The 144,179-nt window shown below is 39.9% G+C and overlaps 1 protein-coding gene across 2 annotated transcripts; it reads right to left on the reverse strand.

The window, feature by feature from the left end:
* Positions 1 to 20,516: 20,516 nt before the first annotated feature.
* Positions 20,517 to 95,558, reverse strand: soga1 (suppressor of glucose, autophagy associated 1). Of its 2 annotated transcripts, XM_052031448.1 has the most exons (14): positions 94,246 to 95,558; positions 81,335 to 81,559; positions 74,249 to 74,407; positions 55,812 to 55,874; positions 52,979 to 54,268; positions 48,770 to 48,916; positions 44,521 to 44,646; positions 41,110 to 41,340; positions 40,354 to 40,518; positions 39,228 to 39,395; positions 30,114 to 30,365; positions 27,265 to 27,335; positions 24,818 to 26,276; positions 20,517 to 24,100 (listed from the first exon to the last, which is right to left on the reverse strand). In XM_052031448.1, the coding sequence occupies exons 1-14, from the start codon at positions 95,005 to 95,007 to the stop codon at positions 23,963 to 23,965; spliced, it is 5,256 nt and encodes a 1,751-aa protein (XP_051887408.1). In that variant the 5' UTR covers positions 95,008 to 95,558; the 3' UTR covers positions 20,517 to 23,962. The 2 variants fall into 2 exon arrangements, with proteins under 2 accessions (XP_051887408.1, XP_051887410.1); XM_052031450.1 differs by lacking the exon at positions 30,114 to 30,365.
* Positions 95,559 to 144,179: the final 48,621 nt, after the last annotated feature.

Genomic DNA, 144,179 nt, shown 5'->3' on the forward strand with positions numbered 1-144,179 from the left:
AAACATTCAATCAATTTAAATAATCCTAACAATGAATAACTGCCATAGTCCCTTGGAGCCTTTCCTCTTTTTTGAAATGAATGAAGAAACTGTCCTTCAGATCCAACCTGCCGCAGGCTGTTCTTTCTGATTCCCTGCTGTTGGTGGTAGGGAGTTACCAGAACATCATACCCCATTGCTAGAACATGAGGAGCAGTGTCAGAGAGAATTTGGAAGTCACAGTGGAAAACCACTGCGCGTAACTTCAGGAGGCTTGTGTTCACCTGCAAACCACAATGTTCCTTGTTTTATATGTTGGCAAAAGCCAACATATCCCTGCAAAACCTTGGCCATTGATATGAAAGATCGACTAGTTTACTTCATGACTCTGTATTGTCTCTCTATTTGTCCATCCACTCAATGGTATTTTCTATGTAATAAACCAGCATATGATTACTTTTAAAATGCAATATTTCACACAAGTAAATTATTTTTATCAAGCTTGGAATTTGTATATATCCCAGGATAACTCTGGATGTTCTTTTTTCAAAAACATTGTAATGAGGATTCTTCTGGATCAGATGTGAGACCCCACCATTGGCAATCATACTGTTCTAAGGAGCTCAGATCTACTTCTGTTTATATTTAATTTGCGGCATTTTTCTGTTTAACTTTTGTGCAATTTGAGTTTTAGCAAGGTGTGTTCTAGTGTTGTTGCTTCAATGATAGATGATTTCTAAAACAAACACAGATAGCCATCCTCTGTTATGTGCAACACAGTTACATACGAATGTTAAACTCAGTTTCTAAACTATATTCAAAGTCAATTGAATCAAATTGTAGAAGGGGAGTTTGGCACATACGTTACTACCACTTTTGTTCAGCTCCTGGTTGAGAGGACAGATTTCTATCCCAAGCCCTCTCAATTTCAGAAATTCAGGATATATGAGGATTGTTATTAAGAATATGGATTTAAACTGTACTTGTAGCTTGAAAGGCTCATTAAGACAACCACCTTGGGGTCTCCAGTACCACATTAGAAACAGCTGTTTAAGACACAAACTGGAATAGTGGGTTGTCCTTCGATGCAGCATATAATTAACTGCATTGTACCCAGAGTTAATATTCACACTGAACAGTTAACCTACCGCTTAAAAATAATCTGTAGGTCACACAAGAAACCTCATTAATTTTATTAGTACCTAATCTGTATTAAAGAGCTTTGCAGTCCGGTTGCCTAATGTCTCTTGCAGAAAGATGGGAGAACTTGTGCAGTATGAGGGACAGAATTAAAGAAGTGCTTGCAACAACCCCACTCTATTTAATTAATAGATTGGATGTAAAGTAATCATTCTGTTAAGTAATCGGGCCAACACTGCTTAACTCTGGAATACAAGGGAGAACTGAGGAGTACTTGGGTTATTGAACTTGTGGCAAGCATCTTCATAATCTTAAAGGCCACTTTTGAATTATCAACATTTGAACCATATTTACTTGGCTCCAATCTGGTTACTGAACTATTCTAAGTGTAGCAATTAGCATAACGCTATTACAGTGCCAGTGACCCGGGTTCAATTCCGGTCGCTGTCAGTAAGGAATTTATACTTTCTTCCCGTGTCTGCATGGGTTTCCTTCGGGTGCTCTGGTTTCCTCCCACATTCTGAAGACGGGTTAGGAAGTTGTGGGCATGCTATGTTGGCGTCAGAAGCGTGGCAAAACTTGTGGGCTGCCCCCAGCATATTCTACGCAAAAGATGCACTTCACTGTGTGTTTCGATGTACATGTGACTACTAAAGATATCTTATCTTATTCTGTGCATTTGTGGAAAACGTGCATGGTTACATAATTAATAGTTAACTTAAAAACATTATGCCACTAAACTCTCTATTTTCTTTAGCATATCATTAGAAGTTGCAGAATTAGATCAATAATACCCCATTTCAAAGTGTGCTACTACAGACCTCATTTTGTATTATCATATGCAATTTTTGAATAGTATTTAAAATATATGTGGCTGTGTCTTGAGGACACTTGCAATAAGTTAGGCACAATGCATCACCACTGTTGAATTTTGTATGGATTTTGTAATTGGCTGGATTGTGCAGAATTATATGTAAAGTTTAATTATAAGCTGCCATAGGATGGTCAACCAGCACAAGATACACTTCAAGGTTCATATCATATTGTGTGAAAGACATGGACGAATCTGACCACCATCAAACAGTATAAATAACTTGAGTATAGATGGCTCTCAAAATAAAAGGAAATCATGCAATCCTTTTTGCAGTTAGAAGTATAACCAAATGGTCCTAAAGGTGCAAAGAGTAGTATCTTTTTGTAGTGGCACAGGATCAGTATAGGGACTTTGCAGTCTGATCCTGTATTAAGCTTTTGTTGTTCACTGGCCAAAACAGGAGCAGCTGGCTTGAGTACCATGTTGTTGCTTGATCTGGATTACCACACAATGAGTTGTTCCACACTGGATTTCATTTGACCTTTGAGCAATGAAAAGGAGATTGCTAACAGCATGGTACATATACATTATTACTCTGCTAAGGCAAAAAAAATCTTTTAACTGTAAATTCTACTATGTCATAGCAGCAGTTAAACGTGATTCATGATTCAGATGGATTTAAAAATGTTAGTAGTGGTATTTAGGAAGGTTTGGGGATATTTCCAGTGCATTGGACAAAATTTGACTGTAGCCACTGAAAGTGTTAAGTTTGTTTCCTCTATTTCAGTGGACTACAGAATATTCCTACTGCAGAATGGCTGCCACATTTACTAATATAACAGTTGCTGCATTTAGAGTGAATTAATTTTGCGAGGCATTGAGATAGTTTTATCAGAAAAGGTGGTGTTTTCAGAATAAAGAATAGGATGAAGGAATTTTGCTTTATTTTGCATTATTAGCTATATTAATTTTTGACTGAAATCAAAAGCATTACAGCTGGAGAATCAGTGATTCAGAATGACATGCTCAGAAAAATATATTTCTGTAAGGTAACTTAATGTCAGGATTATTTCAAATTTAGAATATTTGGATTGAAGTAGACTGGACATGTAAGTCATACATCATAACAGCATAGAAAGAGGCCATTTGGCCCAACTAGTCCAGGTCTGGCTCTCTGTAGACCAATCCAGTCCATCTCATTTGTCAGCTCTATATCTGCTTATTTCCTTTTGAAAACCTTGATCATATTTGCCTCTGCCATCCTCATTGGCACTGAGTTCAAGGCCATAGCCGCATGTTGTGTTTAAAAGTTCTTTCTTACATTCCCCTGTATTTTTTCCCCAAATCTTTGCACTGTCAGCTAATGATTACAGTTTTCTCTGTCTACTTTATATAAACCTGCCATGATCTTGTACATCCCTATCAAATCTCTCCTCAGCCTCCTTTGCTCCAAGGAGAACAACCCAACTTCTCCAACCTACTCGTAGCTAAAATCCCTCATTTCTGGAGTAATTCTGGTAAAACTCCTCTGTGTCCTCTTTCAGATCTTTGTATCCTTCCTAAAATACGGTGATTAGGACTGGATATAGTGCTTAGGTTGTACCGGAACCAGATCTTTATAAAGGATCATCATGAATTCCCTACTTTTGTACTTAGTACCTCTGCTCAGGAAGCTCAAGATCCCATATGCTTTGCCAACTACTCTCTCAATATGTCCTGGCAGCTTTAAAGATCTAGGCATATGAAACCCCAGGCCCATCTGTTCCTGCACACTCTGTACAATAGTGTCATTAAGTCCATATTTCCTCTCCCCATACCTTCACAACTCTCTGCATTAATTGCATCTGCCGCTAGTCTGCCCATTCTGCAGGCCCATCTTATTGCAGTTGTTTGACACACTCATAGTTTAACAAGTTTGGTGTCATCAGCAAATTGTGAATTTTTTCTCTGTATTCCAGTATCATATGTATATTTTAAAAAAGCTGTCCAGGCACTGATTTCAGGAGCGAACCACTGACTACCATTATTTAGTCTGAAAAGCAACTATTTACCATGGTATCATCACTAAGATTAGCATTCATTGCCCTCTTCTAATTACCCTTGAACTGTGCAGCAAGGCCATTGCAGAGGACAGCCAAGAATCAACCACAATGCTGTGGGTCTGGAATTTCGTAAGTGCTAATCTGGGCAGGGATGGCAGATTTTCTTCCTTAAACCAGCCGAGTTTTTACAACAATCTGGTCATTATTACTGTTACTGGTTTTCTTAATTCTAGATAATTAACTAATTTAATTTAAATTCCCCAGCTGCTGTGGTGGGATTTGAACTGTATCTCTGGATCATTCAACCAGGCTTCTGCATTGTTAGTCTTTATTCTGTTTTACCTCACAGCACATACTGCTAATAGGATACTAGAAAAGTAGGCTTGATTTTAATGAGGGTGGTAGAAGCAAAGTATTAATTACATTCTTCACTACCTCAGGAATTAAAATGTATGTGTTGTTAGAATTGTTTGCACTCTGCAGTTTGAAGGTAAGATACTAATGCTGCTAACAGGTTACAAATGCCAATGGGGGAAATTGGGGTTTAAGTAGCATCATAGAGTCATAAAGCACAGATACAGGCCCTTTGGCCCACCACATCCACACCAACTATTGCGCACATCCGTACCAATCCCACTTACCTGCATTTGGTCCAGAGCCTTCTATGCCCCGACAGTTCAAATGTTCGTCCAGATGTTTCTCAATATACATATAAAAAAATATTTTCCACTTTAGAACAGGAAAGGTAACATGGAAATGATTGCCAGTTGAATCACTTTTCAAACAATCCTCTGTATTCTTAACTCATCTATTTTAAACAGGTTAATTTCTCCACTGGACTAATTGAAACAAACCTGTTAACTGGTAATCTTTATTATTATTACTATTCAAGGATATGTTTAAAGCCTCCCAGAACAATGCAACGTCCGTGCTCATTTTTGCGGGCCCCTGCGCTGTGACAGGGCAAAGTGGAGTAGTAGCATTTGGGACAGGATGGTGAACCTTGACTGTATGCAGTAGCCCAGTTTAAATAGATGGAAAATCACACCATCTCACAAATTAGCCAGCACCTGCCCTGTGAGGCATCTCTTGCCTGCCCACATTGTCCTCATCAGTCACCTTAGAAACCACACAACTGGAGTGGAGGCCAGTTATCCTCGATCCTGAGGGACTGCCAAAGAAGATAATTATCATTAAGTGTAATTTCCAGCCCATTTGTGAAGATGATTTCTCAGCTTGTTTTTGGTCATACTCTTCTACTGACAGATGCTCCTCAGTTTTTAAGACAGGAGTGATCAGTTAAAATTTTAAAAGCCATTAATCACACTTGACAACACAGTACAACTGACTACTGCAGCCTCTGGCCCACGGGGGTTGAAAAGGTGTTGCTTTATAAAGAATTAGCCATTTATTTGATGTGCTGCTGTAGAAACCAGTTAGTTACACCGGTTGTATCACCAATTAGATTCTTACTCATCTGCTGCTTTTATTCACATATTCTCATCTTCACTTTGAATAATAGATTTACTAATACAATTCTGTGTTTCAATATTCTAAAGCCTAACGTTTTCATTTGGCAATATTAATAGATGAACTCTTAGCATGAAAATCAAATAAAAACTACAGATGCTAGAAATCAGAAATAAAACGTAAAATGCCCAAAACACTCAGCAGGTCAGGCAGCATCTGTGGAAAGAGAAACAATTAACATTTCAGGTCCGGCTCCCCATCGTCAGAACTCCTGATGCACTGATAAGGAATAGTAATTAATGTGTTAATTTGGTAGTAATGTGGCGACTTTGAGGGTTATTTTTGTCAAAGTGACCACTAGTTAAAAGGTAGTGAACATTACTGGTTCATCTAGTTGGTCTCACAGAGTAATACCTTCAATGATTCCCCCTCTCAAATATCCATCCAATTCTCCCAGAACTTTTCCATCTTGTAAGCCTCCACTGCCTCTTGAGTAACCTGTTCTACAGATTCATCATCTCCTGCAGAGTCATGAAACTAATACGGGTCCTCCCCAGGTTGCTACAGGGTTCTGTTCCTGCGAACTGTTCATAACTCATGTTGGAAATGCAGTTGCCTGGCAATATATTTAAATAAAAACAAAGGACAACCAAGGGTAGTTAAACCAGGGCATTCAACTCAACCATTCAGATTTCTCTGCAAGATGCAATGATATTGCTGCTGAGCTCCCACATGGCAGAAGATGCCTGCAGCTCTGCAGCAGACAACAAATCCATTCCGCCAGTCTCCCGAACGCTTGTTCGTATGTACGGACTGTCCATAAGTGGGGCGTGCGTAACCTGGCGAAGACCTATACTGCTGAAACACCCGCCTCCTTATAGACTCCCGGACCTCCGAGTCCAACACTTGCAGGAATCTCCCATGGTGGCAGCACAATGTTGCAGCGAGCAGAGTTGCTGCTCACCGCTCCCGCCACCCAGGGGAAATTGTGACCCCCAGTATTTTACGTGTGGTGTTTGTACCTTCTCCCCGTGACCTCCGGCTTTCCTCCCACATTCCAAAGACGTGTGGGTTGGTAGACTAATTCACCATTGTAAAATGCTCTGAGTGTGTGGGTCACTGGTAGAATTGAGGGGCATTGATATGAATGTGTAAAATGAGATTAGTGCAGGGTTAATGTAAATGGATATTTGACAGTCGGCACATGCGGTGGCACAGGGCCTGTTTCTATGACACTGTGAACTCCGGGTTTACTGTACATATCCTCATGAACCATTGTTTATAAACTGCATGATTGGAAATACTGTTTATTATTTCCTTTTAACAATTCACTTTTTTTATTACTGATAATGGAAGTTCTCAGAAACAAATCCGGATTTCAAATGAAAACTGCTGTATAAATTTAAGTGCGAAAACGTGATCCATGAACTGATCGCCTATAAAACGCAGCCCGGGATGACGGCTGTTATTTTTTGCTTGCGATCATTCTAATAATGTTAACTTTGCAAATAATGCTGACTTTTTAATGCCCCCAGAATACAAACTGTTTCCGCGATTGTTAAAACAGAACTAACCTTGTATCTTTAGAGTTTTATCACCAATACTCCTTGATTAAAGGCAACAGATCTAATTCATAAAACCAGATTTTTGTTTAAAGAAAGGCGTAAAACCGTCAATAACAACAGTAATTCACGGTCACAGGATTGAAGACGTTTTCTACATCTGTGCACTTTGCATGTATTGCATGCTGAATCGTTTATTCTCTCGGTCACCAATTACCTTCTATCGCTGTTCTACCAGAGTGCCGAGGCTCATTAATGGGAGCCAATGACATGGAGATGGAAACCTCTCTGGGGAAGTCGTGCGTGACCAGGAGATAAGTAAGCTTTGCCGGTTCCTTTCGCAGTTTGCTGAATGTTGTGAATTTAATTTTGTCAAAAAAAGCAAATGAATTCTGTTCACGCTTTCCTTTTGCCTCAAGCAGTTTTGTTGCCGTTGGAGAAATTTGCATCAGCAAAATTTCGATATGAAACTTTTAATGTTCCAGTACTATGTTCCTAAGTGTGCTGTTTTCGTTAAATTATTCACAGGGATGATGGACGAGCACATTGGTCACAAACAACGGCTGCATTGCGACCAATATAGGTTGTTTCGGATGAAGATTTGCATCAGATTTAGTGGCTGAAGGACTAGAGATCTCTATGTTTGAAGCATTGGCTGGAATCAGCCACCATATTGGGAAGGGCACTGGTGCACGTGACCCTAACCCCCAAGCAGTATATTCAGGATAAACATTATGACATACAATGTTGCATTTATAACAGCAGTATTAGAATGGAGCTGGTAACAGTTAAGGACCCATGTATTGTGCATGGGGAAATCAAGTGTTCATCAGAAGGAACCCATGTGCTTTTTTTAGGAGCTCATCATCTTGTACTTGCTGGTTGGTTGTTAGTGGATTTCGTGCTGAGTGTTGTTTTGGGTCAAGGAGTGAAGCGTTCTAGATTTTAGAATTGTTGGAATCAATGGTGTGTCTGGAGTTGACAGCTTGTTCTGGCTTCAAAGTATTTGTAATAACCATTGCTCCAAGACCTAGGTGCAAGTATAGTCATTCCTCAAAGTGAGCAGGGGGAGCACATAGCATGATGGCCTGCTAGAGAAGGAAGAAGGGTGAGCAAGCTGCCATCTCCGCTGAGGGTCTTCAGGGAACGATTCTTCAGCTTGACGGTGAGGATAGTACGTGGACAGTCTGTAATTCTGTAAGGTCAGTTTTACTGAGAGACACTACATGCTTGAACCATGACTCCAGCTGGAGTACCTCTTTCCAAGTGCCACAATGCCAATCAAATGCATTGATCTTGTTCTAGACTGGAGTTGGACATGCTTTCAAATTGTTACTGCAACAGATAGAAAAGGAATCTTTGAATCTTGTGGACTTTGAGTGATGCAGACACTGTCGATTGTATGCATTGTAATTCAGGTATAACGTGAATTTGTAGATGCCCAGCTAGTGTATGCAGTGTGTAATGCAGTTCATTGTTATGATGTCTTCATTATTGCTATGGTTTGTTCTTCTATCTATATTTGATCCTTCACAGAAGTGTGGCTGCTGGGTGACAATGAGTATCTGTTGATAACGTGGTTCTTGACTCCAGTCTGTAACCCATGTACACAGAGGCAATGGGTATACATGTCATGAAGTCTGATGGAACAGTCCTTTGGCATACTGAAACAATGATTCCACTGCCTGGATTACTCTGGGGTAACCATCCAATGCTCAGCAGAGGTGAGGCTTAAGACTGGTGTTCTGCTTAATGTTTTGCCCAATCTGGAGGGATCAGGTACAGTAAGATTTAAATCTGATTCAGCTGTGAAGTAGTGGAGGAACGTATATAATACTCAGAGCTCCTTTCTGGTTAGGCTGTCCACTGATTACTCATCAGTTTCACTCTTAATAAATAACTCCAGTTCCTAATTTATTAACTCTTCTATTGTGTGTGCTGTCTACTGCTAACCTCACAGTGACTGCTTCCTTACAACCTCAAAACAAATGCCATTAGAAGGTGAAAATTTCAGATTAAGTTTGTACATCACACCATTGCTAAATGTTATAATTGTGTTAGTGACTCTCATGCAATGCTTTTAGCGGTTTGCCTTTCATATCAAATACCTGGAAGTGTGAGAAAAAGATGTGAAGCCTGGAGTGTTGAGTATAGTGGTAAATGAATTAGATCTGAGTCTTCCTTGACAAGAGTTATTGGCATGTTAATGATAAGGATTTAGCACGTTGAGTGGGGTCTATAGTAAGTTGGATGCATTTACTGATCTTGAGCACTTCTGTAACGTCATTGAACTTGCGGTGCTGCAGCCAAGTTCTCGAGACTTGAACCAAGCTCCTCAGCTTCTCTTCCTCCTGTGTATTCAGTCTGTTTCAAAAGGGCATCCTGGCCTTCATCCTTTCCACACGCCCACTGTGCCTCTGGCGCAGTGTACAAAAAAATGGCAGAGCTTGCTCTCACCTATGTTCTGCCACATCTTCTACCCAATTGCCATCACCTTCACACACTTTTATGAGTTGTTGCATTCAATGCACCTTTTAGAGGTCCAGACTAGCTTTAAGCTGTGTAAGCTAATGTGCACAGGCACAGGTCACTCACTAAGTTTGGGCTCCTTGTTAAGTGGTGAAGCAAATAACATTACAATTAATGGTAAATAGATGCTGAAATCATGATAATTGATGGGATGAATTTGCATTGCATGCAAGTAGATGGTGGCTAATCATGCATAGCAATCCCTTAGCCCACTTACTGGCACAACCCAGATTTAGCCCCATGAATGGTCATGCATAAAATTTATCAATTGTAATTTCTACTTGTATTATCAATAATGATGCATCGGCATACTGCAATTCAAGTTAACTATGGATTATGCTGAATAATAATAGTTATAGTAAAACATAAAACATCTTTTGCTTTTAAGTGGAAGCATACATAAGTAATGGAATTTGCACTTCTAGAGTTTGGCAGCTGGCCACTTGTCTGCAACACAGGTATTATCTATTAGTTTTAACTGATGGGAGATGAAGTGTATTCACTCTTTCATGGAAGAGGGGTTGCAGATATATCATCTGAGCATTACTGTACTGAAGCACCTGCCTGGATTTTATGCTAAAGTTTCTGCAATGGGACTGAGAGCTGAACACATTAGAAAATAATTCTGTAATAATTTTAATTGCCAGTTCACAGTAATTTACTTTCATCCTTTTATCACCATAAAATCTATTTTGGACATGTAAAATTTGGTGAGACCATTGGTGACGAGCTATTATTCTGCTCTAACTTCATCTATGTTTGCAGATACCACCGTAGTAGGTCGTATCTCAAATAATGATGAGTTGGAGTACAGGAAGGAGATAGCTTAGTGACGTGGTGTCATGACAACAACCTTTCCTTCAATGTCAGCAAACTAAAAGAGCTGGTCATTGACTTCAGGAAGGCAGGCAGTGCACATGCTCTTGATTACATCAATGGTGCTGAGGTTGAGAAGGTTGAGATCTTCAAGTTCCTATGAGTGAATATCACCAATAGCTTGTCCTGGTCAATCCAAGTAGATGCTGTGGCCAAGAAAGCTCACAAGCGCCTCTACTTCCTCAGGAGGCTAAAGAAGTTTGGCATGTCTCCTTTGACCCTCACCAATTTTATTCAGTGCACCATAGAAAGCATTCTATCCACATGCATCACAGCTTGGTATGGCAACTGCTCTGTCCGTGACCGTAAGAAAATGCAAAGTTGTGAACATGGCTCAGCACATCATGGAAATTAGCCTCCCCTCCATGGACTCTATTCTCGCTGCCTCGGTAAAGCCGCTATAACCTAGCATAACCTAAGACCCCACCCACCCTGGACATTCTCTCTTCTTCCCCACCAACCCCCCCGCCCCCCCCATCAGGCAGAAGATACAAAATCCTGAAAGCATGTACCACCAGGCTCAAGGACAGCTTCTATCCCACTGTTATAAGACTATTGAATGGTTCCCTAGTACAATAAGATGGACTCTTGACCTCACAATCTACCTTATTATGACCTTGCACCTTTATCTACCTGCACTGCACCTTCTCTATAACGGTAACACCTTATTCTGTGTTCTGTTATTGTTTTACCTTGTAATACCTCAATGCACTGTGGTAATGATCTGTATGGACAATATGCAAGACAAGTTTTTCACTGTACTTCGGTACGTGTGACAGTAATAAACCAATTTACCAATTTGCAGCAGAAGTTTTAAATCTGATCCAGTTCTCACTCTGCATCCCCGGAGCTTTTCAAGTTGTCAGGAACAGAAAGTGCTGCATCCATTTTCCCTTCTGAAGGCTAGGGTCACTAAGCCCCATTTTACATTTCCCAGATTATGTGCAGCATCTCAAAAGACAACAAAGACCATCCAATGAATTTATCTGAATTAATTAACTTTCAGATTTTATCAGTGATTCTGTGGCATGTCCAATTATTGTATTCTAACTGATGAAGATTTGAGAGAAGTTGATCCCACAGATTAGGAGGTACAGTTAGCTAACATGTAGGGTTTTCATTTTTGGGACCAGTTTGGATCAGCCTAGATTGAGTGGACGGGTGTTCTTTTGGCTTGAAATAAATGACTAGCATGCCCACTTATAATGTCTCAAAGAACCTATGGGGATGTCTGGTAAAAAGAAACCACTTTAAATATCAGAGATGGATTCAATTAAAACATATTGGAGTAAATTACAGAACTTTATTTCCCATTCAACCTCTATGTGTGATTCTGACATGAACTCTTTCAAGTGGTGATTGGGGGTGGGGTGGTGGCATTCCATTATCCATTTGTGGAGTTTTACATAAAATTGATGGAGAGCACATTCTCTTCCTGAAATGGGTGCTGAGCCTGTGGTTTTCACTGTGTAGACTAGAAACTTAATACCTCCTGAGGCTCTCTTTCAAAGAATACTCTGAGAAATGCAGCCCAGCAAGTCCAAGCAACATCGTCCTTCGTTCTCTCCAATTTCACATTTAGAACCATTCACCACAGCTCCTAGCTCAAACCCCTGAAAGCCACACACTCCAACTCATGATCCCCAATGGTCCTTGGAATAGTGATCCCATTACTTCAAGGTTACTATGGAAAGCATCATCCCCTCCTCTTGCACCCTTCAATCATGGACTCCACCGGCTCTCTTTATAGTGCAGTCCAAGCCCCAGAACCTGAGGGTTTGCAGCTTTCAGTTGAATTGTGAATTAAGAAACCAGATGTTTTTTTTTGATGTAGAACAGTAACTGCAATTACCCGCCCTCAACTTCAATCTCAGTAGTAATGACACAACGCCGGGTGGCAGTGTTGATTGTGAGAAGGATGCGGAGAGGCTTTGGGGGATATTGACAGAGGTGAGTGGGCAAAGACGGGGCAGATGAAATATAATGTGGAAAAATGTGAGACCATCCACTTCTGTGGATGGAAGGTGTTGGTGTTCACAGGTACCTTGGTGTCTTTTTATACATAGCTTTGCAGGCTTGGCAAGCAATTTGGAAGGCAAATGGTATGTTGGCCTTTATTGCATGACGATTTGAATACAGGAGTAGGAGGAACTCAGCAGGTCGGGCAGCATTTGTGGAGGGAAAAGGACAGTTGACATTTCGGATTGAGACCCTTCATCTGGACTGCTCCCTCTCTGTCCCTTTTTCTCTTTCCTCCTTTCTACCCAGTTCCTCCTACACATCCCCAGCACCCCCCCCCCCCCACACTGCTTCTTTCCCCTCCTCCATCTGCCCACCCCACCCCACCTCCCTTAATTCCATGCTCCACCTTCCTTTCCTATTAGATTCCATCCTCTACAGCCCTTTGTGGCCTCTACCTACCACCTCCCAGCCTCTGTCACTTTTTCCACTCTTCCCTCCTCCATCTGCCTATCACCCCTCCTCACCTGGATCCACCTATCACTTGCCAGATCTTGCTCCATCCCTTCCCCTCACGTCTTTATACTATCTCCCCTCTACTCTTTCAGTCTGGATGAAGGATCTTGACTCTAATCATTGTCTATCCATTTCCTTCCACAGATGCTGTCTGACCCACTGACTTCCTCCAGCTTTCTGTTTGTTGTTCCAGATTCCAGCAGCTGCAGTCCCTTCTGTCGACGGTAGAGAGATTGTGCCCTTATAATCCATTATAAATGGCCCTGCTGGCTCTCAATCTGGAATATTGAGAACAGGTCTGGTTTCCCTACCTAAGAAAGGATCTATTTGCAAAAGAGGAAGTGCAACAAAGGGTCACCAGTTTGATTCCCTGGATGATGGATTTGTTATATGGAAGATTAATCACACTAGGTTTGTACTCAAGAAGAATGAGTGGTGATCTTGTCAAAATGTACAAAGTTCTTAAGGGGCTTGCCACTGTGGATGTGGAGTTGTTGCCCATGGCTGGGGTACCTTGGCCAAAATGATTCTAGGATTACTCACAGTATGAGAGGTCAGCCATTCAGAACAGATGAGAATAAACTTCTTCAGCCAGAGGAGTGAAGCTTTGGAATTCACTGGGCAGAAAGGCTATGAAGGCTTGGTTGCTGAAGTTATTCAAGATGGAGTTTGATAGATTTTTAGCTATTAAAGAAATCAAGGAAGTCCAGGAAAATGGCACTGAGTTAAAAGATCAGCAGTGATCTAATTGAACAGAAGGGGCAGGTATGAGGGGATGAATGTCCTCCTCCTGCTTCTATTGCTTATAAAAACATTTTCATCAGTCTTGGAAAGAACCTTATGCTGCCAATTTCCAATGCTTGGGCCTTAGGCATTTGAAATTAATTCCAAAATAAGCTTCAGATTTGCTACATCTTGCCACTGCATTTTTTATATACAAAATGTCTTCCTGGCTGCTTGTCTGCTTTTAAATTCTGGTTGGCTTATTTGGATGTGGTTGCTATGTACTCAAGACTCGTGTTCAGGAATACAGTAATGGAATAACTGCACATAGGCAGCTTAAATACTGAGTCTTTTCATACAATATCTTGTTCTCTGGTTTTGACTTCTGAATTCTGAGTGAAGCAAATCTCGATGCCCATTTCTATATAAAGGCACAATGCTATATAAATGGTCTAAATTGGGTAGTTTCATCCAGCTATTTTTAGAGTTAGCTTACTTGGCCATTTTGGATTATGAATTTCAGTTGAATATGTGAAGTAAGTTTCTTTTTATAGATGATTTTTCATATACACTCTAACTTAGTGTTCAAACTATCAGCTACTTCCAACTGAGTTCTTGCACAGTTGATGCTCACTTAAAGAAAAAAGGAGAACTGTCAGCAAAAAGCTGTATTTTTAGGAAACTGCAAATCTGTCTGCTGATTTAACAGGGGTGTGTGTATCAGACACTGTAATCAGCACTTTATCCTAGCTCTTCAAATGATTCTGTTATTAAGAGGTTAATACATTTTGAATGCACTACTTACAATTCCAAAATAACAGGAAGGAACACCAAATTATTTAGAAGAGGCAGTTTGTGGGTTGCCAGAGTGACTTCATGTGGATGAGTTCATTTCCTGAGGAGTCAGCTGTATCTTAGCCTTCATTTCTGTTTCTGAGTTGAAGGACACTTTGGATCATTTTCAGAAATGTGCTGAAGGCCTGCATTTGTTGATTGAGCTGCATGAAATAATCCCTTTGTTGTAAAGCCCCATTTCCAACGGCAGCAGTAATTGCATCATCCACAACACACTAGCATTCTTCATTTAAAAAATGTGCTTTTATTCAAATTCTGAAAGCAGTTCAGTTTCATGATACCCTCCATTTCAAATCACAAGATCCATTCACAGGGACACCATTTTACAAGGAAGCCTGTGTCATGTTCTGATTTTAATCATGCAGAATTGGACAGATTTTTTAAAATGATGTACTCGGGATCTCATTCCACATCATCGGATGAGTGTAGGCTGGTTGGTTAAGGTTGACGAAACAAACAATCAATTTTTATTACACAAAACCGGGGATTTTTCTGGGATTAGTTTTATTAGTGTTTTGTTTAACTGGTTGTAAATAGTAAGAAGAAGAATCAGGGCAAGGGCTAGGGAGTGAAAAGGCAGTTTGGCATACTTTCCATTGATATCAGTGAAACAAGCCTCCATTTGGTGTTAAAATGCCCTATCTCTATTGCCTCCTGAATTAGTGAGCTGTAGTAACCACAAGAAAAATATTGTGTTTGGTATTGTGATACATATCAGCTTAGATATAAACCTTGCATCCAAGATTGGCCTGACAGTACAGTGAGAAATATTTATATTTTCAGAAGGGAATGGAGATAGGTGTAATAGTAATTAAAATTATATGCACCATGTCCAAGACTTCATAGGTAATAATTAGGGGTTGGCACTACATTTATATTATTAAGACTGCAACAAGAAATGTTCAGAACATGCTCTATAAATGTATAGAGGAAAAAAAAACTTTAAGAGTCATTTAAATACAGCTTTTCAACAGAAATAATTTTATTAAGAAAACACATTACATAAGTTTTGCACTGTGAACTCCTTGACTTTAGCATTCTCTTTGTGACCAAAATTTATCAATGGCTACAAAGCAATCATCTTCAAATTCTATTCCAAAATATGTGGATTAAAAGTTTTCTTTCCTTTTTAAAGAATGCTTCTTTGATGTTTTTTTTCCAAGACATCAAAATAACATTTAACCACAAATTTCACAGAGAACACAACAATTAATACATAACAATGAAGTGTTTACAATGTTATGTCACAATGTTTTCTTGAACTTACACCAAGTTGTTAAATTAGTTTTAACTTGTTTCTGTAAACAAGTCCCTTTCTGTTTAAATAATTTACCACAAATTGACAGATTTTGGAAGTCACTTTAACAACAGCTCTGGATTATCCATATTGTTTAGTTCAATGTTGTTTCAAGGAGATGACAGGGTTTAGGTATTCTGGACATATCGCAAGCAAAAACATGCAGATAAAACGTTATGCCATCATACAAAGACTGAAAACACTGGCATGCCAGAATGACCTTTGAGTAGGTCTTTAATGAATTACAACCTGAAAGTAAATTAAGATTTTTTTGGTATTACCTTAGACTGATTATGACAATGACTCCACATTTATAACCAATGTCACTTATTTGTCCTTTTGGGATAAATGCTATTACAAACAAAATTGTTCCTACAAACCTTTACTCTTCATTTCAAGATATACAAAGATATTAAGCTCTTAAAACAGTTTCAATTTCATATTAAAAGTCACAGTTTGTACTATACAGTTTCAAAAAATACAGAGTTGTGTACAGAATGTAAACTCAAATGTATAGAAAAGAGCATTTCAGTTTCATGTTTCCCAATAAATGCTACATAAAGTAATAATTGGTGTAAAATTTGAAGAGTCCACCCAAAAGCCATTTTGGCTATGCCAACATCATGTCCATTTCCTCCCCTGAATTGAATAATGGATATATGAAGTACAAATACCTAGATATATGTTTTTCTTTCAATTATTATACACAATTTATTTTCCTATGAACAGTATAAATAATTAAAAGGCATTTTTACAAACATATGCTGAACTTTTTATATTAAAAGATCACCTAAAAACAAACATTTAAAAATCTAGTCTTACATTACAAAAATTAAAAACTAATGTTAAAAAAACTTAAATACATCAACAATTAAAAATGACGATCAGGTTTTCCGGAGTTTAAATAGTTTTCATATGTACACATGACAAAAACTTAGAAAACAATGAAGCTTATAAAACTGATATACATTAATAACCTTTTATCAAGTAAATAAAGAATGGTAAGAGCAGGTAACAATGTCTTACTGCTTTGAGAAGAGCATTTGTATTTGCACCCTTTCTACAGTCACTTAAATCACAGCTCTATAATCCAACAATATTCCTGAAAACATGCAATCACTGTATAATGTAAAATTTACAACAAATGGACAGTAAATTTGAAATCGGTTAAATTGGTTAGTAAATGCTGTTGGATTATTAACTCTGATTTATTGAGGTGAAATTTTCTTAAATTGCAGTGGTTGTCAAAATTAACTGCTCTTTTACGGTAAGCTTTGAACATATTGGCCTTAAAAGCGATCTGATACTCTAAAATAAAGTTTGGATGTAATGACACCCGTCACCGTGTGACCAGTTGGAAAAAACAATTTTCAATTGGATGTGGCACCATCCAACTGAAAAACAGCCTTTGATTTATTAGTGAACACATTTATGAACAATGCTACATATTCATGTTACTTTCAATGCATGATTTTTTAATGTTTAATATGACAACTGCATCTAGATTAGGCAGTGCCAAGTATCATTGTTGAAAATTATAATCTTAAAAGAAGTGATTTAATTGTGTAGAGAACAAACAATGAATACTTTATCACTGGCTAGGTTACATATTAGATTAAAATCAAAGGACAAATTAAAGAGAATAACTCGTATCCAGATAAGATACGAGTTACATACACTGGCAGCTAGAAGGTAGATAATGGAGAATGGTGTGTTGAGATGGGAGCATAACTGAAACCCTGCTGGAAAGGAAAGTCAGCAGTGAGAGCAGAAGTGGAACAGGATAGTAATGACAATAATAGGCAAGGAAAAGTCTGGGCAAATTAGAGGAGAAAGGAACAGAGAGAAGAAAAGGGAAAGAGATTCAAGGAAGAGTACAATTGGGAGGATTAGCATTAAGGATGCTCAAACAGAATGGAGAAAAGGAGTGAGGGGGCATTGGGTAGAAGGAAGCTCTGATATTAACTGGGACAAGAGACAAGCAAACAAGATTCATTGCAGGTGGCACACTACAAGTTGCATGAAACCTGGGAGATTTTTTGGAAGCAAGTGATGGGACCACGGGAACACAGTTTTGAGTGGCAGAAGGTCACTGCTCAACGGAGTCCCTGCAACCCTTGTGGTGGGGGAGGGGGTTAAGAGCTAAACATTTCATTTCATTCTGAGTTTGGAGAAGCAATCCTGCTCTTCCAGTTCCCACCAGGAAAATTGTAAAGGGCAGCAAGACCACCATTCTGGGTGCTGTTGAACTACAACTGCTCCTCCCACCCAAATGCTGTGGAAGGTGAGCCTCTACAACTTCTTTCCGAGAGCTTATGGGTGAAACAGCAGTCGGTCCCAATAATACCATACATTGCAATGGGAAGTATGTATTTAAAGGAAGATCCAGACAATTTCCAGTTAGTCTGTTTGAGAGAGGCCCACAAAAACAGTGGTGAAGATAATGGCAAAGGGTAATCAATGGGAGAGACAGTCGCAAGGGAAGACAATGAATAAAAGCAGGGACTGAGCTTCATAGAAACAGCCAGGTCGGGGTGAACAGCACAGAAAACCAGCAAAGGTCATGCCAAAAGAACTAATGATAAATGAAGCCAGCTTTGTAAAGGAAGAGAAACCAGAGTAACCGGAATAGCTATGTCAGCACAACATTGTGGGCCGAAGGGCCTGTTCTGTGCTGTACAGTTTTATGTTCTAAACAAAATAACGGAAAGCAGAAGGGGACACAGAGAATGAGAAGATAATGGCAAGGGGGTTAGATTCAGTGTGCAATAAGGAGAGGGTACAGTAAAGGAAACAAGAAGAAATGCGACAAAGATGGGTCAAGGCAGAAAGGACAGTTTAACAAGAAGGAATTCAGTGAAAGAAATAAAAGGGGTTAGAATAGAAGCAGTTATGGAAAGCAAGCCGGAAAAAGACAGATGGTCAGCATTAAGACAACTAGAGTGAGTCAAAAGTGAAAGGAAAACTGGCGAGGTGACCAAAACAAAGTCAACAGAAGAGGACATCAAACAGTGGGCAAGGCGAAGGCAGCTGCTGGCGATATCGGAAGGGAGACAATTTTGTAAACAGAAGAGAGGAACAGGGATGAGTTGGCAGTGGTTGGGGGATGGGCAGGGGAAGGAGTGGAGACAGACTTGTACATTCAAATAACCAACCGGGGCACCAGCTCAGGAGGGCGAATGAAAACGGATGCAGTGGGAAAACATATTCTGAAGGGCAGCCAAACACAGGAGAGACAACATGGAAAATAAACTGGGCAAAGACAGAAAACAAAAAGGTACAGAGGAGAAGAAACTAAGAAGATAATCAAGAGTGGTCAAAGTAAAATCTGCAGATGCTAGAAATTTGAAATTAAAACAAATACTCAGTGGTCAGGCAGCATGTGTGCAGAGAGAAGCAGGTTGACGATCCTTCATCAGAACAAGGAAAAGTTGAAATATAGATATGCTCCAAGTTACCAAGTTGTGATAAGTGAGGGAATGTTCGTAATCACGTGGAGACCGAGAAAATGGATAGAGGGAGCGATCAATGTTTATTAATGACAGCTATAATGTCTGTGTGTGTGGGGGGGTGGGGTGCAAACAGTGGGAGAAGAATCACTGGACTATTCTAGCTTTCTTTGATTTCCAGCAACTGTTAAGTTCTGCATTTCACAGTTCCAGCACTGTATTTTCCCTCTACCTGTTCTCATTCTCATCTATTTACATCACCACCAGCCAGATTAGCTGCCGTGAGTCTTCAATCCTCACTCTCAGCTGAGACCATGTTCTCTTGGTCTCCACTGAATCATGGACATTCCCTTTGTTCTCTCCATCGCTCCTCCTAACCTGCATCTTAAAACATGCCTATTTTCTAACTTTACCAAATTCAGATGAGGTCATCAATACAGTGCTGTTGATTGGGGCAGGGGAGACACAGAACAGCTAGGAGGGGAAAGAGCAAGATTTAAAGCCAGGGAAAGACAATGGTGGAGACATGGAAGCAGGGAAGAACAAAGAAGGGAGAATTAGAACCAGGTTAGCAAAGCAAATGTGAAAGTCAAAGACGGGAAGTACATTGAGGATGCAAACCAGACTTGGAGATGACAATAAGATAGATTAGGAAATGCATCGGAAGAGAGGAAAATAAAACAAAAAGGAAATTTTAATTCTGCCAACCAGAAGGGGAGGTTGATTGGAATGAGAGTTAAATTAGAACAGCTACACCGAGAAACTTGATCACAAGAAGCTGATTTGTAAAAATATTGTGATTGAAAATCAATTTAACCTGGAGTATATTACAACTATTGTGAGGCACCCTCGTGACCCCGATTTGATTTTTCCTTCAGGGCTGCATGGGATGACGTCTTTTCTCATGTGGGCCACTGCTGGGGAACTTGGACCACGTTGTCCTCAGTGTGCCCTTCACACGGTACCCTCAGGACAAAATGACCCGACTCCCGCAGCGGCCACCAAGGGGTCCCGTTGACAAGTAAAACGCTTGCCCAAATGTTTGGAGCCTCCCAAACCCTCGCTGCACTACCTGCTGACCATTCCCTCCCTCCACACCCTAACCTCTCTGAAATATAACTGGTCCACTGAACATTACCACACCCACCCCAATGTATAACTGGTCCCCTGAAACAATCCCTATCACTCCCCAACAGAGAGCTGGTCCAATGAATATTACTATTGGCCCCCACCCCACAAATGTCCAGACACTCTCCTGAAATTCTCCTCCTCCCCCCACCTCCCCCCCATCAATGAACAGTTGGTCCCCTCTTTTCCCCGGTGTGCAGCCATGTCCTCAGAGACCCCCATCTCCCCTGTGATATGCAGCCACCTCCCTCTGGCACCACTGAACATAATTGCTTCGCATGGCAAGTGCCATACCAGTATCCCCACAACCTCTCCCTGCCACGAGGGGAGTGCTGGTCTGATCTCCCCCTTCACTACATGAATTCTGGAGTGCACTGATGAATCCCCTTTCCCACCTTCGTGGCTAACCTCTGGTAACATGCACTGGAGGTTTCCGTCACACAGGAACTTTGATGATGAGACAACGGCTGAAATGGCTGTTCCATCACATCAACACCATTCCGAAGCTCTGGAACTTCCAGGAGGTTATGGGAAGCCAGAAGATACAGATGGGAGTATGGAAGGGAGAATGATAAGTAAAGTCATGTTGGAATACAAATTAGGAAAGAAAGGGACACAGATTGGAAGCTGCATGAGTGGGAATGGAAGCTGGGCTGTTTAGGAGAAGAAAATAGGAGTGGTGGGCAGGTGAAGATGGAGTGGATGAGAAATGAATAAAGATGTGGCAGATGCATTTTCACATGGGGGAAGATGTGAGGCATCCTGATTTTTGGGCTGTAATCTTGTGGAATGGACCCAAAAATCAATGACAGAACTTGAGCAATTAAATTTCTTTGAACTCAATAGGACAAACATTGTGTGGATTCTTCATGAGGCAGCTGATTCACTTCCTCGAGCTGCCAAGTACTATGGGATTCACACGGCAAATCGGAGGTTTATGGGAGCCCACTGGTTGCAGAACTCGCTGAGTGTCCAAACTTGAAAGGAGAGGAGGTGAGATGGGTTTGTGGGGTTGCAGGCTGTGACTGGGGGGGGAGCGTGCGGCAGGGAGAGGTTGGGGAGTGGAGGTGTGGGACTGGGAGGGGGTGGGGCAGGCTGGCATTGGATTGGACAGCTGAGGGATGAGGCAAGGAGGGGGGTGAGGAGGGACGGAACGGAGGTGGCAGGGAATGGAGGTGGCATTGGGTTGGTGAGCTGGGGGGGTGGGACAGGGAGGGGAGGAGGAGGTGGCATGGCAGGCGGTCTGTACAGGGAGGGGAGGAGGCAGGGAGGTCTGTATGGGGAGGAGAGGAGGTGGTGGCAGGGTGGGGGGGGTCAGTACAGGGAGGGGGGCAGGGCAGTGGGGTCGGTACAGGGAGGGGAGGAGGAGGAGGCAGAGCAGGGGTTCAGTACAGGGAGGGGGTAGGAGGAGGAGGGGGCAGGATGGCATTGGGTTGGGGAGAGGCAGGGTGGGACAGAAGTGGGGTTGGAGGGGGCGGGACGCGGTTCGTGGGGAAGGGGCGGGATGCACAAAATCCTGCATTTCCAATTCCACAAAATTAAAAGATGAAAAGGACTTTGAATTCCAGTTCACTCTTCATTTAACAAACCTGGTTAGATTGCTTGTCCCCTCCTCATGAATCCCCCTTTCCTCACTATCCAGTCAATAAAACCAAATGTCAGCAACTGTTTTCTTTATCCAGGTGAGTGAGTCTGGCAGCTGGTGAAAATCAGCTGCATAAATGTTTCTGAGCACCCAATGGTTGGACACTCAGGAAAATAAAGCAGCCCTCTCTCTCTCTCCCTCGCCTTCCCACTTGGATGGTCAGGCTGGGCCTGTGCTTGATTGCAAAGCCAAGGAAACCCTTGCAATGCATCATCTGGGAGACCATCTGATTCAGGTGATCTCTACTTTTTCCTTCTGAGTATTCCTCAGGTGCAGGGAAAAAGTAGCATTTTCCACCTTTGTGAATTCCAGCAATTATAAATATTATACAGTCATATCCCTCAGAATTTAAATTTCATCCAAGGTAGCACAAAATTTGAGAAGCATATCAAAGCAGCAATGGCCTAGGAATTAGAGTTTTCTGTGAATGGTGGAACAATCCTTGCTTCTGAACATCAAGGCGTACATTGCATGTGAAAGCAGGCATCAGAGGTCAGGACTGGTACACCAGCGAAAGCTATGGACACCTCAGGCAGCTCACTGGTGAAGAGGACTCAACAGTGGTCAGAAGTGGCCCATACAATTTTAATGTGCGTTTTGGGGCAAGGTTTTGCAATGAAATCAATAAATCGAAACACTTACCTTCTTGGTTGCAGTCTGCAGTAGTTTCTGTAAGAACCAATGTTAGACCACAGTGCATGCCTGCTTTCCCTTAACATAGCTGGGTCAATGCTGTTCAGGGTAATCCAAAAATCCAGGGAAGCCCCCAGGGGCATTAGGCACCTTATTTGAGCATACAAGGAAACTAACATCTACTTCAGTCATTGTTGTATTTCTTTTGCCAATACCAGTTGCAACTCATTTCTGGCTTATAGTGAACACAGTGTATTGCAGACTTAGGGGCCAATTTAAGTTAGTAACATCTGCAGGAACAACAATGAATGACCATTCCTATTTGTGTACCAAGCTCTTAAACCAAAAGTAATGTGGGGATTTATTCTTCTAACACAATTAATTTATCACCACAAGATAAAATATTCTGAAAATGTGTGAGAAAGCTAATCAATGATTAGAGCCTGCAATTTACAAATTCTTTCAATTATGAGAAGCTCTCTATTGAACCGTGACTGCACCCTGTCTTTAGTGAATATTTAAAAGTCTGTTTCCTTAAAAGAGTCAACCATTAGCTTACAAAAACACTGTGGGGTAGAAATATGTTTAGCACTAAGCCAAAGCCAGTGGTATAAAACAGGCCGCTTATTATACATTGATCGCACAATATCCAGTCGCACTGACTTCAATAAATAGCAGGTGTAACTGGAGACCCATGCAACACCTCTCCTGCTTAGTTTTCCCATCCAATTCATCTTCCATATTCTCTGACTCAGTGAGTACAATGCCAGAGGTGATCTAGTACTTTATAATAATCTTTATGCAAACTGCACTCATGTCCAATACCAATAGTTGCTGGAAACTCGAGATTTCAAAATGAACAATTTGGAACATGCTTCATCAGCAATTAATATTTTCTTGGCTGAATATATTTGAGCAGTGGTACAACAGTGCTTACTGTTCTAACCACCTCTTGCTCCATGCGCATCCATAGTTCACAAATGAGAGTCATATGACAGCAATACAGATGGGAGAAGGTTTGCCATAAGAACTGAAGACTGCTGTCATTACCTGATTAAACACTCGCTATTGTGTGAATAACTATATAGTGCTATTGTAGAAATGACTCAACCATCTAAACAATGCAACCCCAGATCTCTCAGAATTTTTGTGATTAAAAACCAATAGTTTGCTTCTGCTCTACAGTTTAAATTTTGCAATCTACAGTGAACTTGACAATACAACCTGAACATCTCTTCTAAACATCTCAAATTTCACCTGGGCTGTCAGATAAAGCGCAAGATGCAACAATTACTTTAGAACACAGATCCATGTAATTGCCCAGCCACGTGGCACAATTCACTACTCAGCCTGACTTTTCATCCGAGGCATTTGGATCTGAAGGCAAAGAACGTGATTTACATTGCGATAATGAATGACGTGCTGACGATCTGGACGGAAAGCAGGAGGTGAGTGACTGAGATGTACAATCACATGATGCTTCCTGCACAAGAACATGAATGAGATTCAATGTCAGAAGTAAGCAAAAGAAAATTTTACCTTATAAACATGTTCAGAATCAGAATAAAATATCTTAAATGTCAATTCAAAATCTAGGCTTAGAAACTACAGTTGGTGATTGGTAAGCATTTTAACAAGCTGACAAGATGTTTCTACTTCTAATATTTTTCAGAGACATCATCACTCCACATAAAATGAATGGTACCCCTACTTGCACTAAACTAGCAGAGAAATGCCATTAATAAATGACATTAATACTGCCAAGAGCAGTTTCGTTATCAGGAAAAGATACGGTGTTATTAGGCTGGGGAATATTTCCAGCATTTATTGTCACCATCATGAGTAACAGCAGTTCCAACAACAGACTGATGTCCCACTCCCTCTGCTCCAACATTCATTAACCTGTATCAAACAACATGCATGTGGTTTACAATAAGTACATGCAGTAAAACTCTGATAATCTGGCACAGTCAGGACTTTGGTGCCAGACTGGCAGATTTTCCAGACTATTAAATAAAAACCTAGCATAGTCATGATAAGCTGAATAGTACTTCAGTGTTGTTACATTTTATAGTCATATTCTAGTTCAGAAATGTTAAATACAAAAAGCAGAAATGCTCCCTGTTGAAATACGGTTGGATGTGGAATGGCTTTAAGAAATAACACTTTAAATGAGACAGAACTGCAAATAAGACTTTACCTCAAACAGACCAGAAGCTCCACCAGCATCCCGTGCATCTGGATCTTTAGCTCCCTGGGCTGGAGTGGGTGTTGGTGGTTTTTGGTCCTCCTTGTTTGGTTGCTTGGGAAGCCTTTTGTTAACGGTACGGGAAACACTTTCTACTTGTGTATGGCCCGATGGAGTGGTCAAATCTGCTTTTCTGACACTTTCATCAGAGACTGGAACTTTTATTGGTTTCTCAGCTCCATTTGCTGGACTCTGGGATCTGCCACACACATTCCTGAAAAACTCCTGAACAATCCCATATCTTGACGTGTCCCCTTTTGTTTTTGCTTCATGCTGGCTTGATTTCCAAATTGAGTCAACGCTTCCAGAGGTATGCTCAACAACATTGAACAAACTGGAGAGCCCATCGTTGATAGAACTAAGCACTGGACTATCCCTGGTAGTTGTTGACCTGGCCCAGGCTGACTCATTCTGTCCTCTATGAGACATGGCCCACGGACTTCGCTCCCTTGCATGATCTATTTTTGATGAGCTTCTTCGCTGCAGCTTGGGAGAGCCATACTTTGGTGAACAGCAAGGACGTTCAAACTTAGTTGGCACCTTTTCCAAAGAGGAAGAGAGTTGTTTGCTACGGGAACTCTGGGTTGGCATTAGCAAGGAGCCTCTTGATGCCCAGGATCGGTGAAGACTGCTAGAGAGTGACCTTGGACTCTCAGTCTGCAGCCCAATGCTAATAGTCCGGGTGGTCTGAGTACCCACACTGACAAATCCAACGGTCTGGCTTGCAGTATCATTAACCTTCCTCTCCAGTGGGTTTGTGCAAATAACGTTCCTGACACAATTGGCCACCTCCTTCATGTCATCACTCATGTTACCTGATATTTGCAGATCATGCAGGGCAGATGAAAACCCAGAAGCAGCAGAAGCAGGAACAGAAATGGGATGCTCTCCACTGCTGTTTTTCAACAGATCCTGGTGCTTGGAAAAGTTATTAAACCACGTGTTGCACACATTCTCTGAGCTGAGGTCTGAATTGCCAGTTTGTTTGGGTTTCGCCATGGTGAACAGGAAACCTGGTTCAATCATAATCTTTCCTTCATTGTTTTGGACCAAAGAACCATCCATCCTGCGGACGACCGGTGGACTGTAGTAAATCCGAATGCCCGTTCTGTCTGGTGCTGTGTAACTCCTCTGCATTTGCTTTTTGTTGAGTTGTGGATTAACCAGATTTGCAGCCATGGTGAAGTCCCAAGATGAGATTACAGGCATTTCAGTTTTCGATTGCTTGGTTAGCTTGTCCTCTGATTTCTCATATAAGGAATCGCCATCATTAGTCGTGTGTTTCCGATTCTTTTTGTTCAACTCTTCCAGATTCTTTAAGCTTTTTGGGGAGGGGCCAGTTGTGGGTGGTAAATATGGAGATGTATCCAGCAAGCTCTCAAACTCAGACATTGAAGAAACCGACTTGGCTCTAAAAATAATGTATTTAGAAATGAATTATTTTCCTTGTACGAAATAAAAGAATGGGCTATGCAATGAATTATAGTGCCAACCGGACTTTATTTTTAAATTTGGCAAGGTAAGTTACCAGGGGAATTCAGTGATGTACAACTGAAACACAAGTTAGGTACCACATATTGCACTGTAAAGAAAATATCATAAAGAAAATCATAAGCAACCCTGTCAACTCCAAATCCCTTGGAAGGGTGGACTTCCCATGCCACTAAAGACTGGGTGTAAATGAACTGAGAGTGTATGTATGTGGAGAATAGAAACAATCACAGGGTGATGCTAATCTCATATGGTGATGGAGACTACTGTAAATTACAGGGAAATCCGCTATGGTGCTTTCAATTTACTTAGCATCACCCCCACATTCATTGTGTAATCTAAATGCTGAGTCAATAATTTCAAAGGGGGTCTATTGTTATTCCTATAGAAAGTTAAGCATTGATAATAACTTAAATTGTTGAAATAATAAAGCAATTCCATTGGGTAGATATAGAAACAAATTCCTCTTATGGGGGAATCCACAAGAAATACAATCTTAAAAATATTACAACTACATCATCAGATTTTCACCCAAGAGATAGTGGAAACCTGAACCACAGGGCCTCAAGACAGTGTGGAATGTTGTGTCAATTGAAAATTTCAAAGACTGTCAGATTCTAAAGGGACATGGAACTTGGGGAATAAATGGAGTTGACCTACAGATCATCCACGAGGGACTGCATGATCTACTTCTGTTGCTATTCTCAGCCATTCCTGTGTATCAAAAATTTCAAATTTTTATGAGGATCAGCTCAATACAAAGAAAATGTAAGTGAAAGTTGGTTAATCTGCACTGTGGCCAAGTGTCAAATTTGGGATGAAGCAAAGAAACTGCCAGGTGGTGCTGATTTTATGCTAAACTTTTCTAATTACAATTACAATCTAATTTCTTAATCTGCAATATTTACCGCTGTAAATTAGTTCCCTTTGCTTCCAATTCATCAGAAGTTTCTTTTATGTTGTTTCTATGTTGCAGCATCTGAAAAAATACAAACAAGTAATGTCACTTAGAAATAATAAAGTGGTTACTTGCAGACTCTGGTTAATCTATTTTGATTTCCTCAAAATTACACAGACTATATCTGAAGGTCACTTAGCATCTGGAAAACCCACCTGATCCCTGTGCTAGGCTGACAATAAAACCCTTGAGTACTAATGCCACAAGGCCTCTGCAGGTCTTTGATCTTCTGCTTCATTCAACTGAAACAGCAATTATTCTTCTTAGGCAGTGCCTCAGGGTTGAGGATGACTTAAATGCAGCAATTACACACAGCAGAGTTGAGTGAGGAGGAGGTGGATTTCCCCCAAATGCTGTGTAATTTTCAAACACTGTCTAAACCCATTTGGAAACAGTGCAAAGGAAATTTTCCACCATACTTTTCTTCTTAAAAATCTGATTCAAAAAGGAAAGAAGATCTGTGATATGCAGTCTTATGACCTGCAGGAATTCAGTGTAACCAGGACAATGCGATTTGGTGTGGTGATGGATTAATTCCTCTTTTAATCTTAGAACAAGTCAAAGCTTTTTGTCTGTAATTAATAATCCACAATTAATGCGGGATTTTCACATTTCTGAAGATTCAAAGTGAATCATTACAGAGAAAAATTGTGAGATTATTTTTCCCTCCCAAAAACAAGAAAATATTCTCCAGCATTATATCTTGAGGAAATCCAACATTCTGTTCTCATCATCTGCACTGTAATCTTGTATGTTTTTAGATTCAAACTACTTCCTTTCTCTAAAACAGAAGCACCACTGCATTTAGTGAGTGGAACAATGGATATCTGCAAGAGGACCCCATTCATAGTTTTTCCTTCTTTAGGCAAGAGATTTTCCTTTCAGTAGAGTTATTGCAATGCTCAATTTCCAGGCAAAGTAAAGAGAAGAAGCTCCACTTCACTGGGATCTCCTGTGCATTACCAGAAATACGACATGATGGGACATGCCTGGACAAGCAAATCATGAATTGAAGATGGGGAATATTACCAGTCTCCAACCTAACTGCTAATGCTATAGGAGAAAGGACCAGGCTCCTGAGAAATTCAAAGCACAGGAGCAGATTAGAAGTTGAAAATAAGACGCTGGTTTCCAATAGTTAGGTTTCCAATATTGCCTCCCTGACAATCTTTAGAATCTCAAGACCATCTAATTGCCATTTTTCTGGAGTAGCTGGAGGGAACGATTCCAATAGCCAAGAACAACAGGTGCATCCCTGCTTGCATCCCTATTGCACTGTGTGTCTATTCACATGCACTCCCATTAAAATAGGACACTGAGCAAGTATTTCCACAGAGTAGGAAGGTTTCGCTTTTGCTGTGGCAAAATACGTCAGGTCTTACTATGGCATGACACAAGTTCACTCTACGTGCACAAATACCTGATAGGGAAATTAGAATGGGCAAATAAGGCTGATTTCTTTTTGCATTGATACACTGACACCCATGGCATCACTCCTGTCGACAAGTAAAATGACTGAGAGTCACCTTGGCCCTTTCTATATTAAATAGTTATGAATAAGTTTGCTGCACGATATTGGAATAAGTAGAATGAGATTAGTTCATCCATTTTGTGGTGTGAGAGTTCTGACATTTTGATATAACATGGTGCTGTCTCTTTGTGATTTGTCTCAGACAGTGAAATCTAATTTATCACTTGCAATTAATTCCTTGTAAATGCGTTGTTTGGCTGAAGGATCTTGCCTATATTTTAGTGGGTCTTTCATTCACTTCAGCAGTAGACGTAATAATTTGGATGCCAAATTTTCACCATACAGAGCATTTGAGTGGTCCCTCCTTGTGTAACCAAAATATGTTCCTTAAAAGGTGGTGAGCAGTATTTGAGTGTGCCTTCCAGCAGCACTCCTGCTTTTTCCTAAGCAGTGTATACATGTTCCATTATTCAGTAAACTTGCTGCATCAGCATTTGCCTGGACATTGTGGTAATACTTACATTTAGCAGTATCCTAATTGCAGTTAAATATTAGGATAACTACACCATCATGGTACAACTCGCAATTTAGTACTGCTTGTCCCATCAAAACCACTAACTCCCCAGAGAACAGAGTTTAGTGATGCTAACAGTGTGGAGAATGCTAATGGTATTGTTTATAACCTAGGGGTGTGGAATAGCTTTACACTATGGTAGTGCCTCCCTAAAGCAAGTGCATTCCATTTTTTTAAATAAATTCATTAACTTTAGGAGACAAAATCTTGCAGACAGCAGTATCTTTTTTGGTTTGTTCCCTTTGTACGATTTTGCAAATGGATGGACTTTGCAGATTTGTGCTCCACTGTCAGGACTGCAAATTTGCAAAGTCCATTCATAACAGCTGCATAAATATTAAAAACTAAATTTAAATCTACAGTAAGAAAATTTCTGGCCTGTGATTACCATAAAAATGAGTGAATATTCATTATCTACTGGATACATCTCACCACAGCCAATAGCTCAACTACTGCAACACACAGCATTCCTAGTGTGGCAGGGAAGTGGGAATTCGCATTCTTTGCTCTGCTGTACCACACACCAACATTCAGGCAGGTAGGTTTACACATGGTGGGAAATCAGAGAAACCTGGCAAAAAGCAGGGATCTTGAGTTTCCTAGTGATGCTGCTGTCAGAGCCAGCAACCCCTTATATATCTGGGGGCCACAGCACTGGAACCTCAGTTTCATTCTGAAAATGATACCACAGATCCAGAAATACTTTGAGATCAATAAGAATTTTTAAGTCATGAAGAAACTCTTTTGTACTTACCTGATTGATCTTGTGTTGCATTTCCTTCAGGCGTTGCTCACTGTGGCTCCGTTCATTGTTAAATCGATCCAGTAACTCTAACTTTTCTTGACTCCAGTTCTTCTCACTGATTTGAAGCTGCTGTGTTAGATCCATTACTGCACTGTAGGACTCTGCGAGTAGCTGCTGATGTTCTTCCCTCTCCCACTTCAAGGCAGTCTTCAGATCACCAGGAGCTTTCTCAGAAGCCAGTTTCCCAGCCCTACCTTCCAGCTGTTTTGGGACAGTTAAACATTCAGTTCCTTACTCTGAATCCCCAGCAATTTTTTCTTAAAGTCTCCTGATTCTAACCCTTAACAGTGCAATGACATGTAAAAGACTTGGTTCTTGCGATTTGATGGAAGATGTTACATCCCTGGTGATTTCCACTGCTTTTCCTGTACTTCTGGCACTTACATAAAATGTATGACAAAAATACATTCCTCGCTTTACTTTTTAAGATAACCTTTGGTTTACTGATTTTATAAAATAAACCCATGTACTTCAAACATTTTCTGGAATGTAGATAATTCCCACTTGTCTGATTATACAGGAGTAAACTCTGGAGTCTTCTTACTAGAAGCAAGGAATTGCAATAGAGAGGGACCACTATAACACCATTACTCTGGTTCTTTCTGCCACGGTTACTCAACATAAACATTCTCTCTGTGATCTGCATGGGTTTCCTCTGGGTGCTTGGTTTCCTTCCACATCCCAAAGGTGTGCAAGCTGATAGGTAATTGGCCACCGTAATTGCCTCTCGTGTGTAGGTGAGTGGTAGAATCCAGTGGAGAGTTGATGGAAATGTGGAGAGACTTAAATAGGATTAGTGTAAGTGGGTACTTGATGGTCAGCACAGTCTGTTTCTGTGCTGTATGCCTCGAAAACAAGTACAGCTTCCCTGATAAAAATGAATTCCAGAATTAGATTTTTGGGTCACCATGTCCTAGAGATAGTAAAATCTTTTAACTTTCAGTGCACGAGTCCCTGTATTTGGAGTGGGGCCTGTGATATGTAAACCTACTTGATTATCTACTGACAGCAGGATATCATCTGACTTCAAGAATATTACCATAATAGCAAATTAAAATAAATGAATAACTTCATTAAAGATTATATAGAGAATAACTGAAATCTGCTATCAACATTTTCAGAACAAAACTGAGGTATCTCCTCACTCACTCGAGTACTTCTCTACATGTCCCTGCCACAAACATGGAGAAATAGCTCTCAGCTGATGTGGTGAGCACAGAGGCCAGGAGGATTTTCTACATCCACAATGACACAAACCCAAATTTAACTGAAAGAATGCATCTCATTTCCATGCCTCATTCTGCTTCATTGTTTAGACTCGAGATTTTTATCTCTGAGAAGCTGCTCCTAAGAGACTGCAATCTTTATCCATTTCTAACCATGAGCAAGTCTTGGATGACATCTGTTTTCTTCTGACTCAGGCTTTATTACACCAAATATCCCCAGTGAGGTCATCCAAGAAATGGTATGGTTCTAAATCTTAACCCTGAAATACAGGAAGACAGCCTAAAGAACAGACAGATGACCTCAGGACATCCCAAAATCCTTTACATGCAATGAAACATATTTAATGTGTGGTCACCATGATCATCATCTTAGGCGGTCCCTCAGGACTGAAGATGACTCACTTCCACTCTGGTTTTGTGTGCCCTGAAAGGACTGACTGCACACTAATGCATTACTTCATTGTGCTCCCAATGTATAGATTCAAGGGTTCTTGATATCATCTTGAATATTCCTCCTCCACTTTCAGAGATCATGGGCCAGGGATTTCCAAAAGTCAGTGGGGAAGGCTTTGAACACATCCTCGAATCTTTTTCTCTGCCTTCCTTGTAATCTCTTTCCAGAACAGAGCTTGGAATATGTCTGTTTCAGGAGTCATGACAGTTAATTTGCTTATAACAAGCTTTAAAGAAGAACAGTGTGATAAGGAGTAGTTAATTTCCTTTTACTGATGTAGACTGAGGATTAAATTTTGGCCACTATAACTGGAAATACCTCCTTTTCTCTTCTTCACAACAGTGAGATGGGATCTTTCAAGATCAGAGATAGCTGATGAGTCTGTATTTAAGATCTCATTTGAAAGATGGCAACACTGATAGGACTTCCTCAATCCTGCTCTGGAGTATTGATCTAGATCTGTGCTATCAGCACTTGAACCTTGAATTTTCAAAGGCGAGAACACTACCTATTGATTTATGGGCTGATATCTACAAACCATATCATATTAACTATCATGTATCTCAATGGATTGTAATTGCTTATTTCAGATTGAAATGTTCTTGGTGGTTGTGCAGTAAAGGTGAAGATGCCAACAGTCTGAGATGATTTTGGTTGTATGAAGAGTAGACCATTTTAGGGCCAAATGGAGGTGCAAGCATGTGACTGTTTACAGATTGTTTAGCTTACAATAACTTGAATACGGCAGTCTGATTTGACACATGTGTACCCTACCAATCAAATAATCTTTATTTCAAAGGCTGCAAGTATTACAGACTAACAATTGCACTGCAATTTAGACCAAGAAAGGCCCAATATGAATGCAAACTTAATTCTCCATTTATTTCTGGCATCAGAATCTTGATGTTATAAAATTTCTCACAGGTGAGTAATGATAAAAAAAAGGTTGAGTAATGATAAAAGAGATCAAGTAACCTGCTGGAACTCATCAATGATTTCAAAATCAAATTGTTCTAGTCCACTTACAACACTGACAACTGCCTGGCAATGTGGAAAATTAGCTAGCTATCTCCTGTTCACAAAAAGGTCAAATCCAATCCAGCTATTTATGGTCCAATCACTCTACACTCAAGCATGAGCAGACTGATGCTCCCGAAGATGGATCAAACAGCTGATCTCAGGGGTGAAGTGAGAGTGGCTGCCTTAACATCAAGGAAGCATTTGACAGAACGTGGTGTCATAGATCCCTTATGAGAAAGGGCATCAAGAGAAAACACTTCAGTCATATCTCAGACAAAGTAAGATGGTTGTCATCAGAGGTCAATTGTCCCAGCCACAAGCTATCAATGAGGGAGTTCCTCAGAGCATTGTCCTGAGCACAACTATCCTCAGCTGACTTTCCTGTCATCATAAGGCCAGAAGTGGGAACGTTCACTATTGAGGGACCCAAACAAGGTGAATGGTCATAGTCTTTTTCCCAGGGAGTCTGAACTAGAGGTTTAAGGTGAGAGGGGAAGATTTAAAAGGGACCTGAGGGGCAACTTTTTCCACACAGGAGCTGGTGGGTAAATGGAACAAGCTGCCAGAGGAAGCTGCAGAAGCGGGTTCAATTACAAAATTTAGAAGAAATTTAGAGAGATAAGGCTGAGAAAGATTTAGAGAAATATGGGCCAAATACAGGGAAATGGGATTAACTTAGATAGGCATCATGGCTGGCATGGATGAGTTGGGCCAAAGGGCCTGTTTCTTTGCTGCAAAATGTTCAATTCTATTCCAAACTCTCAGAAGATGAAGCATCCATTCCTGCAAACTTAGATAACATTCAGGAATAAGCTGATATGTGTTAAACATATGTGCTGCTGAATTGCTGGACAGTGACCATCTCCAACAAGAGAGAACCTAACCACCTACCCTTAGCATTCAATAGCATTATCATTGCTGAGTCCTGCAACAACAGCATCCTGAGGGTCATCACTGACCAGAAACTCAACTGGACTAGCCACGTTAGATACCATGGCTACAAGAACAGATCAGAGGCTGTGTATCCTGTGGTGAGTGACTCAACTCCTGGTACACCATCCACAGGCATGAGTCAAGAGCATGATGAAATGTCCGCCACTTGACCAGATCTAACAATACTCAGAAGCTGGCAAAGCAGCCCTATTGGTTGGTATCCCCCTCCATCATCCTAATCATTCATTCCCTTATCAGTGCACATTGGCTGCAGTGTGCACTACTCCGACTGCACTCACACAGCAGGCAGATAGGAACACCATCATTTGCAGTTTCCCCTCCACGTAGCTGTTGCTGGATCTAAATCTTGGAACTCCCTTCCCAACTACATTGTGGGAGTACCTTCACCAGAAAGCTTGCCGTGGTTCAGTGGCAGTTCACTGTCACCTTCTCAAGAACAATTAGGGAATGGAAATAAACGCCAGCATAGCCCACATCACAAAAAACTATTGCCTATAGTCTTGACTGAATCTATACAGATTAGTTCTAATGCAGTACATAATCTTACACCTAATGCAAACCCAATTAATAAGCTAAAGACAGAGTTTTTACATGATCAAAACATAATATTAATGCCCTAGATCAACCCAAATGCATTCAAAATTGAAGCTACACCAATACAAAATAATAAAAGGAATTAATCATTTTCATAATGATGCAGTTGTACATCACTTAGATGCCATGACAGCTGAAATTGATCTTACCTTCAGTACCATTAAATTAGTGTGGATAATGAGGCCAGATTTTGGTGTCATGTGACACTGAGGCAAGTGGGATTCATTGTTAATTTGCATCAAATGCAACTCTGGGCAAATCTATCAGAGATTTTGAAAAGTTGATGTCTAAGATCTGCCACACTGCTGCTTGCCTCCTAATTGAAGCACAACATGTGTTTTTTTTTATTTCAAAAATAAACTTTATTCATAATAAAAACTTGCTGTATTTGTGCAATATGGAAAATAATTACAATACAGAGAAGATAAGTCTTGTCTATCTGTGTCTAAGTCCCCTTTTAACTAGTTAGTGGTGATTTTTCTAATCATTATCATGTTACCACTATAGCAATTCATTCAGGTTTTAATTTTATGGAGAGTTTAGGAATGATATCCTTTTGCTTTTTCAATTTCCTTATTCTCTCAATCCACACTTTATTTCCCTCTCTAACTCTTCCTCTTCCATATCTGGCATAGAATACAACTGTTCTATTTTACATTTCTTTCTGAACTCTTGTGCTATTAATTTCACAATCCTTTAACCTGAGCAGTTAAGGAACTACATAGTTACTTGGCCTGTTCACTCTGGTACCAAATGCAGTGTTTTCTTTGCTGTTCTGTTAGCAGTTTACACAGAAAACTGGCACAATAAAAAATTAGAACTGCAAGGTCAAGACTAGCTAACCTGTAAGTGCTGTTAGGTGCCCTGCAGCATCATAAAAGACATAATGTAGAATAGATGATTTGAATTAGTGCTTCCAGCACTGACACTTACTGTATGGACTTTGCTAATGGAAAGAGAACAGTGGCAAGTTCTAATATACAAGACTTCCATTTTTTTAAATTTCTAACCAATTTCTGGTTGAAAATTCCCAAATGGATTGCATTTCTGCAAAAAAATGAACAATCTGTCTTAAGGGATAGATTTCTCACAAGGTTTGCCAGACAATGCGTGCCGTATAAATTTCCATCTGAATCACAGCATTTCCATTCCCAGAGCTGTTACATGCAGCTGTGCCTTTGGGTCAGCCTAAATGAAGGAAGCTGCGGTCTACTGAACTAAACCCTTGTAATAGTATGGTTTAGTTATATCAGCCAACATGTGTATGTCATTTTGTAAATCAGTGCAGCTATTAGTAGGAAAATGAATAAGGGAGATGATTCCATGAGCAATGATGCCAGAAAAATCTACCATTTCACTCAAAGTCAGTAGTTTGAAAAGATACACAAGTCCTTTGTAATTTTAGATTTAAACTTGCAACAAAATCACAGCACTCTATAAATATGATATTGTTAGAATTATTATACAGGTATTATTTAAGTTCTCCCATCACTTTGTTATGGTTTGGCCAGTTAGATTGCTGCATGTTAAGCTTCAGCAAGAAAAGTGGAACAAGACTTTTCTGTTTAAAAACTGTAAAATGACACAAAAGGGAGGTCACATTAAGTTGGCACAAACAATACTTTAGGCAAAGGCAGCTGCCTGGCTAAACATGGACATCCAAAACACTGCTGCCCAACTTTTGCCACTCTGACTTTAACAAAAACTACCTATCTTACTGCCAAATACCTGAACAATGTGAAGTTGCCACAACTTACTGGTAGATATAAACTAAACTCCCTCTTAATGAAGTGATTAACTGTTGATTACTTCCAAATTAAACTACCTAGCTCTGGAAACTAGTTATTATGAAATGTGGAGAACCATTTGTTCAGGTGTTAATTGTTGGTGAAGCATTTAAGCATGTCAAATATAAAATGGAACAAAAACAAACTGCTGGAGGAACTCAGTGGGTCAGGCAGCATCTGAGAAGCAGAGGGTTAGTTGATGTTTCAGGTCAAGATCCTGCATCAGGACCTGTGCCTATCCTTCTGCCTCCGCAGATGCTGCCTGACCTGCTGAGATCCTCCAGCAGTTTTTGCTCCAGATTCCAGCATCTGCAGTCTCATTTCTCAAATATAAAATGGAAATTATCTTTAAACTTGTCCTTTGTTTCTTATGGTCTCTCTTTCTGAATCTACTCTTTATTTCTCTTCCCATTCTTGATTTGTCATTGAATTCAACCGTTCTAGTCAAAACCATCTTTGTGGTCTTTGAGCTGTTTATTTTGCAGTCCTTCAATCTGATTGTTAAGTGCATGCACAGTTATTAGCTGTGATCACTCAGATCTCAGTTGTCTCAAACCTCTGTGTCACTATAGCTTGTACTTTCAGCAAATTGCCAAACAATAATTTAAAAGTTCCAAACATGGCAAATCTAACTAATTGGAAACACCATTGGATGCCTTTCCATAGCAAAGCCATTGAATCAGTATCATTGTGATGTAACAGCAGCATGATAATATTCACCACTTATTTTTCTAAATGGTCCACAGAGCTAGCAGAAGACTTTACACTTTAGGCTGAGTGTCAATTATTATCAATTTTATCCAATTTCACATTTTTCATTTGCAATTTGATTTTAAGTTATATATTCATTAACCTTATAAAGCTACATTGATATTCTCTCTAAACTGGTTAATTTCACATTATTTAGTTGCAAATCAATATCTTTTTTGGTTGTTTATAAATTCTCAATTTAGCAGATTTTGCCTACATTGAAAAGAGTGGTCAAGTAGGAATTCCTTGCTCTGAAGTGCTTTGGGATGCTCCGAGGATAAGATGAGTCATTTGTAAATTCAGAAATTCCTTCCAGAAATAACTTCTGGCAATGTTAGTGAACAGTATTTAATAGCATTGTGCAACATTTGTCTACTTGCTACTTAAGGGAGAATGGAATGTTGTACAAATGCACTGTACATTCACCCACTGAAATCACCATGTCATTTTTAACTAAAGATATCCGTAGAAAGTCACTGAAAGGAATTAGACAAATAATGAATCTGCATGCACACTTTTTAGAGAAGTACTGATTTGGGTTTGAAGAATAAGCCCAAAATATACAATTAAAATACAATTATAGAACAAAATGAAAGTGTGATAGTTGACTTATTGAAGTAATAATTCCGAGGACACGTTTGAACCCAACCACACTAGTGAAATAGTTGTTTAGGGAAGGAAATCTGCAAATTTTACTCAATCACATACATAAGTGATAAGTGACTATCATTAAGTGATGTCCCAATTAAAAATATTAAGCCAGGACAACTAGATGTGCAGTAGAGGGGCCAGTAACATTTACTTTGAGAATCAAGGAGCAAAAATGATGGACAGCAAATAAGAGAGATATAAAAAAAATGACTTGAGGCTCATTTATCAAAGTGGGGACAACTGCTTACAGTAAAACAGTATCTCAGATCCACTGAGAAGAATGCTTCTTCTGTATTCATTTTCTGCAGTCAGGAAAAAGTGCAGACCAGACCATTGTGCAGGTTGCGCCTTGAGATTAGGAAGTGATGCAAGAATTATATCAGGTTTTATGCTTAAGCCATATTTTCATATAGAAGTGTCAAAAGAGATATAATGGCCTCTACGTGACTGGAGATTTATTTCTACTCTAAAGCCTTGCGATTTGAACATCTATTATCAGTAATCATATCTGCCAGTACTATGGACTAGTGTCTTTTCCAATTATAATTACAACTAGTCAAATGTGAAGTACTGCATAGGAATGACTCAACATCCAGTGGGTAATTTTCAAAGCTCGCGGCAACGGCAGGCAAGCTTGTCCACTAGCTGTGCATACCAGGACACCCAACTCTTACACAAAGCACATTTACCGATTCCTCTCTGTCGAAGGGTACAAATAGGATCACATTGATCATTAACAGAGACCCTGGACATGTGCCATAAATCTTTGGCACACAAACTGATAACCTACTATCATAAATAAAGCTGTAAATCAACAATCCCAGCACGATAATGTGGGTAGTTTATCTTAACATGGACAATCTAAGTTGCTCTTCAAGAGGACAAAGAGCTGAAAACTTCCTGGCCTTGAGAACTCCAGCAGCGGCTTAGAAATTTGGCTGACCTACTCTAACTATACAACTTCATTTACTCCCAGTTATTCCGGCGAGATCCTGTTACACATTAGTCATTTTAACACACACTGCTACATGAAACACAGTTTTAGCAGTGATGCCATATGAAAGACTCGGTTACATTTTATCCATCTCAATTCAGATCCACATTACCAATTACAAGGTGCTTAAATCTGGAAAGTCTTTGATGAACAGATCATTAGGCTTGCACAAACAATGGCACACCTCCAAAGTACATTCTGGTTATTCATACGTAGGAGGCTATAATGTATTATGGCTGTTTTTAAGTTGATCACAAATCTCTCCTTACCATCCCAACTCCTGCTTTAAAGCCCCCTTTAAAAATAATTACAACAGCTATCAATTACACACATACTTGATATTCAGAATTATGTTTATTTGAATGAACTCTTGCTCAATTAAGAAAGACACTATTTCTGTTTCCCACCATACCAATTTCCTGTTATCACAGTAAAGTCTCCAATAAGCAAAGTAGGAAACTGACAGATTTAAATCAAAACAAATGCAAGCACAAATGTTCCTTAATGTTATTTGCATTATAAAAAAATAAAGTGCCGTCATCTTGTGATTATTGACATTGAGTGCAACAATGATTATGGCTGGCTGTCAACACAGTACAAGTAGCTGAAAGAATACTTTCACTCTCTGCTTACCTGTGCAACACGACTTTTGAGTTCCACCCTTTCTATTTCCCAGGCTGATTTGGCATTTGCAAATTGTAGCTGAAGCTCATTTGTTCTCCTTCTTTCCTCTTTTAATTCTGTGCACAGGTCCTTTAAAATCATTTTAATGTCTCCTACAACTCTATTGTATTCATTTGACTGGAAAATATAAAAATCAGCCCAAAGTATTATTTCTGTTAAACAAACTAAACATCCTTGCTATAATGTACGTAATCTTTAGAGCTGACAATGCTCAGCCTTACAACTATCGATCAACTGAATAAAGTCGAAAAACCTATAGCAGAACTGCACGTTAGCATAATAAATGTTAATATTAATATCAGGAATAATGGTTGCCTTTATCAAACTGAATGACCTGACAAGCACATTCAATGTTAGAAATAGGTAGCTGGAATTGTAGGGGACAGGGGTCTTATTATAAAAATCTTACAGACAAAATACCAATACTTCCCTGCTTTTTTGTTTGGACTTTCTGAAAACTTAAATTTTATGCATCTAAAGTAACCCAGGAGCTGCAATAAAGCAACTGTACTTACTAGTCTATTACTATAGAATAAAGGCCAGAAGCTGGCTCATGGAATCCAAATTTAAGAAATGAGTAATAATTATTGTGGAGTACTTCTGAAACATTAGTGAATTGACACACACTCTCAAGAAACAATGGCTCGTCCCCTGTTCTTTCTAAACCATACAAATCATATAAATTAATAAGCTTGCTGATGACATTAATAAGTAGGACAAAGAGGCAGTGCTGAAAGATACCCAAAACAATTTATACCTTTTATCAAATAAATTTATCAACACATCAACAGATTAGTCATCCAACTACAGTGAAATCATATATCTGCTGCAATAATTCCAGCACCCTGTGGTTTCAAAACTCTTAAAAAAATAATTACAGTTAATGCTTATATTACACTATATCAAAATTGGAATGGTAGTAACATATAATTGCTACCCCAGTAAAAAAAAGTGTCAAACCCACTTGAGTTTATAATTGAGATGAACCCTGTATGTACTTAATATTTAATTTTGGTTAGCGCACATGACAGCAAATATTCCCTTGTATTGTGATAGTTGACTATTACTGGTGTACCTGCTTTGGACGTGATGCAAGGACAGATTTCTCCACTGGAAGAGTCAAAGCCTCCTCCAAGGTTTTCTGAGACTGATCATCTGTTGTCACTGTCTTATTGTCCACTTGGCGAGGGGTCAGCTCCTCTTCTTCAATCAGCAAATATAAATCTTTCACACTGTTAACCTGCCAAACACATTGAAACACAGGGATTGTTCGACAGAACTGCACAAAGGACATGAATCACACAGCACTGTGCACTGTGACACATTGACAATGGCAGTTAATCTTTTGCCATAGTATACAAATATACTGATAATCAATTTTAAAATGAATGGAGCACACAGCTTAAAAAGAGGGCAACCTTATGACTTTCTGTTCCTCAGTGGTGAGATGCTCTTGCCAAAATTAATCAAGGACTTTAATGCGCAAGATTATTTACCCATTTTTTTGTCAGAAATCTGTTCATTGTGCTCACAGAACTTTTCAAATGTGCCCTCTTTCAGTAGGAGTCCCTTAAAAGGAGCACAGTTCCTTCCACTTATTGTTTGTTGAATTTGCTACATGCAGACTATGAACTCACTACGTTTTCCCTGTAATTCACTAAGATTTAATTTGTGTACCCATTTATTTCCCTGATAATTAGATGAATTAACCAAAGTAACTGTATATCGACAGGAAGTTATACTTGTATTAATAGCATGTATTTTACAGCATTGGTGTTGTGCTGTTGGATTCAGATTTTCAAAAAGGTTTTTAAGATTTGAAATAATGCACCTCTAGTAAATCATCCCCATCATTATCCATCTTCTTGCCACATTTCCAGTGTTTCAGGAACCATTTCAGCTTCATATAAAGCAGGAAGAGGTTTTGCTTGAACTGATCAGCTTCCTTCACAAACAAGTTTTTCTCCTGGCTCCAGAATTTCTGCTCAAGTTTGGTCTGCAAATTCAGGCTCTGCAGCTCAAAATCTCTTCGCACGAGTGCCTTTTGTTGCTCCTCCTTAAGCTATGGAAGGAATCATTGAAAACAGAAAAGCTTTAATCAGATTAATAGTGAAAGCAATCATCTAGGTGTTCCCTATCAGCAACTCACATTGTTTCATTATGGTTCATCGCACACTTGTGTGCAGCATACAAAACAGGTTTTATAGCTGATTAGCTCCATTAGTGTCGTTGAATTCCTTAAGTTCAAAAAGAAAACAAAATCATAAATATGTCTTTCCTGTTTCACATTTTGGATATCCAGATAACAGAGATTAATCCAACCCTCTTTCTTGGACAGAAGGAATATGAACTGAATGGTTTTCCCTGTGCTACAAATTTCAGTGATTCTATACTGTTGAATTTGACAGTCATGAGCTGTGACTTTCTTTTATTCATTCATGGGATGTGCACTTTGTATTGCCCATCTTTAACTAGCTAGGTCGTTGGGCCAGTTCAGAGGAGTCAACCACATTGCTGGCATCCAAGGTCAAGTAGCAGCCAGGCTGAGAAAGGACTGTAGGTTTTCTTCCCTACAGAACATTAATAAATAATCTAGAGCTGCGCAGCCATGAATATTGATATGACTTTTATTTTTAATTCTTCCAGATTTATCTGCTTGAATCTAGGTATTCTTCAGGTCACACTGGGGTTTTCAACACCTGTCGGTTAGTCTTGTAACCGAACCACAATGCTACGTTGCCCTAGCTGAATGTGACGTACAACTTCACCAGAAAATGGCCCCTCAAGCCTGCCTGCCACTCAAGACGATCATGGCTGATCTGCCCAGGCCTCAGTTCCTCTTCTGCACCAGTTCCCCATAGAAATGGGGACCTCAATTCTTTCAAAAATTTATCCACCTTCTCTTTAAATACTTCCATTGATCTAGCCTTCACAACTCTCCAGGGTGAGAATTCTGGAGATTCACTTTCCTCTGCAAAAGGAAATTCCTATGCACCTCAGTTTTAAATGAAAACCCCCTTATCTTGTCATAATGTACCCTTTTTCGAGAATTGCCTGCTAGTCTATCCTGCCATGCTCACTTAGGATCTTACATGTTTCAATAAGAACATCCCTCATTTTCCTAAACTCCTAAAGAATACAGATCCAACTCCTGCTGCTCATAATAGGACAGCAAGGCCCTGCCAAAGACTCCCTGTAATTGTAGAATAGGAACGTTACCAAGACAAGCCAAAATTGATTAATTAAATGGTTCCTGATCCACAGGAAGTCTGGCAAGAAGGTGGATAATGATGGGGATGATTTACTGGAGGTGCATTATTCAAAATCTTAAAAACAACCAAATACCATAATTTTGCATTGCTTCTCCCTGAAGACCTGATTGCTCAAAATCTGAAAACACATGAATAATATTTGTTTTACTGGTTTTCTTTCTTGTTTCATTGTTTAATGGATGGTGGCAGCCTAATGGAATTTCAACTAAATGTCCATTCTTTGTCAGTGGACTATTACTATGAGTAATTTAAGGCTGTGGGACTACGTGCCAAAATCCATGTGTGGAGATGCATAATCAAGGAATCGCAATCAGAAGCTAGTTCAGCTTTGGTATAGGCAAGTTTAGCATCTTTAATGTGACTCTAACAGAGCAATTAAATTTTCAGAAATCAGATACTGAATTTGCCTATACTGTCCCAAACAGCCAGTGCAAAACTGTTATTCTCTCTTTTAAAGAATACAATCATAGGAAGATATAACCCAGGAAGCCACTTAGTTATCACATTTGTTGCAGCTCTGAGTTACCCAATTAACAACATATTGGAAATGGATTTTGAGGACCGGTCAGCAGCATACTAAATAGAACAAAAACTAGATGAGGTATTAAGACATGATGACAGAGTAAAGGAGTACAGACAAACTGATAGGCAACAATACTTGAAAGCATTTGATTATACAAAAGCTACCTAATATTTGGAACAGACATTTGGCCAATGAAAGCAAGACTAAATACTCAAGAGCAATTTGGTATGATGGGCAGAATTGATTTTTAAGTAAACATGTGCCAAATGACATTAGTTATCCATACTTGTTACTTTTATTTTACAATAGCATTGAAGAGTCCAAACTATGATCACTGCATATTCACCGACTTCCAGTCCATTAGGAGAAAAAGGGTCAAGTTTTCCTGAACTGCAGTCCTACTTTCTAAACTAAATGCTTAATTATAAACAGATCTGAATTGATGCAGAAATCTCTTGAGTGCTAAGATGTATTTTATTCTCAACACTCAAGGATTCTCTGCATTCCCTCACTGGCCATCTGTGCCTTAGCTCCATTTGCTGGAAAATATCACTGCTGCGTCATGGCTCTACAATGCTCCTTATTATACAATAAAAGAAACCAAAACTTGAAACTGTGACTTAAAATCTTTGTCTTAATCAAACTTTAACCTGCTTTTATAATGACAAAGTTCTAGCAACACCATGGTGTGTTCAATGAAAGAATTTTATACTGGAAAATATGGCAGTATTTCCTCCAACCAAGGTGTGATTTTCCAAGATTTCTTTTGTAAAACTGGAATGCAATGGCTAAACCCATCTTAGACTAAAAATCTTACTTCCTAAGAAATGTTGGTGTATTTTGTGCTGCAAGTTCCTAGTCCAAACATCATTTTGTATGGAATCTTGCTGGACAATTCTACATGAAAAAGAAAGTTATGTCCACCACTTTACCCAAATTAAAGGTTTACTGCCAGCATTAAGCGAAATATATGCATGACATGACCAACAACTGCATGCAGATAAAGTCCAATTATCTCCCATTTTCTATTTGGGATAAGGATTTTTCCTGCTTGGATTCCCTTACTAACAGACATTCCTACTGCTTGTCACGGTGTTCTCTATCTGCCCGTTTCAGTCTCTTTTCCTCCTGTGGGAAAGCTACAGAATGATGGTTGGAAAGCATTCAATTTGTGCTTTTGCTCATTCCACAAGTGAAATCCTGTGAGAACAGCATTGTCTTGAATAGATGTTTCAATGATTTATGACAATTTCCCCCAAAACGTTGTGTTACCTATTTGTTTCTGTGCGAGATAATTAGTTAAAATAAATTACTAGACTCCTCTAGAATTTGAACTGCTGTAATAAATTTGGCAAATAATTATTTTCTTCAGTGTCTTTTATGGATTTTCACCTTACAAATCAAAATTTCTATCATGTGCAATTCCAAGAGCTCTTCTCAAACTGACCTGTGACATTTTCTGTTGAAATCTTTCTGCGTCCTCGTTCCGAAGCTCCCTTTCCTGAGCAAGCTGCTCCTGCAGTCCTCGGATAGTTTCCTTGGCTTCAGATAAATCAAGCTGGAGTTCCTTGACCTAGTTAAATAAGAAATCAAGGTGAACGAGTAGGGCCTCAAGGAATTTTTTTTCCAATAGTCCTCCTTTATCCCTCCAATTTTATCACACTGTCACTTAACTTTTCTTAGCTGACTAGACAGGCTAATGTTGGCTACAATATTGTCACAGGCACTGCAGCGAGGTTCTGAGATTATTAAAATTAAATTGCTTGTGCTGAGATGAAACCCCATTTAATGACCAGCTAAAAACCAATGCTCCTGCAGCAAAGGTAGATAAAAAAATTTTCAACACACCCCTATGAACATTCAGTATGATGAAGAATGGAGAACAAAAAACATCTAAACAATTCCCTGCAAAAGATCATGAAATGGCACTTGTGCTGCAAGTTCACTTCTTTGATTTTTGCTTTAAATGTCGATCTTTATGGAGTTTTGATTCTGATTTAGGAAAGAGCTAATCTTTTACTTCTAATTTTTTGAGCTGCATTTCTATGACCACAATTCAAACCTCTCAGCTTTCCTTCCTGACAGCATCTGTTAGTGGAGTGTGATGAGGATTTGAGGACAGACGAGAGCAGGTCTGATTACACCAGAAGTGCAATTCAATACTCCCAACCTCTCTAGAGTCCAGTTGCAATATAGTTAGAAGCGTGACAGCATCAAGGACAAAGTAACTACCTGGTGCATCAGGGTTTGTATTATCTACATATGAAGTGGAGCAACATGCCAAGTTTACTGTGACATTATCTTTTTTACTACTGAAAAACACTAAAACAGTAACATTATGGAAATGCCATTGTACTCAAATTACTTTCCAACTGTTATATGCCACAATTCCTTTATTATTTATGGGCCAATATCTGTAATTCACAACCTAATACCAACATCACCTAAAACTGCTCATGGGGAAGGCTCATCATTACCATCTCAAGAGAATTAGCGATAGGCATTAAATCTGGGTACACACAAGATGATAATGTTTCAGTTGCTCCACTTCAGCAGGGAGTTGCCTTGTCTGTCAGTGTAACCTTCTCTTGGCTTTTGTGAAGATGCCTGGAAGGGTTATTCCAAGCCACTTCAAACATCAGCACGGTATCAGCCAATCAATGCTGCAACAATGCATATAATAGGCGCAGTCACCCTCAAATTTCCTACCACATCCCAGAGGACCACTGTAAATTGCCCATAGTGTGTAGCGTAGATGTGGGGTAAAATCTGGGGGAGTTGACGAGATTGTGGGGAGAACAAAAACTGGGATTAATGTAGATGGGAATTTCAGGGTCAGCCTGGAGTAGGTGAGCCATAGGGCCTGTTTCCATGCCATGTTGTGAAACAGGTTCGAGGTCTCAGAGGCAAGGACTCTGAACACAGTCTTAGAGGTAAATGATTTATTTACAAAAGACAAACGTGGGGAAAGGGTTACGGGAACAACACACACACACAGTTTATAGCGAGCATGGAAAAATCGCAACAGGGGTAGAATACACGTACACATACACACACAACGAACTAGGTACAATTAACAAAAAACAATACAATACCTGCCACCCCTTGACTCAGTGCAGGCACAGCTCTATACTACCAGGGATACTAAATAAGATGCCCCCAACCCTTAAACAATGCACACTTCTCCAATGATTTCTCCAGCACCGTTTCACAGTTCCTTGGCCTGGGATGAAGCAGGGTGAATCCCTTGGAGACAAAGAGACCAAGCCAAGCACATGTGGCACTCTTTATTAGTGCTGGAGGGCTGGGGGGTCCAGCCCAGGAAATTTAAAAAGGCCAATGGCCAGGTGTGTGCTGATGAATGGGGCGGGGCCAAACCTTGATTGGCAGTGGTGTATCTTCCGAGCAGGTAGGGGCAGTGCTGTCACGTGACAGCCATGACACCACCCCCCCCAACAATACAACATGATATAACTAACATTTGTTGCAAGCTTGTTTCAGGGCAAGAATTCTATAAATACAAGATTAATGATGCTCCAGTTTTCACAATGGCATTTTCAAACTTACACATGAAATAACTAGGATCATTGGAATGTTCTGCTTGCAGCCTTCAGCAAGCAGTGACATGCCAAGAGGAAGTTCTTTGTGGCATGCATACTTTCCTTGTTTCTCTACTGTATGGTGTTGGTGCTTCTCCCAAGACTGCCGAACATGATCCTCATTTGCTCCTTATTGTTGTGGATGTTATGAGATATTCTCCCCTCTCTTCGCAAACCTCTTTTCCTGCCCTTTTTCCAGCAGCACCTCCCGAGCTGCCTCCAAAAACAGCCCTGTCCTTTTTATTTTTTTCTGTGCAACTGAATAAATACCAACCTTTGCTGCAACAGACTTTGTAGCTGCCTAGACGTAAATAATATGCCCTTTAAATAGCAGCATTGACCTTTAGGAACATCTGGCTTGCAGGAAGTGCTGTTGCCCAGGATTCAAAGTCCAGCATCAATCTACACAGGGAAATTGTGTGTGCTTAATTAAAAAAGCCCCTGTAGCTTGTGCAAAATCAGCCAATGGGCAAGTGCAAATGTTAGTGTGGTCCAACGGGCTATAGGCGTGGACTGAAAAATCTATCCTCATGGATAGGACATGCAGCCATCATATGTCATACAGGCTTAAAATAGATGGGTGGTGTTCACTGTCGCTGGCTGTCTTCTAGCTTCTTCCTGAAATATCTACCTTCTCTTCATTCAACGATGTGTGGACCCCCAACATACCTGTCAGGAGTGACTATATAGTAGAGTGATGAGCAAGTGTGAGTTTTGTATCTTTCTCCTGAGGCACTTAGGCCGACTGCAATTGTCTTTGGACAACAGATGCAACTGGTATAAAAAAAAGTCTGAGTGGCACAGATCCTGACAATCCTGAAAGCCGAGGGCTGTTTTGTACACTCCTATTATAACTAAAGTGTAACTGCACAATATCGGAAGATGAACATAGCTTGATGTTTATTTGATAGATTTGATTAACCTGTAATTTCAAAGTTCTGCAATTCTAACCTTTTTTTTCCCTTTCCAAGACAACATGCCATTTGATTTTCTGAATGAGTGGCTGCTTACCTAACATGTCCCTTTAGGCCTATAGATTAAGTATGGCCAAAAATAGCTATCTTCCTAAGTGAATTAATGTGTAATTTGCTTAACTCATTTCCATAGGCAGTTAGATGATGATCGTTTCCTAGGAGACTGACGGCTGGTATTAGGCTTAAAGACAGTGTCAGAAACAATAGTACAAAGAAATGACTACACTTCTGTTTTATAAGCCAGAATGTTTTACATCTATAAAAAGGTGTGACCACTGAAGAGTGGACTTTACCACCCTTGTTTGTCTGTGTGTATCAATATATGTCATCTTGCATAATCATAGGGAAAGTTATTCTAACACAGGCAAATTTACTGAAGTACTGTTTTAACTCACTCTTCCCATATGAACCCTCCACTCTCCAAGCTGCACCAGCAGCCCACATCAGTTAACCTTGCAAGAACCAAGTTAATAGAAATCAAAACCAAAAATGCTGTATTTTTGCAGTGAATGTCCACACCGCTCACCTCATCTACCTAATCCCAATCCTCAGAAGCAGCCTCTCCACACAGTCATTGGGCAATTCATTATTGGATTTGCACCAAATCCATGAAACAGCAGCACCCAGACCAGGTGGATACTCTTCTTAAAGTACAGTGGGGTATGTACCTGTGAGTGTTCAGACTAGAGGAACAACAACACTAGAACAAATCAGCTACACAAGGTACCAGTGCTTGATGAAAGAGATTAATGGCATTTCCACCTTATATCAACTGTAACACTCACCTATTTGCATTTTCTTTCATAGAGAATACCAGGAAACAAAAAATGCCCGAAACTAAATGCCTGAACACTCTTCAGGTACTTAGTGTAGAAATTTATCATTTGTTTCCAGGAAATTAGATCTTTTACACCTCAAAACACATTTACTTACATTTTGAGGAGAATAATGTACAACATGCAGTAATATTCCTGATAAAAATATATTGCATCTTCTCACCTGGGGAGATTTGCTTTTCATATGTTTGCAACAAGGATAGTGAATACTTAAAAAAAAGTGTATCATATTTTCCATTATTAACCAGTACATTATATTAAAGACATAAATAAGGTTATAAATTTACCTCTGTAGCGTAGGAGTCACTTTCTTCACGGCTATAGATGTTATAATCCTTGTTACTTTCCCGATACTCCTTGCTGTTGGTTCCACAGATCTCCGGGGTTTGACTCCCATCTTGCTGCCAGTCCACTTGATCCCTAAATTCAGGTTGCTGCATGCATGGGCAAGTTAATGAAAACAAAACAAAGGATAGGGAAGGAACAAAGAAACAAAAACTGGGTATAGTAAACATTGAAAAAACTACAAGACAAAGAAAAGTATGAAAAGGAAAAACATCTTTATTACAGTGGCATATGAGAGTGTTGTAAACAAAATCAAAAAGACAATGAATAAAATTATGGGCTGATTTGTTTGAAAAAAAAGAGAAAAGAGAAGAAAAAGTGTGCAAACACCAGTTATGGTGCTCATGCAGTGAATGATGCAGGGATTAAACCAGCAACATGCAGGTAATAGAGCTCTGATTCAAATTAAGAGTGTGCATGCACTTCTAAGAAACATTCTCTCAATCAATAAAAGATTGTGAACCCAAGTCAGGACTAAACTACAAAAGCAGCAGACTGATTAGCAAGAAAGGCCAATATCCAGCTTACCCTACTTTTCACACTACTTGTCTGATAGTCAGATTATAAGAGAACAAATCTAATTAACAGTGCATCCCACTTCAAGTTTCATTTACTCCTATCTTGATAGTAGGGAAAATGCTGGAATCTATTAAGGTGTAAAAGGGAACATGGAAAATAATAAGATTGAACAGAGTTAACTTGGATTTATTAAAAGGAGATCATGTTTAATAAATCAGTTCTAAATTCATGGTGTTGTAACTAGCAGAGGAGATATGGGTCAATGAGTTACCATGTATATTTGGACTTCTAGAAAGACTTCGAAAAGGGCTACACTAGAGATTATTAAGCAAAATTAGAGCACATGGTATTGAGGGTAATCTATTGTGAACTGAAGATTGGTTAATGTGCAGAAAACAAAGTAGGAATAAACTGGTCACTTTCATGTTTCAGGTGACCAGTGGGGTGCCACATGAATCAGTGCCAAGGATCTAATTGTTTCTAATCTATATCAATGACTTGGATGAGGCCCATCAAGGAAGTATGCTAATAATACTGAGTGGCAATGAAGAGGATGCAGAGATGCTTCAAGGAAATGCTGTACAGTGAAGCCAAGTGAATGGGCAAAGATTTGGCAGATGGAACAGAATATCAAAAACTGTGATATCTTGCACGTAGTAGAAAAAAAAAGAGGGTACAAATATTTTTAACTAATGAGAGATCAAAAGGTATAGGTGTTTAAAGAGATATTGGTGTCACTGTATACAAATCATTGAAGTTAACAGGTAGGTTCAGCAAGTGATTAAGAAAGCAAACAGCACATAGGCTTTTATTGCAAGAGAATTTGAGTGCTAGAACGAAGAAAACCCCTAAGACTGCATTTGGAACACTGTGTACAGGTCTGGTCTCCCAACCCAAGGACGGATATACTTGGAAAGGTTCACCAAATTGGTTTGTATCGTAGGAGAAATTAAACTTAGAAAGATCGAAACTCTCCAGATTTTTGAAAGAGGAGATTTTTTTGGGTTTGATGCAGAGTTAATGTTTCCTAGCTGGGGTTCCTAAAATTAGGGATCACAGTCTCAAAACAAAAAAAAAGGTTAGCCATTCAGTTCACAGTTGTGAAGAAACGTCTTTATTAAAGGTAGTGAATGTTTGGAATGGTCTATCCAAGAGGGCTGTGCAGGCTCACTTGCTATTTCCAGGTAGAGGTTGGAAGATTTTTTATACATTGAAGGAATCAAGAAATAAGAGGTTAGTCAGGAAAGTGCTGCAGAGGTAAAAGATCTTTGAATGCTTTGCAGGAATGAGGAACTGAATGGCCCATTCCTGCTTCTATTTCTTACGTTTGCATGCTCCTATGAATTCAACTGTGTTAAAACTTGAACTGTTCAAAATTTGAATTCAATGACAAAAGTAACACAATGGCATTTAAAATTAATGGTAAAAAGGCAAAATCAGATGTGTGTTCTGTTACTTTAGAAAGTAAAATGCAGATCTTTTCTCCATGTGTATTAAAAATATCAGCTAGTATCTGCCAGTATTTTTATTTTAGTACCTAAAATTGCCACAAAGAAAATGTAATGATTAAGACAAGCTTGTCCTTGGCACTTTTTTGGGATGCCAATGTATATTTCTGTCACCCAGATATTGCAGGAGGAATACCAGTTTCAAACATTTACCTCTAAGGATTGATTTTAGGCTGTTTTCACTAAAGGCAAAGATGTTATCTAAAATTCCTTTTACCTTTACCAGTTTTCTTCAAACAGCAACACCTAAAGGTATTGCTGTTTCCTGTGAAACAATTCCAAGAGTGTCATTCACCCTGAACTACCTTAACTAAATTGGTATCATTCAAATGCAGCTCTTAACAATAAATGTTTAGGTTACTGGAACATGGGGATGACCATTGTCAAACCGAGTCTGTCGGTGCACTATTAGTATAAACCACCTGATAGTGATCAAATGCATGAACTGGAGTAATCGCTGATCAAACATAACTAAATTTTTCTGGAATTAACACATGCAGACCCTGGATTAAAACCTGAACCTTTTTTTATGGCTGAAACACTACTAAATTTTGGTGGTGCTTCAGCTGTATCTTTTGACAGAGGGTAAAAAAAAAGTTCAGGTTTTAATCCAGGGTCTACGCAAGTTAACCAAGAGAAATGGGGTCTTTAAAAAAAATGCAAATTATATGTCCTATATATGAAAGGGTAATACTTGTCATGCCATTAACGTGCAGTTAAGGCCAAGTGCCATGGCTCTTATGAAGACCCATCAATTTAAGTGCAAATTTTCAAAAAATGGTAGGATCCTTGGTCTGTGCTGAGTTACTTAATCTCAGTAATGGAAGCATCACACTTTCACAGGAGCTGGATATTGCCTTTTAACTACTGTGACAAAAGTGCGTCTTAACCGACTTTTCTTCAAGTTAATTATTTCATATCCATGGAATAGAATTAAAATTGTCTAGTTTCCCTTATGTTCTAATTTGTTAGTTATGGAAAAACTTTTCATTCCACTATACTGACCAGTGCAAGGTTTCCCAAAATTAAATCTTTGCTTCAACAGAATCTGTTTATATTACAACAAATTGTAATTAATGCATAATTTTGTGGTTGAACCTCAACTTGCTGATTAAAGAATAAAAACTGCATTTATTTTCAGTAACTATTTTGATTAATTGATTTTTTTAAAAAAATCAAATGATTAATGTAGGAAGCCAGTTTTATTTGCACTGTGTTCACATGAGTTTTTGAAAAATACAAATAGTTGAATCTGAACTTTTGTGTTTAAAGTCAAGCTCTGGCTGAAATACTAATCCTAATCCCATGTCAAGCATTATGCACTGGTCTGTTTTCCACTTCTTATTTACTAGGCTGATGGGGAAGCTTTAGGACCCAATTTAAGAAAACATAAACTTAAATGCAAGATGTACATAGGCATGAAATAAACAGAATGTACATCAAGGGAATTCAGGCTCTGATGTACAAACACTGGGTCATTTTGCAATTCTGAGGTCTACTCATAGAACTTTGCCTGCCGTGAGCATAGATTGGGAATTTGGTTACAGATGCCAATGTGCCCAAATTCCAAATCTGCATGCTTAGCCAGCAGAAGTCAACAGCATGAGCATAAATTTGTAAAATGACACAAGCACATTCTACGATCAAGAAACTTACACTGAAGTTTACAGCAGCAGGTTTCAGAACACTGAGATCAATCCATTTGAAATCAAACTGCTGGTAACTAAAAGAAATGACCGTCTAAAACAAACGATCTAATCCACAAACAATACTTAATTTAGCAACAGTAGCAATGCACCTCAAATGTTATTTTTGCAACCACAGTTATTAAAACTAAAGCAGATTTTACTGACAGTTCCTGGCAGGCCACTAGAAATGTATGTATTTCCTATTCATGTACATGCATCATCTTCTTGTACCATGCACACTTCATTGGTACAAAGCTCTATGCTGATACAAGGTGTTTGTTACATGCAATGAGTTGTTAGTTTTTTCTGTTAATGTCACCAAAATTTAAATTAAGGAACAGTATTAGAAAACTTCTATTATTTTGTCACTACACCATGTAACATGACAAACCAGGATGTTGCCACAGGGATTAAGAGCAAAGAAAAATATTATTACCTTTAAATCAGCTGAAAATTCTTTCCCTACAGAATCCATTGGCAAGTCCTGAGACATTGAAGTCAAAGTGGACAAGAAACTCGCTGATTCTGTCAGATGGGGTAAAGGGGACAAACTCCTACTTTCTTCTCTGATGTTTTCACTAAGCCGATCAATTTTCTCAGTAACAGATGCCAATTCGGTCTTTAAGCCAAGAAGCCTTGAGTTAATGCTGCTCATGAAATTAGGATCACTGACATTTGTAGCTTCTTCACTGCTTTCCTTGAAAGACTGCGTTGGTAAATCAATGGTCGAACAAAACTTGGCATCAGAAACGAAGCCACTTGTGTCTGAGATTAATAGATCAATAACTTCACTAACAAGTTCAGCTTGGTCTTTAATACCGAACAGAATTTCGAGGTCTTTTGTTCCTAACAACCTACCAGTGAAGTCATCATTATCAGCGATTCTGCTGCTCCCACTTCCAGAGGTTCTCTCTTGAGTTTCTTTCAAATCATTTTCTCCTCCTACTGGTACTTCTCTTCGAGGCTGCGATGAAGAGATATCTAGAGAGTCACTAACCTCTGCATCAAACTCTTTGCAGCACTTTTGGCACTGGTAGGATGCCAAGTCATAGCGCTGAAGATTTGAGACGAGTACACGATTCTCATATTCCAGCTTCTTGACTTTCCCGTTGAGGTCACTGATTTGGAGTCTTGCTGACATCAGCTCCTCTTGGGAAGGCTCGTTCAACGATGGGCAACTATCTGACCATGCTGACTCCTGATTACACTCACTTTTGTATCGGTTTAGTTCATTCATGAGGTGTTTATTTTGGTCTTCTAACTCAATCAAGGATCGCCTCAGGAGTTCTGCCTCCTCTTCAACAAACTGAAGTTGACGCCGAAGTTCTCCAACATTCTCCCCAAACTCGCCATAGCTTGTGCAGGTGATTCCCAGTCTAATGTCCTGGCCTAAAGGTTCTTTCTCACAGTGACCTTTCAGCTCATCCATTTCAGCTTTGAGTCCACGGTTTTCCACCTCAAGTTCAACTGTCCTTCGGCTCAAAATGTTGGCTTCCTCCTCGACCAACTTTAGATGCAGTTTTAGCTCGGCTTCTCTCACATGAGGAGACTCCCCAATATCACCAACAGACACTGCGTTGTCTAAGTCGCCGTAGAGAGAGCTGTACTTCACCAGCTCCTCTCTCATGGTTTCATTCTCCTTTACTAACTTGGTCAGCTTTTTACACATCACGGCAGCTTCTTCTTTTGCAAAATGGAGCTGGCACTTCAGGTCGGCGCTATCCTCCTGTTACAAATTATAAGATGAACATAAATATTAAGAAGGACCAAGAAATAATGCTTAGTAGTTCAGAGCAGGCATAGATAAGATTTATTAGTCACATGTACATCGAAACACACAGTGAAATGCATCTTTGCGTAGAATGTTCTGGGGGCAGCCCGCAAGTGTCATCACGCTTCTGGCACCAACATAGCATGCCCACAACTTCCTAACCCCTACGTCTTCAGAATGTGGGAGGAAATCGGAGCACCCGGAGGAAACCCATGCAGTCATGGGGACAACATACGAACTCATTACGGAGAGCAGCCGGAATTGAACCCGAGTCGCTGGCGCTGTAATAGCGTTATTCTAACCATTACATACCCTTCAGCTTTTAAATTGTCGAACAAGTTGATTGCATGCAAGGGGAACAACATATTGCAAATTAAAGTGTATCACTGCTATCCTAACATTAACAATTCCCTATCGTGAACAAATACGTGCAGGTCAGCTGGGGAGAGGGCGATGATTCAGAGAGCAAATCGCTCCTCAGACACTTCATCTTCTGGTTGGCTTCAAACCAGCATTGACAAAATATTTAGGAGAAACAGAATAGGGAAATAAAGGAAGCACCCCCTTGTCATCCTAGTATATAAAAACATGAAAGGTACGTGATGCAAAGCCTTAACTGAAGTATTATTGAAAAAGATTCAAAAATAAAATCTGTATTATTGTGCATGCAAGCAACAGAAGACTCATCCAGAGATCATGAGCCTGTCTTAACTTGCTAAATCTAACAAAGGAAGATACAAGCACTGCCAGCAAGTTACAGACTGCCCATTTCAAATTATGTACGTCCTAATGTAAGAAGTTACTCCTTTGCAAAAGTGGAAGCCATGATCACTCAGCGAAAGCTCTCAGGCAATTTTCTAGGGTCTCCTAACACCAACCATCAATTCCCACCGCTAGGGTGAATAGGATTCTTATGTTGCGACCAAAGCTGTTCTGTAATTAGATGATTTGAGAATCTTATTAAACTGTAGAACTGTTGGCAAAGAGCCATGGTTGTACTTGAGGAAGTTTTCAAGCAGCTTGTTCAAATACAGTACCCTCGGAGCTATGTGACCAGCTACTAGCAAGTTCTGAACTCCAGCAACAGCTGTAATACTGGCAGTGAAAACCTTTGTAATGTGGTATGCACAAGAATATTTCCAGATATGGACATGAGTGCCACACTTAATCACATCTGTCCATTTCAGTTTGCAGTCACTTTGCCCAGATGGCATGGCAGTGAACTTCTTGAAATATTACACTGCCATTAAAGATGATCCCTTGGATGACCCTTCTAATTACATGTCTGTTGTGTTACTTTTATTCCAGTTTTCTTTGCTAATATACACGTATTTTAACAGATTAATTCAAGGACCATCCTAACTAGCTTGTACACAGGCATAAATCATTGTTGCTGTCTTGTCTACTAGGAGGGTAAAGATTCTCACATGGAGGTCATATAATTGGAAAAATTTATAAAAAAACCATTGTCCTCCATGAAACTGAACAGGCTCTGTACCTGTGGCAAGGGTTTCTTTTCTTGTTTTGTGGTGACACGGCTATTTCTCTTCTTCAGGGAACTCTGGAAAGAAAAGAAACGAGATACTTTATTATATTTATAGGTGCTTAAGATCAATGGATTTAATCTGTCCCAAAGATATCACCGAAGCAGTGGTCCACTACTCACTTTCCACAAACCCTGTTCTCTGCTTTTATTAAATCAAAAACATCATGTGCATACAATTAGCTGTCACAGACAAGATCACTTAACTAAGGATAGCAGCCAGACACAAACTACACTGTTTATGCTCACTGAACATGGAGGAGATAAAAGGACTAATAGAACGAGTATTTGCTCATCAGGTTCTTGGAGAGAGAAAGAAAATCACCACCATTTATTCCTGGTTGAACGTGATACAATAACATTTAGTTTTCTGACTGGTCATGGGCATCTGTAAGCATGCACATAGTATAGAAAATTGGACTGAAGTAGGGTCAATCAAGGTGCATTTGACCTTGGATGAACTACTTTCTTTGATCTTGTTCTTAAATTAATCTGAATTGTCATCTCCCACCGAAATCCACATGGTGATGTTGAGTGGTACCAGCTGCTTCAGTACTTTAGAAAAAAGCCAGCGAATAGAACACATCTTCTTCAATTCGAAGAAAATGACTTTATATCCAAAAAGGTAAGATAATAAGCTTATTTTAAAACAAAATGAGCAGTGTGGTAAAATTCTGATAATATGCTGTCTTATTGTTCAGAAATCCCAATCATTAGGCATTTGGTTCATGTAGTTGTTTCCCACGTTTCCTTTAAGCTCAGTGGGGCCCTGTTGCCCTGCTTCTTTTAAACTTACCTGGTTTTATATCCCACAATCCCTTTGAACTCAGTGGGTTCACTGGAAAATTTATTATGCCAGTGTGAAACATCTTAAAATAAAATGAATTAAACGTATGTTGGTGTGTTTAACAGGAGTAATGTCGAATAGTCTGGAAAGTCCCCAGGGTGCCAGATTAACAGGGTTTTATTGTACTCTGTCTGAAAGCACTTTCGGACCATCCCTTTTTGGTTCGTTACCTTTCCATCTACTCAAAATTTTACTGGTTTATAATGGAAGAAATACTTTTATCACATACACACTCCTTCCATTCATTTAAAATCTGTTACAGCCAACCTCTGTTCAAGCATTTAATTCTTTGCTAATAAAGTGATTCATTATTAGGATAGTATTGAATGCTTTATGCCTACTTCTGCAACAAGATCATCAATCATTGGTTTCGATCAATAGACTAAGGTGCATATGAAAAATGCTTGCGTCAGATATCAGTGGGCAAATTAAGCAGTGCTTTATTGTTACTCTGGTCAAAAGAAAATTCTAGGTAAAATTTTCTCACTTCGTTACCTATCATCCATGTGTTTGATGACAGACAATGATTCTTGGTCTACCAAGTGCCTTTTTAAAACAAAATCCTTCAAGCTCAAGTCACACCATTATCTTGCTGCTCTCCATTTTCTTAACCTTTTCGGAGCCCTCCACTTTATACTTCTTTGTATCCCCTTTGACCTTCTCCATTCTTTTGTCATTGCTGCATTCAACGGCTAGACCCCAAGCTCTGGGAATTCCTTCCCACAAAAACAAAAAATGAAAGCAGGAGTAGGCCATTTGGTCTTCGCTATTCAATACAATCATGGATTAGCCTCTATCTCAATGTCATATTATGCTCTCTTCACATACCCCTGATGCCTTGTGTGTAGAAATCTGTTTACCTCCTTCTTAAATATATTCAGTGAGTTTGCTTCCTTCTGTGATAGAGAATTCCACAGGTTCATCACCCTCACACCACCCCGTGCCACCCCCCCCACCCCAAGTGAATAAATTTCTCCACAACTCAGTTATAAATGTCTTCACCAGTATTCTGAGACAATGAGCTCTTGTTCTAAACACCCCAGCAAAGGGAAATGTCCTCCCGGTGCTTTGCATATTTCAATGAGATCCCCTCTCATTTTTCTAAACAGGCCCGGTTAACCCATTGTACAATAGTCCTGCTATTCTAGGAATCAGTCTGGGAACCTCTGTTGTACTCCTCTATGGCAAGTAACCCTTACCTAGATAAGGTGACCGAAACGGTACACACTACTCCATGTGCAATCTATAGCAAAACACCATTGCCCCTTTTATCAAAACTTCTTGTAATGGCGGCCAACATACCGTTTGTCTTCTTAACTGCTTGTTTTATGTGCATGTTTGCTTTCAGAGATTGGTATGCAAAAACATCCAGGTCCCTTTGTGCATCAACATTTTATAATCTCTCACCATTTAAGTAATACTCTGTTTTTTCATTTCCTTTCAAAGTGGATAGCTTCACTTTTATACTGCATCTTGCAGGCATTATACTTGGACTTGCCTATGTAGGCCTCTTTGATTTCTCCTCACAACTCACAGTCCCACGCATTTTGTGTTGTCAACAATCTTGAAAACACTACATTTGGTTCCTCATCCAAATCAACGATGAATATCATGAACAGCTGGAGCCCACGCACTGATCCTTGTGGTACCTCAATAGTCGCACCTGTCAATGCTTGAAAGTTCCATTTATTCCCTCCCTCCGTTAGATAAGATGTCTTTATTAGTCACATGTACATCGAAACACACAGTGAAATGAATCTTCTGCGTAGTGTTCTTGTGGCAGCCTGCAAGTGTCGCCACTCTTCCGGCGCCAACATAACATGCCCACAACTTCCTAACCTGTACGTCTTTGGAATGTGGGAGGAAACTGGAGCACCCGGAGGAAACCCATGTAGACATGGGGAGAACATACAAACTCCTTACAGACAGCGGCCGGAATTAAACCCAGGTCGCTGGCACTATAAAGCATTACGCTAACCGCCTACCAGTCAACCAGTTTTCAATCCATTCCAACATATTACCCAAATCCCTTGTCCCAAAACCTTTCCCCCTCTCCGATTTACAGCTGCTGCATAAAAGCCATCTCCATGCTGCCTTTCTCTTTGGCTGTGGATCCAATTTTGTCTGATTATGCTCCTGCAAAGCACCTTGGGATGTTTTGCTATGTTAAAGGTGCCTAAAATTGCAAACTGTTGTTGGTCAGAGGATTGTTAATGGAAATCATACCGTTAAATGAACAATTTGAAAAAAGTAACATCACCAAGCTATCACATTTTTCAGTGTTATTTTAAAGTTTCAGGGGCAACCAAAAAGAAAAAAATAACCAACAGAACACTTGGGAATTTAGAAGCTATAAAAATCTTTGTTCCCTGAGAAATACATGATGAAAATCTTGAACAATTCATAATGAACATAACACTAGAGCATTTTGCCATATGTTAAATGAGGATTTCATCTCCCTAGTTACAAGGCAACAGTTTTGAGATGTCAGCCTGGCTCAGATCCCAGAAAATTGCTTGATTTTCTCCACACATTCTTATGCGATGATGTTAAAATAACGTAGGCTTTAACTTAAAACTGAATTCTATTTGCGTGGTCAAGATGCTCCTTTTGAAACAAGACTGTAGATGGGAAATTGCAAACAAGCACATGCAGCACTGAATGACGGACTTATTCCCAAAATATCAATCACCACCAAATCCCAATGAAAGATTTAATATAATTTTTTTTAAAAATTGCACTAAGTAGCTGAACTAAATATGTTATCCAATTTCAGAAACATTCACAACTGTACAGTCAGATATTGCCTTCGTGCATGTTACACTCTCAAGAAAATAATGGTTGGCTGCATCATTCAACGATGCACTTGTTTTGTGGTCTCCAAGGTTAGATAATTGTATCCAATTATTTGAGGGCAAGTCTACTGACCAGCAACAATCAAGTGCATCATTTATAGATATAGATTTGAGAAGTAACAATAATATGCTTCACATTTACCACCTGGATCTTGGAAACCAGTCAATTCAACTTTATTTGAATATAATCAAATTTCAATTGTTAAAATACCACAAAGATTACTAGACTCCAGAGAGCCTGCTATAGAAGCTCTCTCCACAGAGATCAATAATAATGTTCAGGTCAATTGCATATTCCATTTACTTGCTGGGATTTATGCCCAATAGTATCACAATAATCCCCAGGACTAAACAAGAAAATGGCATTGTGTAAATGCAGCACTGTAAGTTTACATAATCAACTTGCAGTTCAGTTTGCAACTTCAACGAATATTTGGTATTGAGTTTTTCTGGCTGAATACTTCTTGTTACATCTGCTCACAGGGCAACATGAAAGTGGCTTAATAACATGATAGGCTGTTGAGTACCCATAAACCAAGGGTTTGTTATCCAAGGAAAAAGGAGGGCCAGTTCTTCAAATTTGGTCAATTACAAGTATCTAAACCACAATGCACATAATCCCTATTAAATAACAGTTCAGAGATTTAGTACTTTCTGTATCAGTGGTGGGCAACATTTTTGTGGAGGGCCAGATTTAAAATCCAAGCCACTTCCCAAAGCCACACATGAGAAAAATATTTTAATTGTACATAATTCTGATATTTTTAGACATGTTTAAAGACACAGACTCCAGTGTCCTGGAAGCTCCATTCAGCCTCCTTGTTACTGCTTTGTTGGCTTCACGCTGCCACCACACAGCTCTACATCTCCAGTCCTCCTTTCCATCTTGCCAATGACCTCCACATATCTCATTAAACAAAAACAAAATGAGATGAGATGGACTCTTGACCTCACAATCTACCTTGTTATGACCTTGCACCTTATTGTCTACCTGCAATGCACTTCCCTGTAGCTGTGACACTTTACTCTGCATTCCGTTATTGTTTTTACTCTGTACTACCTCAATGCACTGTGTAATGAATTGATCTGTACGAATGGTATGCAGGACAAGTTTTTCACTGTACCTTGGTACAAGTGACAATAATAAGCCAATACCAATATCAATATCAGTAAATACTCAGCAGGTCAGGCAGTATTTGTAGAGAGAAAAACAGAGGTAATGTTTCAGGTCAATGACTTTTTAAGCAGAACTTACAAGTGGCCATTCATCAGAAACACTTACTGTGGATGCTGAGTATTTTCAACATTGTTTTTTGTCTTTTTTCAAATATCCGGCATCTACATTATTTTGTTTTTCATCATCTCCCTCCTCGTTTTAAAATTGATCAAGTCTTCCTGTTTGGTGAGGATAAAGGATTTTTATTTGAATGGCCTAAACAAAAGTCAACATTCACAATAATTCTGTGGAATTACTGAAGCAGAGGTAAACTCTACGTGTGAAATAAAGTCGGCAATAAAACACTCCAAACCATTTAGGAAAATACATAAAAACTTTTTTAAAAAACTGGCTGTTCACAGCTTCCTCTCAGGGGGCAAATATTTCCCACTCCCATGATTCAGGAAGCTGGACACATTTCCTCCCTGCCCACCTTCAATAACGTCTGTATTTCAAAGCATCAGTTTTTTCCAGTATCCCTTGTTCACAAGCTCGCACCTGTTTACAATAAGAGTAGCACAAGGGACGGAGGCAAGGGCAGAGATGATAGTTGAAACAATCTTACAGCCTAGAACCTGCATGTCTAAAATAACTTTGTAGAATTGCAGTTAGACCCAGCAAGGAACCTGTGCCAAACACTGTTCCACAGAATTCTACATCGACTCACCAGTACTGTATCTCCATCACACAGTGACCTATATCAACCCACCAGTGCTGTGTCCCAGTGTTATATGGGGAAAGGTCCATGTCCAGCAGTATTGTATCCCTAATATAAAAACAAAACATGCTGGAAACACTCAGCAGGTCAGGAAGCATCAATGGAAAGACATGTTGCCAGACCTGCTGAGTGTTTTCAGCATTTTCTGTTTTATTTCATATTTTCCAGCATTTTCAAGCACAGTATTCCTGTTTACACAGTGACCTGGCTGTATCCACCAGCACTGTGCTGTTGTTATACTGGGAGAGACCTACGCCTGCCAGTGGAGTACACTCAAATCTTGACGTGGATACAGACCTGGACCAGGATTTGGGCAGAAGGGACTGGACCATGCCCAACATGGTCCCTGGATATTTCAACCCTGTGCACCCGACTCCAGGCCTAGTTAGGGTAGTTAGGGTCCAGATGGACTCTGGGGGGGGGGGGGGGAGGGGGGGATAGTTGAGCCTGACTTCTGGTCTGTAGCTACAGCCTCCAGTGCTGTTCCTTGTACCTGCAACCTTCTGCCTGATGATGTCATGGGGGATGTGGGTGTCCTGGTAATTTGCAAGAACCAGTATGATGAGTAACCTGACAGGACCGAAGTGGATCTTGCAAGGTCACAGGGCCAACCAGTGCTGTTGGACCACATGAACCCATCCCATATGCTGGACAAGGCCTCTGGTTCTAGATAAAAAGAACACCTCCAAGGGTTTGAATTAGCTTTTGGTTCAATCATTCAGGGTCAGGAGCACCAGGACACTTACCTCACTCTTAAAATTTGGGTGTGATTTTAAACAGGGTCCTTTCACAACGTCATCAGGACCCATCACCAATTTTAATTTCACAACCGAGCAGGAACAGCATTCAACAGTCTATTCAAATTATGGCCAGGAGAGACCAAACAAATACTCTAATGAACTCATGAAGTAAACACCAGAGATAAACTGCTTCTTTCCCACACCCTGCCTCCAAACAGGTAAAAGATCCTCTCCTTCTTTCTGGGACCTCGTGTGGAGTTACAGGTAAATTTTTTTTTAAAATTGCCTATCAAAAACTAGTCGAGAAAAACTGGAGCCATGAGAGGCAATATTCCTTACTGAGTCATGCAATTTTAAGTTCTCAAAGTCAGGCGTACACCTCCACTTTCCCCATCTTTTATTTTTTAGTAAAATAAAACAGGGAATAAGAACTGAATTACAGCATCATTCCTCTATGCATGACATTATGAGTCAGAACATCAAGTAGTAGAATTGCCAAATGCATAAAAGAGAGGAGAATACAAACATACTTTGGTGTATAAATTTTGCTACAGACCAGTTTGCTTCACTTCAAACACAACCTATTTTGTACTTTGGGATGTGCACATGACAAGATGTGGTACTTTACAGATGTAACCTTTTCCTTTCTTATCCTTACAGTAAATCATTGCTGCACAAAGCTTTGGCTGTAATATACATAGTAATCCAACTAAAAGTTTACAAATGACCAAATTGAAATATAGATGTTTGGTTCGCTTAAGGAGATCTATACCGCTGATGTTGGGAGTGGATTGTGCCCTTGTGATAAGGCTGTTTGAAAGAACATGATTCATTGCTATCTTGAAAACATAATGGGAATGACAGCCAATTTAAAATTACAGCTTATATATTGGTGCATGCACAGAATTAATATGAGACTTAATGAGGGATGCCTCACATATCATAAATGTCCTCTCACTCAATGTGAGTGAACACAGCCACTTAAGTTAAGTGTCAGGTGGTTGGGTTGTATGCCAGGGGAAGGATTTTTTTTAATACCATGGCTGAGATACTCAGAGGAATACAAATAATATTCAATGTTCTTCCTCTAACAATTCGCTTTTAATTCTAGTTTTATTCAAAAGGTGTAAAATTTAGCTGTTCATTTCTTAATACTGCATACTTCTTGAAAGAGTGAGCTTTTTACTGGGATTTAATAAGGTTTTACTCAAAGGATGGCAACACTCTCCTAATTCAGGAATCCAACATCAGCCTTTGCCATTGTCATCAGAATTCAAACTCACACCGTAAAAGTAGTAGCTGAACAACCAAGGATTCAACCAAATATTCCTCATACCCCTCCCCCCCATCTATTTGCTTCACATTAGGAACATGGTTGTAAATGTGCCCCAACAATTCACGTATTTTTAAACAGACAAACCAGGGAGCAGTGATGGCATTTGGGGAATGGCAATATCATGGGACAACAAACACAATGGTGCAAGGTAGATAGTGTCTACCCTTGGGTGCTTCATTGACCTCATCACTACCATTTCCGCAACAGTTCAACTTTCGGTTTCCAAACTACAGAATCAAACACTTCACCAGGCTAATTCCCTGGTGAAGTAAAACAACATTCTTGCCATGTTTGAAGCCACTTTTGATGAAGACTACAAATCATTCACTAACGAAATGCTGGAGGAACTCAGCAGGTCAGGCAGCATCTATGGAGCGAAATGAACAGTCGACGTTTCAGGCTGAGACCCTTCATCAGGACTGGAAAGAGGGTAGAAGCCAGAATAAAAAGATAGACAGAGGGGAGAAGCACGAGCTGGTGGGTGATAGGCGAGTCTAGGTGAGAGGGGTAGGAAGGTAGCTGGGGGTAAAAAGGAATGATGTGAGAAGTTATGTGGAATCCTATCAGATTCCTTCTTCAGCCTTTTGCCTTTTCCACCTATCACTTCCCAGCTTCTCACATCATTCCCTTCCACCCGCCCTCCCCCACCCACCTACCTTTCCCCTCTCACCTGGACTCACCTATCACCTGCCATCTCATGCTCCTCCCCATCCCCTTTCATTCTGGCTTCTGCCCTCTTCCTTTCCAGTCCCGATGAAGTGTCTCGGCCCAAAACATCGACTGTTCATTCCCTCCGTAGCTGCCTGACCTGTTGAGTTCCTCCAGCATCTCGTGTGTGTGTGGTTCCAGATTTCCAGAATTTGCAGTCTCTCTTGTGTCTCTGAAATCATTCACTGAATTCCAGGTACACCGCATTTGCTTAATGTTAGTGGCAGAGAAATGGGCATTTTCTATAGCAGAGATACCTACCTTCCCATCACCAGCAACAGATATCGTACTAGCATGCCTACTTCAGGGGCCCACAAGCCACTCAGTTCATCCATGGGAACCACAGAGTGGGTCTGAGGAAATGTCAACAGACTTTTAAATTTAAATTGTCTTATAGGAAATAAACCAAGACGGGCCCTTAAGTGCCAGTGCACATTCCTACAAGCACATCTCATTCTGGCAGACTTACTACAATCAATGCATGCTCCCGCAGTCACACCAGTAATGAGACATGCAATAAACGGTATTTCATAATTTTTCTTAGAAGAGATCAATAACAAATACAAAGGGTATTAATAAAAAACTAAAGTGAGGATTTCAACTTCCTAAACTTCTTCTCTTAGTCGCTGGCTATTGCTGAATTGTTCATTTAATACGGTAACATTATGCCCTTCTGAAAGACTGTGGTCAAAAGTTCCTACTGCTCAAGTGTTAAGGCTTTGCCAAGCCTTGGTTTTATCAGCGAAGCAGGAGAAGAAATCTCCTAAACGTAAAAAGGTGTAAATGAGATAAGGTTTGTGAAAGCTTTCTGAAAAAATCTCCTACGGTTTGGTTAAGATTATCAAAATTGCTCTGAATTGAGCCAGGAAGTGGTGTTAATCAAGCAAGCTTTGTTAAAATAGAGTAGCAAGCCAGAATGGGTATTGGGCTGGAAAGTTTGAGGAAGTTCCATTGATTTGCAGCCTGTATATTAAACACAGGAGATTTCCTTTAAATTGAAATGGTCATTTCCCGTCACCGAAGTGTTGCTGCCAATGTAACACTGTTGCTCAGATGATAGCGACATAACTCTTTCCAAAGGAAAAGTGAATATTATAAACATCTTCTTGTGAAAAAGTCTTATTTTCTACACTAATGATAAGACCATCTCACAGTCGCCACCTTAATGTTGTGTGGAGAAAATTATCCCACCAGTTAATATAAATCTGTGCCCAGAATGACAATATGCTAATATTTTGTGTACATATTCTAACAGTCTGATGAAAATAATTGATGTTACATTATGACATTGTGACAATTTTCTTTTAAGAATATTAGGATAACCTATCTCAACTTTAAAAGTGCTGCACGCGAAAGGGAGCTATCAACAGAGGTATAAGGAAATAGGTTAAAAGGAGATCATCAGAATGTGGAGAGATCAAAAACAGGGATAATTCTAAGCAGAAACACTTGGATGAAACCTGTATCCACATCATTAGAATTGGATGGCAGGAGACTACCAATAGGGGAAAGATTACCAGTATAAAATATGCAATTGGAAAAAAGTCCCTTATTCCATTTTTAACTTTCCTCTTTCCTAGTTCCTGTCATTGTATAATAGGAACAAGCTTAGATAAAATACCTGATCTTTTGCAAAAAGTATAACGACCCTGGATATATTCTTTTTAAGTTGCAGACACTGACTCCAGCAGCAAGGTACTTACAGTTATCACATTAGATTTGCTGTACGTTACAAAAGATTTCAGAAGAAATATTAATGGAGAGACGTTGCACACAAGCCAATCAACCAAAACATAAGAAACATATGCAGGCTGGCAATTGATAGGTACCAACAGGTATAGTATATTAAACAGGAAATGCTTGCTTTGACAGTGATGCCTATGGTCCATGTTTGAATTTTAAAAAAGTATTGAAAGAAATAGATAACAATTAATGAAATGCTTTCATTTGGACAACAGCATGGAATACCACCAATGTATGTCATCAAGTGACAGGATATAGCTCTAAGTCATTCTAACACTTCTCACACTCTCTTGAACTCCCAAAGTTGCCGGGTTGGCTGCACTTGTACAAGCCTCCCTAAACAGGCATTAGGCATTGTTGTAAAGGGGAAGGGGTGGAGGAAGAAAAAGCAGACAGCAGTGTTGTTTTGGATTGTACTCATGAATCTACTGTTAAATGGCCAAAAGCAACATTGATGGTGGGTGGGGAACTGGCAACCTGCCTTGCCAACTTGGACACGAGAGGTATATGTCTATATGAATAGGAAATGGAAACAATTGGGAAGGTCATGCTGGTGTTAGGGGTGGGGTAGTGGTGGATGTGGGTAGCAGATAGAGTGGAGGACATCAGGTGTAAGCTGGATCAGAAAAGTACAGCTGTGCAAAAATGAAAAAATCTAAGTTATGCGGCATGCAAATTAACCTTTACAGTGCAAATGTCATCCAAGAATTTCAAACAATAGAAAAAAGGCCTGAAAACATATACCATCCAGACCATACTATGTACAGAACAAAGCTTAATTTTATTTTGTGTAACAACAGATCATAACAATAAAAGCTGTATTGTAATAATGGAGTCCATCTGCATATTGTAGGAGATGGCATCAAACGTACAACTAGCTCAAGTTCTTGTGAAGCACCAGAGAAGATGCAAGATACTTCAGCAATTGGCATTTCCCTTTATTCCCTCTAGCATTCAGAAAATCATGCATTGCTTCTAAAGCAGGAAAGATCAAATACAATACTTTGTATATCCACCATAAATAATAGTCCTTTTGCTCATCACAATATTAATGTAATCCAATGGCAACAAAATGTTATAATAATGCCTCTCTTTGGCACAGATGAAGTGCTGGAAAAGAAACTACATGATAAGAGGTTAATCTGTTTAGCAGGAGGAGGAGTGGGTAAGCGAGGGCAGAATATTTTATAATAGTAAAACATGAGAATTTTATTTTTAAGAACAATTTAGTGCTGATTCGAGTATTTTTATTCACTAATAAAAACAGAAAATTGCTAGAAACATTCAGCAAGTCAGACAATATCTGTAAAAAGATTAAGGAAATATTTGCATTGACAATGAGTTCTGACAGAAAGTCGCTGATCTGAAACATCAACCTTGTTTCTCTTTTCACAGATGCTGTATGACATCCTGAGTTTTTCCAGCAGTTTTTAAAAATTTTTATTTCCGATTTCCAGCATCTACAGTTTTTTTTTAAATTTTCGTTTCAATTCACTAAACTGCCTTCTACTTACTCAAGCAAATTTTCGACCACGATCTAAATTTTGTTCCAATCAATAGTCAACATACAGGAGGTTGATGTTCAGTCTTATCCCACAAATGCCTCACATATTTGGACTCAATTCCTGCCTTTGGAATCAACTCATTTATCTTACGTACATTTATAGCTTCGTTAAAACAGCACACATGTTGAGGTTGTACATGATAACACTGTCAGTGGAAACATCAATTTATATTCTCATATTAAAACTCTAAGCTTAGTAGGTATTTCTTAAACTTTGACACTTGACATCCGAGAATACCTGATCATCAGTGTCTAGACTGAATTGCTCAACAACTAATTATATGGATTTGGAAGAAGGCTTTGCAATTGGCTATTTTTATCTAATGTTTACAGAATTCCTAGTTGAAGCACACAATTAGGCTGCAAACTAATCATGAGTTTATTAGAATCTGACTGTACTTCCAGTCCTGTGACATTTCACAATGCTTGTATTCCACATTCACTTGGTAGATCTAAAGATGAATGGAAGTATGCCAGGAAGCCACTAAACAGTGACAGATAATGAGAGTCTTGATAGGAATCCTTCAGTGCATATGGCTTATTTAAGTAAAGAAACAGAAGAGGGGTGAAAGGAAGGCGCCAAGGTGACAGAAGATTAGGAAGTGCACAGAAGGAGATGGCAGTGCAATGGAATGAGTGCAAATCCAACAATTGAGAAGCTTAACACCATCCAGGACAAAGTAGCCGGTTCGACTGGCACCCCATCCAAATCTTAAACATTCAATCCCTCCACTACCGTACTTGCAGTGTGTACCAACTACACGTACAGCAGTGGAGGCTAGATCACTGGAGGCGTTTAAGGAGATAGATAGATAGATAGGTAGATACCTAATTAGTCAAGGTTCAAGGTATCAAGGGATATGGGGATAAGGCCGGAAATTGGGGTTAGAATAGTTTTTTTTCATTGGCGCCCCCCCCCCCCCATTTCTCATTCTTTTTCTTTTTTTTCCCCTTTTCTTTGGAGCAGACTCGATGGGCCGAATGGTCTACTTCTGCTCCCTTGTCTTGTGATCTTGTGAAAATGTTCTGCTGTTACTTGTCAAGGCTACTCCATCTACATGTCCCAAACAATGACCTCCAGCACCAGCAAGGGCAGTGGGTGCATGAAAAAGCAACTGTATGCAAGTTTCTCTCCAAGTCACATGCCATCCTGGCTTGGAAATATTCTGTTGTTCCATCAGTCTCACTGATCCAAGTCTCAGAACACTCAAACTAACATTCTGATGGGAATACTTTCATAAGAAGGACTGCAGCTGTTCAAAAAATGGCCCACCACCATCTATCAAGGATCAAGAAGTGAATGCTGGTTTGGCCAGTGTTGCTGCCCACACCCTGTAAAGGAGTAGAAAGGGTGTAGAAGTAATGAGGAGAAAGGTAAAGGGGAGGGAGTTAAACAGAAAATAAAGGAAATGAGAGAGAGGAAACATGTGACATGGAAAGAGAACATGAGAGTGATGCTAGAACAGGCAAGTGGAAATAGGGAGAGGGACCAGTGGGGAATAAAGATGAGAGAAACAGGAAGGAGAGGTTATGTTAGAGGTCTGCAGAACACCATTAAATGTACAAAATCTTATGTAACCTGCATTGCAACTGGCCAGTGGAGCCTAAGTTCAGTGCCTCATCTGAGGAAGAGGATCTCCAGGAATACAGAGTGCTGCAATATTTCAGGGCAGAATCAGCCTTGAATATTTAGTTAGCAGCTGAAAAACAAGTTACAATTCTCTGCAGGAGACACCGAGATCGCATGTTATTACAAGGAGAAAGCTATCTGCTCATCATGAAAAACTGACCCCTGTTATTCAGAACATCAAGAGGTTTGCAGCACATGATCAGCTACATTCAGTCATAAGTGAAGTGCATCCTTTCGTGCAAGGCTCCAGAGAGTGAAACTCCAGACAACAACGGCTGTCATACCCATGTGGCTGGCTGATGGCTCTGAGAACGTAAAATAGTATGGCAAAGATTCACTGAGAATTGAAGATTTTTGTTTGGAGGTAAATATCTTTTATCTATTTTGGAATTAAATGCAAAGATGGTGCTCAGAGTGATTGACAGGGGCATCCTGACTCACGCACAGGGTGGAGGTAGGCATCCCTACCTTCACTTCACTAAGAAAATTTGGAGAATGGGAAGGCAAATAACAGTTGCAGTTTCTGTATAGTGAATTTATTCAAGGTGGACTCTACTTTCACAGATGTGCCGACTTTTAAAGAGAGGTATGGGAAAGAACTCTAGAGCTTGTGGCTTAGGCTGTAATGGTAGCACCAAGAAAATCAGGGATGGGCAAGAAATCATTATTGGAGCAGGAAGATCATCCTCCAAGATACCAGGACTACAGGAATATAAGGAGATAGTCAGGGGCTAGGCTATGGAAGGATTTGAAAGTTGAGACATCGTTAGATCCTGAACTAATGTAGGTCAGCGAACACTCAGCTGAGAGGCGAATGGGACTTGCTGCAGGTTGAGGCCTGGTTAGCAGTGCTTTGGTCAGACACACTGCCATCACACATTGGAAACTCTGCCAAATACAAATGAAAATCTTGACAACTAAAGAATGTATTTTCTGTAGCCGGTTGAGTTCAAACCTGTGAAATTAACTCCCATAAGTGGTCCCCGTTTCTTTTTGCAACAAAAACTTTGAAATATATAAACCTGTACATCAATTTAGAAGCTCAGTAAACAAGCAAAGAATTTGAAAATGCCTAATTACATCAGCCAGAGGCATTTTCATCTGCTGCTAACCTGTTTGGCACTTGTAAAAATGTGACCCTGAAAAATCAGAGATAGTAACCTTGGGTCTGCAAAAGTCCACTCGATTTGATGTACAAGAAAAATGAAATCAGGCAGGCCTGTAAATGGGCTTGCATCATCCTGCTGGGGGAGCTCTGAAGGACCAGGAGAAGTCGTGCTGCACCCAATCCCAAAAAAATCTCTGCAATACTCTGCTAGTCACTGTGTGTATTCTCACTGGCTAGCCATGTTCACAGAAATTCTCCCAAAAAGTGGACGTGACATGCTGAACAAAAACTCTAATGGCAGAAAATTGTGAACAACATAATCTCTGATGTGTAATCTTAGTCAAAAAATTATCTGCAGCAATATAACCTTGCAATAGTTTACATGGAATAACACAAAGTTATGTACTGTCTGTAAAGCTAACATGCCAGATTATGGATGGAATTCAATTCTTAAATGAGGCATCCGTGACCAAATACTTCTGTTACACTTCTACTAAAAAGGTACATCATGTGCATACTTAAATGAAGAACATGATTTTACACCCATTGCTCCCATGAAGACACTTATTCAAGATAACATACATTGGATTACTGCCTGTACTGCCGTAATGACGTGCCTCCACTCCTTCATGGATAATGGTGATCAGCAAGGAGGCACAATTGAAAACGGCAATACTTTAATGAGATGATTAATTTTATAACAGACAGGAGTAAATTCTGTTCACAATTATCACACTGCAAGGACTTAGTCTTGATACATGATAAATGAAAGGAAATGAAAGAAGAACCCGCTGCTAGAGACCATCAGCATTGGGAACATTAAGAGATAAAACAAAGGACAGATATGCAGGAGGGAAAACAAATATTTGCTTCATATGGATTAAAGATGACATATTTAGAGCCATCATCCTCCAACTTTTTCCCTTTCCAACTCAGGTTTCCTGGGAATATAGAATGTTCCTGATTTTTCTCAGAAAGAGAAGTCATACAGCATGGAAACAGGCCCTTTGGCCCAGCTCGTTCAGGCCGACCAACTTGCCTACCTGACCTAGTCCCATTTGCCTGCATTAGGTCCATATCCCTCTAAACCTTTTCTATCCATGTACATAGCTAAATGACTTTTAAACATTGTAATTGCACCTGCTTCTACAATTTCTTCTGGCAGCTCATTCCACATACCCACCATCCTCTGTGTGAAAAACTTGCCTCTCAGGTCCCGTTTAAATTCTTCCCCTCTCACCTGAAATCTATGCCCCTTAGCTTTAAACTCCTCCTGCCCTGGGAAAAAGACTGACCAGTCACCTTATCCAAGCCCCTCAATCTTATATACCTTTAATAAAGTCACCCGCTCCAGGGAAAACAGCCCCAGCCTATCCAGTCTCTCCTTATAACTCAAGCCCTCTAGTCCTGGTAACATCCTTGTGAAACTTTTCTGTACCCGTTCCAGTTTAATGGCATCCTTCCAATAACTAGGTGACCAGAACTCCACACAGTACTCCAAGTGCAGTCTCACCAAAAACTTGGACATTTGTAACATGACATCCCAATTCTTGTACTCAATATCCTGACCAATGAAGGCTAGAGGGTCAAACACTTCCTTCACAACTCTGTCTACCCATGTCACCACTTCCAGGAAACTATGTACTTGCACCCCCAGTCTAACTGTTCAACAACACTGTCCAGGGCCCTGCCGTTTACTGTGTATGTCCTACCCTGATTTAACTTACCAAAATTCAACACTTCGCAATCGTCTGAGTTAAATTCCATCTGCCATTCCTTGGCCCACTTTCCCAGTTGATCTAAATACTGTTGTAATCTTAGATAACCCCCTTCACTGTCCATTATACCACCAATTTGGTGTCATCCACAAACTTACTAACCATGCCAATTACATTCTCTTCTTAGTACATAGTTTCCTGGAAGTGGTGACATGGGTAGACAGAGTTGTGAAGGAAGTGTTTGACCCTCTAGCCTTCATTGGTCAGGGTATTGAGTACAAGAATTGGGATGTCATGTTACAAATGTCCAAGTTTTTGGTGAGACTGCACTTGGAGTACTGTGTGGCGTTCTGGTCACCTAGTTATTGGAAGGATGCCATTAAACTGGAACGGGTACAGAAAAGTTTCACAAGGATGTTACCAGGACTAGAGGGCTTGAGTTATAAGGAGAGACTGGATAGGCTGGGGCTGTTTTCCCTGGAGCGGGTGACTTTATTAGAGGTATATAAGATGGAAGGGCTTGGATAAGGTGACTGGTCAGTCTTTTTCCCAGGGCAGGAGGAGTTTAAAACTAAGGGGCATAGATTTCAGGTGAGAGGGGAAGAATTTAAACGGGACCTGAGAGGCAAGTTTTTCCACACAGAGGATGGTGGGTATGTGGAATGAGCTGCCAGAAGAAATTGTAGAAGCAGGTGCAATTACAATGTTTAAAAGTCATTTAGCTATGTACATGGATAGAAAAGGTTTAGAGGGATATGGACCTAATGCAGGCAAATGGGACTAGGTCAGGTAGGCAAGTTGGTCGGCCTGGACGAGCTGGGCCGAAGGGCCTGTTTCCATGCTGTATGACTTCTCTTTCTCTTTCTAATTGTTAATATAAATGACAAATAACAGTGGACCCAGCACCAATCCCTGAGGCACATCACTGGTCACAGGCCTCCAATCTGAATCACAACCCTCCATTATCACCCACCAACTCTTACCACCGATTTTGTATCCAACTGGCTCATCCTGGATACCATGTGATCCAAGCATCCGGACCAGCCTTCCATGCAGGACCTTGCCAAAGTCTATGTAGGCAATGTCTACTACCCTGCCCTCTTCAATCCTCTGCATCACCTCTTCAAAAAAACTCAAATTCGTGAGACATGATTTCCCACGTACAAAGCTATGCTGAGAATCCCTAAATCAGTCCTTGCCTTTTCAAATGCAGATATATCCTGTCTCTCAGAATCTTCTACAGTAATTTCCCCACCACTGATGTTAGGATCACCAGGCTGCAGTTCACTGGCTTGCCCTTTCAGCCTTTCTTAAATAAACACATGCATCTTTGATTTACAAATTGTGTGCCACTCTCTGCCAATAAGAATACACTTCAACCAGCCCTTTCCATTTGTAAAGTTTTGCCAAACGGAACATTTTCTTGGAATGTATTCCATTTACAAAATCAAGTAATACATATTTCCTATAAGTATTACAACTCAAGAGCTGAAAACTGATAAAAGCATTTCCTCATTTATCTAAACTGGTCAATGGACCAGAGGATAATAGTAATTTCAATGTTAAGTGTACAGTTAAATCCACTTGAATATGAATAATATATACTGTTAATAGTGCAAGTTGTAATCGCAGCTTTCCTTCTGGTTTCTTAAGCCTAACTAGCAGTCCTAGCTACAATGCTATCTATGGATGGCATGTCACGAGAAGGTTGTGTCCCCTAAGCTTACATTTCATTTTCAGCTGAATCATGAAGTAGTTTCAGCCAACAATGGGAAACATCAGCCCTTAATATATTTAAAGTTTGTTCTTTTTAAACATAGCATTACATACAATACAGAAACAGGCCATTTGGCATAAATAGTCCATGATAGTGTTTATGGTCCACTTGAACCTCCTCCCACACCTTCTCAACTGTTAGCATAACTTTCTACTCCACTGACTGCATATGCTTATTTGGCTTACATTCACATGCATCTAATTCTAACAGCTACATGTCAATGCAAAATGAGCTTTTCTGGAACAGCTTATTAAAAACATCCACTGGATAGAAGATATTGAAGTAAAGATCATGAAGAACGCTCCTGTGACTTCTGAAAAGATGCTCCCAGTGGTAAGGCATCAAGTTTGCAGTGACTAAAATAAAACCTGCCCTTCAGGCCTATATGATAATCAAGTCAAAATAACATGTGTAAACAAAGAGCAGCATTACCTCTTTCATTTTGTCCATTTCATTCTGCAACACCTGCTTGGAAATGTCCATTTCAATTAGTTTCTGCCGGAGATCTTCATTTTCTCCTTCCAGCTTTATTCTTTTCTTCTCAATAGCTTCCAGTTCATTGTGAAGCCTTACAGACACGTCTTTTGAAACCTGTACACAGAAAGTACAGTACTCAGAACATGCACTGGCAGGCTGCCTTTTTATTTAATAATGCCTCATAAAGCCCCACTTGTCTACCGCAAAGCAATTAGTCATAAATTCTTTTCGAACCCCAATTGAATTTCATTAGGCGCAGTCAGGGCAGACATTTTGAATTTCTCACACACAGACTAAAACTATTTATTCCAAAAGGAGTTTTTATTCCACTGCCAAAAATTGGTAAACAATGTCTGATCTATTGTTTGAAAGGTGGGAAGTTACATTAAAATACTACAAAGATGTGCATTGAAAAACTGATTCCAATGAAATACTGAGGACTCAGAGAAACTGTGTAGGTTTACAATCACTCTAACTGCATCACTTGACCAAGCTGAGTGACAATGTTGGCATATAAAAGAGCCAAGATCGTGCTATTTGATGTTTCACATTTCTAGTCTAAGACAGGATGGAGCAGTAAACACATAGGTGATCTAACTCTGCACCATTCAGGGTTTATTAGCTAAACTTTTCTGCCACCCAAATACACACTTTACTCATTATACCGGTCAGTTATCGTGGAATGAAAATCCTGCAGTCAAAAATTTAAATGTGACTGCAGAGACAGAAGGCATGACATATTTCTTCTCAACCATTTGTGGAACATAAATACAGCTGTCACAGAGAAATCCAGACAGAACAACTGTAACCTTCCAATTGAAATAGTTTGAGATGGGGGTGGGGTAATCCAGAAGTTCAGAAAAAGTCATACAATATTAAAACAGAAGATAAAATGTGACAACAAAAAAAGTCACCTTTATGTATATTAAAATGAATAAATCGGTAAGGTATAGGTGAGTTTCAAAGGGATTGTAGTGCTAATATTCTTGAAATTAAGAATAAACTCAATTGGGCTCTCTCCCAGAAAACATTACTCTGCAAGACTTCTGCTGTTCCATTTCAAATTAAATTATCAGAACTGCAGATGTTATTATCCTGTAATATTTTGAATGTCCAGGTATTGAGACAAGTAACAGTAAGTTATGTTTAATAGACGATCAGCCAGTTCACCATTCCTGAGTTGAAACAATGCTGCGAAGAGAAACACATACGTATGAGGGAAAAGAAAACCCATAAATATTTTGTGATCTCTTTTCCAACTTAAAGTAATAAGGCAGTTTTCACAAACCATTCAACCAAATTAAACACAGTGAAGTTACAATCTGGAACTACATGACTGCTAAAGAGAAAGTAGCATGTAATCAACAGGATTGTGCAATTCCATAATCACTGGAACGATCAAAGCTTTGCAGTTGTGAATAATGGTAGACAATTAAACAACTGACATGAATATCCTCAATAATGTCACACACAACCCAACATGCACGAAAAATGACAAGGCTGAATGAAATGTTTGCATCCATCTTCAGCCAGAAGTGGTTAAGTAGATAATCCATCTCAGTCTGCTTCAAACAGCCCATCACCACAGAAGCTGGACTTCAATCTCATTCACTCAATGTGATGTCAAGAAACACTGAATAAAGCAAGGCTAATGGCCTCACAACATCACACTGTCACAATGAAGACTTCACAGTTAATGGGTGGTGTTGTGTTGCTAGGAGAGATGCTTCCTGACAGCTCCAGTGACCCGGACTAAATCTTGATCTCTGGTGCTACCTGTATGTAGTTTGCATGGGTTTCCTCAGGATGCTCCGGTTTTGTCTCACTTACGATGAGGTAGAATAGGATTTGTACAAAAATGGATGCTTAGTGGTTGGCATGGAATCAGTGGACCTTAACTCTCTAAGATTCTATGCCTCCATAACTTGTGCTCCTGAACCAGCTGCAACTCCTGCCAAGCTATTCCAGTACAGCCATTATGGCCTTTGCCAATGGGCAGAAGAGATATGGTAAGACTAATTCCATTCAATGCCAAATTGGCATTTTGACAAAGTGTTACATCAAGCAGCCCTAATAAATGGGAACCAGAAGGAAAACTCTCCACTGATTAGACTGACAAAAGGTACAAAAGAGGACTGATTTGGATGGACAGTAATGACTTTCCCAAGAAAGGCTGCACAATTTTTTTATGGCACTACTCTAGGCCCAAGAACCATCAAAATTTTCATTAATGAACTACCTTGCATTAGAAGGTAAACAGTGGAAAGGTTCATTGATGCCCGCAAAGTATTCAACTCCATTCTCATCTCCTCAGAAAATGAAATAGTCTATGCCCATAAAACATTCAGACTTGGGCTGATAAGTGGCAGATAGCATTTGCGGTGAAGGCCAGCCATCACTTCCAGCAAGAGAGAGAGAACCTCTCCTTAACATTCAACAGCATCATCATTCCCAAAGTCCCCCCAATATCCTGGAGGGTAACCAGTGACCAGATGCTTGAATAGACTATGTAAATAAAGCTGGGAATGCTGTGCAGAGTCACTCACCTCACTAACTTTCCAAACCCTTTCTACCATTTACAAGTTACAAGTCACGATTGTCATGGAAAATTCTCAACTTGCCTGGAAGAGTGCAGCTTTGTTGAGTGTGAGAGTTCAATGCCACATAGAACAAAGCTAGTAGGCACCTTATTCAGCATCCCAAACATTAATTTGTTCCACCACTAGTAAACTGTGATATTGCATGTGTGTATGTATGCATGTACTACAATGTGCCCTGAAATAACCTGCCAAAACTTCTTCAATAGAATCTTCCGAACTTACATTCTCTACTGCCTAGGACATGGGCAGCAGGCACAAGGGAACATATGTAGGTCCTGCTCCAAGTGACACATCATCCTGATTTGGAAATATATTGCAACTCCTTTGTTATTGGGTCAGTATTAAGAGAGAGCCTTCAAACTGCAGATTAAAATAGCAACACGAGACGGCAGCTCACTATTACCTCCTGAATGGGCAACAAGCGCTTGTCTTGCCCACATTACCCTCAATCAGGAAAGGATTCAAACAAATAACTGAATGGGTTACTTTCCAATGCCTGATAATCCACATACATTAACATTTAGAACAGCCATTCTCTGCCCCAAATTGCTATGGATTTAATTGCACTTCATACCACCACAAAGGAAGCAGCCTCAGAATCATTGCTGCAATTTGAATTTATGACCTGGAACTGTCCCAAGTTTTAATTCAATCTGTAGAACTAAATACCACAGACTGCAAATACACGTCTTCCGTCTCCAACACTACATGATCAAGGTTTCATAAAGAATCCAATGGACTGATAATTTACAGGGCTCTATTGTTTCAGCCAAATCAAGACTTCAGACTTGGAACATTGGTTTGATCTTGCTTTCCAAGCAATGTACTCATTTACCTTCTTTTCCTTGCTTCTGCAAAAATAAATCTATTACTATTAATCTGGATCCTTGGGTTTAATAATGTGCTATTTAGAACTTTTCAATGGAAATGAGGAAAAACAGGCCATTCAATGTGCACTCCAATATAGCAAGTGGTTAACTGTCAATCATAACCTGCCATTGTGGATAATGCCATACATTTTAGTCCATTGGAAATTTGCTCTACTTGGAACTATATTTTTGCTAAGACAAATAAACGCTGATCTCAATGTTTCTTTTTAGCAACAATTTATTGGCTCTCAAATGTGGTTAATAGATTTAACATAAGTCATTCCCATAATTGACTACACTGAGTTTACTACAACATTGGCTCCATTAGAGACAAATAATTACTTCAAAAAGGACAAAAGAAAAATGAGATTGCACAACATATAACCAGTATGCATTGATTGGGACTCTGGAATTCTGCCTTTGCATTAACTATGTATAAATTATACAATGAAACAAACTAAATTACTTTTTGTTAAAATAATACACAAAGCTTCCTGAAGGCAAAAGGTTTTTCCCAAACCATCTACATCCAATTCATTAAAGAAAAGCAGTAACACAGTGAAGGGAAGGATTTTGATCTGACGTTAATTTAAATAATACATACATTCTGATATGCAAATACACATACTAGTTTCATGCTTGGAGCTGCCACTGTTCAAGTTAAACCTATTAACTCATTCTTACCTCAATTACCATCACCTAATCTAAAGTCAATTATTTCCAGAAAGAGTGTCATTAGAATGTAGAGAATTTGTTCATTATAAAGCTGTTTAATTCAATTAGTTAAACTTGAAAGAAATTTGAATCAGCAAGAATGATATAATGACCAGCTGCAATAAGAAATATTTTTATTATTCATCCTGCTAACATTAACACAGGTGAAATTGGTATACAACATCCTTTATAATTATTCCTTTGAGAGCCACCACTCACTTTGAATTGCATTATCTTCACAAAACCATATTAAAATGGATAAGGTTCAGTGAATACCACACAGTAGATGGTAATGAAATTCATGTGTCCCTCAGCCTTCACTCTTAGACATTTTTTGGCTCTTCAAATCTTACTTTTGTTTCCTGCAGTATAAATGAGCAAGCATGAAACACAATGTTCAAAAACATATTAATAAACTTTAGATTGGAAGCAATGTTATTGGCATATTTCTTGGTACATATTACCAAGCTGAAGTATGAAATAAATCATCACTTCAAAAATTTACAGTAATTGTTGTCATAATCGTTCCATATGCGAGAAGAATTTGCACACAATTGCTTCGAAAGCTAATGACAACAAATTCCCTTGATGGTTTGCAGCGCCCCCAAGATTGAGCAACCTCCATCAATGCGTAAATGGCACATCCCCAAACCAAAAGACCCAAGCATGAATACAATTTAGTCCTCCAGCCTTGTGTAAATAGCTGGTATCAGGTGGCAGTAGAGGTTGCAGCTTGCCTAATGGGCAATAAATAATTTGGTGCCATATCCATTGCTGGCTGAAACCTCCAGGGGAAATTCTCCTAGTAAACACCAGGAAGGAGCACATGGAGCCAAATTCCAGCAAGGTCAGGGGGAAGTTGTATGAGAACACACCAGCTCCCCCTGCCTATGCAGGAAGGGCAATTTGGTGAAGTTCATAATTTACATTTTGTTAGTAGTTGTTGAAGAACCCAAGCAGAACAGCTCGCACGCCTGTCTCAATCATCGAAATCTCATTTGGAAAAGAAGTCCTTCAGCAGTTGTTTTGGTCTTCATTAACACAAAAAAAGTAGCCCAATATATTTCTCAGCTATCAGTTCAGGATTCCTAAAGGAGCCCCGGAATTTAGCAGTGGGACCAATGCCTATACAGATCGGCATAATTCATTGCACAGCAACCATACCTACTTAAAGGTAAAACAGCATGTTAAGCATTCAGATTATTTGCTTAAAGCTTTGAACTTGTTCATTTAAAAATTTGCCCATTCATGAATAAAATTATGGAATTATTCCCAATTAAGGAAGGGGCTTTAAAATTAAAGTGAATCCTTTTCATATTTTGATATTCAATGCTAGCATGTCCCTGAGAATCCAACTTGGTTAAGTGGCCAGTTTGAACTAAGAAGCAACCAGGAGTTCAGCTGTGGTACTTCCAAATAACACAATTCAACTCAAAGAGGGAAGTTAAAGAAGTATTTACTGGAAGATCTCTGCAGCAATTGTTATTTATTATAGACAGGCAGGATTTCTAACCTGACTACAACTCATTGAATCTGCACTGGGAAGAGTGAAGGCCATTCTTACCTTCTTCAAAAACAATAGGTTTGAAAACAGCTTGAGCATGCAGCATATTTGGTTACACATCCAACCAGTTCTTCTTCATGACCCAGCAGAGCTCTTTTCCATCCAGAGATGGTCTTCCATTAGCCCCAAGAATGTGTTTGAGAACCATACTTTGAATGGATTTGCCAGGAACAGGAGAAAGAACTACAGAGAGTTCAGTCTCAAACTGTGCTGAATGGATGTTTCGCTCACAATGCACACTGAATGCTATTTGTTGAAGAAATACTAACTGTTGGAAAACATCATTTGGATATTCAGTCTGCTCATTAATGCAGAGTTTGATGCTTACTTTGATAGACCACAAGATAGTTGTTGCTGCTAGAAACTCTTAACACCCAGCTGGTGATAGCATATATTGTTTATGGTTTTTGTGTTTGGAAGATTAGTGGCAATGATCAATATGTTTTTTTGAGGAGGTCTCAGAGCAACTCATTGAGAACTCCAAGCAATTATGTCCATCTCGTGAGAACCAACTCCTCAGCTGTCTAATAACCATTATATGATTTTTAATGATGGCATACTTATGTCATCTTAATGAACAACCTGAAGAGTCGTGCAATATTGCCAAACACCTGCAGCACTGCAGAATTAAAAACTAAAATAGCTTTCATCATTGTTTTTAAAATGTTGTGCTATCTTGCAGGCTGGATGGGGTATTTAGATACCAGTAACCATAATAAATCACTGATTTGTACAGGACTTGACCAAGCCTTGAGATACCTTGTAGTTACAGCCTTCAAAACATGCTGCAAAATATAAGTTTTGTTTTAAAACTGTATTTTAAACCTACTGAACAACTGTTCAACATTTTTCATGTTTATACGGAGGCGGCCACGAGCTGTGGAGTCAATGACTATATAAAAAAATATATAAAATTAGCAAGAAAATTTAAATTTGGTTTCCAAGAGCAAAGCAAATCGACAGCTGCCAAAATCAAGCAAATAATGTATTCTCATTGAGGTTACTGTATCAGGATTTTTAAAAAGTATGCCTAAAAAATTCATTGTACAAAGTTAGTATTCACACCCAGTAAACTGTCCTGCCAGCTTACTTATCACAATAAAGCTTCCTTAACCAAAACTCATTCAGCCACAATCTGGCAATGAACACTGAACAGAAAAACATATGGAAAGATTTTTATATGATATGATATTTAAATCATGCAAATAAAAAAAACTTATATCAAGAACTGCATACTCCCTTTTGAGATGGTCCTATCATTTTTCTGGGAATAGTGCTCAATATTTATAAATACCTTTACATCTTGTTCTAAACTTCGGATGAGTTCTCCATCAACGTGACCTGTCTGAGCTGCTCTGAGGCTTCTTCGCTCAGTCTTTCGCAGTCTGTATTGAAGGATCCGACAAGTTTTGTTTGCTCTATCTAGTTCTTGACGCAATTCTTGTAGCTGATACACGTCTTCTTCCAAATAGATGTCTCTCATTTCCAACATCTCGGCTCGAAGTTCTTCAATTTCATCCTAACATCAGGAAACATCAGTAAATGTTGTTTTAAAAACTGGTACAAAAATCTAAAACAAGGCAGAAAATAAATTCTGTAATGATCCACAGAACCAGGAACCCAATGCGGCGTAATATTATTTTACATGTTATGCTTCAATCCTCAAAGGGTGTTGAAGGTTCTAATGAATGTTATAATTGTAGTATATTAACAGTTAACAGACGAAGTTGCATAGAACAATTATAGAGAAAAAAACTGAACCAGATGTTCAATCGTTTGAGATATGTGTGTGGAAGATTTAATTACAATTTTACTTATCTTCATACTTTAACTCAAGGTTCTCTGAGTTTTTCCACAATATTCGGTCACATAAACAGCCCTGAGGGGATTGGATCAGAAGCTTATGGGATATCATTTGTCGTGGACTAAACTTCCATCTCCATCATTCCATGGATTCTCACTAGTAACTTTTTTTTGTTAGTTATTCATTCAGAGAAAGTGGATGTCACCAGCAATGCCAGTATGTGTTGTCCATTACTAATTGCCTCTGCACTGTGGGGGGAATTAAGATTCACATATTGGTGGATCTGGAGTCACATATAGATCATGAGGCAAGGGTGGCAGATTTGCCTCCCTGAAAGACATTGTTGAACCAGATGGAATCTTAACGACAAAGTTCTAGTTTCATGCTACTGTCACTGCAATGATTTATAATTCCAGGTTTATTTGATTACTTGAATTTTAATTACCCAGCTACCACAATGGGACTTGAACTTGTGTCTTTGGACTGATGGTCCGGAATTGTGGCTGCTACACCGAACACTCATTAAACAACCGTACATCCCACCAAAATGACGCAAACAAAAAGAACAGGCAAAGTAACATAAAGTTATTGAAAGGTACTCTGGTATCTCTTAGAAAGGACTGATCCAACAATACAGAAAATAAATATTTACACTTTGAAAACTATCAGAACAATTAAGCCATTGGATGGACTTGGTAAATTTCTCCAGATTGGATGGAAAGATGAATAGCAACGTTAACCAGATTTAATAAAGCATGCTAATGACCTTGAGATGTTCTGGATGCTCGAAAGGCAATTAAATGATAGTGTAAGGTGTGACTTTTATGAAGTGTCATCAATGCACTGATCAGCAACTGGCGTCACAAAAATAGGAGCATCACATCCGTGAAACCCACTGAGAAGTGGGACTGCATGAGAACAGACGTCACTGCCTCCTGTGATTATCCCAGCTGTTGTCAGCAAGCTTTCTACTTTACAAATAATGAAGCATTATAACATTGGGAAAAATACTATATCCAAATTAACCATTCATTAAATGAAAAAAAGTTACAATCATAATCTAACCACAGCTGCTACACTTGTGCTCATGAATTTTACTGTTTTTGAAATTAATTCTAGAGTACAACAAAATATGAAATCTTCTGAGTGACAGCAATTCAGTTTTAGACACCGTGCAACCAGGCGCAAATGTAGGTTTTCTTGCTGCCTGGTGATGCCAGCTACACATACATTTGGGCTTTGTGTTAGAGTGGACAGAATTTAAATGATCACAGGCAGAATGATCAAATGACCTCGAACATACCACTTCCTGTGAATGCAAGGTGGAATTTCAATGCCAAGTGTGGGGTTAATTGATGAGGGCTGTCCTACACTAGGCTGCAAGTTTGGCAAGGTAGATTTCATAGGATTAGTGGATGTATTTAGGTCCTATTCTTCAGCTTTAAACAACATCGCTCTCATAAACTGAGAGAACATCAGAAGTAAGATTTACATTAAAAAATGTGCAGTCTATTTCACAAACATGCTTCAAAATGACCACATGGATTTATGCTGGGTTCCGCTGTTCCCTCCCGCATTGCAAAGTCATGCTGGTAGTTTAACTGGCTACTGTAAATTATTCCCTAGTGGAGGTTAGTGGCAAAAGAACTAAGGAGGAGTTGATGGGCATTCAAGATGGAATATGCTGAAGGGCTACAGGGAAGTATAGAGCAGGAGAATGGGACTGATGGGATTTTCTCTTCTGAGAGTCAGTATGGTGCCAAGGGCTAAATACCTTCTTCTTTATTGTAAATGGAAGTTTGCTGTTTTTTTTCCTACAAATACATGTGATTTAGTACTACCTTTAACTTCTCCTGTCATATATGGTTAAACCACTTTCCATTTTCTGTTTTTGTTCCTTAAAAGGAATGTATACAGGCCGCAAATCACGCATTATTTCTTTAAACACCTTGGTTTGTCCACTGTAATAACATTCAATGCAGCTTCATGAGTTAGGTAGATGCACTATTATAGCCAGCCTGACCCTCATACCTTCATAGGTGTCTCTTTTTAGATTGCAAACCCTGATTTTCGATTGAACATTTTTGAACAATGTAAAATTCTCTCAATATTGTGATCACTCTTTCCAAGATTTTGAATTAACCATTTATCATTGATGTTGTATTTTCAAGGCAGGATGGTGTGTAACTTAGAGGGGTACTTGCAGGTCATGTGCCCCTCACCCTTGGGTTTGGTAAGTGTTGGCAAGGAAACATTGGTGAGTCACTATAGTGTATTTTGTAAAATGTTTAGCGTGGTAGAGTTTGCTTTTTTTCTTAAAATGGAGCTGCTCTCATCTAGCCAAGTGGAAAGTATTCCAGGTGACTGGACAGCATTACATCTCACTTCTATCTTCTGCCTAGTAGCTTACAGAAAGGTTTTGGAGAAAATCATGAGGCAAGTCACTTGATGCAAGCACCCAATTCTTTGATCTGTTCTTGCAGCCATTGTAGTTATGGGGATAGTCCAATTAATCTTCTGGTCAAAGGTGACCCTTGAGATCTTGACCATTTGGTATGCTGTCTGAATCAGTCATAATGGTTCTGTTTCTGTCGGTGGGATTGTAACTGATTAGGTCATCAACATCTTGGATTTGCCTTTAGTGAAATATGATGATGATGCAGTGAGAATAACAAGGTTTCTGAAACCCTGTTGTACAATAATGAAAACAGTACATCTGCTTTGAGATTTGATGGTTAAGAAATAAACAAAGAACTTAAATGAGCCGTAGAAGTAGAAATAAAGAGGAAATATTAGATTTTAAAAAAGCAAAAGAAAGGGAAGAAACATTTACTCAGGCTCAGACAAGTTCACAACTAAAATAAGTCTCCACACTTAGCAGTATTCAGTTACAGGTAAAGCTAAATTGACAGTCATAAACAATTTCTACATTCTTAAAAGTATATTTGTTTTACTAATTACTAGGAGACATCCTGTGGTGAATTTAATGGGCAATTCTTGTGCAATATGTGAGGCTAACAAAACAGCAGCACAATTTTGCAGCAACCCATTCAAATTCATAATCCTTGGCGTTTCACTTTTCCATTAAAAGTTGCTGTCTGATTGCAAATTATGTAGATCATGCATCATTCACATGGAGTTACCCTTTCAGCAAAATTTGGGCCATTGTGATCTGGCTAAATAAGTGAAAATCCAGCTCAAAGGTTCTTTTAAATCTCTCTGTCAATGCCATGCCTAATAACCAGTCTTACTGCTACGTCAGCTGTGATTCAGCTGGTAGCACCCTTGCATGGGGCAGGAGGGTGCAGGTTCCAGCCCATCCCAGAAATTTGACTGCATAAATCTAGGTTAAGCTTCCTTTGAGGGAATGAATGAGTCAGAGGTGTATTTCTTGAGCAAGATGTTTTATTGCCTTCTTGAGTGAATGGAAAAGATCCCATGGCACTACTTTAAATAGCAGAGGTTATTCCTGGTGTCCTGGAAAATATTTATTCCACAGCAAGCATCACTAAAACAGATTATCTGGTCATTATCACCCTGCTTCCCAAGGAAGGCTGCTGTGCATAATTTGAGGTTATGTTTCTTCCTTCACATCAGTGACTGCTGGTCGTAAAAGAACTTTGGGATGTCCAGAGATCATGGAAGACTGCATAAAAATGTTGTCCCTCCAGTGTCAGACCAGCCACCAATGACACATCAGTATGAAGATTCTCAGTGAATTTAAACAGGGAAAACAAGCAAGAAATATAAACAATCATGTATTGGGTGTCTTAACTTTGAGAGTTGGTTTGTCAGGACCCAGGGCTCATGTAACATTGGGGGAGGGGATGAGGCTGGAACTCTTCTCAGTAGACCAAATAAACAACTCTCCTTCAATTCCCTAGCTCCTGACCTATAGTGGGTTGGATTGTCTCAAGGGATGTCTGCCTGTGACTCAACCACGGTTTGCAGTGGCAACATATGCTGCTCCTTAACCTCCAGCGAGCAGGACTCCTAAGCAAGTTCAGCAGGCAGTGCCTTGGGCAACCTGCCACTGCATGTTGATCATTGGCATTTGAGGGGCCTCAGAACCACCCCCCAAACCAAAGTACGAAGCTAAGTAATGCCAACAAGCATTACCACTGGGGGAAGCATATTTAAAAAACAAAACTAACCTTGCAGCATCCTTCACCTTCCTTTACAATGGCACAATATTCATCTCACCACAGGACCTTTTAGCGATCTTTCCACAACCCTACCAGCTGTCTTGCCCCTCAGACCCTACTCCCTCCAAATCACTTTGCTTCCCCAAACATCTCTTGCCACTTTGTAATTCCCCATCCAGGTCCCAGACTGAGCCAGAGACCCTATTCAGGGATCTCTTGCCAGTCAGGGGATCGGCATACTGAAAAACATCGATGTAGCTGGTTAGCTGAAGCCGCCTGTTTACACATGAGCAGAGGATTTAATCTCCCAGCCAACTGGTGAGCGATTCGCAAAGGACCCCTCTTAGATTGCAAGGAGTCACTCAGAACGCAGGCTGCTCACTGACCTCCACTGGGGGCAGTGGATCGGGGCAGATATGCGATGCAGCTTGTAATTAACATAATCTACTCCATTAAAAACAAAGTAAAACCGTGACATGTTGGATTAGATAATGTATGAGCCAACAGTGAAAGCTCATTGGTATTGACAGTGTTCATCACAGCAATCAGATTGGAAAAGAGGGAAGTACAGCAGTCACATATGTAACTATGAGTAAGCAGTTCAGAAGAACTGGCCAATAGATCAATCTACCTCACATCAAATTCAGTCCCGAAATAAATTATGCTGTTTAATTGTTAAACATTTTACCTCCATCACTTGATGCAGGAATACTTGAAAAAAAAGTTGTAGAATGTAAAATGTTTATTATTCCAAATTTTGTCGAGCAAGGCTTGGTACTGAAGCTTTATGATATGTTAAATGCAGCTCAAATGATAAGATCAAATTTCATTTCTGTGCATTAAACAATTCAGAACGTTAATAGATGGCATATTTTGGTATGCCGAGTTCAAAGAAATAAATTTTCATATGAATTCTCTCTTCCATTTTGATTTTAAATAGGTACAATAATTGGTTAACTACTGAATAGATAAGTTAACTACGAGGGGGAAATACAAGTCAACACATACCAAATAAAATAACCATTGAAAGTATGAAGCAGTGGAAAAAAATGTACACACATACGATAAAGTAGTGAGCCAAGAGTAAAAACTCATTGGTATTGACCATATTCATCTTTGCAGTCAGACTCAGTTCCAAGTCCAGGATTCATATTTGAAGAATCAATGTTGTCTTCCCAGTTATCCTTCCGCAGTCAACATTTCCTCTTCCCTCACTTAAGCACGTTTGAGACCATTACTGCAAGGTTAGTTGCAATCAACTAATTAAGCACAAGAGATCAGAGAGCATTGATACTCATTCAGTTGTTGATTGGATATTACCACTCAACAGTCACGGAAGCTGCTAAGACTGCACTTCTTTATTCTCCAGTTTCTTCCTATGGAATTGACTTTGTGCCTTCAGTGTAATAGCTTTTCAATTTAAAACTTTTGATGTGAACTTCAAGAGCCACATGAATGTCAAGGAATTTTATTTGACTATACAAATGTGTTAACATTAATGTTGCGAAGTGCCATTCCAATCAAACATCTGTAGATTCTGAAGACATCACTCACTTTGCACTGCCATACTATGGTTTTCTATTAAATCTTAATTTAATATTAACTGTTAAAATTATGGGAGCTATATACGTCAAACTTGCATTGAAAGCAAAGCCTTTCTTCTGAATTTTATATATATTTTTAAATGATACAATTAACCCATTTTTGATACATGCTATTTTACAATTACACAAGTCTTAAAGTTGTGTATTTAGATTATTCGGATTGACACACAGCTCAGTAGGACTCTTGAATAATTTAGTTATTTTTTTAATGAGGCAACGTCTCCCACACCATCTAATATTTTTTCCAGCATGAAACAAATAGTCAGGGAAGGATGCTTATTCATAATATGAAAGAAAATGAAAGGGATTTAAACCATTTCAAATAAGCATGCTATTTTAAGAATACTGGCTCTCCCATGGTGTTGCTTGCAGTGAGTCATATGATATGGTTATGGGGTAAGAGAACTGTTATACAAAGTGTTATTCTGTTTGGAGCCTTTTAGTTGTTAAGTAAACATGAGACCATCTGACAGAAGCTAATTGTTTTTGTGTAAGAGAATTTTTAGGTTGGGATGCACTTTAGAGCTTGGCTACTCAGCCTGATCTGATGGGGATATAAGGTATTAAAAATTAAAGTCTATATGGACGGGTCAGGGTAAGCCAGATCATTACAAACAAAGTATTAATTTTGAGGATTCACATCACTTCTTTTTTTTAATATAAATGGTAGAAATATGCAATGATTTGCTTATTAAAATATTGCATTGTAGTTATACCATTGAATATAGTCACCTCTGGTTAAAAGCAAAAGCAAAGCCAGGAGTTGCCCAGTGAAGTGATGCATCCTGACGCCATCGTACAGCTGGCCACTGAATGGCCCTCCATTCACCACTGCAATTTGGATGCATTTTATAAGCCCTCCTTCTGCCACATCAGGGTCTGATTGGCTGAATATGACCAAAATTTCTAGTCTTGCTGCCTTGATGACACCCCAGGCATTCTGCTGTGTCATCGCTATGAGGAAGCTGCAATTCATTGGATGAGACCAAGGTGAGGGCTCAGAGCAGACCAATGTGATTGACATTGAAGCCCAAAGCCAAGGGGAGAACAATTTTAACCTTTACCCTTTGTGACTGCTGCCACTGGTATATGCCCCATCACCTTTCATTTTTTCAACATTTATTGTGTTATGCATTTTTAAATCTCACTTCTGGTCCATTGCTCCAATCTAAGCTTGCCCATCTGTAGTCAGTTCTTACACAGTTGCAATTTTTGCAAAATGACACTTCTTGTATTTACTTTAATAACCAAAATGAAATACATTTCTGCTGGCTCTGGTCAATCAAGACTTCCCAACCCAAGTCTGACCACATACATCAAATTTGGGTTGTCGGATGGTCAGCTCAGGTTTTAATTTTATACCCAAGACAAACTCTAATGTACTAGTCAGTTGCAGCCTAAAAACATTTCTGGATAGTATTTGTGACAAAGTGTAATGTTTTAATGAGTGGTACATTTTAAAGATATTTTTCCACTGTTAAAAGAGAACTAATGGAAATAGAAGTAATGCAGAATCTTGCTGTTGAAATGCTGGCATCTCAAATTTCAAGGCTAAATGTTTTTCTTCAATCAAAGACAATCCCTAATCATAGCCAGTTTCTTCAACTTTTGTTCCAACCCCTCCCCTTCCTCTCTGGGATAGGGTTCCTCTTATCTTCTACCCCACCAGCCTCCATATTCAATGATCATCGGCATCCATTTCTGCACCTCCAGCATGATGCTACCTCCATACGCATCTTCTTGGTGCCATCCTTTGTACATTCTGGAAGGATGTTCCAATCAGTGACACACTGGCCCACTCCTCAATCAACATCTCTTGCTCTTCCCTGGACACCGTCTTGTGCTGGTGTAGTTGATGCAACATTTTACTTTTTACCTCCTCCTTTCTACCCAGTAATCCAAATATTTCTTCCAGGCAAAAGAGCAATTAATTTGTGCTTCTTCCAAGTTAGCACACTATGGTCACGGCTCACAAGATGATCTTGTCTACTCTGGGGAGTAGAACTGCTGGTCGGGCGACCACTTTGTGGAACAGCTCCATTTAGTTCACAAGCATGACCCTGAGCTTTTAGATGCCTGCCACTTTAATGAAGGGTCACTGACCAAAACATTAACTCTATTCCTCTTTCAACAGATACTGCTCGTCCTGCTGAGTTGTTCCAGCATTTCCTGTCTTTATTTCAGAGTTCCAGCATCTGCAGTCATCCTAAATTTTCACACTGTCCCTTCAGTTTTCCAGGCCACTCCTACTCTGACCTCCTACACTGTTCCAAATTCAGCAAAAGCTTGAAGAACAAGTTTGTCTTTTAATTAAACACTTTACAGTTTCCTGGACACAAGAATGAGTTCAACACTTTTAGACAATGACTCTGATATCCCCATTTACATGTGTTCCTTCTTCACTTGTTCCATTACCGTTGCATTTTGCCTTACAGTATCATCCCCCTTTGTCACTTAATCTCTCCTATCTGATACAAAACTTCTTTTCTTCTCCTCCTTTCTCCAACTGCCCTGGAAACTTTTATATACCTGTAATTTACTCCAATAAACTTGAAAGGTCAACTTTCTTCCCCCTCCCCCCACTTCTCTCAACAGATTCTAACTAAAACCATATAACTATACAGTACAATATAGGCCCTTCAGCCCACCATGTTGTGCCAACCTTTAAACCATGCCTATGACTATCTAACCCCTTCCTCCCACATATCCTCTTATTTTAAATTCTTCCATATGCTTACCTAACAATCTCTTGAACTTGACCAACATATCTGCCTCCACCACCACCCCAGGCAGCGCATTCCATGCACCAACCACTCTCTGGGTGAAAAACCTCCCTCTGATATCTTCCTTGAACTTCCCACCCATTACTTTAAAGCCATGCCCTCTTGTATTGAGCATTGGTGCCCTGGGAAAGAGGCGGAGGCTGTCTACTCTATCTATTCCTCTTAATATTTTGTACACCTCTATCATGTCTCCCCTCATCCTCCTCTCCAGTGAGAAAAGCCCTAGCTCCCTTAGTCTCTCCTCATAATCCATACTCTCCAATCCAGACAGCATCTTGGTAAATCTCCTCTGGACCCTTTCCAATGCTTCCACATCCTTCCTACAATGAGGCGACCAGAACTGGACACAGTACACCAAGTGTGGTCTAACCAGAGTTTTATAGAGCTGCATCATTACCTTGTGGCTCTTAAACTCGATCCCACGACTTATGAAAGCTAACATCCCATAAGCTTTCTTAACTACCCTATCCACCTGTGAGGCAACTTTCAGTGATCTGTGGACATGAACCCCCAGATCCCTCTGCTCCTCCACACTACCCAGAATCCTGCCATTAACCCTGTACTCCGCTTTGGAGTTTATCCTTCCAAAGTGTACCACCTCACACTTCTCCAGATTGAACTCCATCTGCCACTTCTCAGCCCAGCTCTGCATCCTATCAATATCCCTCTGCAAGCTTCGACAGTCCTCCACACTATCCACAACACCACCAACCTTTTTGTTATCTGCAAACTTGCTAATCCACCCTTCTAACCCCTCATCCAAGTCATTAATAAATATCACGAAAAGTAGAGGTCCCAGAACCGATCCCTGTGGGACACCACTAGTCACAGCCCTCCAATCTGAATGCTCTCCCTCCACCACAACCCTCTGCTTTCTACAGGCAAGCCAATTCTGAATCCACACAGCCAAGCCTCCCTGGATCCCTTGCCCTCTGACCTTCTGAAGAAGCCAACCATGTGGAACCTTGTCAAACACCTTACTAAAATCCATGTAGACCACATCGACTGCACTACCCTCATCAATCTTCCTCGTTACCTCCTCAAAGAACCCTATCAGGTTTGTGAGACATGATTTTCCCTTCACAAAGCCATGCTGGCTGTCCCTTATCAGTCCATGATTCTCTAAATGCTCATAGATCCTATCTCTTAGAATCCTTTCCAACAGCTTGCCCACCACAGACATAAGGCTCACTGGTCTGTAATTCCCTGGACTATCCCTTCTACCTTTTTTGAATAAGAGGACAACATTTGCCACCCTCCAATCCTCCAGTACCATTTCCGTGGACAGCGAGGACTCAAAGATCCTAGCCAAAGGTTCAGCAATCTCCTCCCTCGCCTCGCAGAGCAGCCTGGGGAATATTCTGTCAGGCCCCGGGGACTTATCTGTCCTAATATTTTCTAACAGCTCCAACACATCCTCCCTCCTGATATCTACATGCTCTAGAACATTAATCTTACCAACACTGTCCTCAGCGTCATCAAGGCCCCTCTCTTTGGTGAATAGTGAAGAGAAGTATTCATTGAGAACTTCACCCACTTCCACAGCTTCCAGGCACATCTTCCCACCTTTGTCTCTAATTGGTCCTACCTTTACTCTCGTCATCCTTCTGCTCTTCACGTACGTGAAAAGCGCCTTGGGATTCTCCTTAACCCTACTCGCCAAAGCCTTTTCATGTCCCCTTCTTGCTCTCCTCAGCCCCTTCTTAAGTTCCTTCCTTGCTACTCTATATTCCTCACGAGCCCTCTGATCCTTGCTGCTTACACCTTATGTATGCTGCCTTCTTCTTCCTGACTAGTTGTTCTACCTCTCGTCACCCATGGTTCCTTCACCCTGCCATTCTTTCTCTGCCTCACCGGGACAAATTTATCCCTAATGTCCTGCAAGATACAGCTAACCTGCTAAATTTTGACCGCACAAAGTTCAATCAATGCAAAGTAAAAAATTTGGTGAATTAACCGAAGAGCTGTTGTACCATTAGTATTTTCTGCAGCTGGTATCTTATTCCAAAAGTCTGTTGTTTTTGACACTTCCAAATGTGCCATACAAGATCATTTGTCTTTAACATGACAGAAGTAACGAAGAGCTTCACAGGAATGTTCCAAGACAAAATACCAAGCCACACAGAAAGGTTCTTAGGCAACCAAAAAGTAAAGAAGGTGGTTTTCAGAAGCATCTTAACATAGGGAGAGGAAATATTCTAGAGCCATAGGTCTGGATTGGTAAAGGCATGGATAGAATAAAACCAGAATGCACAAGAAACCCGAATTGGAAGAGAAAAGTCTTGGTGGATTACCGATCTAAATGAATTTACAAAGTGTTGGGCTAGGTTGTCAAGAAGTTGAACATAAGTGTTAAGAATTCTAAATTTGGCATTTCTATATCAGATATTGATGTAAATCAGTAAGCAGAAGAGTGATGGATGAATGGCATATAATACAAGTTAAACTATTGGTGGGAGAGTTTGGGATTATGACGGATTCTGGGATGGGTGGGGAGAGTAAAGTTTGCTGTTTATGCAATGTGTTTACGACCTCAGGATACAGTTGAAGTCTAGTCACTGTTCTTATGTCAGAAACTTGGCATCCAGCTTGCAAACATCAATTTTCCACCATAATGTGTTGGTTTAGGTACAAATATTGAAGATACTCCACTGCTCTTCGAAGTGTGCCATGGAATTTTTCTCTCCAACTAAAAGAGCCGACTGGGTTTCATATCAAGTCTCCTCTAAAAGTGGCACATTTGATGGAGGAACACTCCCTAAGCACTGCCTAATTTGATGCGCTCAAGTCTCTGGAACGGGATGAACACCAAACATTCTGATTCAAGAGGCAAGAATGCAACCCACCACAATGCATCAGGTAATTGGGAAAAACGCATGAAAACATGTTTGGGATTTGGTAAAAGTGTGAGTAAATATTTCAACAGGCAGGAAATGTGTGACCGAAGTTTAACATTTTACATACATTGATAAAATACCAACAGAAATTTCTCTCATCTCTCAGCCTACATAGCCTTCAGGTAGCCATTTCCCTCAGCCAGTACAATTACTTTTTGCAAGGATGTCAAAACAATTACTCATTGAAAATTTCAACAAACTCCACAGATGTGCATTAACATGTGATACTGTAACATTTGCACATGTAGACTTTGCCCAGTTTCGCTTTACCTCCCAAAATTTTAGAATTAAGGCAATGCTTATGCAAAAATTCAGGGATAAAACAACGTTCTACTTCAATTCCTTCAGATATTGAGAACAAGAAAAATTGCAGGTTCTTCTTGGATCCTCTGAAAATTCTAGAAAATCATCTCCTGCTGGCTTTCCCACCAACAAAGGAATTTCAGACCGAGCAACATCTCTGGGACAGTAATGTGGGTGTAGAGTAGTATTGTGCTGCTGTAGCAGCCTCACACTCTGAAAACAGCAACATTTATTCATCACACCTTTGCATCTGAGCAATCGCCAGGATGTGGATGCAAGGACATCGGTACAAGTAAGACCAAGCCCAAAAGGGAAGACAGCTGTTACACCAGTCATACCTCAGCAATAAGGTGCACCTGAAGGCAGTCTGCACCCAATAAAACCCACGCCGTGCATTCAATTTCCACCTAGTTGAATGAAATGCACCATATGTGCATGGAAAGCAAAGCTGATCTTCCACCCACAAGATTTTGTTTTGCACAATCTCAGTGCACCACAATCTTTGCACCACTCCGTTGTTTTACGCTGGTCCCTGTATTTATTATTACCATGTATACTGTTTACACTGTGGGCTTCATGCGAGCAAGGAATTTCATTGCACCCTCATGAACAGGACAATAAACTAATCTGAATCTAAGAATGAAATGCTGTACAAAGGCCTCCGCCCACCTTCAGGTAATCGTTCTCAGACCGCAGCTCATCGATTTCCTTTACGAATTCCTCCTGGATGCTGTCAACGAATTCTTCGCTGAAATCCGAAAAGCCCAGCGAGTTGCTGACATGCAGCCGGCTGTCCAGCGACGGCGACTTGGTCCCACACGGCCCGTCGGACTGGCCGCTGGCCGAAGCCAAGGAGCCGTCCTCCCCAGGCCAGCTCCGATCGTCCTGAGCCGGCGAGCAGGCTCCCCGGCGGGGCAGCGGGGGCTCGGAGCCGCCGGCGCCCCGGGCCGACTCGCTGTCGCTGGTATCGGCGGATGGCGGCTTGTTGTCCTCGGACAGCGGCTCGGACGGGCAGTCGGACAGCTCCGAGCTGCTGTCGGTGGCGGGCGAGCGCTTGCCCGGGGCTCGGGGCCCATCGCCGGCCCGAGGGTTCTTCCTCTTGCCTGGAGCGCCGCCCGCACCCCCTGCCCGTTCCGGCTTCTTGCTCCGCGACTCCCCCTTCCCGGCCCGGGACCCCGCCGTTGCCCCTGCCCCCGCCGCCTTGCCCGCCGGCGACTTGCCCAGCTTGATGTCCTTGAGGCCGGGGCTGTGCCGGGACAGGCGGCACTGGGCGAGCCCCGGCTTGGTGCCCCCGGGGCTACACTTGGACTTCGCCACCGACCAGCCGCGGATCAGCGCCTTGGGTCTGGCCGGAGACGGCGCTCGGTGTAGTTTCTTCTTCTCCGCCGGCTGCTGCTGGCGAATATCTGGAGTCCCGTTCACCGCCTCCATCCTTCACCCATCCACTGCTCGCCGAGCGGAATCGTGTGGAACAAACAAGAGCCAGCAGTCCTTGTCTGAGCCACGGTGTTCATCCCATCGCCGCCGAGTCCAAGGCTGCCTACTGACCCATTCAAGGCAATTGCAAAGCTTGATCAAAATATCGTCGATGCCCTTGCAAATTTTTTGTTTGCTTGGGGTAAATCTATATATTTCCAGCAATCTCTCTGTTTTCACTGAAACACGCTGCCTATCTAATGCACCACTCTGCTGCTGGGGAAATAACATAATACTCCGCCCAAGCTCCTGATCTAGTGACGCATGATAGCTACCAAGAACCAACTTGCTCCCCCCTTGCATCAGACGTCCTTCGCCGGAATTGCTGTTTCAGAAGCCTCCAAAGCCCAAACACGCACAGAATGACTGTTACTGGGTTTTTACAACAGCCTTCGTCTTTTTTTTCTAATCGTCATTGATTCCATTTCTATCTCTGTCTGGGGCCAGACTATTAAAGAAGCAACAGTACGCATTTTAAAAAGCAAATGACGCAAATCAGACATTTAAATAAAAATAGGAAAGGTATCTCAGTGGGTGTAAAGCTAAAAACAGTTGGAAGTGGGAGGATCTTCCGTCTGAAGCTTTACATATTAGTCCATTGTTGTTTCTTTAAATTCATATGCTGTGATTTCCCAACATTTTCTGTTCTTCGCTTGTCATTATGACAATTCGAATTGTTTCAACAGACATATATGGTAATACATTAATATATGGTCTTAGAATGAATTGAGAACCAAAGAAGTTATGACCGCAGTTAAAAATGTTAAGTATTTCTCAAAATGACAAAACAAAACGAATTTGGTCTTTGGTTTACTCCCCGGCCATTTTTCTTGCGGATCCGGAACTTACAAACTTACCACCAGAAGAGCATGCACCAATGATACAGGTAGTGTTAAAAGACGATCAGCCAACATAAAAGCATGGATATTGGAAATCTGAGATAAAGATAGAAAATACCGGAAATTCTCAACAGGTGATACAGCATCTATGGAGCATGAAAACAAAACGACCATTCTAGGTCAACGATCTTCCATCAGAACTGGTCTTCCATATTGACAAAGAAAGTAGGTTCAGTGATGCCAACTGGTTGTGGAAGACTTGAAATGAACCATGTTCCTGTTCCAAACTCAACCATGTAAGCACAGGGTTTTGGTGCAATGTCAATCAAGAACAGCAATGTAGATTCTACCTGTCCTGGACTATGGAATTTTTTCATGCGGTAGTGATGTAAACAGGTCACTTGGAGTAGGGTGACACATCACAGTCCAAACTGATACCCTGCTTGTCCATGCTCCAAAACCCTGACTTTTAATATTTAACTATCAGGTGTTCTTCTTGATCTTTTATGTTTTATGATTATTTGTGTTATAACATCTATAACTGACATTGTGGGAATTATACAATAAAAATGTAATTCAAAATGCTAAGTAGTTAAAGTAACAGTATACTGTTGTTACATAGGATGTGGGTCATGACACAGAAAGAGATCCTGATCATTATGGAAAAGAGTGAAAATAATGAAGAATATAAATTCTTGCATATCTTCATTTGACAATATTTTCAATTATCTATCAATAAATATAGAGCTGACCTTAGCTGGATTTGTTCATTATTCATCTTTCCCTTTCTGTGAAAAAGTATATCCTGAAAGATTTAATCCATCTTCAACCGAAATCAGTACAGCAATGTATGCTAAACATATGTTATATCAAAGTGCTACTGCATCTTCTACTAAAGGCTTCTATTTTAAGAAGTTGTCCCTGATGTCATAGTTATTGTACATGCATTATACTTATATTAAGCAACATATCACAGTTTAGCCAATTAATGCAATGTATGTTATTATGCCCTTACTCATAATATACAGAGCAGAACATTTTGTGGTAAACTGCATCATATGTCCTCCAACAAATGCTGGTTAAAAAAAAACTCATGCAAACTGATGTACCAGACATTAAACATTTGTTTGTAATCAATAATTTATGTAGCCTCCAGACCAATTAGTTAGTGCCATCTTAAATATGTTCATGAGCTGAATGTCATTCCAATCATCATGGTTCTTTTGTGCCTAAGATCAAACAGAATGAGATGAAGCAACTTTGATACCAAAAAATGTTACTGTTTGGTTTGTTCAATGTATTGCCAATTGTAGATTCTTATGGGTGCTGCTCGTGATTTGAAGAGATCGGGTATTAATGCTAATACCCAATGATAATATGCAAAGTTCCAGAAAATTACCATAGTGCTGAATGATCGTAGTTCCTTGAATAAAATTTGAAATCAAAGCACAATTTGCTGTTTGCCAATTCAGATAGACATTAAAAGTACTTTGCAACAAACAAGATGCTGGAGAAACTCAGCAGGTCAGGCAGCATCTGTGGAGGGAAATAGATAGTCGATGTTTTGGATTGAGATCCTTCATCTGGACTCTAATTTCTTCCGCCGAGTTTCTCCAGTATCTTGTTTGTTGTTCCAGATTCCATCATCTGCAGTCCCTTGTGCAGATGTAAATACTTGGTAAATACTTGGCTGACTATTTGTCAAAAAGTCACAAATTCCATGAGAGACTTTTTTCTTTAACCAATATCAACATAATAATTTAGTTATTCATTTTCCACTCTCTATAAACTTAAGCTTATCAAGAGGTCTCCCACTATTTCCATATTTACACTGAGTTTTCCTCACCCACCACTAGTTCATAATGGCCAAGAAGTTGCTGTCAGGGACGAAGTGATGGCACTTTCTGCCAACCAGGTAAGATGTTCCCTTAAAGATCAAGCAATTCCTTTGGCAAGGACTTCCCTTCAATGACAGCCGGTATCATTGTGGGTCAGTTCAATTGGATTTTAGTTGTCCAGCAACTATGTTAATGCCATAGAGGCTGGGCAAGCAATCAGCCCCAGATTAAGAATCAAGAAGCATGTTTAATTAACTTTATAAACATATATCAAGTGCTAAATATGGATTAGAATATATGAATAAAGTAGCAGCTGGAAAATTAGAAATAAACTTCAAAAATGCTTCACTTTTTGAAATATTAATTTAAGGAAATTACTTAGAAATATACAACCAGTCCATATTTTTAGGGCCTCATTGTTTGCTTAGAAGGCTATTAAATTCACACTTAGATCTATGAAATGGGATTAGTTCATAAAAAATATAACCTTGACTGTGGTGAAGAAGGCTGCAGATATCACAGCCTATGTAGATGCATTGAATCACTGAAGATGACTTTGGTATCTCCACATTTAGCAATAATGGGCAAAAAAATTCAAAGTTGCTGAGTGTATGGGGCAATGACAATGAATGCTGGTGGTTTTGCTGTCATTTATCTGCAAAATCTGGACAAATTTCACTTTGATATTTGACATTATAAAATAAACATTAACAGTTTAAACCAGAAACAGAATCTGAAATTGTCATGCTCTATGCTTCTAAGGGTGGAAAGAAAACATAAAAGGACATCTAATAATTCTAGTAGTTGCAAATAATCAATGGAATGTTTTGTTTGTTATGAAGGAGCTAATACAAAGAGCTTAAATGCATATCAAAGACAGTGATAATCTTCTAAAGGCACAGGGCATTGGGACAAGCACATCAGAGTGATCTGAAGTAAAAAAAAGCAAGAAAAGAAAAATTTTGCACAAGGCTTTGATGTGCAAAAAAATAACTCCATATTCTTATGTAACATTATTTACAGTGTTTTAAAAGTAACTTACTAAATGCAAATTCCTTTGAATTGCTTCTGAGAGACATGTTATTGCAAGTCTTTCTTTTCACTCTTAACTGCATGCAGAATCCTATATGGTAAATAATAGGCACTAATTTGGAATGCTCTATCTTATTTATGTCAAAGACAGTGAAACAAATTTATGCAGTATCTGTTTGAATACTAAAGTTTGGCAAAGGTTTAGGAGATGAAATTTAAAAAGATCTGAACATCCATTAAAAACTTAAGTGCATGCCACACTATAAGTCAGGACAGTGTGATTCCAATTTAGATATGTGGATAAAATTTCTTTATACAGAACTCTTTCTACAGAATCACCTTCTTCAATATTGGCAAGAAATTCAATAACATGATATTATTACTTTACATTCTGTATGCAGGAAGTTGTTCTATGCTGGAAAACTTTATGTTATCCAGACAGAGTCCTCCATGACATCTTTAAGCCATCTGTGCTCTCTCTGATGTCAGTTTATTTTCATATTGGAAACTCCTGACAAAATCAATGGGCAGATTGCTTTATTCTCATTCTAGTGTTGTATATACAGGATAGTGCATTTGAAAAATTGTTCTCAGTGGTGCTAGTATATTTTTAAAACTGCATCCAGTGTGATGAAAATGTATAATTTATGATGATCATATTTTCAAAGAACAATTACAGAAATGCAAGAGGATATTACAAGCAGTTTAGGTAAGTTCTATTTTACTGTGTTAACTTATTTTTCCATTTAAGATTGAGTGCAAAAACATGTTGCAAATTAGACCATGAAAATAAAGTTAAGCTTGAGTTTCATGAGCATATATTCATTTCGAGGGAAAAATAAGAGAGAAAGGAAAATAAAAATATATCAATGGCATATGAACAAAGTTTCAGTGAAAAATTAACATAATCTAGCACCTGTTTGATGATCGATTGTTTCTGTAAAATAAGTATTATGTCAATGAAAAATAATAGATGTCTGTATGTTCTGTGAATTTTTATAGCGTGGTTGCTCTTTGGATTTGCTCAGAATTTTAGTTTGCTTTATTCTTATGTATTGGAAATATTTTTTATTGCTAATGTTATGCTTTTTGAAAATATGATTAGATTATCAAAGTATAATCCTTGGCTGTACTATGAAATCTTAAACAATAAGTTTCCTTTCTCCAGCGGCAATTAAGATCCACATTTTGACAAGTCATTTCAAATGAGGTAAGATCTCCCACCTCATTATCTTGCTGGGACAGGAAGGAGAAGAAAAGAGAAGGGAATGAGAACAAGATAGAACAATGTTGGCCATTTATTGCCCCAAAATGAGACTGCAGATTTAAAGTTTATTACTGCAGATCTGTTGCATGTTGCATCATGTAGTTTAATATTTGAATTAGTCATGCTGCATTAATTTTTGTGTTTGTGGATTCTAATTACTTAAACTGTCCTATTTCCAAGAGTTTGTTAATTATTTAATTTGCAATATTTGCATTGTTGTTCACATGTACATTTAAGCTCTATTGATCCCTGTCAATTTACATAACAATCTACTTTAAAATTTAATTTCACCTTTTTGATGATCAGACTAATTCTGTTTGACTAGTAGGCTGTTTTCTGTTTGTTACATGGAAAACAACATACAACTAAATGCAATTAAATGAACATAGAACAGTACAGCACAATACAGGCCCTTCAGCCCACCATGTTGTGCCGACCTTTAAACCTCGCCTAAGACTAGCTAACCCCTTCCTCCCACATATCCCTCTATTTTAAAATCCCCCATATACTTATCTAGTAATCTCTTGAATTTGACCAGTGTACCTGCCTCTACCACCGCCCCTGCAGTGCATTCCATGCCCCAACCACTCTCTGGGTAAAAAACCTTCCTCTGACATCTCCCTTGAGCTTCCCACCCATTACTTTATAGCCATGCCCTCTTGTATTGAGCATTGGTGCCTTGGGAAAGAGGCGCTGGCTGTCCACTCTATGTATTCCTCTTAATATTTTGGACACCTCTATCATGTCTCCTCTCATCCTCCTTCTCTCCAAAGAGTAAAGCCCTAGCTCCCTTAGTCTCTCCTCATATTGCATACTCTCTAAACCAGGCAGAATCCTGGTAAATCTCCTCTGCACCTTTTCCAACACCTGCACATCCAAATGGTGATAAAGTCAGAAACTGCATTACTTTATCCAAGTGGTTGCTAAGAGGACATGAAAGTCTGAATAATGTGATTTGGAGTATATATAGGCAAAATCAAGTTGTTTAGCAGATCAGGCAGCATCTGAAAGAGAAACAGAATTAATGTTTCAGGCCATTGACTGTGCATTAGAACTGAGAAAAGTTATAACTGAAACAAATTTTAAGTTGTCAAGGAAGCAGTGGGAGGCAGAAGGAATCATAAGGAAGGTCTGTGATAAGTTTTAATACAGGTTCTGATAACAGGTCATTCTCTCGAACTTACACAAATGCGCTATAGAAAGTATCCTGAGGGGTTGCATTTCAGCCTGGTTTTGGTAACTGCTCTGCTCCGGACCATGGGAACCTGCAGAGATTCTAAGCACCGCCCAGTCCATCACAGGCTCATTACATCCAACCATCCAGTCCATCTTCACGGTACATTGCATCAGAAAGGCTAACAGTATTGTCAAGGATGCCTCACACCCTGGCCATTCCCTTTTCTCTCTTCTTACTTCTAGGAGAAGACACAGGAGATTGAAAGTCCAGACGATGAAACTCAAGAACACCTTCTTCCCCACTGCCATCAGATGAACATATTTTCTGCTTTACTCATTGATTTTTGGTGATCATATGAATAGTTTGAATAAATTGTGCAAAGCTAATTGAATTTTTTCAGTTTGCGTGGTGCGGATAATGTGTTATGCCAAAGTTGATCAAAATAAGATAAGATTTCTTTATTAGTCACACGTACATCGAAACACACAGTGAAATGCATCTTTTGCGTAGAATGTGCTGGGGACAGCCCGCAGGTGTCGCCATGCTTCCGGCACCAACATAGCATGCACACAACTTCCTAACCCGTACGTCTTTGGAATGTGGGAGGAAACCGGAACACCGGGAGGAAACCCATGCAGACATGGGGAGAACATGCAAACTCCTTACATACAGCAGCTGGAATTGAACCTGGGGTGTAATTACAGCTGGCGCTGTAATAGCGTTACGCTAACCACTACGACACTGTTGATATCTGTCAGATCTGTAGGTTTCTGTTTGGCTTAATTTATGTTTAGTTCTGTGTTATTTGCCATTTTGACTGCAGTAGTTGTGGATTCAGGACCAGAGGTTCCATCATGTGCAAGGCAATGTTTGTGTCATGGTTTTTGGAAGGTTCAAGTCAGAGAAAGGTTTTAAAAATAATTACAAATCTAAAATCTGCAGATGTGGGAAATCTGAAATAAAAACAGAAAAGGCTTGATAATAAGTAATTCTTCTGGTTCATTGGTTCATTTTAAAGCTTTCCTTGTTGCCATTTGGATCAGTGCAAGAGTTTCATTTACGTACGAGTGTCAGAACTATAGTGTGATTACTGCAGTTTGTGTGTTGCAGTATTTTGGGTTGTTGTAGACCCATGAGATTGTCACAAGATCTTTGATCATGCTAACAATCTTAAAGTATCAAAGACATTCCATAATGGCTCAGAGGAGGCAGACACCATAGTGTATCAGTAAGCATGCCAAATATAATTACCTTGCTTAAAGATATTTGGGTTGGGAAATTGCCTACTATAACCATGTGAGGAAGTTTTAAGAGAGAGAGATGATAAGTAAAACCTACGACTGAAATTCCACAGCTATTTTTGGCTATAATTTCAGTAGGAGCACACTGGAATAATTGGAAACAAGGATGAGACCTTGCACCATGTTTCCTGGATGGCCTTTTGGCAGCATTTTTGCACCAATTCCAGAACCTGTAGTCCCTTGTGTCTCCGTTTTGGGGGGTAAAAAACTATGCCGACACAATCATGGTGTAAATTCTCAGCATTATAATTTCTAAGCAGAAGGGGGACTTGTCAAGGCAGCAGTACCTATTCAAGAACCATAAATTGGGAGTCCCCTTTCTATAGAGACCTCAGTTGGGAGCACCAAAGCCACATTTGTTTCTTATAAAAATGTTTAAAAGCAATTCATATGAGAGCTTGTCATATGAGAGCTTCATTCCAAGCAATAGAAAGGCTGCATATTTTCAACATACTTCTACTTGGTTCCCCTTTTGTCAGTCATTATCAAGGCAGGCATGGTAGTGTAGCGGTTAGTGTAATGCTATTACAGCGCCAGTGACCCAGGTTCAATTCCGGCCACTGTATGTAAGGAGTTTGAATGTTCCCCCTGTGCCTCTGTGGGTTTCCTCCGGGTGCTCCAGTTTCCTCCCACGTTCCAAAGACATACCTGTTAGGAAGTTGTGGGCATGCTATGTTGGTGCTGGAAGCGTGGCGACACTTGGGGGCTGTCCCCAGAACATTCTACGCAAAAAGTGCATTTCACTGTGTGTTTTGATGTACATGTGACGAATAATATCTTTTCTTATCATTAGGTAAGTTATAGAAACATGACATGATTAAAATGCACTTACTTGTCAGATTTTGTGCATATTCAGGAATATATTTTGCTGAAGAACAGACAAATCAGATGTATCAGCATGTCATCCAACATCTGTGGAAAATCAGGTCTTGAGTCTCTTTGTGCTGGAAGATATTACAGATGAACAAACGTAAAAAGGAACAGAAAGGAAAGGAAGGAAGAAAGAAAAAGCACAGATGCATACAAGAAGAATAAGCTGCAGTGGGTTCCTCCATCAATAATAATTTTCTGTATACATTCCTTTTGCATTGTAGGCATCATTGGCAAATTGTATCATTCATTCCTAGTTGTCCTGAAAAATTGCTGATGGACCTTTTTTAAGAAAGTGTATACAAATAAGTAATTTACTTGGCCAATTCAGGCAGTAGTTAAGAATCAAGAAAGTTGGCGTAGAAAGGCATAAAAAAGCAAGACTGAGTAATAATGGAAGGTTTCTTTCTAAAAGTGAGATTAATGAACCAGTGGTACTTTTATCCAGAATCCGAGGTCCAGGGTGCAATTTAGAAACAGCAGGAACAATTGGGAACAGGAACAGCAGTAAAACAAGAAAAAAATTACCAGCAAATCTGCTCTGTGAATCCTGGATGTAACAATAATTACAACTCTTATTTATAGTGTGCCCATGGTGCAATAAAATGTTTGAAGGGCTCTTCAAAAGGTGAAAAGAGGAAAAGAGATATGGATAAATTTCGGGAAGGAATTTGAAAGCTTAGGGTCTAGGCAGCTGAAGATACAGCTGCTAATAATGAAGCTGTTGAAATGGGAGATGATCAAGAGACCGGAAATGGAGGAATGCAGAAATCTCAGAGGATTTTAGGGCTGGAGAAGGTTACATAAATGTGGAGGGGGAAGGGTCATGGAAGGGTTTGTAAGCAGAGAAGTTGAGTTTGGATTTGTTCAAGGTTATGTAAAGTTGTAGATGGAAGGCTGGCCAAGGAAGCATAGACTGGTCAAGTATAAAAGCAACAAATACTGGGTGAGTGTTCAGCACCAAGTGGAATTACTATTATTGGTGATGTACTGAATGTAGAGACGGAAGCGTAAGGTGAGGACATTTGACCCAGCATAGTTGTGCAGCTGTTCATTCCATGTTATAATCCTATATGCATGGTAAAATCATACCATTTGTAAATGTAAACTAACTTTCCCAATCTTATGCTTTAATTGCATAGCAATGCGAGTCATTTTTTTTCTGTGCATATTTTAGATGGTTGTCTTTAAAATCTCAGAGCTTGGATCAGTTGTATGTACATTGTATTATATAATAAATAATTAATATCAATTAACTTTATGTACAATGTAATATTTAAAAAGAAAACATCAATTAAGACTTCAGCAGATAATATGTGTCCCATTTCAAGCTGTTGTGCTTCTGAGGTAAATGGAAACCATTGCTGAGTTCTGTTGGAGTACATTTTGAATCCAGAAATTGTTCAGCTAAGTAAGTAAAGAAAACTGGATGTATGGTGCAGCTGTGCTTCCCAGTATCTGATTGACATTGTAACTGGGATTAGGTTTCAATTAGGTGAGACATAAAGTTGTTTTGAACAGTACCAAACAGGTTATCACTAACCTCTCAGCAAGATTGCTTTCCCTCCCTCTGCCTTGTTAAAACAAACATAAAACTGATTTATTAACTATAACCATACGTTTGCTTTGTATGAGCATTGGAATGACATAACATAAGCTGTATCCAGAGTCTGTTCCAATAAGGACACTGTAATGTCACACTGGAATTCTGAAACAGAACATAAACTGACTGGCCTGCTGAGAATTTTCAGTAGTTTTTGTTTTAGTTTCAAGTATTTCACAAACTTGATGGCTTCAGGGAAGATATTGTAAATTAGGGAGTGGTTAACCAGAAAGACAGCATGTTCATAATTCCTGTCTGATGATCAATGCTGGAAGTACATGTGAAAGAAAACTAGGAGGGAGAAGAATGAGCTGCCTACAAACAAATATCCTGCCAGCACTCATTACCTAGTCTCACACATGAAGAATGACAGAGAAAACACCTAATTGCTCAGTGTAAAAACAGAATGCTAAGCTGAATACTAGAGAAGTTATTCATTCCTACTATAAAATTCAAGATGATGGGTCTGAAAGACACTCAGCATGGTCTCTGCAGAGGTACTGGAAGTGACTGCTGAGATTTTCATCAAGTTATTTATGCTGGGCTTCTTCCAAGATGCTCAAAAAATCAGCTGCCGTCACAATTGTCCACGAGCCAGGCAAATACTACAGTGATCCCAGCTTAATGGATCTATCAGATTGCTGAGAATTTGGCAATGAGCCACCAACAGAGGCATGAGGATAGATGAGTAAAAATTTCATCAAAGAGGTAAGTTTTAGGAAATGTCTTAAAGTAAACAGAAGTTGAAAAGTTTAGGGAGGAATTTCAGAACTTAGGACCAGGACAGCTGAACCAATGGCCACCACTAATGTATTTTTTAAAAGAACAAACAAAGCACAAGGAACAGAATGTTGAAAGACTTGAGTTGCTGTCAGTCAGAGGCTCTTCCACATAGCTCTGTGGAGAAAAATGGCTTGATTACAACCTATCACACAAATATCATCAGAAAGGTCAATGGGGTGTCACCTCTAGTAAGAAACACGGTTATCCTCAGAACTTTCTTTACAAAGCACGAAGGATACTTTTGTCTAATTTTGGAGAACAGACATACAGAGTGAATCAGCTACAGATTAAGATATAGAAAACAACTTAGAAAACAAACAATAAGGAAAGAATATTACATCCCATGTTTTATATTCTCTTCAACTAAGTTGTGAAGAGAAGGTAAGGAGTCTACAGAGATATTGATAGATTAAGCAAGTAGACAAAGATGTGGCAAATGGAGTACAATATGAGAAAACATGAAATTGTCCAATTTGACTGAAAAAAATAAGAAGCACTTTACATAAATGGTGAAAGATTGCAGAGCTCTGAAATAGAGAGAGATCTGGGAGTCCTAGTGCGTGATTCACAGAAGGCTAGAATGCAGGTACTGCAAGTAATTAGGAAAGCTAATAAAATGTTATCATTTATTGTGAGGGGAACTGAATACAAAAGTAAGGATGTTTCAGTTATATAGGACAGTGGTGAGACCACATCTGAAGTCTGTGTATATTTCGGCATCCTTATTTAAAGATGGATGTTGGCCTCCTTATTTAAGGATGGATGTTAATACTTTGGAAGCAATTCAAAGAAAGTTTACCGGACTGATCCCGAAGAGAATGTTGGATAGGCAAGGATTGTAACCACTGGAATTCAGAAGAGTGAGAGGGGCTTTGATTGAAACGTAAAATCCTGAGGGATCTTGATGGGGTGGAAGTGGGCAGGGTCTTTCCTCTTGTGAAGAATCTAGAACTAAGGATTGCCACTAAAGATGGAGACATGGAGAAGTTTTTATCTCTCAGAGGGGTCTAAGTCTCGGACTTTTCTTCATCAAAAGGCAGTGGAAGCAGAGTCTTTGAATATTTTTAAGGCAGAGGTACAAAGTTACTTGATAAGCAAGGGTGCAAATGTTATTGCAGATTAATGGGAATGTTAACTTGAGATATGGTTAGATCAGCCATAATCTTATTAAATGGCAGAGCAGGCCCAAAAGACCAAGTAATTTACTTCTGCTCACAACATGTATGTTCATAGGTACCTACCTGCACAACATTTGTCAGGCCTAAACTGCAGAAGAAAGACAACTGGGATTTTGATGGAATCTGCTCAAGGCAAGAAGTAAACTTTTGTTATTGCATTTGATAAACTAAATACCTAGCCTAATACATTGGCAACATTGCAAAGACTGTTAGTCTGCTGGAAAAAGTGAACCTTTGCTGCATTCATTTATGGGTGATGGTGCTTGGGTCATCTGAATGGTAGCAGTGTCCATACACCCATTATATTAGCTGTTGGATCATGCTTAGCTGGCTCTCAATCTTACCAGTATGAAATAAGCAGACCTTTTGCTATCTCCACTTAAATTACAAATGTGGAATTTCTTTGGCTTCTTGTCATCACAGATTGAATTCCACATGGTAATTACACCACACCAGTTTAAAACCAAACAATTTTATACAAGACTTTTGCTCAATTCAAGGTAATTATTTTAAAATTTAAAACCATAAAGGTACTGCATGATACATCAACTGAATTGGCAAATGCGTTTACTTTTCTGCATATGATAGAAATGAATTGATTTCTAGTTGTGTTTGGTTATTATTACCAGTAAAGCACTTTACTGGTATTTAAATGTTGCAATAAATCTGATATAATGCTCTTATGGTTTTGGTTAATATTTCATTGTGTACTATGAGTACAAAGTATGACATTTATCATTTTTTAAATTGCACATACATAGATTTTCTTTTCAAGGACATGGATTCACTCATACACTGAAGAGAGGAATGGTATTTTTTGATTCTTTTCTTTTGATATGCAGTTGCAAATTTGACATAGTGTAATGGCTGGCTTTTGCCAAAAATTGCATTGTCAGAAATACTTGACATCACCCAGTGAATCAGAATCCAGGAACGCCCAAACAGCATTGTGAGAATTCCTTCATCTCGCAGACAGCAGTGAAGGCAAACCACTGCCACCTCATGGGCAACTGAGGATGAACATTAGATATTGCAACATCCTGGAAATGAATAAAAGAGAATAGGTGATAAAATGGTGCTTCATTCTGACTGAATTGTTCAAGAATGGGGCATATCTGACATGGATGTATATATTCTCACTTACAAGCAGAAACACAAAAATACAAAGTCTCCTCAGAGGTCAATGACACTGCAACTCACACATTCAATCTTTCCTGCAGAGCCTGTCAATGAGATCTGTTGTGAATGAAAATTAATGAAAATATGAACAATCCACCAATTAATATTATACATAATAATCTTATGGACTTAAAAATAAGTAAATGCTGAAAATTCAGGGAAAGCCCAACAACATCTGAAAACAGAATGCATTGTTAATATTTCACTGAAATCTGATCTGTTTTCACTCAGATTCTGGCCAGAAATACATGTTGGTAGTATGACCAGGCTAATGCCAAGGTTTCTTAGGCCACTCTTTTAATGGAGATGTTAATACATATGGCTCCAATGCATTGAAATAACAGATGGGAATATTAAATGAATGTATCAAATAGATACCTTCTTTTGCAGTCTTGGCACAGTTTTTCTTCACTAATGCACATATAGTGAGGAATAGGTATCAGTATCACTATCACTTGTGAGGAGCCTACTTTTAGAGATATTTTCTTATGTTTGCCTCAGGTATAAGTTTTTGGGAAGATTAATTTATTTGAAGCTATGTAATTAGATTCTTTTTGAAATAGCAAATTATTTCTTTTGACCTCCGTGGTGACTGACCAGATAAACCAGTGTTTCCTTAAGTGTTGCAGAAGCAATCCTTCTGCTGGACTGGCCTGCACCAATTGTGAGGCAAACATGCACAAATGAATGTTAAATAAATGATGTCCAAATGACACTCACTAACATTTGATGAATATACTGAAGACATATGTGTCTGTGTAAGCATATAGAACATAGAAGGCCAATTTTGTGTCCTACAAGTAGTGTGCAGCAAGTGCCCTGTTTTGTTTACCGATTTATTAATGTGCTTCATGTAGCACACAACACATTGTGCTGTGTAAAAGCATCAACAGGGTGCAATGCTTCATAAGTTGTTAGTTGATTAGGAAATAATTGTTGCAAAATATAGCTGCTGACATTTGAGTGTAATTGCAACATCTCTGCTGAATGTGAAGGGTTACCTTATTTTTTGTCTGTGCTTTATGTGGTTTTCAGAATAACAAGATACTAAAGCTGTAACGCCATCTAGTGCACCCAACTGATGTTATGTTTGCTGTGAATTGATATCTTCTGTCACCATCACACTTTCACGGATACAAACTATTATTTGACTTCACTGGCACTGCATTCATTGATTTGATTCACTGCTGGGTGAGTGTGGGTCTGGGGGTGTGGGGAGAGGGGTGGATATTTTGTGGAGTTACAGATTTTATGCACCAACAATGGATTAGTTTTGGGCATGAGGTGAGGAGTTAAAATAATTTTTGGATAATAAACACAACCTGGCCCAAACCCACCCATTTTTTGGTTTAGTAGATGTTTAGATGTCTGCCTGTAACCTATTTGCTGCAGCCGGGACCTTAAACAATATAGCGGGTGAGTGGCTTTTGGACTAATTATTATCTTTATGAGTTGTTAATTACATCTTTTATGTTGAATTTCTATGACCTTCAAAATTAAGGCCTTGAGCACTCATGAATCTCTTCAGTAAAACTTGGGTGAGGTTGAACCACACTGTGAATGATGCATAGAAGCTCACCCACTGTGGCCTTGGTAAGATGAATGGTACTTAAGTTGATCAAATCTTGTCAAAACTTTGCAGCTTTTCAATCCCATAGAGTCATAGGGTCATACAGCATGGAAACAGGCCCTTCAGCCCAACTCATCCATGCTGACCAAGGTGCCTTCCCGAGTTAGTCCCATTTGCCTGCATTTGGCCCATATCTGATTAGGTGAGGATGATGTGGGTGGGGTTTCATCACTGAACGGGTGTGTATTGGATACACTCCATTGGAAATGTAAGACATGTCCATCCACACAGTGATGCTGTGTTGCACTGGGGTCTGCATTTACACAGAGAGATGTGCACAATACAGATCTGGAGACCTTCAGGGAGAAGGGCAAAGTGGAGAACAGGAAAGACGAAGGACTGGAGCTGCAAAAGGGAATATCCACTTGAGACAGTCCACAGGCGAAGGTTGAGATTCCTTTCTGTGTCTCTACACAGGATCGGATTAAGGTGACTGGCAGTTGAAGAAGTGCCCTGTTGGATCTAACAGCTATACTTACTCTGTTGGTAGAACTGGAGGCATCTCTCAGTGACTGCTTATTAATGTGAAGGCAGGAAGATAATTAATGGGGCATACATGTTTTGAAATTTCCCATTATGACAACAGATAGACAACAGGCAATTGATTTATCATTTCAGGCTAGTTAGCCACACCTTCAGGGTGATATCAATTCTGTCAATCCAAGGGCCACACATGAATCATAATTTTCATTCACTGTAAGATATTCACTAGAGGAAAGCTGATGTGCAACCTCACACAGGCTCCATCTGTTCTTTCAGGGCTTAAAACATCCCATGGGATCGTTTTGAAGAAGAGCAGAGTATATATGCCCAGTGGTAATAGTTATCCTGGATTGATGTCACTAAAACAGAAAGCATCTGTTGCAATCTATCTCAGATTTGCTGGTGATATGCCCATAACTGGACAGTTTCTGAGAGGAAGCTGGAGCACAGTCTCCCTCTCAGCAGAGCCAGTCATTGGATTATTGTGGAGGCAAAGAGATGGTTGACGTTTCCAGTTGAGACTCTGCATCAGTCCTGGTGCAGGGTCTCAGTCCAAAACATCGACCATTGCTTTGCCTGCACCGATGCTGCCTGACCTGCTGAGGCCCTCCAGGAGGTTGTTTTTATTTGATCCAGATTACAGCATCTGCAGAATCTTGTGTCTCCATGGGATTGTTGTGCGGGAGTGCAAACTTCTGCAGAGATCCCAGCTCTCAGGCTGGGAATCCACCCACTGAACCCAAGCCAGGGTGAAGGTTTGGGAGTGGTGATAAGCCTGACACAAATATGATGATCCATTGAAGTCAATGGGAGAAGTCGACTCTCGAGAGAAAGGCAAGTAAAGCTTTTTATTTGATTTGACTAGGTTATCTTAAATATTTAATTATTTTATGTATTTGTTTTTGCTGTTCAAAATGAAAAAAAATATTAACCAGTGGGCACATTCCTCAAAAATAATTTAAAAGCTGCTTCACCAACATTAGGCTTCTCATCCACTATGGTTAAGAAAGGTGAAAATGTAGGAAGGAACGTAACTCGATAAAATGATTTATGCAGAAAAATAATCCAACAATTAGGGCTGATTTAGTTGAAAAATGACACCAATGGTTGGTGGAGCAGAAGGAAGCAGAGAAAAGGTTTCATTTTGGGTTAACATTTCATTTACATATAAAAGACGTGTGTTGACAGCACGGAATTTTGATCTCAATATGAATGGAATACAAACCTACGGAATTACATACTTACAAAACAATGAAAGAAGGAGAAAGAAGAGAGAGAATATTTCAGATTTATTTGCATATAAATGTTGGTCACGATGCAACTGATGACTAACTTCCTTTCAGAACGTCTCTCAGTTTGATGTTGAATACTTCAAATTTTGTTTTCTATTCACAGACAATCAAAACATTTAAATTCTACCTGACCTGTACTGACACAGTTTTAAACCTGTTACTCGGGTGTCATTTGGGCTTTTGTGGGGCTGGTTTCTGAAGCTCAGGTTTCACACAGCCAGGGGCAACTGTAACATAAATTAAATGTACGCTGAAGTTGTCACTCTGAAGATTCAGCATAATAAGTGTGAGCACTTAAATAAATTGGGCAGGATTCACTGGGTGATTCTAAGCAAGCTAGGTACATGTGACAGCGCCTGGAAGAGCAATTAATGTAATAGATTTGCACAGTAAATGTAAAACTGTTGTTAGTTACCGGGGGCAGTGAGAACCATGTCAATAGGAAAAAGACTTACCTGCTGGGGAAGGAATTGATGGAAGTTGGATGGCTCCCCCCAACGGGACCTCAGTAACAAAAACAAATCGGCTCCGTGGCCTGGATGACTGCAACATGTCTTAGGAGTCTTCTGTGGCACAGAGGGATCATCTTGTTCTAAGTCAGTGATACTTGTAGGTTTAAATCATCCTCCACAAACTTGAACATAAAATTCTAGGCTGAGACTTAAATGGAGTACTGAAGGGAAATGTTCCAAGTTGCGTCCTTTGGGTCAGATATTATAAAAGTGCTGCCTGTTTTGTCAAGTGGATTTAAAAGATGTGACACTATTCTCTTGAGGATATACCTGGTAGAATAGATAAGGGTTTTCAGAAAGCCTTTGATAAAGCCCCTGAACAAAAGGTTTGTGTGCAATATCAAAACATGGAATTAGAGGTAATATACCGACATGGTTTGAAAATCAGTTGACACACAGGAAACAAAGAATAGGAATAAATGATTCTTTTTCAAAGTAGCAGGTAGTGGGGTTGCTGTCCAGATGAAAGACAGATGCTGTTCTGAAACTTCAACTGTCCGTTTCCCTCTACGGATGCTGCCTGGCCCTCTGAGTTCCTCCAGCAATTTTTTTTTGCTCCAGATTCAAGCATCTGCAGTCTTTTCTGTCTACAGCAGTGGAATCATTGCTTGGGCCCCTGTAAGTTTGCCTACAACATTAAACTGGGTGGGATTGTGTGTTATGAGGTGGATGCAAAGAGGCTTCAAGATAATTTAAGCAAATTTTGAGTGGGGAAGTACATGGCAGATCCCGTTTAACATGGATAAGTGTGAAGTTATCTACTCCAAGAGGAAAAATAGAGAGGAAGAGTATTATTTAAATGGTGATACATTGGGAAGTATTAATGCACTGGATATCCCTGGATGCAACAAGCAGTTAAGAAATAAATGGTATGTTGATCTTCACTGTGCAATATTTTGAGTACAGGAGCAAGGCTACTTTAATTATATATGCATGAGACCACATCTGAAATGTCATATTGCAGTTGTGGTCTCCTTACCTAAGAAAAGAAATGCTTGACATAGAGATAGTGCAACAAAGGTTCACCGCACTGATCCCTGGGATGGTGGCACTGCCATATAAGAGTTGACTAGGCCTGTATTGACTAGAAATGAAAATCAGAAAACTGCAGATGCTGGGAATTTGAAATAAAACCAGAAAATGCTGGAAGACCACCACAAGTCAGGCAGCATCTATGGAAAGAGACATGGAGTTAATGTTTCTGGTTGATGACCAGTCATCAGATATGTGAAGTGTGCCTCTCTCCCACCTCCTTGGAACAAATGTGAAGCACAGTACACCCCTCTGTCCTCCTGGAACACATTTTCACAGTCTTGATGATGATCTTTGATCTGAAGTCACCTGAATATTCATAGATGTTGCCAGACCTGCTGAGTTTTTCCATCATTTTCTGTGTTTATTTCTGTATTTACCAGAGTTTAAAAGAATTAGAGAAGATCTGATCAAAACATATAACATTCTGACAGGGCTCAACATGCTGGATGCAGGGAAGTTGGCTGTAGATGGGGTCTAGAACCAGAGGTGAGAGTGTCACAGTATGGGGTAAGTTACTTAGGACCGAGATGAAGAGAAATTTCTTCATGTATTGGGTAGTGAACTTGAGGAATTTTCTCCCACAGAAAGGCTAAATTGCTGAATATATTTAAGAAGAAACGAAATAGATTTCTAGACACAAAAGCATCAGGGGCACGGAGAGAGAATGGGAATAATGTATTGAGATAGATGATTGGCCATGATTGGTGAAACACATTTGAAGAGCAAAATGGTCTACTTCTGGTCCTAGTTTTCTATGTTCTATATTGAAGAAGATCTGGGAACAGTCCCCAGTATCCTGAGCTGTATTTATCCCTTACCTAACACTTATAAATTGAGTTATCTAGCTATTATCACATTGCAGCTTCTGAGATCCTGGTGTGTAGAAACAGGCTGTTGGGTTTCTGACATTACAACAGTGTCTACACTTCCTACACTTTCATTGGCTGTAACATGCTTTCAAGTGAACTGGAAAGATATGAGATGCTTTATGTACATTTGTCTTTATTTGCCAACTCTGGCCAGATGCAATTTCAAGCCCAACAGGTTAACACAAAAGTTCTGGAAAAACTCAGCAGGTCAGGTAGCAGCTATGTAAAGAGAAACAGAATTAACGCTTCAGGTTGAAGACTATGTGTCAGAATTGGAACAAAAGTGGGTCTGGTTTAGATGTGTGGATACAGTATACCAATACATTCAAAATAATTTTGTTTACAAATTTCAACATTTGCTCATTGGAATTAACACAGAAGATCATTCACACTGAATGAAAAACAGAATGAGTCAAGCAGCAGCTGTGGATGTCAACATTTTGGGTTGAGACCCTGCTCACCTTAAATGCTTTGCCCAGTCTGCAGAGACTAGGCTCTGTGGCACACTGTAGGGGTGCAATTTGCTCTATTCACAAGCCTGATGCTTGGGTCAGTCAGTGGAAAAACCTTGGAAAAAGATGAGAAAGACAATAGCATGTGGTGTTTAATCTCTTCAATTTCAATTCCTCTACTGTGGTTCTTGCTGTAATTGGAGAGAGTTTCAATCCTACTTATAATTTTCATCATATCATGTTTCTTCACAAGAAATCAGCTCTATAGGAGCAACATAAACACAAAAAATGCGTGAGGGTCCTTTACCTTTGTTGTTTTTCCAGTGATGCATAGCCCATATGGGGCAAGGATGGTGGATTTGTTTCTCTCAAGCAGTGCCTCCAATGTTCAGAGTTTATTGTTTCCTTCTTAAGCCTCCACACTCAGCCACTACTTATCTTTGGCAATACAAATCTCAAAATGTTTCCTCATCTAGATTCACCTGACATCACACTGCCTCAGTCCTTGAAAAAACTCTTCCTTGAACTCAATTCCATTTATATTTCCACTTTTCTCACTCCTTTTCAACCTCTGCATTTTCTCCAAGGGATGCTTTTCATCCATGTCACTTCCAACCGAACATGCCATCTTCTTGAAGCCCATCAATGAAACCAGCTGACAAAATAAATCCATTGTTGTGATTTATTTCGTAACTTCTATATTCCCTTATTTGCTAGTTCCTAACCAAAGGACGACATTTTTGAGCTTATCATTGAGATACTCTGCCAACACCATAAATAGATCACCCTGGAAAATATAAATTCCAGCTGCTTTTTTGAACCACTTGTTCAAACTTCTTTTAAAACCTGTCTCCTTAGTTGAACACCAATGCAAGTTGTGAACAGAGTTCAGAAATGATTATCACAATGTAATGAAAGGGTTAAAGCAGATCTTTTTACGCAAAATGGAGTTGTCAGCCCACTGTCTCCACAATGAGCAGGTATGTTAATCAGGAAGATAAGTAAAACAAAAGGTCTTGATTCATAGGGTCCTCGAGGCCTTGTTATAACATGCAGATGTGAGACATTAAGGAATATGAAATGACAAGATAACTTGTTTTTCGTGGAGGTGAGTGAGACTAGTTCAGTTGACAACGTAAAATTCATCAAGAAATAATTAGTTTTAGAATTGTAGCTGACTGAAATGCCCAGATTAGGAAAGAAGCGCGAGCTTTCTTGATTATATAAGTGTGAGTAGTGAACAAGCTCATCGGACTTCTCCTCGGACCGGAATCGTGATCGATGCCAAGAACCTCTGAGATTCTCCAGACCAGTTGTCGTAACTCGGACTCCCCGATGAGCAGAAGGGCGTGAGACCTGTTCTTTCATCAATTATTTTACACTGTGTTTTAGATTTACTGTTTTGTACATCGTATATATATCTTTCTTATCTCTTGTTATACTTTAAATAAATACCCTGTAGCAACCTTGAAGTGTTCTTTCTCCCTCATTGATCTGAATCCTTGAAACCTGCTTATTTCCTGTTACACACAAAGATAGGTTATTCATACAGCCACTACTACTGTTGCTCCACTTTTCCCAATTCCTATTGAATTATACCTCCTTCCAAACCCCATATACCTGAATCCTCAAACCATTGCTCAGGTACATTTCTACCTGTATGGTATTACATGTGTTCATCTTGCTTCAATGCCAGTTCTCCAGCCTTTCACAGATGTATTTAATTCAGCAGTTCCAATCAAGCCAAAGTTAAGTATCTTCACACATTTTTACATTTGCCAAAGCTATCTTCCTTATCATGAATTACAAGTGTACGCCCAGTAATGAATCTTTCTCCAGAGACAGACGGAGCTGTTCAACCTTTATTTCAGAGATGGCCAGACCACTTCCAATTGCCTTAACATTGCCTTTCAGGACTTCTTGTTCTCTCAATCCCACTTACACAAACACTTCTCCTTCTGGTTGTATGTAGTCTTTACCCCTCTACCTTTCTCTCCAAAGTTCCTAAACCCGTTGTCTTCTCCCAGATCCATTGTGATTCCGCAATAGTTTTCTCTGACTACCCTCAACTATACCCCAAAAGCTGCCTACTTCCAGTTCTGGAACATCACCCACCTCTACCCCTTCTCCTACTCTTTTCTATATCTTAATCCCCTTCAGGGTGGGAGAATCCAGGAATGATGGTGCAACAGAAACAAAAGTCAAATTTATATCCTTACCCTCCCAGTCTCAACTTGATGGAAGGACCTTCTCTGGCCCATTCTCAGAAATTTTGTCCTTAAGTGCCTCAATCTCACCAGCATAGTCTCCTTTAAAACCCTCTGAAGAAACTCACCTCTTCACCTATGCAAATAAACATACTTTTCTTGATCCTTTCTTGGCTTGGCATCTGTTTTTCATTAGTCCTACTGGTGAATTAGGATTGCTTTATAAATGTAATGACTGAGAAATTCATCAGTACTCAGGGAGGTGTGTAATCTATCATTGGTCCTACCCCTCAAAAATTCAGTAATGCCCAAGTGCCAGCTGCTACAGAATGACCCTTACACACATTCCTTGAGTGCTGTTCAATTGTGGAAGACAGCAAGTAAATCTGGGAGTGGGGCCAGTTGTGGGAATCTATCACAGAGCAGATGTACCTGCCTGCTAAGGGCCAGGCTGTGCATCAGGACCTGTGAGATGGTTTGATCAGGACATGAATTGTGGCTGTAGATTGAGGCTTGGAGGTCAAGAGGGGTCATGGATTGGGGCCAGGGAGGTGACGGGGCAGGGTTGGGGAGGTGGTGGTGGATGAGGTGGTTGAATTAGAGGATTAGTGCTTGGTCATGGATTGAGCCTGGTGTATTGTCAGAGGATCAAGCCCTGAGAGAAGGTCCAAGTTGGAGAATTGGGCTTGGGGATCAGAAGATCAGGGACTGAGGGAAGGTGGTCCTTTTATCAGGGGATTTGGCCTTGGGGTTGGAGGAATGGAACTTGTCTCTCCCACAGTCTGATCCTCTGATACCATCCCAGACTCAATCAATGATCCTGATAGGAGCTGTGAATTGCAGGTAGTTGGTCATTGTTTTTTTTATTGTCACATGTACTGATATATATAAGATATATAAGATATCTTTATTAGTCACATGTACATTGAAACACACAGTGAAATGCATCTTTTGCGTAGAGTGTTCTGGGGGCAGCCCGCAAGTGTTGCCACACTTCTGGCGCCAACATAGCATGCCCACAACTTCCTAACCCTATGTCTTTGGAATGTGGGAGGAAACTGGAACACACGGAGGAAACCCACGCAGTCACGGGGAGAACGTACAAACTCCTTACAGACAGTGGCTGGAATTGAACCCGTGTCGCTGGCGCAGAAATAGCGTTACACTAACCGCTACACCACCGTGCCTGCCCTATACAGTGAAAAACTTTGTCTTGCATGCCATCCATACAGATCATTTCAAAACATAACTACCTTGAGGTAGAACAGACTGCAGAATATAGTGTTATAGTTACAGAGAGGTTGATCAAGACAGTGAATTGGAGATGAGGGTGGGTGACACAAGGAGACCAGGTAAGCAAATAAGTTGAAGAGGACCTACTTGGATCTGCCCAAGGAGGTTGCTCTTAAATTGGAATATTGCAGATACAGCAGTGCTCCTAAAACCTCATTGTTCATGGAGAGCCCAGTGACAACCATACCTCGGAGCCATGGGGATGAATTTCTCTGCTCATGCTGTAAGGAGCATTGCACAGGGATGGCAGCATAATGTGAATTTATGAAAACAGAAAACACATTGTCAGCCCGAGTGCAAGTCATGACCAATCCAATTTCTGGAGTGGTGATTTGACTCAAAAATGATTGTAATCCCATTTATCTTCAGTAAATATCAATTTCCCTCTATGTAGCAAGATGTAACAAGTGTTAATCCTCCAAATTTGTTTTAGCCACCCATCCCATTCAGCTCACAGTAATAACAAATCATTTTAAAATTATGTTGACTTGTCTCTAGAGATAATTAAGTTGGAATGGCTCCAAGGATCAACATAAAGGAGGTGATAATTTAACAGAAAAGAATATTTGGCAATTATGTCCTCTAAATGTGGAATAAAAATTCATCATGTAAAGGTAATTTAGTTATAGCAGCTGGAGGATGGGATTATTTATGATACTGCAACTTGAATTGGATAGTTTGGTGTTTCAGTAGAGGCAAGTATTGATCTAGTCTTTGTCAGATTTACAAAGCACATCAAGCACAAAAAAGAGAAAAAAATAGAAATTATGGTGGCCTAACATCATTTCTGGGAAAAATGTTTGATAGTATTGTACTGGACACTGTCAGAAGGAATCAGCATTGCCTTAGAAGGTGCATGTGATAAATGACTGAATGTTCCTGAGAGGAGATTTTTGAAGAGTTAAGTCAGTCAGGGATTTAGGGTTATCCAATGGATTTAACTTAGCTGAGCTTTCAGCAAGAATGTCTGAGACATTTGAAAAAACTTCCATGTTCACAAAATTCATTTCACATAATCTGACAGAAAAATGTCTTGGAGATTGAATGCTGAGAAATTGGAGCTCATCCTTTTCCACTGCACTGAGCACGTAGCAGTCGCGCCCAATTGAGTGACCTGTAAAAAACTTGTGAAACTGGTGAAAATTGTTGGGGTATTATTTCACCCTGAATCCTTCACAAAATTTGATCTGCGCACTTCCTGATAGCAGCTGCCTGCAGAGCTCTCAGCTGCTGTGCCAATGCCACAGTGGAAGCGAGTCAGAGCTTAAAAACGCTCATCACTGCAGCCTCAGCGTGAAAGTCTGCCACGGACATCAGGGGAAGTGCAGATGGAGGAGGCAGTGATCCCGAGTGTGTTAGAGCGCTGCCCCACCCTTCCCTGTGTGAAGGGTCCCCATGCCACAAGTAGAGAGCAGCATTGTCAGTACAGCTGTAAAGGGATTCCCTGATGGAAGGATGCTTCTCATAAGGACCCTGCAAACTCCATTAGAGTCATACAGCATGGAAACAGGCCCTTCGGCCCAACTGGTCCATGCTGACTGTTGCCAAGCGATCTAGTCTCATCTGCTTGCATTTGGCCCATAGCCTGCTAAACCTCTACTATCCATGCACCTATCCAGATGTCTTTTAAATGTTGCTAATGTGCCCACCTCAACCACTCTTTCTGGCAGCTCATTCCAAATATGCATCACTCTTCGCATGAAGAAGCTGCCCCTGATGTCCCTTTTAAATCTCCCACCTCTGATCTTAAATCATTCTCCGATCATTGCCACCAATATCGAGAGGCTAAGCCCAGTGTAGAAGACTCTCATACACTTGAAGTTTGTATCGTCTCAGAAGGCCACATGAGTGGGAATGGTGCTCTTTACTCAAAATGTGCTAACACTACCAATGTATAGAACAGATAACGTTATTATTGTGTAGACTATATAACACTACAAAGGTAAAGAGAGTCATACACTGTGTTTTTTGTACTGCTTGTACATATTTTTTTTATGAATAAAGTTTATTTTTGAGACAAAATGTGTACACTAATAATCAGGTGGGAGAGCTGACCTGACTAATCCCACTTCCTAGATTCTGTTCCACAGTCTGTAGCTTTCAGCATGTCATTTCTCCTCCAATTGCTTTTTAAATGTACAGCTCCTCCCCACATTATGGCAGGATTCTGCTCCTGTGAAATGTTTGTAACCCGAACAGTTCACAAGTCAGAAATGCGGGCATGAACCGAGTTCCCACCTGGCAGAAGATGCCTGCAGTCCTGCAGCAGCTGGCAAATCCATCCAGCCTGTCTCCCAATTTATGAACGGTCTGTCCATTAGTTGGGTGCTTGTAAGCTGGGAAGGACCTGTATTGAGGGTTTCTGTCTCCCTTTAATCACAATGTGTTCTATGTTCTGGTGACTGTGTATCTGAATTGTGAATTGTAAACTGGTAAATTGTAAATTAGTTTATTATTGTCGCATGTACCGAGGTACAGTGACAAACTAATCTTGCATACCATTCTTACAGATCAATTCATTACCACAGTGCATTGAGGTAGAACAAGGTAAAACAATAACAGAATGCAGAATAAAGAGTTACAGTTACAGAGGCAGTGCAGTGCAGGTAGGCAATAAGGTGCAAGGTCATAACGAGGTAGATTGTGAGGTCAAGAGTCCATCTTATTGTACTAGCAAACCGTTCAATAGTCTTATAGTAGTGGGATAGAAGCTGTCCTTGAGCCTGGTGGTACGTGCTTTCAGGCTTTTGTATCTTCTGCCCAACGGGAAGGGGGAGAAAAGAGAATGTCTGGGGTAGGAGGGGTCTTTGATTATATTGGCTGCTTTACTGAGGCAGTGAGAAGTGTAGACAGAATTCATGGAGGGGAGGCTGGTTTCTGTGATGTGCTGAGCTGTGTCCACAACTCTCTGCAGTTTCTTGTGGTCATGGGCAGAGCAGTTGGCATTCCAAGCTGTGATGCATCCGGATAGACCTGAAAATGTGGACAGCCTGCTTTTCTCCACGGATGCTGCCTGGCCTGCTGAGTTCCTCCAGCATCGTTGTGTTTTACATCTAGATTCCAGCATCTGCAGTCCTTTGTTTCTCTAGTCAATAAACAATAGTCTAGCGTAGGTTTCTTTACTGTCCAGATACTCCAGAGACGAATGTAGGGCTAAGGAGATGGCATCCACTGTAGACCTGTTTTAGTGGTAAGCAAATTGCAGTGGGTTGAGGTTGTCTGGGAGGCTGGAGTTAATATGAGCCATGACCAGCCTCTCGAAGCAGGCTAAATCTACTGTGATTGCTGCTATTCTGTCTGTCTGGTCCTGCTTGGTGAAAAGGCATATTCTGATGAAGACTGTTAAACCCGAGGTACAAATAAACTGAAATGTTACCTTAGTTTGATCATTGATAGGATACTTTGGTTTTCAGATGGCAGGAAGCTCAGGAGGTTTTAGAGAGAGCACAATGCAGATTCACTCAGTTTCTACCTTGCTGAAAAAATGTGGGGAGACAAATGAAAACCTGAAGCATTTTTCGCTAGTGGTAAGACAATTTTAAACTAGGAGTGAAGGGACTGGGCAGATGGCAGACAGTTTCCAGGGTGCTGGAATGATGGGTTACAGACACAGAATTAAATATAAGATTAAATATAATAATAGGCCCTGATGAGAGTGTGAATTGCCACACTGGATGAGTGATTGAAGGAAGCTGAAACAAATGCCAACATTCAAGTCAGGACCAGAAATGTAAAATACTATGAGGGGTTAAAGAGATATGTTTTCATATTGTAAATGCTATATATTTTTATTTCCTGTATGAGTATTTAAAGAAAAAGCCTGTGTCCGACAAGGAAATACGCAGGCTTTTCTTTAGCAGCTATTGTAATTTACAGGCTTCGTTGTTTTTAATTAACAAAAGATCTTGGAAATGTAAGGTGTTAGCCCTCAGATAACAAGAAATTTATCTCATCAACTCTGCACTGTTATTTTTCTCTGTGAGTCATCTGGGCTGATACCATTTCTGCTCACATTTATAAAAAATTCACACCCATTGCAGATACCTGTTTGGGTTTGGGAACTTCAACTTCTCTCTGAAGCAATTTGAATGTCTCCTTGTTAAAGAACTCAACATAGAAAGTTTTGTCTGTTAGTAACAGGACTTAGAAATTCCCTTCTGTCCTTTTCCCACTGTCTGCCTGGTTAAGGAAAAAAGATTGGATTTATATGGTGTCTTTCACATCCTTTCTTGGAATTTCCAATGTGCTTTCCAGTGAATGAAGTACGTTGGAAGTGTAGTCACTGTTGTAGGAAATGAAACAGCCGACTCACACGCAGCAAGCTCCCACAAACAGCAATATATTATTGACTAGCTAATCTGTCTTGGTGATATCGGTTGATGAGTAAATACTTGCAAAGAGACTGGGGGTGACTCCCTGCTCACTTTTGAAGTAGTGACGTGGATTTTCTGGACAAGCGAGTGGACAGAACCTCAGTTTGAGGTCTGAACTAAAAGAGGACACCTCCAACTGTGCAACACTCCCTCCGTTGTGCCATGCAGTGCCAGAAAAACTCTTGTACAGCTGTCACTGCACTTGCAACATTCTTACTGAAGGGTGATCCTTCCATCCCTCTGAAGGTAACAACAGACAAGATGTTTGGTTTGATATCCCAAGCTCTCAAGTTGCAGAGGAAGCAAAACATTCAGAAAACTGGGCAAGAGGGACTTGGAAAAATTAGTTTAATTTTTGTTCCTGTACCATTAGAAAAATAAAATCCTAGTTCGGTGAGCACCTTCCTGCATGTGAAACTGAAGCAGGTGAAGATTTTCCCCTTCAGCATATTGCCATCTTCTCTACTTATATTTGCTTTTTCTTTATGAAGTGTTTCTTCAAAGATATGCAGGGATCAAAAGAGTTTAACAGCAAGGCTCAAGAATTTCTCAATTGCCAGAAATTTCTAATGAATTGGCCAATGTTTGGATCCGTGCAACACTACTTATCTTGCATTTGAAAGGCTCTTTCTCTGCCAAGGCATCCATCACTCAGCATGCAACCCTCCCAAAGAGTTAACACCTTTCAGACAGTTTTCGCTTAAGGTACATAATAAAAAGAAAAACTGCTAATGTGTTTTTCTGCAGAGAAGTGGCCCAGATATTCACAATTGCCATAGTCCTGACGTTCTTTAATATTCCTTTTTCTGAGCTATTTCATTTCAAATGAGTTTATAGGCTTGGGATCAGCAATGGCCTGTGGCAAAGAAAACTACATTCCAACCATATACAAAGGATTTTTTTTCAAAAGTCCTTTTTAATCCCTATTTAAATGCATAAATGTTCCAGTAAAGCAAAGCTGCTAAATCTAGAATTTCATCCATTGTCTATATTATGAAATGAAATGTTTATGAGTACATCAAGTTTCTATTTCTGCTGCTGGGGTTTCAGCTATTTCTCTGAGTTCTGTGACAAAGCAATATTCAATCTTGTCACTCATTCCCTTTCATTTGCAGACTGAATATTTGTTGCAATTTCTTTAAAGATGAACGTTAGATATTGCAGATAACATCATTATGCATTAGGCAAAATATATTGAGTCTGAACAACTTCACAGCACCTAGCAGTTGTATTCTATAATGATATGAAACCACCAGGCACTTGATAATATTTCATACACGGAAATCTGAAATGTAGACACAAGAGACTGCAGATGCTGGAATCTGGAGCAAAAAATAAATGGCTGGAAGAACTCATTAGGTCAAGAAGCAGCTGTGGAGGCAAAGGATAAAATGTGTTGCATTATTTACATGATTTCACATTACTTCAGTTGCATTCCGCCATTTAATTTTCAGGCTCCTTTCTTTCTGTGGTCTTTGGGAGTACTTTTATGTATCATTTTAATACACAGTGTGCACAACTGACGAAGTTGACATTTCAGTGTACAAAAGCAAAAGATTAGCAACAACAACTTATACAGAGTCACAGGTTATGAGTAATCGGACTTATGGAAATCTGACTGTCTGCAAATTCTATCATATGTTTTTCAAGCTCGTAATAATAACAACAACAAATTGTTTCATGGTATTCATTAATGAGTGAATACAGTATATATTCCATTAGTTTAATTATGGGTAGTGTCAGAGTGATTATTGAATGAAATGAAAATTATAGCAAGTGTATGTACAGTGATACAATATAGGTTCCTATAGAAAAAGGACGTTTCTAAGTTATGGAGAAATCAGCTTACAAATAGTTTCCAGGAATGGAACTGTTTTGAGAAAGGTTCTTTTGGTATCTTAAAGATAAAGGTCTGGACACGCAGTCTTCGTAATTTAAAAATGGTTTATTAACAAAGACAAACGTGGGGACAGAATGAATGGGAACAGATGCATATTCACACACTCTCAAACAGGAGATTACGAATGGGGAAGGAAATCGCGACAGAGGGTGAGGTGCACACACACACATACGGAATAACTGGGTACAAGTGATCAAGGAGTAAACAATACAATGTTTGGACACCCTGATTCTGGACAAACATTGGCTCTTTGGTCTCGGGAGTCCTTAACTAACTGCCCTGAAGTAGTGCACAGCTTACCTCAACATCCTCAGAGACAAAGAGAAAGAGAACCACACATGCAGCACTTTTATACTGCTGGGGGGCTGGGTAGCCCAGCAAGGACAAAGGTGTTTAAACGGGCCAGTGGTCGGTGTGCCCAGGAATAAAGGTGCTCGCACAGACCAATCCGAGTGGTCCAGCAAGGACAAAGGTGTTTACCTAACGGGGTGGAGCCAAACCTTGATCGACAGTGGTGTCGCTTTCGGTCATGTGCTCAATGGTGTCATCTCAGCCAGAGGGGTCGGTGTGGTCACGGTCGCATGACAGCCATGACCTTTTACACTACAGGAACTCATACTGCCTGTATTGATGTTGTTCCTTCAATGTAGGATAACATTGCATGAAACTTCACAGGGGTATTCCTGGTTAAAATTAGCCACTGAGGCACATGGGAAAAATATTAATGGAAGATGATGAAAAGCTTTGTTAAAGAGGTGGATTTTAAGGAGTGTCTTAAATGAGGAGAGAGGTTCAAGGATTGAATTCCAGGCACATTCTGTCCAACAATGGAGGAATAATTAAAATTGGATAAGTTCAAGAGGGCAGGAATGGAGGAGTAAGATGCCTTTGCGCATCGTAGAGTGGACTAGGTTGCAGAGACAGGGAAGGACGTGGATTTGAAAACCATACCAAAAATTTAAAAATCAGACTTCAGCTTCACTGGGATCCAAAGTAGGCCAAGAAGTATAGGTGTGGTAGGTGAATGCTACATCGTGTGATTTAGGATGTCATTGGAATTGCAATGTCTAGAGGTTACAAAGGCACAGATGGCAGTTGGGCAACTCAGGGACAGAATCAGAAGAATATATAGGTGGAGAAAAGGGGTGTGTTGGGGAAGGTGTGGATGTGCTGTCTGAAACTTACCTCTAAGCCAAATCAGGTGGTTACTAGGGAAATGGATTACGTCAGAGGTAGGTACCAATGGGACCAAAAGTAGCTGCTTAACTGGAAGAGATTTCTGTTCATCCGGTATCAGACAAGCAGTGCGATTGTGTAGGCAGTTGGCTGATAGTCGAAGGCTTGAGTGAGTTGGTGACAAAGAAACACTGAGTACCACCAACATGTATTTGGAAATTACTCTCCACAACTTTAATCATTTTGAGGTTCTGTTGTTTTCTTTTGTGATACTGTGAGTGCAAATGTAAATCAGAATTAATTATAATTTGTGTCATATGACTCCAGTGACAAAGAATAAAGTTTACACTACCCAAATGGTCAGTGGGTAAACAGAGATCGGATGCATTCCAAAGTATGTCAGAAATTTCCAACCCGAAATTTTATTGTCTTCTGAACAAGTGGTATAAAGCCACCAGATGGCAGCAGACAGCATCGAATGGAACAAATGTCATTGAAATAAGCAGGGAGTAAGTTATCCATCAGAACAACAGGGTAAAAGGTGAAATATTTAAGGGGAATCTGAGGGGGTACTACTTCACTCAGAGGGTGGTGCGAGTGTGGAATGAGTGGTGGATCCAGGTTCAATTGTAACATTTAAGAGAAGTTTGGATAGGTACATGAATGAGAGAGGTATGGAGGGCTATGGTCCGGGTGCAAGTAGATGGGACTGGGCAGAAAAAAAGGCTGGCATAGACTAGATTGGCTGAAGGGCCTGTTTCTGTGCTGTATAACTTATAACAGTGCAGCACAGAAACAGGCCCTTCGGCCCCCAATGTCTGTGCCGACCACGGTTCTAATTTAAACTACACACCTCTCTGCACATGGTCTATATCCCTCCATTTCCTGCCTGTTTATGCATCTGTCTAAATGCCTCTTGGACGAATGGTTAGATTGTGAATACTATAATGCAAACAAAAAAGCAGTTGTGTTACTGGCATCCTGGGCCAGAGATTCATTTATCTACTTTTGGCTGTTGTCAGAATATTGGATTGGGAACCAGAAGCAGTCTGACCTAAGCTTTCCTTCATTTAGAGTTCTTACAACCCAGAACTTGAGGCTTAGTCACGAGTTGCCCATGCTTGCTGCTGAACACTGAAGAAAAGTTAGACTTACCAAGTGCAGTTCCCATGGTAGAATCTGCAGCTGGCTCTGCCCCTTGCAGTCAGGCCCTGTGTGAGGAACTGAGCAGTTTGTGATGTATTGTCATCTTGTGGTTGTCCAGAACAAGTTTTACCTGCAGAGTAACTGAAGTGACTTTTATAGCCAGCTGAGCCACACCTCTGATCTGTTCCATTGACATGGAAGGAAAAGTGACTCCCTGTGCCAGGTCCAATCTGACACAGGCTGTTGATGGGGATTCCCACTGTCGGTGGTGGGGAAATTGTGGCAACCTTGCTTTTGGACTCCATGAGGAATTTGGTGTGGGAGGATGGCTGGAAAAAGAACCATAAATATCTGAATGCAACTTTGGAACTTTTATATTCATGCAGATATTCAGAAATTGCTGACTGGGAAATGTTAGTAGTTATGGGGCTAAATTATGGTATGGCAAAAAAATTGTGTTTAAATAACAACTTTCATAAACTTAGGATGTACAGGAGTACTTTATAGCCAATAATAGTGCAGTACCTGTTTCAAGGTAGAAAACTATTGACCCATAAAACCGGGTTTGGTGGTACCTTTGGTTTGGATGCTCTGGGTGCTGCTTGGGAGAAAATGATGTCTGCTGCCTTTTGATCATGAACCATAAATTCCACCAGATATCATCTTTGTGTAGAATAAATGCTGCCAGAACTATGAAGAGCAGGAATATCATGATATCAATGATGTGTAATGATGATTTGACAACAACATATTCATTTGGAATTCCATACTCCTGCTGATGCCTTCTCTTAAGCTAGCACAGCTGAAACACATGAATACATGCTAAGCAGCTGGATGAACACCTGACCAATGCTATTTGGAGTAATTATCAACTGCTTGATTGATCACTTCTGGCTGTTGCTACGATTGTACAAGTGCTTGCTGCTTTGTAAAGTTATATCAAGTTTTGTAAGACCACAGGGAATGTTACAGCAGGTGCTGAAGAAGCCACTGCTGACGTCAAGGATACTGCACAAACCAGTTGCTGCATTGGAGGAGAACATGGCAGTAAGAATAAGCAGAGGGCACATAGAGCTGGACAAGTCAGTGAAAAGAGAGGATGAAGATGTTTAAAAGGGCAGGAGGTCAAACCCACTAAGATACTCAGGGTGTGGTTCTCCTGCCTCAACCTCAATATACAAGATGTCTGCATTTCAATGATGATACCCTTCCTGAAATCTGCTAATTGCTGGAGCCATGACTGCAACATCAGTGCAGGTCAACAATCACATTCAAGTGGCTGTGACATTAACTGTGGTAATGCACTGGGTCTTTACCAGCTATAACTAAAGGTGTTTCCCTTCCTTCATTATATTGAGAGAGATAACTGAAACTTTCAACTGAAAGAGCATTACTTGCTTTCATTCTCTCCAGACAGGCAGGGAGAGCTCGAGGACTGCAGGGCTTCCCCTTAAGTGGGGCATCATTTATTGCATACATGTCAGATGTTGTGTGTTGACTCTGCCACAGTCAGAACCAAAAGACATCCCACTCTCTCAGTATCCAGCTGGGAGTGCACCATTGCAGCAGTGAAATGCATTCATTCTGTAACAGTTTATTGTGCCAGTAGCATTTTTGCCATTGCAGCAATCCAAAACATAGCACGTAGGAGGAGCTCAGGACATTTCCCTTTTAAGAGATGCATATTAACTTTAAACAGTGGAGACCATTTTTGGATGCCTGGCTGCATGCAGCAATTGAGCTAATCAGCAGGCCACACAATGAGTGGGGGTTAATCACTCATCACAATACAACCAATAAAGCCATTTGCACACAGCACAGTGCAAAAAACAATAAGAAAGAAGCCTACATTTTAACCAGGGCACAGGGACACTCTTTGGCTCTTCAAAATATCGCCGCAGGACCTTTCCCCTCACCTCAGAGTGCAGATGAGACCTTAGTTTATTGCCTTACAATAAATATAGCACCACCAATAGTCATAGGCTTTCACTAGAGTATTGACTAAGTTTTTTGAGCTTGCATGCGTCTTGAGCCCACAACATTCTGACAGAGGGGCAGAGATTGAAGCATAGCTAACACCAAAATAAATAAATTAATAAATATTCCTGCAGGAGAGTTTTCCTGACCGACATTCCTGCCTTAATCTACACTAACACATAATTTTTAGCATGAAGGAGGCTGTTTGATCCATCACACTAGCCTTCTAAAATAGCAACCTGTAGAGAGCCACACCCTTGCTCTTTGCCCCAGATAGCATCTTTAGGCCCTTAAAGGTATGCAGAAAGTTTGCAAGATTTTATTTGTGCTGTAGAAGGTGGCTGTAAATTGGAATGCCAAAACTAAAAACAGAAGTAGAATCCATAATAGTTTTTAAAGGGACCAGCATAAAAAAGTTAAAATGGCATTGGGGTACTGGGAATGGAATGGGATTATATAAAGACCTTTTTGAGAGAGCTTGTGGTGAAATAATGGGTCAAGTGGCCTCTTTCTGTCCTGCGAAAATTCCCTGACGGTGATAGATCAGGAGGTAATGTTGGGCAAGATTCCAGGGGGATCAATTGGAATCTGTATGTTCAGCAGACAGAATTACAACGCTTCCTAAGAGCAGCATCAACAATTCAATGGTCAGTTAGCACTCTTTGCCCAGATTATGTGCATTATTTTGGGGTTTGAAACTATAATTCTCTGACTTGGAGACCAAAGCATTACCAATGGACTGAGGCTGAAATATTTTATAAATGAATGCTGAGTCCTGATAAACATGTAACTAGTTTCTACGGAAATGCCATTCTTCACTGTAACTATTCATATAAATATTGTGTCAAATAATGGATGCTGCTGTGAGCCTTATTGCTGCAATTCAGCTGAAAGCTTTTGACATGCTCTCTTAAAATTGATGGCAGTCAGCAGAAACAGAAGATCGATTATAGTTGCCTCTGTGCCCTCTGGTATTTTATATGGTATGTATGGAACATCTTTTCCATTTTATTGCTGATATCACATTTACTTCTGTCACTTTGCAATTGTTTGCAGAATAGCAGCTGTTAGCTCCACAAGCCAACTTTGGGAATTCTTCTAATACCCTGGACAAGTCAACATTTTTATTTTAGCAGTTCAATTCTCAATAGTTTACACTTAACTGTTAGCTCTGAAGCAAAACTGCAACTGTTGTTCTGATGAGCTTTCCAATGAGACACAGCCAAGTCCGGAGGTGCCGAGCTGCTCTCCGGCCTGATCTGCTTTATTCCCAGTCATTCATATTTAAATTGATTGGACTAGATGAATGGCTTTCCTGTGTACATTTCACATCATTACAAAGCTACAGCTGGACATGAAATATCCGTTTACCATTGTGAGGTTGTATTTCATCCAATTAATGACATTGAAATGATAGAACGTAATGATAACCCCAATAAATTATCCTTTCTTCTTTGCAAGTGACTTGCAAGGTTTAAGCAATCAAATAAATTGTCAAAATAGTCAAGCTGAAAGTTTTTGAAGCAACATTGCCATCCTCATTTGTTAATGTTTTATGGCATAAATCATGTGTCATCGCAGTTTTGCTGATGGATTTAACTGTGATGTTCATGTGAATATTTTTCCAGAGACTCTGCTTATCTCTGAACATAGGGTCAATGGTTTGGAAAAACTGTTCTGAGTCCAAAAATTAATGAATGCAAATGATACAGGCTTTTTTCTACTGAGTCTTATGTGGATACTTTGCTTATACTCAACATTTGCAGAGAGTTGCAATCAAGTGTCCCATTACCTTAGAGCAAGAGTATTATCTGGCATGAGAAATGGGTGTATGCACAGTGAAGGGGGGGGGGGGGGGTGTGGTGGTGTGGCAAGGGGGGATGAGTCTCTGGTAATCATCCAGAAAAATATATATCACAGTACGGGTAGGCACATATGTAACCCATGACATTAAGGATATGCATGCAGCTCTTGCAGCTGGCAAGTTTAAATTTGTGACAAAAACAGCAATTTATTTCATATCTTCAACACAGAAAATTGTTGAGAGAGCATGGAGACAGGAACCGTATGAGGGCAATGCATCAGCTGAGGAAGCTGCAGTGATCATGTACATAAGCAATAAGAGCAGGAGTAACCCCTAGAGCCTGCTTCGCCTCTCAGTAAGATCATGGCTAATCTGATCATTGGCTTCAATTCCATCCACCACCTGATCTGTGTTACCCTTGATTCCCCTTTTTGCTTTCCTTGAATACATTCAATGACTTAGCATTTATAGCTCTCTGGGTTAGAGATTTCCAAAAATTTACCACACTCTGAAAGAAGAACTTTCACCTCATATCAGTCTTAAATGAATGCCCCATAATCTGAGATTATAATCATTAGTTCTAGATTCTCCCCACAAGGGAAGCATGCCACAATCTATCTTGTCAAGCTCTCTTAAAACCTCATATGTTTCAATTTCATCCTGACAATATAGGCCCAACTTTCCTCGAAAGGCAGCCACTTCTAGTGAGCCTGCTTGGCATTATCTCACAGGCAAGTATGTTTGTCCTGAAATAAAACTTATATGCAGTGTCCTGAAGAAGGGTCCTGACCTGAACGTTAACCACCTGCTTTCCTCCACGGATGCTGCCTGGCCTGCTGAGTTCCTCCAGTATCATTGTGATTTTCATCTAGATTCCAGCATCTGCAGTCCTGCAAGGAATTCTCTTGCAGTATTCCTAGTGTGCCTTATTAGTACCTGTACAGTGGTAGCTAGATTTCCTTATTTCTGTAGTCCATCACTCTTGTAATAAAGATCAACATTCTGTTTGTCTTCCTTATTTCTTGCTAACATTGTCTGTTTCTAAAACAACGGCAGTCTGAGATTTCATACTATCTAGATAATATTCTGCTGTTTTGTTTTGCCTACCAGATTGGATAACCCCACATTTCTCCACATTGTTCTCAATTTGCTAACTTTTTGCTTACTCATTTAACCTGTTTATATCACTTTGCAGAATTTGTTTCTTCTCCTCACTACCTACTTTCCCACTCTTCTTTGTATTTCCAGCAAGCTTGAATACTTGTTATCTTTGGGGGATCCTCAAATAGAATTTGAACTGCACAGAGCATGGTAATATGGTAGGCCAAGTGTTCACAAAGAAACATATGATACTGTCTTCTTTGGGGTATGTGTTCCCTAAACCATAAGAATAAATGACATAAACTTTAGGTTTAGGGCTGGGATGCACAGAGGAAGTGTGACAAGGAATGGTACAGAATCTTCAACTGTCTCTGCTTAAAGCTTCTTTATTAAATGTAGGATACTTCCAGATCAGTTTGATATAATATTCAATTCTCAGAACTGATGTTCTTCAGGGATCAGTGGGAGGGATTACTTTTGTTTACAATTTATGTTAATGCACTCGAGAATCAGGTATCCTATTTTAATATTTGTTGATAATACTCAATTGTTAACTCATGATAAATGCAACAAAATAAAATTTCAGAATGCACAAGTAATTCAGAAATACGGTTTGGAATGGACAGATACGAGGGACTGTGTTTTGATCAGAAGAATAAAGAATTCATATACTCCTAGGATAAATGTCAGGTGGAGCTACTGGAGTGAATGGATCTAAGGGTACAGGTGCACAAATCGTTATAAACTGTGATGCATGTTAATAAGGCTGTTAATAAAAAAAACAGGCACTGGGATTGATCTCTAATACCATAAAAGTGAAAAATAGAGAACTTACATTAAACTTATATCACAGCTCAGTAATTGACACTTACTGTCTATCAATGAATTTAAAAGAGGATATAGAAACATTGGGGAAGGTGCAAAAGGATCATGAGGATGCTGCTTGACTTGAGGGAAAATACCGATCAGGGAAGGCCATTTTAGCTGGGAGGCAAATCTGTCGGCGAAAGTTAGCTGGAAGTTTTTAAGACAATGAATCTAATTGATAGGATGACTGGATTTCTATGCACTGGCACAGATTCAGATTAAACTGGCAACAGGCATTTTAACGATAACAAGTCCATTTTCCACACATTCTGGCAATTCTGATGTTTTTGATAGGACTCCTGAAAAGCAGGCAATGCAAATTCCTAACGATATATAAGAACTTTATTAAAGGAAAGATTCAATAAATATTTATGTTCTGCAACAATTAACATTTGGGTATTTTCAAATTGTTCAAATGATGTTATCATTATTCAAATTAAGGTAAGAATGCCATTGTAAGATTGAGAAAAAGGACTTTGACGATGGCATATGAGAAAAGAAAGTGAATGTGAGTATCATAAAATGATTACAGCACAGAAGACAGCCATTTGGCCCATTGAATGCATGCTGATTTTTGGTGGAGCAATCCCATCAGTCTTATTGTCCTGTTTTTTTCCATGACTCTCGCTCAAGTGCCTATTCAATCCCCTGTTGAAAGCACCGATTGATTCTGTTTCTACCTCCTGGACAGACAGTGAGTTCCCAATACCTATGATGTCAAAAAGATTTTCCTCATGTCCTCTTGTATATTTTGCAAAATAATTTAAATCTGGTTTTGAATCCTTTGCTTATGAGAACAGTTTGCCTCAAAATGTTCCACCTAACCTGTCATGTACACCTCTATCAAATCTCCTCTCAGCCTGCCTTGCTCAAAGGAGAACCACCCTGGCTTCTCCAGTCTAACCTTGCAGCTGAACTTCTTCATCTCTGGAACCATTCTGGTAAATCTTTCCTTCACCCTTTCTAGAATCTTCACATCCTTCCTGAAGTATGGCAACTAGAAATGGACAGTTGTGGCCAAACCAGTATTTTGTGTAGGTATTGTGTAATTTCCCCACTTTGTATCCTCTGCTTCTATTTATAAATCCCAGGATCCCAAATGCACCACTAACTGATCTTTCAACGTGCCCTGTCACTTTCCAGGATTTGTGCATGGATACATGGGCTCCTCTGTTCCTGGACATTATTAAGAACTGTTATGAACCAGCAACAAAAGAAACACACCGAGTCATATATAAGTGTTAAAAACTACTTTATTAATAACTACTTATGATAATAAGAAAAATAAAAGTAAAAATGTTAGAATGTTAGAAGTAAAAATGTTAGATCTTAAACATCAACCCCAAAAACTAAACTCCAAGTGTGTGTGTGGCAAACTTCCAAACTCCAAGTCCAGGAATGGTTCTCAAAGTTCAGTTCAGCAAGCCATAAGGTGAAATGTGAGCAAAGGCTTCTTCAACAACCACCGTTGACTGAAGTCAAAACATAGATGTAGAGAGAAAATAGAGAGTAATTACGAAATCCAGATGTTGCACTTTGGAACCCAAACGACACCTCAGTGTTTACTCAGCAGTGACCACTTCACCGCATCTTCCTCACCCTGAAAGGCACTCGAATCGTGGTCGTCCATACAAATACCTGTTTCTCTCTACAGGTTAACGACAAAGTGGACTCCACCGGATTACTCCAAAAATCCATACTTGGATTGTAGTGATAGGCACAGTTATTGTTTTTCATCCATCAATAGAGAAACTAGCAGGCTGCTGTCTCTCTCTTTCTCTCTCTCCCTTCTCCGACTGACTCCGACTGACTGCTTCAATAACGTCATTACGTCCTTTATCTTCTGTTGTCGTAACCATGCCAACACACACACACACACACACCACAATGCTCTATTGTAAAGGGACATTGACCAATAGTGACCTAGTCCGTAACAGAACAGTGCCAGTTTGTCTATATTGTCTCTCAATATTCAGCAGAAATTAAAATCCAATCTCAGACATTCCTCTGGGATGGCAGAAAGAATTTTTGCAGTTACAGGGACCCCTTAACTTGACAGGAACATTCAATTTTCTGTTGTTAATACTTACACAGGCATGATTAATATTCCACATGGTACACTTCTACAAAACACTAAATAACATCTCTTCAGCAAACTGGGAGCAGAAGAGCAACTTTTGCAGCACAATTAGCCATAAAGAGACATGTGGAGCAGAGCAGCTTAAGGCCATTATAGAGGATGAGCACTTAACATCTGGTTAGAAACATGGCACTGGGGATATAATTGAAAAGAAAGACTGCATTTACAGATTGTTTTAAGAACAGTGTACTTTTTTTTGCCGAATCTGGAGATAATGGGAAGGACGAATTAAACACCAGAAAGAAAACTGAGAGAGAAAGGAAGAAAGTGACTAAAACACAGAGAGTAACAGAATTAAGTGTTAACACCAGGGATGATATAAGTATGAGTGCATTCTGACTGCTCTTTGCTTCCTGAAGTGTCTTGCTTGTGGCTTCAGAGCCATGTAGGCCTCCTTGTTTCTGGAGTTAAAATCATACTGTGTCACTGATGGTATCACTGTACCACACTTTCAGCATGTTGAGTAAGCTTCTGTCTCCTTGGATAGGATGGCACTCTGAACTTCAATTTTGCTGGTTAAAGTGGTTTGAAAGAAGGGAGAGGTGTGGAGGACTGCACAAGGAATGCGGCACCACCCCTCCATGGCAGTTTGGGTGACTCCCACGCTCTATTAGCAGCAGGTGGGATGTCTGTTTCTGCCGTGAACTCACTTTGCATGATTGCACTACAAGAGAAATGTAAAAAGTTACAGCTAAGGTTGCAAGCACACAAATGTCAATTGGACATCAGCAAAATCTGTCCTAAAGATTTTCTGTAACTTACAAAAGCACTTCTATTTTCTTCGTTATGGAAAAGAAATTAAGACGTAAAACAGACAAAACTGTGACAATTACAGAGCAATTATGGGCTGATGTACCATTTACATGCAATTCTGTTGATTGTTGGCAATGAAACATCTGCTACCATTCATCATCCTGCATTGTCCTGCTGCTGGCTGGCATTAATTCTCTTGCCTGCTGTTACCACACAGTGAGGTAGGGTACAAGGTATCACTAGAGAAGCTTGGGGGAAATGAAAGGGTGTTTCAGCTCACTCATATAAAAAGAATTGACACTAACATGCAGACCATCTTAACCTCAATCAGATCTGTATCAGTTTGGGAAAGAGTACTTACAGGATCTTGTGCATCCAGCAGCTAGAGGAAGAGGAAGACAAGTAATTGCCTTGAATGCATTGATTCCCACTACACAGACATCAGATTAATTGACCCCTCTGATGGATGCAAGACCCTGTGCTGTTGACAACGGGCTAAAATGAACAACAGGAGTGATCAGCTTGTTAATTAAAAAGAACGATCTAAATCTTGAAATGGTTACAGTAAAGATGCAGGTGTAATACTTGGCAAGGAGAAAGAGGGGTAAATGGTTGATGTTCTTTACTTGCAGCCCACAGCAGTGGGAAAACAGTCAGTTTGTCCCTGAACATTTCTGGATTGATGTAGGAGGGAGCCGCCATGTTGTTGGGCTTGGTAGAGAACTGCATGTGGGAACATGAACTACAAAGCTGACCTGCAACTCTGACAAGTCTTTAAACTCTCAGTACTTTACCATTGCCAAAAGAATTACCCTTTATCCTTTCAGTTTTTTAAATTAAAGCTCTTTCCTTGTGTCAAAGCTCTCATTATGGAGGAAATGACTGGATTGCCAGATAACAATGTGATCTCATCTTTGCCCAAAGGGCTGGAGAGGAGAGGAAATTTCATAAGTTCTATTTTCCCTTATTGGATCTGGGGTTATCGCTGTATTTCTCTCAACCTCTGTCAGAGCACTTACTGCCAAAATGTTACCCTAGTTGGCAGTCTTTAGAGATGCATTAGCACATTGTACTCTGTTTCCAAAATTCATTCTCTTGAAGTCAATGGAATGAATTTGTGAGGCAGAATGAAACACACCAATGCTGCAATCAGCACTAGTGACTGGGAATGAAATTGTAGGCATCTCCCTACCTGAAGGGGTGGCAGAAAACATGGAATGGTGATGGGGTGGGGACCTGGCTTTGGGAAGCATCGAGTATGTTGTGCCAGGCACCAAGGTGGGAGGCAGGGTTGATGGAGCAGCAGACATTTTCTTGATCAACAGCTTCTCTTGTTTGTTTTTGCACAGCAGCACTCAACATGTTTTGGTCTAAAATTTATTTCCCTGTTATCCAAACACAGCTACTGGCTTGTTCAGAATAAATGGATTAACAAATTGCAGAGCCAGATGAACGCATTAAGCTCACAATATAGCTTTCATCGTGCTGCTTCAAGGCTTCCTCATGTATATTTTTCTAAGAAGGGCATACAATAACACAAGATTGACATTGAGAAGGCCATCTCAAAGGTGGATAAAGGTTATTTTTCGAGCTTCAAAAATGAAATAAATATTTGCATGCAATCTAAGTACTTCTGAGGATAATAGTTTTTATTAATTATGCCAAGGACAAAGAATTTTGCATAGGTTAGCGATCTTAATGTTTCCTGCACTTGTACTGATGACTATTTTTAATAAGCATCTCACACTAGGAAATGAATATGCAGATAAGATTTATATTCAGGGCACTGACAGCATTGTGGATGTGTAGTAGTTCATGGACTCATAATCATAGGAGCCAAGTATGACTCATAGCCACAACAGATGTTTAAGCTTGGCTGCCCTTTCTTAGATGAATTTTGCTGTTCTCATTTGGGCACAGAGATCTCAAGGGATGTGAACCTTGTGTTCCCAATTCCTCCCTGTGGAAGCACATATCCTGTTGTGAATTATAACACTGACAGTGCTGGTCTTTAGCTGGTTCTTGTTTTTGTATATTTGTATTCACACGCTAACACTTAGCAATTTTTTTGTATAAAATTTCTTCCTTTGCTATTCTAACACATGCTAAACTGTTTAAGATAGAAAAGATGAAGCATTTAAGCTTGTGTGCTGGATATCACTTGTGTTATTTAAAGGCTATAATGTTTCCAAATGTCTACTCTTGCCACCCGAGGAGGGGAAATGCATTGGATGGTAAATCTATTTGTAATGAATAAAAGCAATGGTCAGAAGTGGAGAAAAGGAGTCAAAGTACATATTTTGAACTGGGATTCCAAACTGATATTAACACTAATGGAAATTTTAACACCGTCCTGCCCCCTCTCCTCCCCAAGGTTGAGTGAGTTGGCAGATAGACAGGTAATTTTTTTTAAGTTATCACACTCGACCCAAACCTAGCTATCAGCCATCACCTTCAGTTTCAGTAGAGGCAATTCAATCACCAACATCTTCACGGAGGTTGCACACTTCAATCTGAATGCAAGGTTTCTTTTGATTCGTGGTGGCTTGGTGCTGGAGTCCTGGCAGATACAGGGAGGCAAGGATGACCTGATCCATGATGTCTTATGAACTGGGCTAGTGAGGCAGGAGGAGTAGGAGACTTTGAAAATTTTATTAAGGCAGAGTGTAGTAATTTAGCACAGATTTTTGGATGCCATTGTTCCTGTTGTGAAGACTATTTAGTATACTTAGGCAACTTCCTGTGTTTGCTAGTGCTGTTTTTAATGACAACCATACCAATTCCATGAGCTTAGTGGATGCCACAATGGGGCTTGACTGCTGAAAATGAAGTTTCACGGTCTGAATCACTTTGGCAGTCCTTTGGCAGTATCTCTCTCATTGTCATGGTCTATTGTGCACTGCATATCCTGGTCACCAGAGGATTTCAGCCATTGCCTACTGAGAAGCAGCAAGGGAGAATCAGCAGCCAAAACACCAGTAACATCAGGGTCAAGAATAACATCATGACGATTAGATGAAGCTGGTGGAAGAGGATGAGGGAGAGGAGCCAGTTATTCCTGATCCCCAAGTCACAGGAGCCCCATGCCAAACTTGTTTGAAGAGAACACCTCTCTGCATTTGCTGTAAGCTATTGTTTGCTCCGTCTCTTCTCTGCACAGATTCTCAAATCACTGACAGACTCACAGGTTAACTTAAGCCACCACAGTATTTTAGGAATAGTTTTCTATCAGTGTGGCAGAATCAATTACTGCCAGCTTACATTACAGCCATACTGCAACTAGAAATGATTTCCAGAAAGTTTCTTAAGATGTATTCAGACTTTCTCTTCCATAAACAAGAGGTCAGAAACTATCAATTCAGTTCTTAGTCTCTGCCAAACTCTGCAACAAGGACTCAAAGCTAAAGATTTAATTCAATGAGTCCATTTGTCATCATTGTCTAACCTTGTAAAAATATGAATGTTATTCTTCATTCACTCCTAATACCTGCTGCCTCTTGAATAAAGCCTTCATGGCAGACTGCTCTTCACATTTACCAGTCTTACAGGTCCTCATCAAATGACCTCATTTAAGAACAACTGCAATCAAGTACACTAATGGATACTTAGGATCAGAACAATACAAAAACATCAGTACTACTCAATGAGATCAGAAAGGCACTTAATAATCTCCTCTTGATTCAGTGGAATACTGAGGCAGCTGCTTCAAATGGTCATCATTTCACTTCATGAAGACATACACTCAGTAGCCTTATTACCTTATTTGAAATTGCAGTCAAATCTCCAACAATGCAGCCCATTTGGCATATTAATCTATTCAATTACAGGACCAACTCCGTAGATTGACAGTCACATCCCAGTTCTAATTCTCCCTCAAAGTCTCTGTGAAAGAAACACAACACTGGAGCTATGTAACAATGTGCTTTGAACAGATGGCTCTACCTCTACCCTTCTGTGAATCTTCAAGCAACAATGACTTTTCAATGACAAACATTTCTCAAACATAGAGGCACGAGGGTTAGCATCACCTTCTGCTATTGTTATCTGTCTGTAAAATCAATAATTCAGGATTATCCTGACTTTACCAGTGGCTACTGATTCTTCCAGTGGAATCACACTCATCATGGCTTCACTGTACAATTTCTGAGGAACCCCTGCCTCTATATTTTCACCATTGTCAGCCTTGGAACAATCAGCTATTATTGCCAACATAAAATCTTCAAGCTGTCAGTGAGCCCGACAATAGCAAGCTGCTGCTGGCAGCACTGATTGCTTTCTGAGGCAAGAATCCATAAAGCAGCCTGGATAACTTCATGTGGCCCCCTGACATCACTCAGCTGGGCTCACTGTCCTCTCCTGTGAAGGAATGCATGCTGTCCATGGACAAGCATCACACAGGAAAGGAAGTTTATTCCCTTGCAGCACGCAATGATAGGGTGCAACTTGCATCCATTTACAAAGGCATTCATATTGGGCTTTTAAATGACAGCCTCACAAGCACAACAACCCAGTCTGCTTATTTACTGCTGTTAAGTAGGGGAAGAAAATGAACAATGAAAAGCAAGAGCAAAGTGGCTTCACAGCATGGAGCTGACCAAATGAATCAACAACAACTTTAATGGAACAAGATATTTGTTTACAAAGAAAATGTAATGAAAGAATAGATTGACATCTACTCATCACTAGTGCCTCATAATTTTGCGGTTTTGTATGTAAGCTTATAAACGTGGCTATTATGTTGTGGTGCTTCTCCTGTGGCTGCCACTGGGCTGGTACGCGCTCGCTCTGAGAAACAGATGTCCTCTCAGGATACCCCTGATGAGCTTGTGTCCTTGATGGGCAGGGCCCAGATTGTGAGGTACCAAATGGCAAGCTTGCATTTTGGGGTGCACTAATGGGGATAACCTTCAGAACCCTGCCAAGGCTGGCAAGTAGACCTTGGAATACAGTTGTCTGCTCCAGCATGTTTCCTTGGTACTGATGCTGCCTGACACAGAAGAGTGAATCACCTTCAAAATGGAAGTGAGGTTTGTCTGACTTTGCAGCAGTTCCCGAGAGAATGTGAACATGGCCTCCTCCAGAGTTCTCCTCATCTCCTGGAGCTGCTGTCATAGGCTGGACACAGGTACAACATTGGAGAATGTTTACCCAACAACCTTCTAAACTATTCCCTATTGTGGGGCTTATCCCACTTTCAGAGTCAACATTAATGATCAAGCCTGCACAAAAGCCTCTTGCCTGCTTGTACCCACTGAGGCCAGGTGTCTACCCTCATGATCTGTTCCTCAGTGGCACCCGTATCTGTGTTGGTGCAGTGATAGGTGGATGCGCAGTCAGGTGCTGTTTGGCTGCAGTGTCTGGTGCTGCCATCTCCTCCTACCCTTCAGTTGTCCCCAGCTGCTCCTCTGGGCACCAGGCAGACGTTCAGGGCTCCCTTCCCTGCCTCTTTAAGGAAAGCTGAAAAAGGAAAAGATTATATGTCGATTGATCCTGCAGAAATGTTGAACTCCACTTATACATAATCTCAAAGCATGGTTTATACCTGCAGTGAGAATGCTTGCTGTGTTCTTCACCATGCGTCATCTTCTAGATGTATTTGAAAGTGTTATACATAATGACCAAGCTAGATTAACTAAGATATATTTAAGGTAGATACATATTTGAAAGATCAAGGAATTGAGGGTTATGGGGAACTGGCACAGAAGAGGAATTGAGGGCAGCCATGGTCGTATTGAACAGTGGGGCAGGTTTCAGGGGCCTACTCCTGCTCCTATTTTCTTGCATTCTTGTTTTTATTTGTGAAATGTGTTAGGGGGATGTGCTCATACTGAAGTTAATGAGCCAGCACTGGCTGATATGACTGGGCATGTGTGCAAGAACCATGAGTTTTCAATGAAGGTTGAAATCAATTCCAAATGTCCAAGACTGAAGTGTGTGATTTGATTACACTGGTGCAGTAGCATTCTCACATAAAGGAGCCTTATGCTTCTTGAGTTCTGAATGGTGCACAAGCAACCTTAGCTTTTGGGCCTTTACAATATCTGAATGAGAATGTATCCAATTACGTATACACAGGTGATGTCAGTGTTAGATAAGATAAGATTTCTTTATGAGTCACATGTATATCGAAACACACAGTCAAATGTATCTTTGCGTAGAGTGTTCTGGGGCAGCCCGCAAGTGTTGCTACGCTTCTGGCACCAACATAGCGTGCCCACAACTTCCTAACCGTATATCTTTGGAATATGAGAGGAAACCGGAGCATCCGGAGGAAACCCATGCAGTCACTTGCCAACTGAAAAATAAACTGCTGGAACTACTCAGTGGGTCGAGCAGCATCTGTGGAGGCAAAGGGATGGTTGATCTAAAATGTCGACTATCCTTTTGTCTCCACAGATGCTGCTTGACCCAGAGTTCTTCCAGCAGTTTGTTACTTCAGATTCCAGCATCTGCAGTCTGTTGTGTCTTGTAACCTTGCTTCCGTTGGCTAGCATTTTTGTGAAGATCCAGGAGTGTGTCACTGTTCTCTTGGCATCGTGTCCTGGATTGGATTGTGTAGGAAATACCTGTATGTGGACATTGCAAAGCATAAACCCTTGACTCTGTTGGGTGTCTGTTTGTCAGAGAGAGAGACACAAAGAGAGAGAAAGAAAAAACAGAAAGAAAGAGAGACAGAGACAGAGAGAGACAGAGAGACTTATACGGATAGGATACCTCCAAGCTCCTCTCTGCTGAAGCGGAATTGCCATAAGGACATCATTTTAAGATTTTAAATGTTAAGATTTAAGAATGTTGTCCTGCCGGTACATGCATTTTAAAACTGGCCAGCATGCAGTTCACCATTAACTATAGCAGCAAAATGTCTCCAAAATGTTTTAAATAAATGTATTTAAGTATTCCTTGAATGTCTGCCAGCAATGGTCATATCCTGACCTGTTGTGCCCATGATTTGTTGGCAAGATAAGGGAAGGACTGGTGGCAGCACCAATTTGACATGAAAATTGTGATGAGGATTTAATTGCCTCATCTGGCCCTTACGTAATGTTTTAATTAGGCTCCTGCCTGTTGTCAGCAGATCTTAAACATGGAATGTTCAACTCAAGCCAATGATTTGGAAGCAATGTCTAAATGTGTGATAATGGAGGTGGATATATGAGGGAGAATTGGAGAAAACACAAATAAGTTAATTTCCTCATTTGTCTGTCTGACAGTGGGCCTTCAGACTATTGACACATAAATGTTTACTTTGTTTCATTAACATCTTTTTAAAAATCTAGTACTTCTTTAGCTAATATTCATTTTTTTTACTTAACGTATTATTACGTACAACAGAGCTGGAGGCAGCAGCAGCCGTTACTGATGGGATAGAACAATTAATGCATCAGTTGCATTGAACTACCTGTAACATGAATAATTATATGTTCATCAGGCAGTTCAGTCTGGAGAGGCAATAAGACAATGGTAAGGACAAAATAGGAACAGAAATTAAAGTAGTTATTAGGAGAATAAAAGAGTAAGTTGATGGAATGTGAACATACATTTAGATGTTCCAGGAAAAAATCATGAATTCAATTCAGATTAATAATTATCTTTTTGGAAATTAATTATGTAAAGATGCCTCTGCTACTGCTTCTGCCAACTGACTCTACCGACACCTCCAATTCAGATCATGGTGAGGAAGAATTTCTTCTCTCAAAGGGTTGTGAGCCTTTGAAACTCTTTGCCCCAAAAAGCTGTGGAGACTGAAGCCTTGAATATATTCAAAGCTGAGATAGATTTTTAATCAGCAAGGGAATTAAGGATCAGGGGAAGAGGTTAGGAAAGTGGACATGAGGAAAGTTGGATCAGCCATGATCTTACTGAACTTAACATGAAAATTGTTTTGAGGGTTTAATTGCCTCATCTGACCCTTACTTAATGTTTTAATTAAGCTCCTGCCTGTTAGCAGATCTTAACTATGGAATATTCAATTAAAACCAATAACTTGGAATTAATGTAGAAATATATGATAATGAAGCACACCCACTCCAGCACTTCTGCACCCCCTCCACAAATTCTGTTCCCGTGAGAAAGATCTCCTGCTTGTCGAACAGTCTGCAGGAGCCCTGCAGTTAAACTCCACAGGACAATCTGGAAATTTTCACAGCAGGGAACAAATTTGGAACCCACCACAAGGGTGACTGACATCCAGGCCTTGATACTGAGTTTGACACTTGGATCATCATCAGAAAACAATGATTGTCATGATTATCATTATTTTGAATTGAGACAACAGGTCAACACGTCTTTTATGTATGAAGCAGGTAGTGCAGAAAAGTGAACTAATGGTTTGATAGGTTGTAGAACTACATTTACTGCACCACTGTTGTCAGTCTACAGTCTGTAGATTGCAATGCAGAGTATGCAGAGGTAAATTTACCGGATGCTGTATATCAATACATAGCATTTCCATTCACATTATATCTCTTCCAGTGCCAAAATATATGACAATTTAGAGTGTATAGGGGAGAATGTATATTTCTGTAAAATATATTAAAAAATACAAAGTTTCAACATTTCCTGAGCAGTCCAACAGTCTGGGCACATTTTCAAAAGTATATTAAATAGATTTGTTTTAGAATGGTCTTCCATTTCATTCAGTGACACCCTCTTCCAAGTGAGAATGGGGAAGGTCTGATGTGTGGCCATGGTAGCATAGTGATCGAGTTACTGGACTGGTAAGCAGAGGCATGGACTGTTGATCAGGAGACATGAGTCTGAATCACAGCATGGCAGATGGGAACTTTACATTCAAGTAACTAAATAAACATGGAATAAGAAGCTAGTTTCAGCAATTGTAATGATGAAACTACTGGGGTGTCATAAAACTAACATCTGGTTTCCTTTTGGAAGAAAATCTGCCATCCTTAACTGATATGGCCTGATTTCAAACTCACCAATATGGGTGAATCTTAATCGTTAGCTAGCGACTCAGTTCGGTGGCAATTAAGGATGGACAATAAATGCTGGCTTTGCCAATGATGCGCATGTCCGACAGTCAAATGGAAAAT

Source organism: Pristis pectinata, chromosome 16, assembly GCF_009764475.1.
Source record: "Pristis pectinata isolate sPriPec2 chromosome 16, sPriPec2.1.pri, whole genome shotgun sequence".
In the NCBI taxonomy this organism is placed as follows: Eukaryota; Metazoa; Chordata; class Chondrichthyes; order Rhinopristiformes; family Pristidae; genus Pristis; species Pristis pectinata.

Excerpts from the sequence above, each read along its gene's own strand:
- soga1 (XM_052031448.1), bottom strand. The coding sequence starts at position 95,007 with ATGGAGGCGGTGAACGGGACTCCAGATATTCGCCAGCAGCAGCCGGCG. Across the intron at positions 48,917-52,978 it reads AATTTTCAGCTGATTTAAAG|CAACCTGAATTTAGGGATCA; the intron begins GTAATAATATTT and ends CCATGCATGCAG. Across the intron at positions 41,341-44,520 it reads TTCAACAGAAAATGTCACAG|CTTAAGGAGGAGCAACAAAA; the intron begins GTCAGTTTGAGA and ends TTCCTTCCATAG.